Source organism: Centroberyx gerrardi, chromosome 1 (genome assembly GCF_048128805.1).
Source record: "Centroberyx gerrardi isolate f3 chromosome 1, fCenGer3.hap1.cur.20231027, whole genome shotgun sequence".
NCBI lineage: Eukaryota > Metazoa > Chordata > Actinopteri > Beryciformes > Berycidae > Centroberyx > Centroberyx gerrardi.
The window spans coordinates 18243043-18387221 of NC_135997.1; the positions used below are offsets into that span (position 1 = coordinate 18243043).

Here is a 144179-nt window from a genome sequence, read left to right on the forward strand (position 1 = left end):
CCTGCCAGGGGATTTTACCATTCAACTGCGCTGTGAAGATCCTTGGCATATTTTGATCCATTTGGGCTACCGCCCTGTGCAAATACAACCAACAGGAGAGGAACTATGCAGTGTGTGTGTGTGTGTGTGTGTGTGTGCACATACATGTGTGCCTGTGTATATGCATATGTGGGCATGCATGCGTGCATGTATGTATGTATGTATGTCAGCAGTATGAGGGGGTCACCGTCATTCCAGCTAGATCAAAGGCTTTTCTTTTCCATGACGTTGCGGGCCGTGGTGCGGGCAGCACAATCCCCGCCTTTCACACCAGAGAGAGTTGCGAGGGTGAGGTGCGAGGCTAGCACTGCAGTGTCAAACACTAGTCAGGACACACACACACCGCACAGCAGGCCAGAGGGACAGCAGAGAGCTGCGGGACAGGCCGGGGGTGTCGGGGTGCAACTGGGGCTCCTGCTGGGGGATATATAGCTCTTTACGGGGTTGAGACATACAGTAAGAGCAGAGAAGAATAATTAAATATTGGAATACCTCCATCTCATCTGCTCCACACAGGATCTGAACTCATCATTCAGATATGGGCAGGAATGCAGCACTGATGGATGCTCGCGGGAAGAGAGTGATTAAAGCTTAGAGTGCTGAATCAAAACCCACCTCCAGCAGCTTTGAAATTAAGCCCCTCAAATACCAGAGGATTCCCCATGAAACGCAAGCCTGTCTGTCAGACTCCACTGCCGAGAGAGGAGAGAAGCACAGCTGCAGGAACTTTATGGGATACATGCAATACAAATGGTTTTGACTAAACACACACACACACACACACACAGGCACGCACAAACCAGCTCATACTGTACGTCAAGAAAACACAATCTCACATGCCTCAAACTAGCGTCATTTTAATAATTATAAAGCATTCAAAAACATGAGGCATCCCGTTTCTGGATAGCGCAGGCTCTGTGTATTTCCAACTACTCTAGGATGAATTAATGAGAAATGGGACTCCACTTTCTCCACCGTTCTCCTCTGGCTGCAATTTAAATCCCATTAACCCTCTCACCTTCTCTCAGCCTCCCTCTCCTCTTTTCTCTTCTCTTCTTCACTCTATCATTTCTTTCTTTCCCTTTTCAGCTTCTCATCCACATTTGCTCTATAATTTTTCCCCCCACTCCCTCTCTCTGCGTGTAATAAATCTTCCTTGGCGACACTGTCAGGATGCCGGCATGTTTTTCCTGTGACAGCAAATACCTCCTTTACAGGATATGGGCCGTGCAGCGAGAGCATACTCTACCTCTTATACCAAACACACGCTGAAATGGCAAACACACACACATATACACACACACACACACACATAAGCTTGGTCAGACACATGCACGCAAGCATACACGCACACGCATAGACACACACACACACGCGCACGCACACACACACACACACAGTGGTGCAGCATATGAAAACACAGCAAACATAACATGAGCCACAGCATATGTAAAGCTCACACACACACACACACACACACACACACTGATTGAACTCAGTCACAGAAACCTGTCTCTACTTCCAACAGGTCAACAGTAATCATCCACCTGGAACAGTTGCTCAGCAGACCACCGTACAAAGATAAACGTATTCACGCATGGATACACACACACACACACACACACACACACACACACACACAGTATGTGTATGTATATATCTGTGTGAGGGGATTTGTGTGTGTGTGTGTATATCTGTGTACAAGTATATTTTATCTTTGCATGACACGATGACTATTGATTGATTCACATTGGTGTTTTGCTCCCCTTGCATCCTGGCACAGGCAGGAGACACACTGTGGGCAGACTATAGGGAGACTGTGGGTTTGGACATCAGCCACACAATCATGCTAAGCAACCAAATCCAGGAGCATGCCATCAACCCCAGTGCTTTAAATAACAAAGCCGGGCAGTGTCCTTGTGTCTGAGCGGGCTGAGAAGCATATCATATAATTGTGAAATCAGTTTGAGTACGGCTCATAACCTTTGCAGCATTTCATCTTCTTCTCTACCATCTGTTTTGTGACTGCTTTTCTCCTTTTTCTGTCTCGCAATTCAAATAAAAAATGTGACACTTCATTGATCCCCTTAAGAAAATTCTCTTTTTTGCTTGGTTAGAGTGCGGGCTCAGCTACAGCACAGCGCACCTGGAGCTGGTAGGGATTCAGTGCCTTGCTCAAGGACACTTCAGTAGAGCTGAAGCTTGCCAACACAGGGGACTGAACCCAGGTTCCTACTCACTACGCCACCCTGCTGCCCTCTACTGCAGAAATGTCATTAAAATCATCTTTAATCCATTTCAAACATCTCTCTTACTCTGAGAAAGTGCGAGTGAAGGATCTGCTCACCAGCAGCCCCTCCCCACTGGTCTGCTGGAGGTCTATACTTAAACACCTGTCAAAGGTCATGTCCAACATACTAATTACACACGGCAGCAGTAGCAGCACAGAGAACATGATAACCAGCCATCATTTACTTGGGTTTGTGTGTGTGTGTGTGTGTGTGTGTGTGTGTTATATTTAACAGGTCTGGCTTCTGGAGAGTCCTGAGGCAGATCTCATTTCATGGGCTAATTTATACTACAGGGAAACAGACAGCACTGCATCATCCTCGCTTTTCACGCTTAACAAGGCGCATATTGATACACGCCGACATGTACCAAAACGCTTCTACCAGAGCAAGCACTTTAATGACCAGAAGCTCATGATCTCGTTCTAGTCTGGATCAAAGCCTTTATTTGTCTCTGCCTTGTCTTGGTCTTCACGAACTGACACTGTCCCTGCTTTGCTGCTTTGGGTTTTTGGGCAATACAGGATATAGGGCTATGTTTACACTATGAAAAGAACTTTTCTTGGCCTCTGGAGACACCGGTCATGTCTCTGGTCTTAGAATCTGAGTCTTGACACTCCTTGGTCTTGGTCTTAGTTGAGGTGGTCTTGATTACAAGCACACAAAATGAATGAATGAATAGAAAGGAAAATCATACAGTACATATATAAATATGCGTGTGTGTGTGTGTGTGTGTGTGTGTGTGCGTGTGTTTATCTTGTGTATGCCCCCCTCCAACAGGCACACACAGGGCTAAGGGGAAGCAGATGGGAGCTCCTCTCCTAACAGCCCAGCCCCAGTGATGACAGACCCTCTCAAGCATACAGCATGACACCAGAGGACAAAGCACCTGTTTCCCTCAGCCCCCTCACACCCCCCCGAAACACACACAAAAATACAAACACACGCTGGCACTTTCACAGCCATGAGGTCATTGGCTCTGGCTGTGCCACCTGTAACCCTCTCACCCCAAAATGATCACCCCAAACCCCCCGCCGCCCCACCTCATGACATCCCCGAGCCTTGACGGCCAGGAAAAGCTGGTCCCATAATTATACTCTATATCGGGAGTATCTTCTCACCCGTTGCTGGCTGTCCACATGAATGCTATGAGCTCATCTGCGACTAGCTCGCATGTGAGCGCTCAGGCAAATCACAAAGACTTAAGTTTGGAGATCAAAAGAGGTCGGAGCAGCAGAGACAGCGAGAGAAAGAGAGAGGGAGAGAGAGCGAGAGAGAGAGAGAGACAGACAGACAGAGAGACAGACGGACAGACAGAGAGAGCATTAAGTGGAGTGGGAGAGCTCCAGACAGCTGGTGCAAGTGTGCGACACATTGAGGTTGCAGAGTGTGAATGGCATCCACAGATGTTCTCCCTCTACAACGTGTCCTGCATGGCCGGACAGTCGGTGTCTGTGTGCCTGAGTGAGCTGTTCACGGGGCTGACTGGCTGTCTGAAAGCCCCTCAGCTCTTCATTAACACATCAACATGCCCCCCCCTTCCTTGCTCTGATCCCCCATATAGCACTACAGCCCCGGCCTCCAGCCTCCAACTTCCAGCCTCTTCCATTCATCTGGAAAAGCAGGATTCTACTCTGATTTTTAACGGCAGGAAAGGGATTTTTTTTTTATGTGTGTTGTTGAGAGAAGAGTGTAGAGAAACAAAACTTTAGAGGGAGATTAAAAAAAAGAAAGAAAGAAAGAAACCGAAAGGATGACAGAATGATCTCTGTTCAGAGGAAGTTATGTATATGTACTGTTCCCTGAGCCAGTCCATCTGGACCACCTAGATTAGACAAGCATCTACACCCATCAAAGTCACAGATTACAACATTACCCCGCTGTCTTTTGTACATTACAACAATTGTGTGGTCTATTTTCCTGTTCTAATGATTTATAGTCAAATTCAGGCCAAACTCTTTAGTGCCAAACACACTTTTTTCTGCCAAATAAAAAAAAATCCTACACAGAATTTGAACCAAAATGATTTTGGAGGCGGTCAGATTGCCCCCATACTACTTTTCTAAGGGGTCAATTCCTTGTTTTACAGGGTCAGCAGAGATCAATGATCCAGACTGCACACACAATAATGCATACAGTATGTCACCTGTTTGAATATATTGCCAAAGTACATTAATTAATTAAATGATTTTCTACAATAGGAGATATAATAAGCTATAAAATGCTCAGTTCAAATCCTTCTAATAAACCACATTTCAAGAGTTTGGAGCCACTGTCACTTGGGGTAAAAATGAGATCTGTATATCAAGTAAAAGTTCTAGAGGAGATCTATTTAGTGGGGTATTATTTATGTATTTATGTGAAGACATTGTCATTATCAAAAGATATTTACAACAGCTGAGTTACTTTTTGTTTTTGCTGTCCTGTAAAGTTTGCCAAAACGTACTTACACCCCTCAGGCTACATGCCCGCGATTTATTTACCACATTTTGGTTTGCCGTTAAGTCACAAGTGAAGACTTTGGGAATGTCTTAAATCATAAACCAAATTCTCTGTTTTTTTAGCCAGAAGGGATATCCTTGAAAGCCAAGGCAGAGCTGGCCTCGACTATGTAACAGGTTTGAAATACTTATTTCACCTGGAAACTTTGGCTGCTTTACATCGGGGCTCAGATTAAACAGATGTAGTTTACCTGCCAACAATAAATTCTTAAATGAGGCTCAGCTTAGATAACAGCATATGAATTTTATAGAGGCAAGTTCAGTGTATTCATGAGAAATGAGAAATTGATTCAGAAATACTTGGATGCAAAACAAAATGATAGTCTAGGCCTGCCAGGTGCTACAAAAGACTATTACTTTGGGAGCCTTATATCCATCAGTTGGGACTATTACACAGTGAAATATTCATGTTGGTAGGAAATGTTTTCACTGTGGCTTTTTAAATGTGTGTTTAAGTGCTGGTTGTCTGGTGCTGGTTTCCAAACTGTGATGAAGCATCCTATAGTTGTGTCAGTCTAGAAACACAGGAAGGGGGTATAGACTTGCTTTGAACTAGCTATAGCTATACTATTTAAGATATTCAATATGCTCATACCAAAACAAACTGTCCAACACACAGTGAGACATACTCAGTCACGCTTACTCAAATAAACACACACTCACACACACACGGCAAAAACAAGGCCGACCTTGGCCTTGAGATCCCCATAGTTTTCCACTGGTGTTTATAGAGGTGAATTTTGATGAAAATGTTTGTTTGTCTAATCATGGTCTCCAAGCTGTGCAGGCCCCCTACCTACCCTGTTCAGTCTCCTGCTACACACACGCACACATTTTTTTCCTGTTTGAGGACAAATTTCAACGATCTACTCTTCTGTAAGAAGCAGGATTCACACACAGTACCATAGCGTAAGCCGTTTCAAGGATAGTAATGCATTTAATGGAAACACATTGAAATTGTCCAGTGAGCAAATAGGACTAAGTGCATCAAGATGGTGGCCACCTGGTTGCATTACTTTTTCACAGCAGTCCCACAGTGCAAAATCTCTAAACATCAACATCCTGCTTTGCCAGGTTGGACTGAGAGGAAGCACCAGGGCAAACGTAGTGTGAGGACTAAATGATGATAGGAGACTGCCAATTTAATGAAACTGATGTATTCATTGAGTGCAATCTGAAAAAAGATAGGGAAACCTGCAACCTGTGAAAGCTTTTGGCAACGTCTTTTTTGATCTCAGGCAGTTTGTTTTGGTCTTACCTTGTGTCTAGACCGTGGAGGAGTTGATTCTGTCTCCTTCCTCTCCCTGTCTGCTGCTCCATGTCCGTCCCTGTCTCTCTCTCGGTCCTGCTGCATGCTCTGTCCCACCTGCACCACCGCCTTACATTCCACACACGAGCCAATCACCAGTCTTCTCCCATCATCCACCAGGAGTGTGCGCCTGCTGCGCGGTGCATACAGGAAGACAGGCAACCTGGCCACAGTGACAGCACACAGCCCGCCTTGCCTGCGCCGCTCCTGCCTGCAGAAGAAACACACAAAGGCCTCACAGCTGTACTGGCGGGCCCAAGGGGAGCTGGCCGGCTGGAGGTTGGCACTGGAGGAGCTAGAGGTAGAGGGGGTGGAGGGAATCGCGCCCTGGCTCTCATGCTGGGCCCACTGGGCGTGCAGGTCATGGTAGCAGAGGGCACAGGCTGACACCAGGCCGGTGGCATCGACCGGCTTGGCGCGGGGGGCGGGGGGGTGGACGGTGAGGAAGGGGAAGAAGGGCTCCCTCTCCCCGCAACGCCCGGGCGGGTTGACATGCAGCTGGAACTCTCCTCCTGCTCCCAGCTCAGCTCCGCACAGGTAGCACACCGACACGGAGCCGCCAGCACCAGAGGCCACACCTGTCTGGGAATGGGCCGGTCCGGACCCCCCTATGGCCATGGCAGCGTGGTACCTGACCAGGAAGGAGCTGACAGAGGTGATGAGGTCTTCGCTGAGGCTGAGTCGGTACGAACCCCAGATCTCCTCCAGGATGCCATGGCATGGTGGGCAGCAGTGCACGCGGCCATTCCTCACCCCCTGGGCATTGGGTGGGCAGGGCAGCATGTTGATGAAGGGAAAGTACATAGCACCGCGGGATTTACCAACACCAGCCTGTGCATATGCCACTCTCATATCCCTGCCACACTCCTGACCACAGAGGAAACAGGCCTCGTGGGAAGCCTTGGGTTCAGGTATGCACTCCAGGGGGTCTGGAGGTCTCCCCTCCTGGGGAGTGAGCCGGGGAGGGTGGAGCGCACTGGTGGCCTGGTTGAGGGGAACTACATAGAGGCGCTGGAGAACTGGCACGTCTGCCAGCTGGAAGCCCTGCCACTGCTGCATGAGGGAGGTGTGGCAGCTGCCACACACCAGGGTTGTGCCTGCTGAAGTGATGGGCACTGCAGCCTGGGGAGGGGAGTGGAGCCACAGGAAGGGGAAGAAGGGCTCGCTCTGTGCCCTCTCCTGTTTCTGAACACTGACTGTAAAACTCCCATCATGTCTCAGCCCACTGCCACAGATATAGCACACACACTCTTCTGGACTGGCATCTGCAATGGCACTGCCACTGCTGTGGTGATGCTGGACACTGTTTCTCGATGACAGATCCCTGGCCATTCTGAGCTGGGCAGCTGGGCCCGTTTTGCTGTCATATATGTCCCTGTCATCATCACTTGTAATGTTGATCTCGTCCTCATCAGAGTTGTCGGAGTTCCGTAGTGGGTTATTTTCCCTGGGAAGGACTATGTCGCGTTTAGTGGTGACAGCAGTGGTGCCAACAGGTGACAGTGCAGCGGCTGCGTTGGAGTGCTCCTCTCCTCTGCCCCGGTACAGCAGAGATGGATGTCTGGCCGAAGCACAACTGCTGTCGGCAACTCGCTGGATCTGACGCGGCTCCGCATGTCTGACATTCCCCTCCTCCAGCCATCGCCTGTTGCGCATAATGATCCCGTTGTCTTGCACAGGTGTGTCACTCAGAGGGCTGTCATAGCATCGCTGGGGGAATCTCTCTTGGGACTTAGCCAGAGACTCGGATGATTGACAGACATTATTCATAATTTTAGCTCCGCGCCTCGCCGGCAGAACGCTCTCCGCTTTTGGCGAGCCCTGTGCCCCATAAACACCCACGGGGTAGCGGATTGCCCGCTGTGAATCTGGGCTGTTTTTAACACTGATGACATTGTTGTTTTTTCTGCTACTGTCTCTTGGCGTTTTGCCAGATGCTCTGAAGCACTTGTCTTTGCCCACAGCGGCTCGGTCGACTAAATCCATCTCCTGGTCTGACATATTCTCGTTTTCAGAAAAAGATGAAAAATCAGACTCTGCGCCCGCTTCGTAATTCTGGCTGCTGACACTGATCCTCCTCTCCAGATCATAAGAGATGTTCCACTCCTGCGGGACCCGCCGAGAGTCGCACTGATAAGGCCGTTTCAGCCAATACATGCGCTTCTCAATGGGCGTCCGGCTCCGCTCGAAAGAGTTCCACTGCTCCGCCAGAAAGCAGTGGCACACGGCGCACACCAGCGCATGTCCATCCGGGCTCACTTCACACGCACCCGGGGCTGGCTCCTGGTTTTGTAGAAACGGGAAAAAGGGACCCTTTTCTTTTTGGTATTTAACGTGCAACCTTAATTCCTTCCCCGGCGTAACGCCGCTTCCACATATAAAACAGTGAACCAGTCCCCCTAATCCATTGCGATCAGTCCTGGAAGTGTTACCGGGCAATGGGCTGTCCTCACCGGGCATTGCTGCAGCCATGAGTCGGTGTTTCCGAGATAAGGGTGCCAGTTCCTTGTCACGGGGGGAGTTCATTGTTTTTAAACACCCAAGACTAGGCTACATGATATGACATCAACAGTTAAGTCATGCTCATGGACCACACTTATCTTCTGCTCAGGAAACCATGCAATCAATTTTAGTCAAAGTTACTCACTGAATGATAAGATAGACGATAGTCCATTCAAACGACAGCGTGCAGCGAAGGCAGCAAACCGTTAACTCCTGTCTTTCAAGTACGGAGAGAAAATCACTGAAAACATTCACAAAACACAGCATAGAAGTCCTTGTTATTTGAAGTCTGCAGTCCGCATGATTGCACTGGAAATCCGTGTGTAATATGACAGGAGAACTTGGGATCACGGGTCGCCTCTCCAGCGAACTTTCCTGCCTGCGCTCTGCAAACTTTGGCTGCTAACTCGCTCACACTGTACACAGCGCCATCCCCAATTCACGGGACCCGTGTGAGACACCCCAAAGGCAACCTCCACCCCCTGCCAGCCCCCAATAATGTTGCAGAGATTATGAGCACATAGCCTGCAGTAGCAGCCCGTGCTTCAACGCACCGACCATTCACAAGGAATCCACAGGGTTTAACAAATCTAATGTAACATGCACAGGGGAGTCGATTCACTAAACCCACTCCCTGCATGCAATAACATTTTCCGCTAACACTTCCAAACTCCTTTATATTGACTCCATTTCTGGATCCAGGTGGAGCAATTGATGACATTATTAATTGGTGAGTGTGATATTAATTATAAGATGTAGGCTTCTTCACCAAACTGTCTTACACAGATGCACACAGCCGAGAGGGAACATTGAGATGTGATTTTTTATTTTTTTATTTTTTTTAAGATATGGATTCCAAATAGATTTCTGGCATTTTTTTTGCTCGAGCTTTCTTTTCCTACAGTATAAAATATGGATTCGGCTGAAATATAGTGCCAAACCTTGCCATAGGCTATACCAGTCAACGCCCATGAGCACTTTTTTACACATGCAGTAGGCTGGTGGCTTACACTTTATTCATCTAATATGGGATGGATTTATGTATAACATTCACTGACTGACAAACAAATTATGGAATTGTTACTGTACATCACAGCATGGACAATAGCATAAATCACCAAATATTGACTAATCAGAACAGCAACTGAAAGATTGTTTTGGGGAAACTACAAGATAATCATCACCATGTGTAATTGCATAAGCAATTTAGAGAAAGCAATACAAGATGATATTGAGGAGCTCATAATTGTCATGCCTCAGGCGGACACGCTACCAAACACATTTCCCAGTATTTTGCAACATTCACATTCATAATTATGTACTTTGTATAGCCAAATGTTGTTTTTTTCATGGCTTTATTTTATGACTTTTGGGTGGATTGGGCTTGTGCTGAGTTTTGGTGTTCACACTTAGTGTTGGATCCCCACTGAGTTGCATCCCCTCTCTGAACACTTGTTTGGGGGATTACGTTCACACTTTACACCTGAAGAACCACTAAAACAACAATATGGACCGCACATTATGGTGAGAGACAAACTGCATAAGAGCTCAGTATAATCTATCTATCTATCTATCTATCTATCTATCTATCTAGCTATCTATCTATCTATCTATCTATAGCAGCTTTGATGGCAGGCAGTTGCTGAAGTCATGCATTGTGTTACAGCAACAAGGTCCTTGAGGAAGATAAAGAGGAGTGAAAGAAAGTAAGGCTCAAGGCCCAGTACTGAGAAACACACTGGACACCCTCCTCATCGCACGCACACACACACACACACACACACACACACACACACCCACCACCATCACCACCCCCACTTCCCATCCCCAAACACATACTCCACTTTCTGAGACAAAGACGCAAGAGCAAGTCCAGTAATCAAACCTCAAACACTCACGTCATCTAACAATAACACACATAAACAGTTATGTCTGTGCGTTCAGCTGTGTGCTGCCCCTGGCCTCGACCACTGTCTAGCGAGGGAGACAGTGAAGTGAGCTCACAGCCGCCACCTCCTTCTCCCTCAGAGAGACTGACACTGCCCCCCCCGACCCCCCTCCCCCTCCCCCCTCCTCCGACCCCCCCCCATTCATCTTCATGACATCACTGTGTCCCCAGCAGAAAAGTTAAGCTTCCTGCTCGGCTCTCCAACCTGGCAACCCAGGCTGGTTTTTAATGAAACTGCCAAGCCTCTCAGAGTATCTCCTTTCCCTCCCAAGTCCACTTTTCCTCTCCAGCATTTCAACCAACCAAGCAAGATCAGGGAACAAGGACATTCCTGGGTGATGCTGACCTGTTTCTGCTGACAATTCCCACAGAGAGAGAGAGAGAGACAGACAGACAGACAGAGAGACAGACAGACAGAGAGACAGACAGACAGACAGACAGACAGACAGACAGACAGACAGACAGACAGAGATAATTCCATCTCATTCTCATGGGGTTTTGACACTATCAGTAAGCTATGAGTGGTTTCCCTCTCTCAGGACATACTTTAGCTTAATGTAGCCCAAAGTAGCAATGCAAAAGTGTGTAACTCATTAATTGATTCATTGATTCATTGATTCATTCATGAATTGCATACTCCAATCATTCAGTTCTCACTGTAAAATTATCCCTAACACATGGTGAAATCATAATGACGTACAGTGTCAACATCAGTTTACAACATCGCCTCTCAGTGTCAGATCCCAGTACTGCATCACTTGGGAAATCCCCCTATACAGCCAGTCTGACTCCGGCTCAGGAAAATAGCAGATGAGCGGAAGAAAGAAGGAAAGAAAGAAAGCATTAAGAGTGAAAGAGGAAGAAAATTAGAGAGTGAGGGAGAGAGCACACAAATGAAAAAAATGTTTTTGCTTCTCTGTGCTCTCTCCCTCTCTCCCACTTTATTTCTCTCTTTGCTTGCATTCTTTCTTTCCTTGTTTCTTGTGTGTGTGTGTGTGTGTGTGTGTGTGTGTGTGTATCTACATATGTGTGTGTGTGTGTGTGTGTGTGTGTGTGTGTGTGTGTGTGTGTGTGGTTCAATACCAGTGCATTACAGTACCTTCCTAACTACTTCCTATCTATGGATTCAGGTCATGGAGTGATCAACAAGAGGCCATCTGGATTTTGATGTTTATGAAACACAAGACACACACACACACACGCATACGCACACACACACACACACATTTCATATACATATTATATATCAAAAAACTGTTGCTGATGATATGTGGATGTGGATGTCATTTCTGTAACAATGTTCAGAGGCTGCCAAATTGCTTAAAAGGCTTTTTCACCCAGCGTCGTGTGATAGCATGCATGAGCCGTGGTGTGATGTGTGTATGTGTGGCGGTCTGTGTGTATATGCTGTGTGAATATGCATCCTGAGTGACTGAAAGTGATTTGCTGTGAAATGGTGCTCTCTGCAGATCTCTCACGAGTTGAGATGTCTGCCATATTGCTCGTGCTCTGTATGGAAATTGCTGTCCTGACAGACCCTCCAGGCTGGGGGGTAAGGGACAGGAGGGGCGGTGGGGTGGGGTGGGTGGGTGGGTGGGTGGGTGCCACAGGGGAGGGAGAACAGAGAGAGAGGAAAAAGAGGGAAGAGAGAGGGGGGGAGAGGGAATGTGGTGGGAGGGAGATTTGAATAAAATCCTCTTGTTGAGTATTTTAGACCCTCCAGGAGTTTTGTTAGAGGGAGGTGATGACGGGGGCAGGAGGAGGGCACAGAACACTGTGCTGCACTGTGTGTGTGTGTGTGCGTGTGTGTGTGTGTGTGTGTGTGTATGTGATTCAATACCAGTGCATTACAGTACCTACCTAACATCATAGAGCAATCATCAAGAGGCTGTCTGGATTTTGATGTTTATGAAAGAACACATGTAAAACATACAAACACACACAAAATTGCAGACACACACACACACACACACACACACACAAGCACACAGACATGTACAAACTCTTGTGTACAACATACAGACAGATTGACATACATATACATACAAAAACACATGTGCACAGGCATACACGTTTGTTCACATATAGATACACACACACACACACACACACACACACACAATGCTCTACTTGTCTGTGCTGCTTATAGACACATGAAAGACATTTCTTATTCTTGGCACTCCCTCTCTTACTGCATGTGTATGTGTGTATAAAAATGCTTGAAGGTTTTCCTTGTGTTCTTTAGTGAGGGCCAAGAGAGATTTCCACAGCAGGTACAACTGTGGTCATAAATACATCTAATTCCACAGTGGGTGATATACTACCACTGGATTCTCTTCAGTCAAAAATCTGTGTGTGTGTGTGTGTGTGTGTGTGTGTGTATGTGTGTGTGTGTGTGTGTGTGTGTGTATATATGTGTGTGTGTGCGCCGCATGCATAGCCTATGTGTGTTTGTATGCATTACTTATGGCATCCTGTATGTGTCTATGCTGTGCTTTATGATGTTTCTGGGCCATATGGGAGGCATTATTTTTGAGTTCCACCCCAGGACTCCATACTTCACCAGAGAGACCTCCTGGGAACTGGACATGTCAGTCAGAGAGAGGGAGAGAGAGAGAGAGAGAGAGAGAGAGAGAGAGAGAGAGAGAGAGAGGGAGAGAGAGAGAGAAACATGAAACAGCAGAGATGGGTACACTTATATTCAGCGCTGTTTTATTCAAAGTACAGTAAGAACGTTTCCTCCGGGGTTTTAACCAAAGAAGTGATGGGCTTAACTGTTTGAGGCGTAGAATGGAAGGTCATACCACAATTCAGAATCTAAAATACACTTTTCGTCTCCCAGTACTGAGAACAGACACAGTAGAAAAGACTGTGGTTACAATTTGCTGAAATTATTGCAAATTGAGACTCACGCCTGGGCTTACATTCAAACTCCTGCTTCACACTCACACTATCATTTATACTGTACCTCTCATCTATCCCTCATTAGTGCTGAAATTGTAGCCTATTAATTTTAATTGGATAAATTGTGAAATATACAAAAATGTATGCTAAAAACAAGACACACATCACTCAGACATCACTCACATGATTGGTTACCAGAACCATCGCAAAATGTTTTTGCTGCCAGACAGTTCTCCTCTGGCAAGGATATTCCTACTGCCGCAGGTCATGAGGGAGGTGGATTGTCAAGAGTTGACAACAGAGAGACAGAGAGGACATTCTTTTGCGGCTGTGGCCGAGAAATCAGCGAGGGACCCAGCAAAACAATGGGAACCATTCAATTACAAAACAACTTAATAAAAAGAGGAGACAGAAGGAAGAGACAGGGAGTGATTCTTCGAGACGGGGAGGGCAGGGAGGGCATGAGAGAAGGAGCATCGATGAGTGGTTATTGTGTGTTTGTTTATGAGGGTTTAGAAGCTGCTGATACCTTTAGATGCCAGAAACAACAGGCCTGCTCTGCTGCCAACCCCATCTCTGCATCCTGCCAGGCAGGAAGTGAGGGTGTGCATGCCATTGCAGGGAGGTGACACAGGAAGTGAACCGAGCCAGGAGTCAGCGGCTCAGTTCCTTGATGGAGTCATCGCAGCTGACAGAGGGCTGTCAGAGTGGAACACACTGTTACACACTGGTACCTATAACAAAAGAAGTACTAAATATTTGTTCAGTTTGGCAAGGCGGCGTGGTAGAACAAAGCTGAGTTCTCTAGTTCACTCCAGGGACTGAAAAGAAAGTTTTGACACATTTTAACTGAGACAAAATGTATCCCAAAATGCTTTCTTTTAAAAATGAGAAACAAACGGTTCCTTTATCTGGTGTTATCAGCAGGGGTAAAAAGTGTCAGCATATGCTCAGGGATGACACCCCCCACCCCCTCCTCATGCACACACACACACACACACACACACACACACACACAGAGAGAATGCAACCTCTGGGCGAAAGGCCTGGACTTTCTCCTTGTTGTTTATTTATTCATTTATTTCTCCAGGATCTCGTCCCTCTCTCCAAGGTCAGAGGTGGAGCCGAGGAATGCGCTCCCTCCGAACAAGGAAACACTAACACATCCAGCTCGTACAGTGTGGATTGGGCCAGAGTTCATTCTATATTCTGGACAGTAATCCTCTGCTTGGAGAGACTTTTACACGTTACAAGCAAGAATCAATCCAATTCAAGAGGTAACCATGCCAACGGTGAGCCTAAAAGTTCCACCCAGTGACGTAGTGGTAAATAAAAAGGTGGATATGACCTCCAGTCGGTGATCATCATAAGACAAACATCCACCGATATAAAAAAATCACTTACATTTTCAGAAATGTATGCTTTTTTCCCCCATAAATGAAATTTCTTAGTGGGTTTTCCCTCCACTACATCCCCGGTTCCATCTGAAAGTGACATTGAAAGGAAGTGCAAAATAGAGAAAAGGCTGTAGGCCTTATTCCAGCCCAAATATAGTCTTGTGCCATGAGCATGTGATGTGTGGGTCAGGGAGGTTCCACTTTCCCTTGTAGCTAACCCCATCACAGCTGTGGTTGACCTCTCACCTCTCTCCCACAGAAGCCTAGCCCGGCTGGAGCCTGTGTCTGGATGTGTGTGTGTGTGTGTGTGTGTGTGTGTGCGTGCGTGCTCACTGACACAAGGTTGACCCAATCCACTTTCACCTGTACCTGTCAGTCACAAGACCCCTCCCACAGGTCCAAGGCCCCTCCCACCGGAGACCTCGAGAAGTCTGACATACTTCTTGAGGAACATTCCTCCCCTCTCAGGTCACCACGACCCGCAGAAGGAAAACTCCACTGGGGGAAGGAGAGAGGATCCAGGGGGAGAGAGAGAGAGAGAGAGAGACAAAAAAGAGAGATAGAAAGAGAGAGCAAAAGAGCTGAATGTGTGGATAAGGAGGACAACTGATGAGAGGTCCTGATGGCGCTTCCCTGCTGGGTCATCAGACAGCCACATGAAGCCGGGGGAACTGGAGAGCCTGGAACACCTGTTCTCTGCAGCAGATGTTAGCACACCATCTCTCTCTCTCTCTTTCTCTCTCTCTCTCTCTCTCTCTCTCTCTTCTCTTCTCTGGGGTTAACATGCTTCTATACAGCACAATCTCCTGTTTGAAATGCAATTACACTATTAGCAACATTGGAATTACAAGAGATACCAATTTAGATAACTTTGTCGTCTAAGAACCTAGAAGCTCTAGTGGTTTGAATTCAGTGTGTCTTTTAGGTGTGAGATGGCCCATGCACATTCAGACACACACACGTGCACACATACACACACACACACACGCAGTAGCAGCAGCCCCTTCAGTCTCCGGCCCCTCCCTCCTCCTCCTCCTCTCTTGCACATCACTGTCTTCGGCCTCGGCAGCTGCTAATAACCGAAAAGTAATGACGAGGACGAAAACACGGGACACGAGGGGCGAGAGGAAAGGCCGGCCGAATCCAGGGATGGTGCCGCTCGTAAAGAGACGGCTGGAATAATGGGAAAGGAATGCGGTGTAACGACTCCCCCGGGACCGGCCCAGCCGAAGGAACCTCTGGCTCGGGAACAACAAACGGGAACGCTGGAGGAGCACAGGGCGCACACATGAGGCTTTAACACCCCCCCCACACACACACACGCACACACACACACACACACACACACACACACACACACACAGACATATACACACACTCACACACACTCACCCCACCCCCCTTCCTGTGCCGACCTACTGGAGTCGGCTGTTGTTGTTGGCCGCCTGCCGCCTTCGGAAGAAGCGCGCCCCTCTCCCTCCTCTCCCTCCTCCTCTCCCTCTCCTCCCTCCCTCCTTCCCTCTCTCCCTGTGAGCTGCCGGGGAAATGCTGATGACATGACATCGTCGGAGAGGTCCCTGGAAAAAGTGATTACCGCCCACCCCAGTCCCTATCAAATAATCCTATCCCTTGTCCACAGCGCTGCCGTCCAGTCCACTCACCACCCACCACCACACCACGGGTCCCTCTTTCTGTCTCCGTTTCTCTCTCTCTCTCTCTCTCTCTCTATCCCTCATCAAACTGTGTGTGTCTGCGTGTGTTTCTCTTGGTATTAACAGTTACATTATTTGCCCTTTGCCCTAGAGAAGAGCGCAAACATATTTAAGCACATGCTATATCAGCTATCGCCAGCATTTTTCTCCTCAGCTTCTGCCCTTTAACCCAAGCAATCTCATGCCACCTAATCTTATATCTGCATGTGTGTGTGTGTGTGTGTGTATGAGCATGCCTGTATGTGTGTGTGTGTGTGTGTGTGTGTGTGTGTGTAACGTATATGTGTGTGTGGGGTATTCGACCCAGGCAGGAAAGGCCTTTGTCTCCAGTTCATTTCACTCCAGTGAACAGAGGTGCTGTCTGATACATGAGGTGTCTGACATACACCCAGCTTGTATGAGGAGCCCCTCCCTACACACACACACACACACACACACACACACACACACACAGTCTCCTCTCATGGTTTGTCTGGATTCCCGGGGTGTGGTGGTCACGCGAGGAGCAGTGTGAGTGCTGAGTGTGAGCCAGCAGTCAGAAGCAGAGGAAAACTTCAGAGGGGAGGAAGCAGGGAGGCAGGCAGGCTGCTGTGTTTGGGTCAGAGTCTGCTTTACATTCAGCCCTTTGACTCACAGCATGTTCCCCACTGCCAGCACCATTAAACCACTAGGCACTCTGAATTTCCACAGGCCGTCTCAGAAGACAATGAGGAAGCAATTGTGGTGTGGGTCTTCTTTACCGCATACTTCTAGACGGTAGGAAGCACGTCTTTATTGTGAAACTGTTTTACATACTGGTAACGTTAAGAGTCATTGTATTTTTGCGTGTACATATCATAGTGCATGATCACGTTAACTCTGCTCCACATGACGTTCTATCTCTCCTTAAGGTGGTAATCCTCCAGATGCTTGTTGTTTTTCTTTTGGCGACATATTTGGTGATAAGCGGTCATTGCTGTGGTGTTTTTGCACCGCACTTAACCATCAGTGTCACCTGCACTATGATGTCTTTTCCCTCAGATTTTCTATTGATAAAGTTCAATTTTCTTTAGATACCGTTTTCCCTCTTTGTCTGTTCAGCCATTGTGGCTAGCGCTGGTGTTTACTACCGAGTTTTTCTATTTATTCCACACAGTCCTCTGTTGTTGTTGCTGGAAATGTAAAGTGCATCACTTGCTGTGCTCCAGAGGATTTTTCCCTGGAAAGGCCTACCTGACACCATGGTGTTTAGCCCAGCAAATGTAAAAGCTTTCATAGGTTGAATCATTATTGTATTATATCAATTGACATCAGACATCAGTAGCAAAAAAGACATTTATTTATATGAAACTGACATGTATTATTACTTTAGGATTTCTGCTCAGTCATTCATCTTTCCCTCCTTCCCCCTCTCTGTCCTCTCTCCAGTTCTGGCCTGTGCTGTTTGCCCAGCCTATAAAACAGAGCATACAAAGCTGAGAGATTAATTGACCAGTAGTATGCATCTCTAGAGAGCAAGTCTTTTCCTCTCCCCCTCCCTCCCTCTCTCCTCCTCTCTTTCTCTCTATTCCCCTGCTCTCTTCCATGACAACCACTTTCACAATCCCCCTTCCCAAGCCATGCTGGGCCAAGGGCCAGAGTCCTGCATGAAAGCAAGAGTGTCTCTCTCTCTGTCTCGTTCTCTCTCTTTCGCTCTCTCACTCTCTAAGGAGACAACACAATTCCATCACATGGAAACTGCAATATCCAGTATCCATAGCTCTCCTCCTTTCTTTAGAGAATGCCCTTTTTATTCACAGGCAGTCTGCAGCAACATGAGAATGAAAACTTCAAAAGAGGTGCAGAAGGTGCAGGGACACTCAACAGATGGAAAGGTTTTTTGTTGTTGATTTTTTTGCTAAATCTAATGTATTTTCCATTGGTCAATGTGCACATACGTTCCCATGTTTCACTGTGACACAAAGTCTCATAATCATTCTTCACTTTTGAGGAGAATGATGACAGCCACTCAGTGCATCCTTCTGGTTTACATCTTACTTTGTATTTCCATGAAACAATTCTGTAGCGAGAAAGCCAGATCCACACATCCACATCAAGCTGCTTTATGTCCCGGTCATATATCTAATTGTGGTGAAATCCCCCTGCTCATCACACACACACACACACACACACACACACACACACACGGAAAGTGTAATGTGTAGGTTTAGATGGACTCATCTATCTATAAAAGGTGGATCTCTCTCCAACAGCTATCTTCTCCCTGGTGATTTACACAGTATAGCGTCTAGGATCAGGGATGAATTGGTTTTTGTTCAGGGATTCGCTCTCATAACCAGTCAACAATAGAGACGACAGTACAGTTCTCCTTTATATCATCTTCATCTTGAAAAGCAGTATACTGTATGTTGGACTGTACTTTTTCTGTTAAAAGAAGAGCTCATTTATGTCTTCACCAGGAGTTGAATCTGAATGGTACCAGAGGGACAGAGTTTGCAGTGTTGTATTTGTTCCAGAGTCAGAAGCTTTGTTGTAATACTGTTAGTGTTACTCAGTCAGTTGGACTCCTCCAGCTGTGTCAGCCACATCCAGGAATTCCCTGCTGGATACAACTCTTAAATCTCCAGGTGTCTGTGTCTCTGTGTGTGTCAGTGTGTATTTCTGCATGAGCATGAATCACATGTGTGATTACGTATGTGTGCATGTGTGAGTGTGTGAGTGTGTGTCTGTGTGTGTGTGTTAGATTGCTCATCCCCAGATGTGCTGAGCAGGTGGCCACATTACTCTCCTGTGAGCTAAACTGCAGGCAGGAGAGGCCACTCACAACAGCTCACACACAAATTCTAACATAACATCATTTACTTGATGACAGAAGGAGAGCAGGATAAAAAAAGGAGTTTTCATATATTTAATCGAGTTTCCCCCTGTTCGTGCGCGTATGCAAATGTGTGCGTGCTTGAGTGTGTGTGCGTGTGTGTGTGTGTGTGTGCGTGCATCCACATGTGTGTTTATCACGGTGCCTCACCTCAGCTCTCCCACAGCTTCCCGTCAGCTTCCCGAGGATGAAAGCGAGTGAAACCCCAGACTAGTGGGGCTCCACAGCCAATTAGGAGTGTTTATTTAGCCAGCCGCGGCCGCCTAGCAGAACAGGAGCACACAGCCAGCCACACAGCCCTGCAGGGAAACCTCTCCTCTCCTCCTCCTCCTCCTCTTTCCTCTCCTCTCCTCTCCTCTCTCTCACCTCCCATCTCACTCTTTTTTTCCACTCCTTTAAACTCCTTTGGCTCCCTTCCCCTCTCTCGCTCGTCCCCCCCCCCCCCCCCTTTGCTCCTCTTTCACCAGCTTTCATTTCTCTCCCGTCGGATGAAACCTTTCCAGAAGTCGTCAGCCAGTGAGATGATAATAGCGATCAAGAAGTCAGGGAGTCTTTGTTTGCACGGCGGTTTGTTTGTTTGTTTGTTTAGTGACGTGATTGTTGCCATTGGCATTGGTGTCCATAATATATAAAAAAAATAAAATGTCTAAGGAAAAACAACATCCCCCTGTCACCCACCCTCACATGCTCCTCTACTCATACCTATTGCTCACTGACAGCCGCGCCAGAGCACGCAACCAAAGCATACACACACACACACACACACACACACAAATCCACACACACACATTGAATCATATTTTTTTCCCTCTCTCTGACTCTCTGACACTCCTCCTCTGGTAACATAATAGCCTAGTTGTGGCAAGGCCTGTCATACATTGTTGCATTTCCAACCCGTCCAGCATCTGCGCTCGTCCAATCTGCCATTGTTGGACCCAAATCATGACAGTACTGTGGTTTCTCCCTGTCTGTGACTTTAACTGATTTCTGACCAGCATAAATCTGTTAGCCTTTTCTCTGCTGTTTTTACTGCAGAACATTGACGTGGTGAGTTACGGCTGTACAGGGGTTCTCACGCATGCATAAAAAAAAAAAATGTTGTTTTTTTTTCCAGTTTGGAATCTTTGCCATCACTCACTTTGCCTCCCACACACACACACACACACACTCCACCCCAGCCTCACCTTTACCCTTACCCTCCTCACCCACTACGTCTCCCTTCATTGTTTCCGATGTCCCTCCACACCAGCCGTCCCGGCGTGGCAGGTTTTTCCTTGTTGAGTTCAAATCCACGGGGGGTTCAAAGGGGAGAGCAGCCATCACCCAGCGTCCTCTCCCTCATTCATCACCGTGATCAGGGCCCTCCGTCTCCTCCCCTTCCCTTCCTCTCCCTCTCTCACCCACCTCTCTCTTTCTCTCCCTCTCCCCCTCTCTCTCTCTCCATTCTTCTCTAGGCACAAACTTCCCATGATGGATTGGCTCAGTGACTGATGCCTGAGGGGACTTTGGTGGTGGTGGTGGTGATGTGTGTGTGTTTGTGTGTATGTGTGTGTGTGTGTGTGTGTGTGTGTTGAGGAGGAGTAGGGGGGTGCATAGAGAGAGCCAACATGCCAAGGAGAGAGGGGGAGAACAAGGAGGCTAGGGAACGAAGAGGGAATCTGATATCCCACTAAGATACATTTAGCTTGTGTGGGATAGATTCACATGGGAAAGATAAGTCTTCGTTGAATGAACCACTCTAATCACACCTCACGCATTCTTAAACACATGCACACGCACACGCACACACATACACACACACACACACACACACACACACACACACACAGACTGACTGGGGAGAATAGTTAAGAGGTGTTTGTTCTGGAATTAATCAGTGGGAAGAGTCCCGCCGATGACCAGAGAATCCCCCCCCACCTGAAAATACCCAGAGATTTCCATTGCATTTGCACCACATGAACACACACACACACACACACACACAGACACACATACACAGACACACACACATATACAGACACACACACAAGCATAAATACGCGCACACACAGGCGCCTGGGGCTCTTGCTTCCAGGAAAGTGGAAAATGTAAAAGGATCTTTGTGTACTTCAGCATATGTCCGCGGTGCCAGGGCTCCTGGATAGGTAGGGAAGTACCTGTTTACTCCAACACACACTCAGTAACCCAATCAGTGTGTCAAACAGGTAGGCCCAAATAGGCTTCACATCCCTTACCAGGCAACCAGCCAACCGAGAGAGAGAGTTCACCCAGAGGTCACGGAGCAGACAAACAAAACCCTCCAGGTAAGAAGGTCAGCGTGCTTACAGTGTGACAGCAACTTAGTAAAAACACATTCAGTGCATTGAGCTACATGTGGAAGGCATAATGTCGCCATTGCACATGTAACTGAATGACCAAGTAGGGAGAATTTGTACTCAAACTCTTGCTCAAAACGATGAGGGAGTTAGTTCACTCATAGAGCAGCTCAGTGCAGGAATAAAGCTCTGTTCACTGACTCATTCCACATGGGTGCCTGTGGTTTGGGCCTGTCGTGACCACAGTGTGTTTGCGTGTGTGTGTGTGTGTGTGTGTGTCCTCTTACCCCCCCCCCCCCCCCCCCCCCCCCCCCACCATCACTCAGCAGCTTGGACATGACTGTGGAGTACCAAGGCGCTTGGAAACAGAAAGTTGAATGACATCATTTCCTAAGAAGGTGGCAGTAAATCGATGAGTAAACCTGGGTGGTTGAAAAATAAGTGTAAAACCTTGTTGACTAATTCCTTTGCATTTAGTTTATGGGTTTGTGATGACCAAAACATGTCCTGTGCTATAAATGTTGATGTTCTAATGTTCTGTCCATTTTTTATACAGTAATTGAAATATCCGGTTGCTTTTTTCCAGTCTATACAGATTATACAGTTGATTTTGATACAGACACTGTTGGTCCAAGACAAGTTTCTAATCAAGGAAGAAACAAAGATCCAATACCCCACATTATTCTGTATCTGCACTGTAGACCAGAAGACTCAGAAGTCTGAGGTTGGGGAAAGGTTGCAGACTGTAGTATCTATGTTAGTAGGCTAGGTAAGGTGTGATAATGGTTATGAAAATCATTTCATTTCATTTTCATTTCATTTCATTTTCATTTCATTTCATTTCATTTTATTTATGTGACCTAAGACCATGATCACATGGTATGGAGCACAAACAGAACATACAATAATAACAAAACGATAGCACACATGCCGTGTGCTATCGTTTTGTTATTATTGTATGTTCTGTTTGTTTAGGCTAAAGTACAACAAATGTTACTTAAACAAAGGAAGGACATTCTTCAAAAAGGCACCTAATTTACAAATAACTTTTGGCTTATCTGATTGTAATAACAAAATTTATTTAAACATAGATGGGTGGTTTAAATAATACTTTGGCAAATACCTTTCTCTATAATTCATTATGCTTGCATTCTTACATTCAAACAGAATATGATACTCGTCTCCCAAGCGGTTGTCATTAGAAAGGTTGCAGATCCTCTGATTTTTATCCAGCCCTTTATATCTTCCGATGACCTTGGAAATTCTGGTGTTGTTCACCCTAAATTTACAGATAGTCTATACTTTTGGTTTTCATACAACAGATAGTTTTCCAGTTGTCACTTTTGCATGAACTGATCTTTCAGCCTCTGTTCAACAGTTAGTTTCAACCAGTTGATGTTGTTACACTTTTGTGTGAGCCAGAGGTAAGACAAGCCACAGTCATCCAGTATCTGCTATCTGCTAGTATCTCTATTAGCTAAGTAACATGACAACCAACTGACAACAACAACTATGTCTCTGCAATTGTGTCCACAAATGCAAGGCGATGAAATGTGGAATGCTAAATACCTTGATGCACATTCATTTCTCAGTGTAATAGTAGTGTTTTAAACAATTCGTACCTGGTTGTGTATAACTAAAAAACGTTAGCAATTAAGCTACTATTGGGATAAAATGCATACATTTGGTTTGAAAAGATTCACAAGATCTGGGAGGTTCACACCAGTTTCAGTTACAGACTACCATTCCTGACAAAAAACAGAAAAACACAGACAAATTGACATGTACAGAGTGCATGAATTAGATTTTAGATTAGAAGATACTAAAACCTCTAGGGAACTTGTTTCAACAACACAATTAGCAGTAACTGTGCCAGACAGACGTGATGACTACTGATGGAAATATTACATTGAAAGTATAATAGTAAATCATTTATGCAAGTTGGTCTTTTTTTAATTATTCAAAATATCTCAAAACATAAAAAAGACCTTGGATAAAATTCAGCAAATTATTCTGAGTGTGTGATAGTGGATCTGCGAAGGTTACTTGAAAGTCTGTAAAACCATTTTCATACATTTAAAGATCTTAAAATAGACCTTGTGAGACATGTTAATACGTACATATTTACATAATTGACAAATAAAGTTGTTTGTGTTTGTGACTGGAAAAAAACAGACAAGCTCAGACAAGAATAACAGGCCAGCTAATGGAAACAGGATCGTTTCCAGTGAGTCTTGTGACCTCTGTTACCGTTCTGTCTGGTTCACAGAAAATTCGGCTCGTGTAAAAGATAAGAAGTTGGTTTGCATCAGCGGAACATCCAGTACGTGCTTACTGGACATTTGTAAGGATTCATCGCTGTCTCTGGGGAGGAGAGGGGGAGGCATGAACACACCTTTCAAAACCAACTCCTATAGACACACACATTGAGGGGGGTGGGGGGGTGGGGGGGGGGGGTTAGACACTGTAAGTCTCTCCCTTCATTTCTATATTTAGCGGTGGTGTTACGTCTGGACTGTGTTTGGGACATCACGGTCTTTCTTTTCACCGCCTCTGTCTCTCCGACTTAACGTCAGGTTGGCGGAACTGTTGCCGGACTGGAGACTGGCACGGCTATTGTTTTCATTTCCCTTCCATTAAACACAGCCTGGGGAGAAGAGAGAGAGAGAGAGAGAGAGAGAGAGAGAGAGAGAGAGAGGGAGAGCAGGAGAGGAGAGGAGCAGGCGAGGAGAGGAGAGGAGGGGTGGGGAACCATCTTGGGAGGATCTGTTGCTACTAGACAGCGTGTTTATCATAACAGCTGCTGTCCACAGGGGAAACTTGGCAGGCTACATCAAAGGCCCATTCACAGCCCACCTCTACCATCTGACACACATACACAACCATGCGAGCATACATGCGTGCACACATACACACACGCACACACACACACACACGCAGAAGGACATACTATGCTCCCATTCAATGTGCAAAATATATTGAAAGAAAAAACCCTATAAAAAGCTAATTCTCAGGTTAAAGGAAGTTATGTTCCAGTCTTTATTGCACAAGCTGTTAGCTGCCGGCCGTGAGGTCTGTTTTTACGATTGTTCGGGTTTTTGTGTAAATGAATTAAAGTTCCATTTGAGTGGCGCCCCTTGTATATGCCAACACATTCTTCAGAGTGAGCGCTGAGCTGGCCTCGCTTCAACACATCTCTCTCACAGACTCTCGTTAATAGGCAGCAGTCCTTACAATCCCTCCTCTAAAGACAGGGGAGAGAGGGAGGGGGACAGAGGGAGAGAGGGAGAGAGAGGGACAGAGAGAGAGAGAGCGAGAAAGAGAGAAAGAGAGAGAGAGAGAGAGAGAGAGAGAGAGAGAGAGAGAGAGAGAGAGAGGAGTAGGGGAAGCCAATGAGAGTGTTTTAATACAGCAGTTTTACCAGACTCCTCAAAGGTCCTAAGGGATGAGGTTACATTTTATTCCCCTGTAAAGCCTCCTCCTGCTCTTCAAGAAGAAGGCAATCATGTTGCTCTGCTGCCACCGTGAGGCCAGGAACATCGCCTGCACCGCCACAGCTACCACACACCCTCTGCTGTTGATGCCTCCATGGTAACAGTCTTACCGGTTACCTGATGCAGGTGGGAACAGGTGAGGACTCAACAGAACAAACACGAACAGCTTCTTCTCCAAGTAAGCTTCATTGCTTTCATTGATTCACAAATATGGTTGCATGATCCACGGAAATGATAAGTGTAGTCTGTTTCTCAGGGAAGATAAGAATAGATCTCCGGAAAGATCTCCTGCAGGACAGTTAAAAACTTAACATGCACCCACAAAACACTTCAATCAAAATCCTTCACTTTTAGTCTATTATTGAGTCCTAAAGTCTTAATTTTCTTAAAATAAGTGAAAAAAATCTGTCAATGGGGTTAGATAATTTCACTTGTTTCCAATGCAAATCAATTTGTTTCAAGAATTTTGTAGAATCAATTGTAATTTTCATGATGCTAGTGCAGTGATCTGCCTTATTCTGACTTGTTTCAAGATAGTGACAGTCATTTCTAGACAATTCTTGAAACAAGGTTTTGATTTGAAGGCTGAATATGAGACTAAATGACTTGTTAAGATGGTCGTTTTTTGCAGTGTACCAAAGTGGATTCACATAATCTTACTGTCCTTTCCCTTCACATGTCCAACCAGCGATGTCCATGTGAAGAGCATGGAGCAGACAGTGAATCATGCTGAGAAGTCCCTGGGCCACTTTTGCTCCCTGCTGGCTTCCTACACCAGGAAGGCGGCCGAGGTGAGAGACAAGTCAGACCTGCTGGTCGCGCAGCTCTTTGACTTCTCCGGCACAGAAGACCCGGAGCTCCGCATCAGCCTGAGGAACCTGGCTGAAGACCTGGCCATGGTGCAGGACTACCGGCAGGCTCAGGTCAGAGGGCAGGGGGTCAGGTTTCAGATCACAATAGTAATCTACCATGGATACATTTATTTTCTACAGCTGAGCTCTTTAATGTGTGATTGCTGTCAAGCTAAAAAAAAAAGAAAAAGGTGAGTATGGATGTGGAAATAAGAGCTTTTTAGAATCACACAAAATAATGTTCTCTCTTCATTACTGAACACACAGACACGCTGACTAGAGAAAGTGGTGCGTGCATACATATACATACTCACACACACACACACACACACACACACACGCAAACTTCACTGCCTTTCATCTTATCACCGTGATGAAAATGGACTGGCCTTTCTTTTGTGTGTTGGAAGCTGTATGAGCTGACAGTATTACTGCCATTCAGGCAGATCTCAAAAAGTTCACCGCTGATTGGAAAAGAGAGCTGAAGGTGCTGCAGAAACAGAAGAAAATCCAACTGAAGACCCAGTTGATTGGCAGAGCATTGTATCCTTCAGTCTCTTCAACAGTAATGTAATTATAGCATGCTTGTACTCCTCATAAGATCAAGGCTCAATATATTTCTGTGTCATATAATCAGATGTAGCACATTATCATGTAGTCACAGGTGTTGTTTTGATGGTGGTCACTCTATTTGAAGGGTTTCCTTCCCAGTATATATCAATTTTGGAAAAGAAAGTGCACACCTGATAGTTTCAGTCATGGGTGCTGGGAGACAAAAAGTAACATAAATATATGAGGCTCCCGCACACCATCTACTTGCAAATCTCAATTTATTGCGACGTTTTGGTGATAGACGTTTGTTTGCTGGTTTGAAAAAGGTCTATGACTGAAAAAAAAAAGATGATTACACCCCTCAAATTTGCTATTTTGTAAAAAAAAGGGCTCACAATATCTCAGTTTTACTATAGGTGTCACTTGCTTAAAATGGTGGATACCTCATGTTGGAATTAAAACTCTTCAGCAATAAGACTTAATAAGACAGAGTATTTCCTTGACAAGACCTTTCAGTCTCAGATAATGTGATTTCTCTTAAGGCGGCTTCATGTATCTGATCACAGCAGCAGCCCTTCAGGCATCTCCATCAGACTCTGAGGTGAAGCGATATGGTAATGTGGTCCCTGGTGGCTGTGGTTGTGTTGTGAATGACAGGCAGAGCTAAATGCCCAGAGGGCCTCTAACAACGCCCAGCACAGCATCACACAAATGCAGGAGACCATCAGCGACTTCCAGAGACACAAACTGGAGGACGTCAAAGTCAGTCTCACACAGACAGACAGACACATACATGCTTTCTCAGGCTGGTAGGATTGTCACATGATGATTGTGTGTGTTAATATTGTAGTTTGGGATTTTTCGTTAGTTTTTCTTTTGATATAGTTTTACATTTTTATTTCAATCTCAGTTTAGTTTTAGTTAGTTTTCAGTGTGGATTTGGTAGTTTTAGTTTATTTATGTATTATTATTATCATTATTATTATTATTATTATTATTTATTTATTTATTTATTCATTTAGTTATTTATTTTTTTTTATTTTTTTACAAATGTTTAGTTTTAGTTTAGTTTTCAGCTTCAATTCTAGTTTCAATAGTTTTGGTAGGGGTGGTATTTTTTAAAGGTATAATGACACAAGTTCAGAACAGGTATTTTGTATATGTTTGCATCAGGTATTGTGTTAGACAAACTTAGACAAAAAATAAATTATAAATTCTTCTTAAAATTTATTTACATTCATTTTTCAATTCATGTTCAGTAAAATTAGCTCAAAATGCTTATTTTGTATCCTGCACAAGATGAAAACTAAAACCATTTGACAAAGATTTGTATTTTAGTTTTGCAACTAGACAAGTCTGAGTCTCAGGAGTCAGAGTTAGTCTGAAACTTGCATTAATCATTGTTTTTTGGCAGAGGATTTTCACAGACTTCATTACAGTGGAGATGCTCTTCCATGCCAAAGCCCTGGAGGTCTACACACACATTCCAAAACCTGGAGACACTGGACATACACAAGGACCTGGAGGTAGCACACATGATACCCAATTTCCCCTCGGGGATCAATAAAGTATTTCTGATTCTGATTCTGATGATGCACACCCATACGCTCACGCAACCACATGTGCTCACACAGTCATACAAAACATTTGAAGGAAGACACTATTCGAGCAAGAAATGTGTGATTACTGAATAAATACATTCAGCAAAGCAGCAGTTTACCCAGGGGAGATCGGCTGAGCCTGTGTGCACTTATTCAGTAACACCCTGCTTCAAATTAACTCAGTTACAGACATTCATACCTGGCAGCTGCCCAGTGCCCCAGTACAACCACAGTCTGGCTACTGAGCAGCCACTGAGGGAAGGGAGAGTGTTTCATTCACTTCCCCTGCCCAGATTTTCCCAAATGGGATTTAAACTGGCAGCACTCTGCTCTGATCAAAGGACGCCCAGCCTGATGCTGTCTTGTTGTCTCCATAGCTGTTCAGTAAAAGGACCAAGATGTCTGACCTTCTGTCCGGGCCCCTGGTCACCCTTCTGACCAGCTGCTCCACTTCCTCATTGAGCCACCGTGCCAGCCCTACCCGGACTTCCACCAGGGGCCAAAACCTCAGTTCGACTCTAACCTCCACTAGGGGCCAAAACCGCAGACTCCAACACAACCAACACTCAAACACACTCAGGAGGGTGAGCTCACAGTGCCACAGAGAGTCAGGCTACTGTTTCACAAAGGAGTGGATGAGGAGGAGGAAGAAGAGGAGGAAGAGGATGGGGAGGAAGAGGAGGAGATGTATGAGTCAGAGATAGAGGCGGCTCTACACACCAACAGGAAATCTTCTGCTGCTCAATGCGGCCAGATGCGTAGACAGCAAATGTGACAGCACATAAAGACACACAAACACTAAGTGAGTGTACAGCTCTTTTTGCAGTCAGCCCACATAGTAAAGTACACAACAACAGTTCCTTTAACCAAAGAATGTGTCACTTAGATAAAGTGCAACCTTTTCAAACTGGGTATACAGTCGAGCTGTAAAATGTGTCTATGTTTTGACACAGTGGAAATGTTAAAATTGTTCAATAAGCTCTGCTGGAATGGAAACTGAAAACATACTTTTTAGACAGCCCATAAATGTAAAATTATGAACGCTATTTGCAATACACCTGCTTATGAACTCTCATCATCATCTCATTTCCATTGAATGAATTCATCAACAATAGCCCACTGGTGCCCATTGAACATGAACAATAACAATTGCTCCTCTGATAAATGTATTAGCTGCCTGAGGTGCTGATCTGACTCAAGGCTCTGTATTAATATTAAATCACAGCCTCTATTCGCTATTTAGCTTTCAGCACTGCATACCTTATCACTCTTCATCATTCTGTTTGCGCCACTGAATTTGTCATAAAGCAATGGCATGGCTGGGGTCCAATAGAGGAAGCAGTGAGTATTTGTGTGTCTTAGAACCTAAATGCAAACGCACACATTATCACACATTCCCTGCTGATGGCCCAAATACACACATGGAGATAACTCACATTCAGACCTTTGGGGGTTGTTATACACACACACACACACACACACACACACACACACGCACACACATGCACACGCTGCTCTACCTCAGAAGGACATTGATGTGACAAAGCACACTGACGTTAGTGCAGCAGTGCTTTTCAGCTCGCTGCCACATTTCACCCTGGTTTCAGTCCATCAAGTATGAATGAGGTCGTTATGACTTCAACGCTTTGCGAGTGTCTGGTGATATTTTCTGACTTGAAAGCCATCTCTTTATAAATCTAATGGTGATATTGTATGATTTCACACCCTGGTTTTTCTTACAGAGGCTCTATATGAGTGGGAATGTAGTTTTGTCTGTCTGTGTCTGTACTTCTGTCAGTCTGTCTGCCAAACCTCTGCCTGCCTGCCTGCCTGCCTGCCTGCCTGCCTGCCTGCCACCCTGTCTGTCTGCCTGTCTGTGTCTGGTTAGTGATGTCCTCTCCTCCTGATCTCTGCCTGCTGTCCCTGAGGCTGCCCAGCTGAAACAACACTGGGTGGAAGAGGCTTCAGAGCCTCGCTCTATCCTCACTCACAGCACCGCCAAAATCATAAGCTCTCCACTCATCTCTTGCCAAAACCCATTCCTCCCAGCTTGGAAGTCTCAGCGATCATATATGACTGCTGGTGATAAAACTGTGATGAATTAGCTGAATTTTTAAACTTCATTATTTGTATTTACGTCTACACTACTTTCTTCTATTCTTCCAAAATGTTGCTGTTGACAAAAAGATCAATCAGCATAGTGTTTTGTGAAGGGAAAAAAAGGACAGGGCCATCAACTTGGTTAATCAGCTGGCATGACCATTTATTAACCTGACACAAGATTGGGGTCTCACCTACTGTGAAGTAGGTCGCCATGGCAACAGTGGCATGCCTTTGGAGAGATGAGAGAAAGAAAATGAGAGAGAGAGAAAGAGAGAGAGAGAGAGAGAGAGAGAGATTACCACAGCCTGGTGAGAACAGAAAGGCATGCACTCACTGATGCTGATAGGCATATAAACATGTCTGCATGTCTGTGTGAACTGTGAATATCACAGTGTGTGTGATCCTTCCCCTCCTCTCTCTGCGTGTGTGTGTGTGTGTCATCTCGCTACTCTGATATGCAAGAGCAAGCAAAAGAAGTAGAGATGTGATGTACTACTTTAAATACATACCCAAGAGTGCTGTGCAGGCAGGCTGAGTGTGATCAGCCCTCCCACTTTATGGTGATAACTGTCATGGTAACACACACACACACACACACACACACACACACACGCACGCACATGCATACACATTTAACAAGAGAGAAGAGACCAGATGGAGTCTGAGAGGGTGAGAGGGGGAAGGGGAGAAATAGATAGATAGAGATAGAGAGAGAGAGAGAGAGAGTGAGAGAGTGAGGGGCAATGCAGCCTTACAGACAGATGGAGGCAGCGATGCTGTTTCTGATGACTGGGCCCCAGAGACAGGAGCATTCGCCTGTGTGCCTCCACTGCCAGCAGGCTCACATTCTGGGCTTTGTTCTCTCTAATCTGCTAACCTGTGGAGCATCCGGACAGATGAGACACATTTAGAGGGTTGTGAACAAGACACAAGGCTTCTGATGGGGCACCAACTAAGCCCAGTTCATTAACCCGTTTCGCACAGAGGATTTAAACAGTTTTAAATGAGTTAGGCTGTGTGTGACTGGTGTGTTGGGTGGATGAGCAAGTCTTCATAACATCAACAGCAAGTTAGGAATAGAGGAAGTTATTAAAGATAAGACGGTCAGTCGTCAACACCCAAGGATTTATATGGGAGCAGATTATGAAGTCTCGCTGAAGTGCTTGGATGAGTTCTGAGCCTGAACGCTCCTCTGGAGCACTGGAGCAACGTAGGTAGTCACATTGTGGTTATGTCTTTGCACAAGAGAGGGCAGCAGAGAGTAAGCTCCAAACCTCAAGAGTAATAGTCACCATATGATGCTCAGTGCACACATGCATAAAATCAGTTTGAATCACGCTTTCATACTTTCTCCTACATGGATGCACGTGCTTACAAAATCCCAGCAACAGCACATGTAAAGACAGTGGAGCCGACTGACACGTGCACAGCAAAATTACCATTGTTCATTTAACTCTGGGTGTGGACTTACAGAAACACTGGCATAGTGTTGATTTTTAACTGATGTTGTTGTGATTCACCACAGAGAATGTTGTCTTATTATACTGAGGCAGATCAGGCCCCAGGCCTTAGTGATATCAGTCCTGTAACTGCAGGTGAAATGGTGCCATTTGAAAAATTACCAATTTGTCATGATGGTGATGCTACTCAGCATGACCAAATGTGGTCTGACACACTTCGGGGCTCCTTGCAAACAGTAATGTGAAGTTTGGATAGTCTAGCATTAAGTATTTAGGAAATGCCTCGCTTCCTGTTTGTGCATCTTTGCAGTCGAACTCATCTGTGAACCACCAGAGCCAAATGGTTTGAATTTTCAAAAGTCTGGGTAATAGCCATAATCTAGGAAGTCCGTATATGCTGTGTGCAAAAGTATGCAGGAGCAAAAAATAGATTGTGCAAACAATTCAAGGAATCTGAGGATTTTCTTTTTACTCTAGACCTTATGATTCAGGAGTTATTGGCCAAAATGTAGTTGGTTGTTATAGTGCCACCATCTGGCCGATCGATGTAATTTTTGTTGCCTGAGTAGTGTTGGAAATTTGAAATCTATTCACCAAATTTGATTGCTCTAGGACGGTCTCTGAGATACAGATTGTTTTAGGGCAGAAGAAGATGAAAGAGGAAGAAGAAGAAGAAGAAGAAGAAGAAGAAGAAGAAGAAGAAGAAGAAGAAGAAGAAGGAGAATCACGAAAAACAATAGGGTTTCAGCCCTTCTGGCTTGAATCCATAATAAATGTTTTATAGCACTTTTTTAAAGCAGAAGTTACAAAGTGCTTAAAATCCCACTGAAATGAAAAAATGGAAAGAAAAAAGGACACAAAAATGTAGTTTCTTGTATTTCAGATATAGTATAGTATATCAAAATTAGAAACAGTGAAGGTAAATACTATAAAATGTTAATAGCAATAATAATAATAATAATAATAATAATATAAAAATAAAATAAAATAATTAATTTCAGTATGAAACAGTATAAACTCACACTCACACACACACACACGCAGACAGTCTCTCCATTAAAGGCAGATGTAATCCTTTGTTGTGGGTGTGATGGTGTAGTTTGATGCACTGCAACACTAAGGGTCATTGTCATAGAAAGACTACAGCACGGCCAGTCACACATTCACTCCATGTGACCTGCCGCCGTCTGTGGGAGAGAGTCAGAGAGACAGGAGAGAGTGCTTTGGGAGAGAAGCCAGACACACAGAGAGGTGTGTGAGAGTGCAATACCATAATTATTTCATGAGACCTGTTGTGAGTGCTGTGGACCCACAGGCAACAGGACTTATAGAGATGTAGCCACCAGGGTGAAAATGATACTATTCAGGTTACCATAAGGCAGACGCACCACACACACACACACACACACACACACACACAAATACACACACACCTCCTGAACTTCCTCATACACACATATGTATGCACACACACATTCAAAACAATCCGAATATTTCTGTGTTCACGCTTGGCTGCTGCTTTGTGCATGATGAATAATTCTAGAACCATTCTAGAATCCCCAGCACCCATCAGTGGGGGAGATGGTGGGGAGAACAAGCCTACAGATATTTGTAGTGACAGCAGTCACGTTTTGCTGAATCACTCACGCGCCCTGCCCTGCTCCCAAACAGCAGACAGAGTTTTTATTTGGCGATGATGCTGTGGGTAGGAGGCGATGACATCATTCCCCGTGACAAACTATCCGTGCTACCCCAAGAGGGTTGACTGGGGGGGGGACGGGGACCAAAGGTCATCCCAATGAGCACTGGAAGACACAGCTACAGACAGACAGGCATCTCTGGTTCCCGCTAAAGATAAACTGGAGAGACTAGACTAGGCCAATTCATTCCCTGCTTGGCATCAGTACTGTTAAGGGTGACCTTGCATCTGCTGCTAAGCATGTTCTCTCTCTCTGTCTCTCTCTCTGTCTCTCTCTCTCTCTCACACACACACAATGCACACTCACTCAATTACATAGACACACACAGCTTATGCTATGGCATCTGGACCAGATACGTAATTTCATGCATCGTTTTTACCCGCTTATTCCTATTCAGCAATCCCAGCATGCATTGGGTAGAAGGCAGGGCATCACTGTGGATAGGTCACCAGTCCATCACAGGCCTAACACAGATAGACAGACAAACACATTCATACTCTCATTCACATCTATGAGCTATTTAGAGTCTCCAATCCACTTGATTTGCATGTCTTTGGACAAAACCACCAGGGAGCACAGAGGCAATCTGTGATACTACAGATGTAGAGGGAGAGGAAAACATTAATATCACGACACAAACAATGTCATGCCAGACAAACAAGCACAACACATCTCTGATGCTCAGATGACACTCAGTTTTTGCAGATGATTTTTAAGAATATGTTGCAGTCAAAGATGGCACAAAGTCATGCTGAGCAAAGAATTGCATGGTTGTTTTTTCAATTAAGAGACTGTTGAGGCATTAGTGCTATGTGGAGGCTCCGGTTACAGCCCAGATCCTGCAAAATCAGCTCCAGCACCGTCAGCCAGAGCAGAAAAAGACATCAAGGGTGCTATAACTATCTTCCATATACTTATTCAACAAAGTGATTGAACTATGTAGAACTTCTTAAATACCTTAACTTGGCCCATTTTAAAGATCACCTTTTTAGCATTTTTTTTTTGCTTTATTTTAATAGTTACACAAGACTTAGAAACAGGAAAGATGCGGGAGAGAGAGGGGGATGACATGCGACAAAGGTCCCAGACTGAATTTGAAACCAGGTCGTCGCAGGTACATGGTATACGCTTCAGGCAGCTGAGTCACCAGGACGTCCAACCTTGGCACTTTGGCCTGCGTGGCACATAGGCAGACATTATGTCACACAGAACACTGACAAACTAGCATTGTCTTTGATATTGGCAGCAGAGAAAGCACTTGCTGCATTCTGTCTGAATAAGTAATGTCTCCTGGTTTACTCTGTGTGGCAGACAGGCCATTTTTAGTGTGGCGATGGCAGAGCTGTCAGTCTGGGACTGATGCTGCTTAACATTCCACTGATTATCTCCTCTCACCACATGGCCTCCAGTGTGTGCGTGTGTGTGTGTGTGTGTGTGTGTATGTGTGAGTGTGTGTGTACATGCTTGTTTGTGCCTTGTGTATGTGTGTAAGACCCTTTCTACCTATTTGTCAGCGTGACTCTTTCTGCCTGTCTCCCTGTCTGCCCATTTAAGGTCAGTCTGGTCAGAACTAAGAGCTGATGAGAAGGTGAAAATAGTCTGGATCAGTAGATTATTTATGAGTCTGCCTGTGGCCCGATGTTTCTCCGCGGTGCCAGAGCAAGATATTTACTGCGTCTGCAGAGGCGTGGATGCTCACTGGAGAGCTACACATACAGTCCAGTATGGGAGAAATGGAGGAAGGAGAGAGAGGGAGGGGCGAGAGGGAGGGAGGAATGAATAGAATGGAAAAAGGAAAACTACATTTATTTAAGAGCTTCGGCAAATACATGGGGAAAATAGAGGATAAAAGACTGAATTGGATGAAAAGAAAAAAAAATCAAGGCAACAAATTTTATTCACTGGAAGGCTACAACAATAGAGGATGAGAAGAAAGGAGAGAGAGGGATGAAAATGAAAAAAATAGGGAGAGGAAATGAAGGGAAAGAAAACTGATTAAAAGCTTTAGAAAAGCTGGTGAGCAACGGGCAAATATTAAGAATCGCCTCGCTCCTCACTCGACATCCATGTAGCCCTGCACCTTTTGTTTTATTCAGAGCAATATTTCCTGCTGCAATAACTTCTGCTCTGCTCATATGGGCTGGAGCTTTGGTCTTTATTACATTAGGTCTGATCTGGGAGCAAATCAGGAGAATACTAAATAATGACTGATTTTGGACAGCACAGCCCACAGCTCCTAGACAATTGACTAGACTGCTGTCTTACAGTGTGTTTAGCTTGAAACATGGGGACCAGTTGTAGGTCTGCCCATAGTTCAAGAGAATAGTAGTTTTTATGTTTTAATGTATTACAATTACATTCTTTTACTGTAATTGATGTGCTTTTTATGAATTTGTGTACTTTTTGGGGGGATTTTTTGAGGTCATTAATTTTGCAAGTATTCTACTTGCTACATTTTAAATCACATCCATTACAGAATACAAATTTTATACAGTAGCCTCTCCATAATTGCATCATTGTGAATTGCACCTGCATCTGGAAAAACCTTTCATTTCCTCAGAAGGGAAATGCCTGACCTCAGGTCACACTGTACTGTGACTTTGCAAAACATAATGTATCCTTGTGAGCAACGGGCCTCTTACCGAAGTGCTTCAGTATAGAGAAACGTAAAAATATTTAAGTAGGAAAAAATAGGAAAGTAAAAATATGTATTTAGAAAGCTAATAATAACTTAATGATAATTAATAATAATGAAGAGAATAGCAACAGTAATGTCAGCAATTGATTAAAGCAACTTTTTACTCTGAGCGCATTTCTATTGAGCTACTTTTTACTTTTATTTAAGTAGATTTTGGTGCTCTTTCCACACCTGGTATTATCATAGCATCCTGTCCATTTTCTAACCTGTTCAGCTACATGAGGAAAATATCTGCATAATTAAAGTCAGGCAAGCCTTAAGCATACTGTGACCAAAGAAAAGCATTCACACATGGTTGAATGTTTACTGCTGACTTGGATTTGCATTGTTTCTCTGGAGGTATTTCTGTTATGGATCAGATATTATAGGCTAATCTACTTATAGTGTGTTCAGTTATGCAGTTATGGCACATAGCTATTGCTTGGTTGGGAAAGCGTTGCTTCTTCTTTTCTAGTTCCTTAACCATGTCCAACTATGGTTTGTGGGAAATAAGTAATCTTCTTACTCATAAACAAGCTTATTTAAGATAGCAGGAAACATGAATGATAACTCTACTGAGAGCACTGCGTAAAGGTCAGTGTTGGAAAATAAGAAAGCTTCCCACACACACTTCTGCTCTTCTGCCTCTGGATGAACCCACTCCTCATCAGGCTCATGCAGAGGTTTTCTCACAGGCTATAAACGCAGATAGTAATGAAACGGAACTAGGTGGAAAAGCCTGGAAACTCGCTAAAGACTTAGACTGCTGTGGGAATACACTGTGTACTTGCTTTACCCTGTGGACTGTGTGTGTGTGTGTGTGTGTGTGTGTGTGTGTGTAGCATTACATAACAGAGCAGGGATGCAGATGCAGCAGAGCTGGCCTCCTGTGTGGTTGAGTTTCCAGGAGCTCCATATGAAGCGGACATAAACTGAATCTGCAACCCACTCAGGCTGCTGCACTCTCCATCCTGGGCTGCCATCTCCGCCGAGGTTTCACTGATGCTCCAGTTCTTTTTGAATTGCTACAAAGATATAGCACCCGTACGCCCTTTAAGGAGAATTCATGATGAACAGTATTTCACATCATGCCAACAATGTAAGGAAAACACATTTGCATTACCCTGTGGCAACAAAAACCATTCTCACCTCCTACACTTTGCATAATGTGGAATCATGGATTAGATTAAGCATATGAAATTTGCCAGCTATTACAAGCAGTCAGAAGAGCAATATTCAATAAAGAGTAATTATGCTGTTTAAGAAAATGAGCAGTGACACCTGAGAGAGAGAAAGAGTGAGAGAGACACAGAGGGAGTAGGGAAGAGAGAGAGGGAGAGAGGGAGAAAGAGAGAGAGAGAGAGATGAAATGGAAGGAGGGGGAGCAGCGGGGAGGAGAGGAGAGGAGGGAGAGAAGACGAGGAGAGGCAGAGTGTTTGAGAAAGATTCAGTTTGACTGCTGCCACACCTCATTTCCATCTCTCTGTGAGTGGGTGAATGTAAGTGTATATGTGTATGAGTGTGTTATAGGGCATGGAGGCGGCAGCGAGAGAAAGATTTTGGGGAAAGCATCAGCATGGGTGAACTATCCTGGGGCTAAAGAAGAAGAAGACTTAAAGAAGAAGGAACAGCTGAGGCCAGAGGAAGGAGGGAGCCATCTTGGAGCGCTGTGCGGGGAGACACATCAAAACAACTGATAATGGCACAGAATGAATTTTCCAAAACAAAGTCGCAAGAGATCATTGAGCCAATCAATTATTCAGGTTCGGTGCTCACTGAGATAAGGTTATGGCTGCAGCCTGCAGGCCTGGCTGCTGCTGAGTCAGGGCTAATATCACGGTGTCTCACTGAACGCCTCATATGAATTATTCAAACAGAAGTCATGAGACCAATTTCTGTGCATTGACTCGGCTGCATTATTAAAGATGAAGGACTCGCATTGGATCAGGTGCTGGGGTTGTTCTGTTTGTCCGGTCTGCACTTCCTAATTTCAGCCTGGATGGAAATGGCTGCGGGTGTGGTCCAATGAAGCCAGACCTCCAGGGAGAGCGCAATCAGAGCAGCATCATCACATTAACACGGCGGTTATGTAAGCCTCTGTTGTCACACAGCATGACACAATGCTGTCTGATTACCATTTGGAGAGGTTGGCACAGAAACACAAGGCAGCAGTATGGAGAGTGCACACACACACACACACACACACACACACACACACAGACACATTCCCAATCCATATTGTGTTACTTAAAACATATCACTGTGTTTCAACACAATACAGTGCTGCTGAAATGTGATACACACCAATGTCAAAATTTAGCCACCAAACATTGTTGTAATTTGATCAGTTGATGTCAAATACATGTTAACACCTACCTCACAAACGCGGAGATTAGTCAAATAAAATCCAGGCAAGAGCAATTTGGCATGCTGCGGTTCTAACAGCCAAACTGTGCATGCGTTAATCAATTCCCTGCTTCACTACTTACTGACATTTCATTCTGATTACTCCATTTGTCTGTCTTCTGAAGAATAATGTGATTTTCCAGTTGAAGCAGCCGGTTGAGTAGCTCTAATCATAGAATATAATTGGTATCATACGATAGGTTCTTACTCAGCGGCCGTGTGCATTCACATTGAATGATCGGAGAATGCATTTAGCCGGCATGCGGGGCAGCTATCGACTGTCAGGATCCCTTCAGCACAGCCATAAGTAAGCACAGTTCAACTCACATTCCTCTGACTGTGAGCCAGCACCGGTCAATCAGCCTCAGCTTTACAGTGAGAGAACCTGACACGGCACAGACGCGTCCTTCATGCTAGTCACATACAGCACACGCCAGGCCAATAGATGGGCACTAAGATTACACAGGATCATGTTCCAAATCTGACACCATACAGTAGCTTACACCAGCCCCCCTACACCGCACCCACCCTGCATACACCTGCCTGTCAACATACACACACACACACACACACACACACACACACACACGCACACACAAAGCTCCAAATGCAGTATACTTAATCTATTCTATTGGCCTTCCAAATAAAAAACCCAAGTGTCAGACTTTTCTTTCCATTAATCAAGGATTTATTACATTGAACCGCCATTATCAGCCATTTAATTCTTTTAATGAAAGAGCTGGACGCTTTGTCGACCAACTCTAAAAACCTCCGCTTTAATTAATTGCATGCCAATGTGACTGATTATGTCTTATACAGCATTTACCAATACATGGGCTCTGATGTAACTATCCCTTATGCTATTTAGGGAGAAAGATGGGGTGGACGTTAGAAGAACGGGGTTGGATGAGACCAGGCAACTGTCATCCAAAATACAATATACGCAATATAGTATAATTTAAGAAACCATTTCACAGCATCTGAGGTAAGGCTACAAAGTAATAGTACAAACTAAAAAAGTCCTTGCATGTAAGAAAAGCTCATAAAACCTTCATAACCTTCATAAAATCTAAATACATTGGAATATTTATGTCTAGAAAGTGTCTGACCCAAAACTATCCCACCCATAAACTGTGACACTGAGGTATGTACACATATGAATACACTGACAGGAGGAAAACCATGCATACTCATACACAGATGTAAACGCATAAAAAGTATAGTAAGAGATGGTTGTTTTATCTATTAACTTGCCAAGCCAATGTAGTGTACAGCTTTCATGTATGGGTGGTTTCATTTTAGGAAGAAGCTGTTCATGTTGTTTTGTCTCCTTTGTCTCTACTGAGCTTTAAAACAATTGATGAGGGGAAAGCTAAATGAAAAGCTGCATGAAAACCCTCGAAAACGTGACTATAGTGAAATGTTATAGAGTAGCTGTACTATGTGTTTGGGCCTTGAGGAAATACCAAGTTTTCACAAATGTGTTTAACTAGATGTCAAACATACAACATGATCATCAGCTTGATACTCTCCTCTTTGCTGATCTTATCAGGATATTACAGTATTGTCTGGTTGTATGCCACCTTACATGAGCTCCCTTATGCCTCTTCCTCCTCCAGTCTCCAACCCCTCCCCCTCACAAAAAGGGGGTGTGGCCTCAGACCTTAATCAATTCAAGGACATGTCTGCAGTCATGTCTGCAGTGGCGATGGCTACAGCCCACTGCAGTGTGCTGCTTTATGAATGGGGACCAGCTGGGTAGGAGGCCTTTGCAAATGAGCCACTCATCTGATCAATGAGTCAAACACCCTGGAGACACACACACACACACAGCTCTGCAGGCACAGTAATGTCTCTCATGTTAGAAAGCAGAGCCTGTGGAGCTTTATCACAATCTAACTCAGCAGGTGTTGTAATGATGACCATGATTAACTGTCATGCAACTGATGTTATTCATTGCTCATAAGCAAGAAGAAATTCAATAAAGGTTAACATAGGGACTACTATATTGTGTGTTTGTGAGTTTAATTTAACCATAGTAATAGACTGTGCAGAGCATTTGATTTCCATCACAAATGCCTTTATTAAAATATAGGTTACATTACAAACTAAACATAAAAATAAAGGTGTGTCTCAGCTGTACATGCAAACATTGTTTAATATTGACTGCAAAAGAAAAGGCCAGACTGCAGTACACATTAACAAAGACAGATGACTGCAGATATCATAACACAAAAAGGTTTGCATAGGTTTACAAAAAACAGAAGATTCACTGGCTAGAAAGCAAACCAAGGAAACGTTCAACGGCATACAATGGTTAATGGTATAAATTTGACAAATGTGATTTTGACTTTTTCACAGTGAGAGGGAAAGAGCAGTAAAGTATGACAAGGAATGGAAAACATCTTTGTTAGTAGCTATTCACAGGAGAAGGTGTCATATCTATAGTGACTTTCATAGCAACCCTATCCCTTTCCTTGTCCTCATTCAAAGTGCATTATGCAAAAATACTTTGCCTCAATATCAGCTACAATCATAAGTCGCTCTTGCCAAAACATATACACCAAAGTGCATTTGGACTTCAGAGGCATAAACCTATTGCCAAAATATTCCCTTGTAACAGTTCAGATGCACATACTTTTCTATCTGTTCTAGCATCCATCTGCAACCACATTATTTCTTAGCAAACAAACACTTGCTATCTTCCAGCTTTGCTTTACGTCTCTAAGTAAACTCATAGTAAGGCAGTGTAAAGTTCTACTTGTGCACCTGGGGTTTCCAATATATTCATTTCATTCAGATACACTGCTCTCATTTTGGTGTCATTTTCAGTGAAGACTTAATTTAATTTCTGGTAAGGCAGGAAATATTTCACAGTAGCTTACAGTTATATAAAACATAATGTTAAGACAAAATATTCCAATTCTATCGTCAGCCTCATTTTTAAATTGTTGAAGTTCTTGAAAAAGATCTGATCATTTTATCAATTGGGGAGTGTGCTTTTACGTATCCATTGAATTGGGGTTTATATTTTGGGTAACTTCCTATGATCATCAACAAACTTCATTCTTTAACCATTCATATCTCGCAATCCTGCTTCAAAAATGCTTTAAAATATACACAACATAGATCAGTATCAGGAAGACATTCAATATGAAACATTAACACATTTAAATACATATCGATATATCAGTGAGTTTCGATGCAAAACATTATGTATACATTGTGGTGAAAATCCCATGTAATTAGACCAGAAGCCCTTCATCTTATTTATGTTAGGGATGCACCAATACCAACAGTGGCATTGGATATCAGGCAGATACCAGGCTTGTATTGATATCACACTATTTCCCCAATGCAAGAATCTTAAACCAAAGAGCCACATGTAATGGAAAATAGAAAATTAATTATATTTCAGTAGTTTTTGTCAAATAATCAGTCTAAGTATAGGCTATATTGTTCAGTTAAAGGAATGGATCTAATTAGTACTTGGTCTCAGCTAATTGTTAAAGTTTAATAATCACAATCTATATTGAAAAGTGGTATTGGTGCATCTCTTTGCACCGATTTCAGCAGTCTCAACCCTCATGCTTTCTGGTATCGCACTGCCTGGATGCTTTAGCAAAGTGTACAGGGACCAAAGCATACAATGTGAGAAATACCCACTGATTTAACAACATAACACACAGAAAGCTCTTACAGGGCCAGACGTTTTTGTATCCACAGCAGTGTATGTTTAGAAACAGATGAGAGAAGTGCAGCTCTGTACACCGACACATCGAAGCCTGGCGGTAGCAAACATCAACTCAGTGCTGGCCATCTGTCAACTCTGAGAGGGCTTTTTACATCACAGTGGAGATAAATACACCTCGGCAAAACTTTACCGACAACATCAGTCCAGTCCCAGCACATACCATTTTAGATTTAGAGACAGTATATAAACATTACTGATGGCTTCACAGTGGAACTGCTCCAAAAACTAAGTGGTTACAGGAACAGTCTTTATCCACATCCAGACCTGATGGCTTCATTAAATGGACAACCTCCCTCTGAGGCCATGATGATGTAAACAAAGGCCAAAATGATGTTCAGGTTAGTCAGAGCTCTGTAAATCAACAGTTCTCTTCCTGTTGTTCCTCTACCAGCTGAACTGGATTTGCAACTTTCTAAAAAAAGGAACAGGCCTTGAAAGTAGATAATATCACCACATATTTACATCTGAACTTAAAAACAAACAATCCAAAGCAAGAGGAAGAACTGCATTTGACGAAATCATTTGACTATGACATGCAAACTTTTTTGCCATGTAGTTGATGATCACAAATGATGGACAGAAAGTTTGCCATCCTACCTCTCCGTCTCTCTCATGCTGATGTTCCACTGAATTAAGCGAAAACTGACGGATGTAACATCAGTCGTTCTCTGGAGAGTACAGGCTGGTTGCATAACATCAATCTTACCTACAGTATAGAATTGAAACATCAGTTTTGCTTGTACATAGGAGACCAAAGTTAATATGATCATGTATCCCTTCACAGCAGAAGCCAGTTAAACAGTCATCGGTATAATAGCTACTTTATGTATATAGATAGCACTGCTCTATGAGAAATGTAGTTACAGATAACAACAACGTGACCAAGAACATTTGAAATGAAACGTTAAGTGCTGAGTTTTGAAAATCTACATTTATGCTTTTCCATTTGGATTTATCTATTAGAAAACAATGTTTCTGAAAATAATGTCTGTTTCGTAACGGTCAACCTGAAGAAGAGGAGAAAAGGTCCACGAGTAATCTGAGGTAAATTTACCCTTGCAAACAGCAACAGAATTTCAGGTCCAGAGGGGAACAACAATCATGTTCAAGGTGTTCATTCAGAACAAAATGTTCTGTGTACTATTTACACTACGGGATGAGAGTGGTGCTGAAACTCATTTGTTATAAATGTAGCCTTCATGATTTTATGGAATATGTGTGATGCATTTTTATGTTATGGAAAAATTTGCTGCAGAGAATTCCTTATCTTTGGACTTGACATTGGCTAGGCCTTTTTAGTGTAAATCATGACTCTTTAATAATTACTATTACTGTTAAATTTGGCACCATGTTTCTTCAATCTTTTTCATAACAATGCAGCAATATGCATCATGGGTACATTGGATGGGTCTGAATATAGATACACAAAAAGTTGGACTAATGAATAAGTAGCTGTCACTGCATGGTTTGGAAGCCTACTAGTATGTGTTGGCTAATGAATCCCCAGTGCTCGAACATCATTTTAAAATGTATGTTCAAATAGGGTTTAATGATATAGCCTAAACATCTAGGGTAATGCATTTAATCCATTCTAATGAAAAATAAATATTGTACAAGATTCAATGCAAATCAACCCCCATCATGGCTTATATAAGGCATTTTTCAACTGCATGACAGTGGGAAACAATGCATTCAATCTTTTGAACAAAATCCTCTGCCACATATTTCTGTCTGTCAATTCAGTAAGACATTGTGGCTAAGGTGTCGTCCTTTTGTTTCCCCCAACCTGCAGGAGATTTAGAGAGGAATATGCTACTGGGTAAGACAGGTGCACATGGGATCCACGTGAGCCAAGAGCGCCAACTGATGCACAACCCTTCCCATATTAATGTCTATCTTCAAAAATAGCACACGAGGGATGGAGAACCATTGAAGATTTTAACAAGACCAAAATTCCCTGCGTCTCAGAAAGGAACAGTGATGCTTAAAGTCGGCATTGACTGGCACGTTTTCCGTGGCACGTGTTTCAACATTACATAACAACGTGAACGTGCCCTCCAAAGGGCAGCGAGCTGTACAGAGCCTTGACATCAAGGCAAATTATCTAACAGCTTCCCACACCGGGCACCTATCAAAGACTGTCCAGCGATTACTATAGCAGAGCCAATATTTTAAATCGGTGGGAGGAAATTAATTTCACACAGTGTCACAAAATGACAGTGTATAGCTGACAATGGCAGTAAAAAAATCAACAGGCCATAATCTTCATTAAGGTACCCGGGAATCGATTGCGCGCAAATTACGCACGCAGCTTGCCACTGCAGACGGCAAAGCTTGGCTTAGATGAAGTGAATCCAGCCGTTCTCCCACTCTCGCGGCGGAGACATCTTAAACCTGTGACGCCGCACTTTGTAGTTGTTCCCATTATTATTGTCCCAGTACTCTTCCCCGCCGACGCAGTATTTAATTGCAAACTGCAATGTGCCTCCACTGTCTAGAAATGTAGGGGTGATGATCTTGAAACAGAACTTGTCAGTGACACCATCACTCGACTCAGGAACATAGGATGCCAAGCTGTCCATAAATGTTATCCAATTGTTCAGGGAGTAGCGCAAAGAGACGCTTTTCTCAAATGCCAGATTCAACACGCGCACAAACCCGGAGAGACTGAACTCGTCTGCCTCAACGGTTTCCAGCATGACTCTCACTTCTCTCACTTTCTGCACAAAGCCGGGTAGTGTGCCCGGGTTTGTGAACTGCAACTCCATGAACACAGACTGAGTGGGAGCCCGGGGAAATTTAGTCTCCAAGTGGTCCAGGTGGAGGGGTCCTTTGGGGAATTTGGCCAGTATGCGCTCTGGGACCTCCGGCATGTCTGTGTCGTCGAAGTGCTTCACTGAAATGAGCTCTAGACCCAGGGAGTCGGCGAACCGGACCTTTTTTTGACTCGATGGACTTCGACTGCGGGAGATCTCTAACTTTGCTCTCTCTGTAGGTGTCGGCAGGGACTTGCACCTCCGACGCAGATTTGGACTCTGTGGAGGTTTCAGGAAGAGCTCCCTGCCCCTTGGTCTCTCATCCACCACGGGGCTCTCGGCGGGCTCACAAGTACCGTTGACCATGTCAAAATCTTCCCCATCTTCAAGCCTTGGGTTCGCCGCTGCCAAGCTCCCGAACAGCCCAGCTATACAGCTGTAGTTCCTCGGGAGGCAGTTCTTTGGAGGCAGCATGACCACGACAGGATGCACAGACTCCGTTTCCATAAAGCGCTGTCGTCCCTGCACTGCAGAACCGAAGTGGTCGTGATGGAGAAGACCGACGAGTCAGGAGATGAAGCCGTCAGGTGTCAGTGTCCCACACGCGGATAGGTGCTCCTGCTGCGTCAGAGGCTGACACTCTGCAGCTCTGGACCAATAAGCCAAGCTGTTGCCGGTGCGCCAACTAAATACGATTTTCCCCTGCAGATCAGACAATTCAAATTTCATTCACAGAAGTGAATAGCCTACAACCATTGTCGAGAGAATAAAACGACAATCCATGTTCATATGTATGAGGCTTAACGCACTGTCCTCCCACAGCAGCTGAACCTGAGGCAGAGCTTGGCATCATGCTCGTGTCTCCCTCGGTGACTGGCTGCTGGAGCACTACGTGCGGAGTTGAACGTTTCAGCTTGGCCACTAACCAAAATGGTTTCCTGTTTCCGAACAATGAACATGCAAACTTCCTCTTTGCTACATTCTACTGATCCTGTTATAGAAAACAAATAATGCAAATTTTATTATCTGGAAATGTAATGATCCTCTTCAAGCATCTAAAATTATAGAATTTTGGACAGTTTTCATGATGAGGCACGGCAGTTATTGATATTACTCACAGTTACTGATCATGTCAATAATCTCTCTATTCTATTCTATTCTATTCTATTCTATTCTATTCTATTCTTTTCAGGCAATATTGCTGAAAGTGGCATCACCGGACTACACCATACCGGTGAGTGGCATGGAGACATATTCTTACATAACAGTGATATGAGTCAGCTGGAGTAGATGGGGCTGCAGCAGTAGCGCATCTAGACCTTCCCCTTTCCACTACGTCACATCTTCCCAGTGCAGCCTCTACGCGTTGCCATGACGACGACGGCGTTGCAGCTCCTCTCTGAATGCTTTCTCTCTCTCTCTCCCTCCGGTACACTTTTGTTTGGGTAATTCTGTCGACGAGCCAGAAATTTGTGTGGATGAATATTAAGGAAGCTAGATTACAATTCCGTTTGAATGCCGCTGTCTGTTAAAGGGAGTGTAAAGCTTGGATAGACACTAATACAAATGCACCGCGGATTCAGCCTCGTTTCGGTGAGTGAAGTTTGAACTGGACAAACCGAAAGAACTGAGCAGCTGGTTTCATGGTGCCTAAATTTCAGCACAATTTTGTCTGTAACTTAAACAACCTGAACAGAAAATAAACTAGCCTACGTTTTGCAGTTTATATGATGTTTTAGATATTTTGTTTCTTTTGATTTCCTTTCACAGATCTCGCCATGAACTAGGCCTGCTCATTAGTCTACATAATGGCAACCTTAAAAGAATTTGACCAGGCAGCTGTGGAGGGATCAGACAAGGAATTTCCAGAAATGGAGGACACAGGATGGGACCGGCAGCCTTGCACGACACCAGACCAGGACCACGTCGATGCCCTTCTAGATATCAGTGAGGAGAACTTCTTGAAAGAACAGGAGCCCTACGAGTATCACTGCTTCTCTGGTTGGGAAGAGGCTGTAAGTCACTGAATATCTGCATACTGCAAGCTTTTTGACTAGCCTATCTTTATCTAATTTACCCTCAAGTAGGTTTGTACCCATTTCACACTTTGATTCCAACCTGCTATAGTATCAGCTAGTTTTGGGTCAGTGGGTCAAATGATATAATCCATTTTTTTTTTTCAAAAGAGAGCCAATAAATGTACAAAATAGGTGCATGTCAATTTGCTTTGATTTCTGACGTGTTATGTGGCTCTTGGTATCGGCATTATATGTAAGGGAAATTCTCTGATACTGGTACCGAATTTGCCTGATGTCAAATACCAATATTGCCATCAGTGCCTCACTGCCTTGAAAAATAGCCTTGCTGCTTATTTTTGAGTTATGTTGTTGCCAGTTGAAAAAATAAGCAATTCAATAAACATGAGGCGAGCTGTTTTCAGTTTCAAAACATATCAAAATGTTGTTTTCATAAAAACATTATATTTGGTTTTGAGACAGGTCCGGGGTTGGGGCAGAGTTACTCCACTGGCCTGCATGTTTCTGCCTCAGAAGAAAGGGAAGAAACCCAAGACTGGGGAGCCAGACCACCACTGCCTCTTGTGTGTTGACCTAAAACTCTCTAACGTGGACAGCTCAGCCGGCTGTCCTGAGTACCGCTGCGAGCCATATGCAGACCCCCATGACAGCAGCTTAAAGAAGACCACGCCATTAAGCCTCCGGGTGAGAACCTATAGTCACACCGCTGCATCAGCTCCAGCGGCGGCGGCTCCAGAGTGCCCAGTCCTCACTGCCATGCAGACCGCCACTCAACATCTCTTACTCAGAGAAAAGATAGTCGAGGATGAGAAGCTCAGAGTGTCTCAACAGCCATCATCTCCCTTGCTGCCTCACCATCTGGCCTCAAAATACCCCATGTTTAAGAACAGGCCCGCTAGGCATAATAAACAGACCCACAGACCCACTAACATAGTACTTTCCATTAATAGCTTCACAGTTTTACCACCAGTCAAATCACCTCAGCTCAAACCACAGAAGGTCAGTGGCCAGCTCTGCAATGACGAGAGTGCTGTGGGGGGAGAAACCTCACAGGCGGACAGTGTCATCTCTGCCAAGGAGAGTGGAGGTGTGGAGAGAGGAGGGGAAACCAGAGCGGACACTGTCGTCAACCCAGAGATAGCTAAGGACACCTACGGTGCAACTCTGACCTCCAAGTACTGCACATGTCAGCATAAGCACCACCTGCTCTCCGCTTTCAGTGTCTCTATTCCCAAGAGGTATGAGGTCCCCCTCACCTCCAAAGCGGACACTGTGCACCGCACCAGCTACTCCATGGGCAAGCATGTCACCCAGGCCCTGCGACCCAGCGGTGGGTGCAGCAGGTACACCGGCCCGTCCGCACCCCAGCTGCCTATTCTCTTCGGGACCAAGGTCCCTATGCCAGCCTCTCAGAAACTACTTTGAACAGACTCTTGCTGTGCATCCTCTTACACTGCATGAGTATGTGATTAAAAAGGTTTTTGAGACGTATCTTTTATATGGGTAATGATGCTATTTATGTAACAAATTGAAACTCACAGGTCCAGTAACGACCTAATATTTTCTGTTACAATGCTAGATTTCTTTCATCCTGTATACCTCAGCCACACTGCATCATTTCTTTTCATCCAACTAGATTGAATAGTTGGAATAATAACATGTTCATAAGGTAACACTTGCACAGATAATTTATTTGGTTTGGTATTTTAGCAGCTCAACACATCAGTCTGGCATGAACACATATTTCACACCATGGGTTCACTCACCACATGGCAATAACTGTCAAGTGGAGACAACAGCAGGAAAACGTGTTTAAAAGTTCAGCTCTATATGCCATACAGGCCTTTTTTGTTCTGACTACTTCCCACAAATGCTTTTCTGGCTGTTCTAGTTACCCAGCAACGGTGCGGCTACCGCATAAGAAGCACGGCTATGGGTCTGCCTTCAGTTCCTGCATTTTAACCCTTCACCACAAGCTGCAGCTCTCATGTCAGATCCCCTCTGTGCTGCTCTGTAGCCTGTGACTATAGATAATATAAACCATTGCCAAACTATCTGCTTTGTGGTTTAGCAATACAAAAGCAGCAAATTACATCCAGTTTACAAATTTTAAAATATTGTAAAAATCTATCTGCCACACTAAGTGGAATAATGCAAAGTGGTAACTTGTGCTTGATAAAAGGGGCAGTCTGGGAAATTATTCCTATTGACTGTTGTATGGATATCAAAGTGAGACTGCCATCAGGCATGTACTAGGGATATTAGTGCAAAGGCAAACTGTCCCTTTAGTGCAACATTGTGCTCAGACCCGAAAACATTGCATGTGTCACGTTTGTCTCCAACCCCAGCCAATTACTGCAATATTTGTGTTTTATTCTGTTTCATTATACTACCTCTCTGTTGTTTACCTTAATGAAAATATTCCACTTGGTGGAATTGCTCTGTATTCAAAGAGCTGCAATGATAACCTGACTAAAAACAAAACTGAAGTTTACCTGAAAGTGCATGCTCTTGTATGCAATGTGAAATAAAATATTTAATTGAAATGAATTACATTTGTACAGAGTTGCTATATCCAGACAGTTTGATGTAATTGCATCAGAGTGGATGGTCTACTAGAAGGATATCATGCTGTTGTATATATTCCATATTAAGCGACAACAAAGTATACACTTTTCAAGCAGTTTATTAGGAGCATCTGCAGTACAGCTTCAACAATGAAACAAACAATGCAACCTTTAACTCTACACATTTAGGCAACAGAAACAACAACCAAAGGCTGCTAAGGTAAACAAAACAAAGAATTTGTGCTGGGGGGGAAACTCTGCATGCACTCCCAACAGAGAGAAAATTAATCACTGTAATTGACACTTAAGACTATGTAGGCTTCTATACATAGTTCTTTTTTAAGCAAGGCATCTTCCCAGCAGTATTAAATTCAAGAACCATAAATTAGAAGTAGTATTATCAATACAATAAATGTTGCAATTTAACGTAAATGTCAAAATACTGTATAACATAGGGAAACAGTCTTGAAACTTTTGGATGCAGTGCAAAAACCTAAGCATGTTATATCTGGGCACAGTGTCATGTACATTCTTCAGTTTCTACAAACATCTACAAACTGTAATAGTGTTAACCACCCATCCTTAAAAATAGACAGTATTATTGTATTAGACAAATTCTGTCTTCAACAAAATGCTGCACAGCATTCACAGAATTTTGACAAACTGAACATAGATGCTTTCATAGCATTTATGTTCAGAAACCATTAAGGGCATTACAATATTTCATGCAACCATGAGGAAAATGCCCATATATGAATTAAACATGCAAATCAAAGACAAAAGGATTTTGATTATTTTTTAATGTTGGTTCATTTTCCAAAACATATTCTAGTATACTTCTGATAATTATTTTATCTCAGAGCAGCAAATTGAATTGTCTGTAACAAAAGGTTTATCTTAAAAAAAAAGAAAGAATAGAACAAAATATAATACTTGGGTTAAGGCACCAACGTAATAAAATAAACAAATACTCAAGGCCTATATCTCAGTGTTCCTTAGTAGAACACAGTCTGCATGGGGTGCCTGTGCAAATGAGGTAACTCAGTATAACATAGTGTAAACCAACGCATAACCAAAACAGTAGGTTTTATCGTAGCTTGTACAATAGATAAAAAAACACCATGTGTCCCATTGGTACAGGTGGAAACTCAATGAAGAAACTTCAATGGGTTTCTGGGGCTTTTCTATGGGCTTTTTGCAGTCAGAATCAGGTAGTGAATGTATACAACCACAATTAACTCAGTCGCAACACAGTAGCTAAAACCTAGCTCTAATCCGCTGTGCGTTTCTGTACAGTATCATTACTGGATCACTTCAGCACAGAGTGCTGCTACTGTATACACTTACAGCCAGCTAATGAATAAGTCAAAGACAATGACAGCCTAGTCTGCTAACTGACTCAAAGTGACTGCTTAGCTATAGAGTGGCCCAGAGACAAAAGGGTGATTACACAACACCGTACTTCACAATTACATTTCAATGAAAGGTGCGCAACAACTCATAGGATTTAACTTAGCATTTCACTCACTTGTGCCACATCTATATGATTAATGGTAGGCTTCAGGGATATCCCTTAATGGCTTTGACTAATGCCTTGTTCATACTTGCAGGCCTTATGGGGTTTTATTCTGGAAACCTTTATCTTGATTGGTTCTCAGTGGTTGAGTTTCCCATAGGGTGCAAAAATTGCAGGATGCTCTCCATCAGAAAGTTCACCATTTTGCCACTGACAAGGCAACATCAACGAGGCAGCCATCAAACACACAAAGCAGATAATTGCTATTTAATATTAATGTTTCTGCACTGCTCACCAAGTGAAGGCTTCATGCACATTTTGAAAATGTAGCAGAGAAATTTGTTAGAATAGCAAAATAAACTAAATGCACCATATTATTTGTTGTATAACATAAAGTTTGAATTGTTTTCATGCAATATATGCAAATCTCAATACTGTGATGAGAGGATAACAATTTTAACATCCTTTTATTGAAAACAACCCACAGCTAAAGCCATTCAATAGTTTGAGATGTGAGAGAACGTCATCCCCTCTAAGTGCAGGTCTGACACTGATGAGGCGTTGAAATCATTTTTCAAACTGCTGGTATGTACAAGACCAAACAGTGACAACCATCTCTAGTGCTTATACACCAAGATGTAGGAATAAACTGGCATTTCAGACAAGACACACATACAGTATGTTATCTTATGTGCAAATAAATATGTAAACTGGCAGAGTAGTTGATAAATCATGCCCAATGAGCTAATAAAGTGCAGCTGAGCTATCAGGGTATATGCCTGGAAAGGTTTTGGACATGATGCCCCCAATGGAATGTTCAGAGACTTGCTGAATTCTCACTGCTAAGACTGGCTTCCCCTGTGGTCCTACAGTTGGAGGACAACAGAGAGTGATTCCTCCTAGAGGGAGAGGCAGACACCAGAAACCCGTTCTGCGGGGGGTGAGGCAGCTGCACTGAGAGGGCTTCAGCTGTTGGGTTTCTCGGGCTGCTGAAAGAGAGCACACAGCTCCTCACATGTCTGGGTCTCCACTGAGCTGAAGTGGGACTCCATGTTCCAGGCCAGGTCTGCTGACAGGAAGTCATCCATGACGGTTTGTGTTTCGTTGCTAGTCAGGAATAGGTGTCCGAGGCCTTCCGCCTGGCTGGTCACAGTCTGCGTCTCTGTACTGCTCAGCAGCCTCGCATGCTCACCCTGAGGGACAGGGGTCTGAGCAGAAAGGCCTGTGGCAAATGAGGGGATATCGGTCTGTGTTTCTGTGTCTGAGGACTCTGTGCTCATAGAAAAGCTAGAATGGCGCAGGATGCTGCCCAGTGGCATGTGGCTTCCGGCACTCAGTAGGAAATTGAGGTCAGTCTGAGTTTGAGTATCAAACATCTCTAGCTCCAGGTCACTTGCGTGGGTTCGACTTGGCCCCTCGCTCTGGTCCAACTCATCCAGCAGGAGGAAGTCTGTCTGGGTCTGGATGTCCAGAGACTCCAGCGGTGTGTCACCACCCAGTCCTCCCAGGTCACTCTCCTCTGTCTGTGTCTGGATGTGCACAGCATTTAGGAACTCCTCAAAGTCAAAGTCTATGCCAGTGTGCTGCTCCTGAACAGAGCCCAGACCAGACCCACAGCCTGCAGACGCCTCAGTAAGCACTTGGTGGCCTGACATACTGTCAGAAAGAATGTTCTCTAGGTCATTTAACAAGGTCATGGTTTGGGTCTGGTTGTCCGCCACGCTGCTGGAGTTAAGCTCATCTGTCTGCACCCCAAAACACATGCCTCCCGCTGACTTGGAGTCCTCATAGAGACTGCTGCCTGCAGCAGCGAGGGGGTCATCTAAGGCCAGAGCTGTCTGGGTGGAAACACTGAGGGAGTCACTGTCAAACAGGTCAGAACACATGATAGCCTGGTCCTGAGCCCTCTCCTCCGATTGTGGCCCAGACATGGGATAGTTGGTCTGGGTTTGCCTGGTTTTATAGGGGGGTGCAGATGAGGAGGAGCAAGGAATTTGGCTCAGGCAGGGGTGGTCTGTCTGAGCTCCAATAGTGGATGTGGCTTTGGCTCTGGAGGAGAATGTCTGGGTCTCTACATTTACTGGCAGGAGGACTTGAGCGCTCACACTGATGTCTGTCTGGGAGCAGGATGACACTGAGGACTCGCCCACAGAGCACACGCTCATCCCTACACCAACCCCCACCCCTGTGGGTGTTCTGGACAGGTAGGATTTGTCGGTCTGGATGTTGGTGGAGGTGCTCCTCCCTCGTTGTGCTCCCAGGTTGCTGACAGGGTCTTCTGAGCCCACAGGTTCCAGACTAACCTGCACCCCTGTGCTGATGGGCCCCAGGCTAGAGCGGGAGCTAGGCATGCTATCCTTGAAACCCAGACTCTTAGCATCCAGTTGGGGTACCACAGCCCCCATGGCTTGCGGCAGCAGCTGGAGGGTGCTGAGGGAACCTTGGCTGTCTACTGCCAGCACTACAGACCTCAGAGCCCCGCTTTCAGTGGACGGAAGGAGGACAGGCAAGTGGGCCAGCTGCATCACGGAAACATTGACCAGAGCCATCTTGGGCTTGGGTAGGAGCAACTTCTGGAGGCTCCTCCGGGGGTTAGAGTTCTGGTTTACTGAGTCTGGGAGGTGGACTGTTGTATCAGAAGGGAGCAAACCCTCTGAGAACTCCCTACCAGCATTCATGATCTGACACGTTGACTCGTTGGGCTTCACCTTTACAGAACCACTCAACAGTTTCTCCATCTTCCGCTTTTTCACTGGGGGAATTCTGGAATGAAACACAGCAGACACAGAGCATGAGTCAAAACTAATTATCAGCACCCAACCCAACACAGTGTTCCAAGCCAAACCTAGCTGGGGTATGTGCATACCTGTGTTCTGTAGGAATCTCGTGACCTGTCCTGTAGATATGCGAGAGTAGTGCAGCCCTACTGGCATAGGGGCAGCCACATGTACAGCGATAGGTCTTCCCACAATCCTCTATGTGCCTCCTCAGGTCCCACTCTGTACTGTAGCCATTGTTGCACTTGGAGCACTTATGTTTCTTCTCTGCGTGCATCTTCATAAAGTGCTACAATAAAACAGATGAAAGCACAAAGAAGTTCAGTTTTTGATATTGGGTCAATGCCAACTTAAAACAGGGTAGAGAATTTCTCCAATACTAAATAACAATACCAAGGGTCATATGTTACATTTAAGTGACTAAGTGAGTGACTTGAAGCATTTTTGTCCAATGAATACAACACTAAATGGTCTAATACTATATTATTTAATCAGTATAAGTAATAGATGGGAACAGTATTTGGTATTGGCCAATACTTGGCAGTGACAAAAAGTGGTATTTTTTAAAAATGAAAGTAAAAAAAGTAAAAAAGAAATATATGGATTTCAATGGGGAAAATCGACCAGTATTCCTTAATTCCTGTTAATTGAGACCTCTTAATTTTGCACCAGTGAGTCTGTGGCTAGGATTACAATTCATTGGGAACTTGGAGCATAGGCTTACTTGTTTAACCAGGGAAAACTGGGAGAAGGGTCTGTTAGGGCCCCTGGGACAACCCTCAATGGGACAGCAGTAAAGCTTCTGAGAGGCCTTCATGTCCTTTCTGATGGTTGGGTTGACAAGACCATCCTGAGGGTGAGAGTTAATGAGAAAGAGACAGAAAGAGAGAGAGAGAGAGAGAGAGAGAGAGAGAGAGAGAGAGAGAGAGAGAGAGAGAGAGAGAGAGAGAGAGGGTGGAGGGACTTTTAGTTGATGCTCCAATCCAGAGCGACCAACAATGAGTGCAAAAGTAGAATAAGCTTACATTTCTAGATCACCAAAATTACAAGCAACCCAATAGTAAGGGGTGCAATGGTCAGGGCCTTTTTAGTGCCCTAAAACATTCTAGCGACCATGCTGTCATCCTAGGGCTGGCCAACATACCCATAAATGTTTACAATATGTTTTTCCCCATATGGATCGCTGTCAACAATCACAGTACATTTAACGAAGCTCTATGTAAAGTTTGAAGAGCATTCTGCTTGAGATGAACCCTGAAGATCCAGATAATTAAACATTAATCAGAACCAGAAAAAAGGGGAAAGGCAATGGGTGCTCTAGTGGTAAATTAGTTTTTGGAAGAAGAAAAAAAAAACCCAGTGCGGTGCTCATAGAACAATGGGAAAAGTATTAAAAAAAAATGATGAGATCCAAACTGACTCCACTGATGTTCTAGGCACTCAAGGAGGCAATGAAGTCCATGCTGGTTAAAACATGTTGGCATTTTGAATTTTCCTGTTCGTTTAGTTATGCTAATATAAGCTTTTTAAATTATTGGACACTCCTTAGTGCCCCTCTTTTTTTACTTTAAGAATGCCTAGAACGCCAGTGGAGTCCCTTTTTTCTACTAATCAGAGCCAATATATCCCTTTTTCAAAGACTTTAAATAGCCTACAGTTAGTGGAGTTAACTTTCTAAAATAACTTACAGTCGTCCCCGTAGTCTCACACTGTGATATGGTACAAAACCAAAAGGTTCCTACATCTTTTTCTAATTTATCAAACAATGGTTATTTGAATGTCAGTCTAAATGATTCTCTTACAGAAAAAGATTAGATGAAAACTTTAATGATGCCTAGGAGGAATGCCGGGCTATAGTGTTTGCAACTTGGTTTGAACTCATTTACACATTAGGCTTGTTTAATGAATTCCAATGGGTTTTAAACAGATGCAGGATTTTGCTTGCTTGCACAGTAGTCTGGGAAGGTGTGGCATACATTTTTGGCTTAATGAACTGATGCTGCGACCCTGAGCAAGCAAAACCTAAGTATCACCCTTTTGCCACCATACTTGATAATGTGTAATCAGTTAATCTGCTCTAAATTGCTATGCTAATTGCTTCAATGTATTCAAGGCAAAGGCTTGCTTGGAGAAACGCCACTTTTGAAGGACCCATGTATGAGGTGACACAGAGTGACAAGAGGGTGACATTTCTTAGCTGCTTGGCTGAACTTGAACACTGAGTCAATCATACAGCTAAAAATCAATTCCACACTCTACCAGTGTGTCGTTCCTGAACTGGGCCGCAGCAGTAAGCCCAGATGAGCTTTAAAGACCTAACGAGCTACATATAACCTACATCAAAGCCAGAGCTGAAAAACAAATTGGTTAATAAAAAAAATATGGTTCAGAATGCTTTCAAGACACTGTAAGAGATTGATCAAAGTTTAAAGGAATCATCAGGAATCATCATGAACAGATTTTTCAATATTTATCTTTTAACTTATTACACATTTATCATATATTTTTTAATGCATATGTAATATGACTACAAATTCCAAAAGTAGAACTACCAGTAACATCTCACATTTTTGTTTTGGTCACATATGCTTTCTCTACATCAAAATGTATTTTTGTATATCGAAGATGTTTCACAGTATTACGTAAGAGCCATGTTTATGTGCCTCTGCAAAAGCCTCTGCTTTGCTTATAATGGTTGAATTAAAGTTAATTAGCTCAGGAGTACACTGAATTTTCCAGTGCGCTGTATCACTGCTCCGCAAGCAGTCCCATGGTATCCTTGCTGAAGCGGCAGTCACCACACTGTATTAAATCAATGAATAGCATGATGCTTATATAAGAGATCAGCAGCACCTACACAGAGCCGGGTATACCTTATGTGGTGCAAACAGACTAAACCATCAAGCTTCACAACAGCCACTTGTATTGCAGCATTCCAGTGGTCAAGGTCACCTCCATCTACTGTAGCACTGGAGGGAGCAGAACAGCTACAGCTGACGAACGCCTTCTCAACTACCCACAGCATAATGCAATGGAAACTGACATATTGTTCTGACAGTGAGTGTTCTTGTAGTAGGCCTCGTCTACATCATCTGGCCCTAGGCTGAAGCCTGAGTCATGTCAAGGCATCATTTGTCCCTGCAGTGGAGCTGGCTGTAGCCGAGAGAGGAAGCAAGTCAAGATGCATTGTCTTTACTAGGCCAAAGTCAGTCCACAGTCCTTTTAAGTGGCTGTGGCATACATTATATATTATTTCCCTTTTCTTGGAGATTGTACAAGCACAGTGATAAGTCAGTAATAGTCCAACTCCCCTTCTCCTTGCTACCAAGCGATGTGATCTGGACAGAAGGACAATAAGCTACACAAACCAAACAATCACATAAGTCTTATCAAGGTAGGGTGAGGTGAGCTGGGCTGAGTGCATGAATTAAAACAAAATGTGTCAAATGGCTTTTTGAGGGGCAACAATTGTCCAGTAATACATGTACAGTGGTTGACCAGCAAATACAACACTGCTGCGCAGTGCAGTGGCGCTGAAGCAATGTTAAAGTGGGCCTGATGTAAACAGCCATATGATATCCCACATCATACCTCATTCTGCCAATCTGACTTCATGAATAATGCAGAGGATGGATACAGAGTGAGCAACTACAGCAGTTGAGCCTGTGCTTTGTCATTATGCTGACCAGGATATCATTACCACTGCTGTAAGAAGCTTCACACAGCTAAGGATTAAAAAGACCATGCTCACTCAGCACAGTTTTGCTCAGAGATTGCCATTGTGTTGCTTACAAGCACTGCTGTTTGCTTCTTTTCTTCTTTTCTCTCTCTCTCTCTACACCCCCTCCTGCATGAGCCTTTAATGTAGAACTGTGCTTAAGCATTCCTCTAACTGAGCATGGGCCGCATGGACTACTTTTAAGACCTAATTCAAATTCCAACATTCACCTTTTTTAACAAAGAGCTTAGTCTATTGCAGGACAAAAGGCAGCCTTTCCCAGCAAAGAACTTCATTCATTGAGGGGAGACTGGAATCGCTATGCCTCCCACGAAAATGCTGAATCCAGTAGGCAAGGGGGGCATGAACTAGAGGGTGAGAGGTAGACTGTAGTCCAACTTCCCCACTTTGTTCATTTGTCATTTCAACTCTCAACTGCCTACTATCCTGTACAGTCAACAATGTTAACGTTACTGCCAGAGTCAATAATGCAAGCTCAGTTTTGCTCTTAATCCAATCAGATGTTGTCCATGACAAGTGTGTGTGGCACTGTTAGCAGTAATGTTGTTGCAATACACCAAAGATAAACAGAGGCTATCTCCTAGGAGGCAATAGGTCACACTAGCACATTTGTCGAGAAATCAAATACTTCCTACATTTGTGCCTTAAACTGGCAACAACCTGCTATCTGTGCTGGGGTGGGGGTGTAGAAGTGTATCGACAAATGCAGCAAGCAATCGTGAATCATCATCACGTGTGATGCATATCATTAGGCTAATAGATAACGTATAGTTAACGTTACATTGTTGCTAATAACATGGACTTAGCTAACTTAACGTTACGGGGCTTGACACGTTAAACCAAGAAACATTTGACATTATCCAACGCATTACGTACGTTAGCTAACGTTATGTTAGCTAAGCATAACGTTACGTTAGCAAGTATGAAGTTGCGATGACTTGCGTTTCCCCGCTTTCTGACAATATTTAATGGACAGTATCGAGTTACAAATGAATAAACTTTCATATGAACCACGTCCACCTGGTTTTCTAAGGATCTTAGCATTTACCTTTACTCTGTGAGACTTGACAAGATGCATGTTCAATGCAGGTGTGTTCGGGAGGATCTTGCCACATCCTTCCACGGTGCAGAGGATGTTCGTCCTCACTTCTTTGGTTAGCTCCATGATGGAGGGCTTTATTATTTCCCGAGACTGCGAGAGAGACTCTTCATTGCATTTCGGACTGCCTAAGGAAGCGTTATCTTTGCGGTTCGCCTTCCCCGATGCAGAGGCAGCCATGTTCCTGTGTTGACAGTCGCTTGTATGTTTGGCAGAAAGCCCCAGCAGCAGCAGCAGCAGTCAAGCACTAGTGGAACTTAAGCCCTCAGCGCTGACTGGGAGGCTGCACCGCCCCCTTACCAGGAAGGCTTACGGCAACGTCACGTCCGGTATCTTCTCATAGACTTCCGTTTCACACCATACCAACCAATACATCCATGATACAAACACTTAAGAAGCAGTTTCAGAAACAACCTACATATTTCAACTGTAAATGTTGTGGTTTTCAATTTTAAGAAATAGAAACTGGAGAAATATGTGTATGTGTGTGTGTGTGTGGTGTATTAAAAAGTACCAAACATTTTTAAGCTGGAACACTGAGCCTATAGTTGAAAGTATGGAGAAGTACTTAGTGTCCAATGTGTCGGAGAGAATAATAATATAGAAATATAGCTGCAAGCAGCCCATCGGACAAACACAGAGATGCCTGAGTAATCACAATTTGCAAAATTGCCAATTTGTCCTCACAGCATGAGCAAATGTGCTCTGATGAATTTTTTACTTTTTTTTCCAGTGTTGTATTTTCTTCATCCTTTCCAACACACGGGACAAGACTACACTTGTGACAGGCATCGCACTCATTAACTCATAAGTCATAGAAGTAAATAAGTCAATATTTGAAAAATGATGCAGAGACTGTTGTGTGAAGGCCAACATACAGTCACTGCTGAGGGCTCAGATTCCAAACAGGCAAGTAGACTCAAGACCACTTCCTGGCTCCAGCAGACCTTTCCTTTGTCCCCACCCAGTGCAGCATTCTGGCAACACTACAGCTGGGTGCATGAAAAAGATTGTGGAGTGCAGTCAAAAGGTGCCATTGTGGTGCTTAATTAATCTGATCTAAAGCATGAGATGCATTAATAACTACAGTTTAGAGTAAAAAGATACATTTTTATTAAGAGGACATAAGCCACAAGGTAAAATGTCATGAACATTCACAAGAATAAGTTACAAGAGAAATATCTATCGCCGACTATTGAAATATTTTAATTCTAATGTACACCAAGACAGAAGATAATATGCACTGATTCTGTCATCCAGCTAGCCGTGACATCGGGAGTCATCCTAATAAGCAAATCAATGGCAGAATGGTAAACACAGTAAACCGTGGATGGACTGGACATGAAAGAACTGAGAATAGGCCAATATGTGAGTCTGGTAAATAAAGCGTTAGTCATACATCATTTCCTTGGACGGGGTGTTTGTGAGGAGGGACCGAGGCCGTTGTCTGTGATCACAAAATAATTCCTTCCTTTTTGAGTGATAGATGAGAGCAGCGGTGTGACGGGGGTGGAGGCAATTCCTGTAAATTACAAAAATGCATTAAAATCAGCAGAACTACTTAAACAAAACAATACATTGACTTAAAAAGGTAGGGCCGCACAATTATGGCAAAAATATTGTGATCATGATTATTATATTATCTCTATTATTTGTCTCGGTTTCAGGAAACAACCTATTCTTGCATTTTTGCACCTTAACATATGTTTACTTTTTTCAGTGCATTTCTCAAAGTAGCAGCAGCTAGAAAGTGTTGTTTTCACTCTTACCATTTTCTTATTGTGGTCTTTACTTAAGAAATTCAAACAAATAATTTATTATTTGTTTTAATAATTTTTGGTTTAATTTATTATTTTGGGACGCAGCTATAACCCTTAGACAAACTTTGCACAGAATCTGTACTTGTTTATCACCTGGCTTAAAACCAACTCTTCTATCTTCAAATGACAGACAATGAACCACTTTTAGGAACTAAAACGCTCAAACTTGCGAGAAGGATTTTCCTCTCAAACTTTTGGCTGATCCATTCGCTATGTTTTTCCAAAGATGGTCTAAGTAAGGTTTCTCTCTTCCGTCCAGAGCTGTCTGTTTCTCCATCTTAACTTGTTTTGGTCACAAGGGTGCACGCTGCGCATTCAAAGGTTGTGATTGATATACCACACTGGGACTTTCAGGTGGACTGGAAATATAACAGACACTTCAATATTGTCATATTATATCACTATTAATTGTGGAAGCATAAAATCATGATATATGGTTATCTAGAATTAATTGTGCAGCCCCAATATGTTTTCAACACAGCAGGAGTTTACATGCAAAGGAAATTTGTATGTTTCCCATGTGCTGTGTCATTGTCTTTTAGGAAAAATCCACCCTAAAACACTTTTAGGGTGTTAAAAAACAGTTATTGGCAATGTACCTTACATTTCTGGTCCCATTTTGCTGTTTGGTGGTGTATTCTTTTTATTCCTGTGGATAACTGGTCAAATGTAGACGTGATGTCACGTCAAGATATTTTCAGTGCAACTACAGTGGAGTTAAATCGTAGAAAAATGTTCATCTATCAGCAAGGGCTTCTTTCTAGATCCACCATTGTGCAACAACATTCAACAATCATACATGGAGAAATCCATTATAGCAGAGGAAGAGATAATTCCTTCACCGACAGCAGCCTCAATTGTCCACAATGCAATGCAGCTACAGGATGTGCTGCATTTTGACTAAGGGGCGCGACTTGCTCTTTTGCTCTTATTATCGCCATCACTATTGCCATTACTGTCTCCACCCACACTAATGGATACTGTAAGAGCCACAGTGTGAGAATATAAGTTAATTTAAATATCATGCAAAATTCATAGTTCATAATTTCTAGTCATTGTATAAGACATAGGTAATGTATAAAATGTACAAAAACGAATGCATGTATATTGAATGTTGATTATTGATGCTCCCTTTAATATAGTGAGTGACGTCATGTGCAGTAGAGTCGGGCAGAGAGCTGCGTTAGACATGAGAGCACATAGTTTTTCTACCGTGTGACACAATGTAATTTAAACTTTTTTCAGTAAACATTTTTAAACTGGATTACATCTGCTGTCATTCGCGTCAGACTGAAGTTACTGTGCCTACAGCTCGTTTGTGGCTTATTTTGACATCCAGACGGAATGCCACTACAGATGCAAGTTCAGACGTATTCTCTGAGGGTTGTTGAAAGGGCATTTTGAGATATATAGGAAATCATTAGCTGATGCAGAAGTAGACAAGGCAGGTTGAGGGAAAGTGGGTTCACCAAAAAAGTAAATTTCAACATCTGTCACAGTGTCCATTTTCCTTTAAAACTGTAGGGTTGTGTGTGTGTTTGTATATGTGTGTGTGTGTGTGTGTGTGTGTGTATGTCTGCCCTCTTGTGGCCATTTATGGGGCTGACAGTAATATTTGGAAATATATTTCATTTTTAGAATAATAAAAAAATCAAAGGTCATAATTTATATTAGATTAATATGTAATACAATTTTATTCCTAAAATGGATCATTATGTTGGAATATTGAGAGTTTTCAATGTAAATGGTTTCTTAGTTTTCCCCTTCTTATAAATGCTTCGTACCTGAGGATGCACACTGTCTGAGCGACTCTAGGAGGTTGGTGCTTGCAAATTTGACGACACATCTGATTGGCTCCTCCCTCTCTGTCATGGTCTTGTTGGTGACGTCTCTGAATTTTGTCTCCAGCTAAGGAGAGATGAACCAAACAAAACTTGTTGCACATCAAGGAAAACATCAATACCACACTTTTTCTTTCTTTCACCGAGACAGATTAAATGTATGCCCTATGTTTCTTGGGTTTTTCCTAAGCAACTGCTCTTTTACTTTATTAACTAACTTTCATTCATTCATTTTCCATACACGCTTATTCCTGTTCAGAAGCCTATCCCAGCATGCAGTTATTAACTTACTTAAAAACCTTAATTCTACTACCATCATGTCTAATAGTACCTTGTAAACTGCAGTCTGCAGCTGAGGTAACATCCCGTCACCAAAGCCCTCACAGGCCATCTGAAGTCTGTTCTCTGCAGTTTCAGCTTGTTCTCTTTCTATGTGTGGGTCTATGAAAAAAATAAATAAAAGATGCATTATGCTACGCACTGCAGTTGTATAAAAGTGGACTTAATTAGTGTTTCAATATAATTAGCAGAACATACTTGAGGCAATTTGATTCTTTTCCGTCAGAGGACTGGGATACTTGGTGGGAAACACCTATAAACAAAACAGAGATTAAGTATTTGAGGATTCAGTACCAACTAGTCCATACCCGGGGATACGCATGCCACAACCACGTGCAGACTTCCGGGGATGCGCGCGCCATAACTCCGCGCAGCCTTGCCAAAAATGCACATAAACAGCGTAAATTTGGGAAAATGGAAAAATCAGCTTCGTCAGTCCCTGCCTATGCCAATGCTCAATGCCCATGTGCAGTTTCAGATTGATTGGCCAACCCATTGAGGAGCAAAACGGATGCAGACATACAGACAGAAGGACAGAGTTTTCCTCATTTTATAGTAGGATGTTGATAATTGGAGAGGAAATTTTAAGGCAAAATTCACCCTAAGAGAGAATTCACATTGTATGTACGATCATGTAGAGTTCAATCATTATGTGAATAGCAACTCTCTCTCTCTTCCCAAGCTAGAATCCAGAGAACCAGTGGGCTTTTCACACTGAATATTCTCAGTCCAGGGTTATACTTAGTTAACACTAAGCTACGAGTTGCACTTTCTGCAGTTACTCCAACTGGCAACAACACTGGCTTTGTGTAGTCAAAATATTTGCTTGTGATTTCAGTACAGAAACAGGCCCTAAACCCCAAACAATTCTGTCCCAGAATATGCATCCATATCCTTTAATTACAGTCACAAAGTCAGCCTCCTATTCGTTGTTAATGGAGCAGGTCTGTAAATGGGTATCGAGCTGAGGGCCTGGGGAAACTAAAGTTATTACTGGTTTATAAATACAAAATAAAATCCAAACAGACTTTCACAAGTTGAGCTGCATATATATTGCAGTCAGACAGATTTAAGTTTGCTCACTCCAACAAACTCGGGCTATTGGGGTAAAGCTAACAAGCACTGTATCCACAAGCTCCTTGCTCAAAGTCTCAACACAGACAACTGAAATACAGGCATCAATCAAGCCTAGACTCCCTGGACCACACCGTTTTACCTGAACAGGGTACAAACTTCACCTACAATACAGGTAAACATATTGGGTCAACATGACAATTCACATATTTATTCAACAAAGTCTGTTTCCTTCCTTTCCTTCCATCGCAGAACATAAACAAAAATAAAAAAGGATAATTTTACTCCAAAAGCATAACACTTGCACACATAATTGTACAGCTGAGTGACATCAGACACCCATAAATACTATGCCGGCGCCCAGCAATACTCCTTAATATCTGTGAGGAAAACCAGCGAGAGGTATGTATAGTTTGTGTAATTATTGTAAAGTATCAATAAATGTTATGAAATGGACCAGAGTTCTACGTGTCTGTGTTGTTTGTGACAGTAAGGTGGCTAATCCAAACAATGTGCAGCCAACAAACAATTAGAGTGTCAATTCACAAACACACCCAACGTATGGATGTCTTGCACCTAGTGATGAGTATGAAGAGAGTACTGACGTCAAACCAGTAAGCTGTCAAATACATGCACATGGTCCTCCTTTGCACACAACTTGTCAGATAAGCAAATATCTTACTATTGACTATTTTGTATTTACCCATTTTCTCACTATGCCTCTTTCAGATATAGTGGTTGGCTGAGATTTTTGAGGTTACAAAAAGTTTCTATTGTAATAACAAGAAGGCCTTTGTATTGCTCCATATCAGTAATCAGTTAAAGTTCAAACTTAGTCCACCTGTTGATATTGCCTCATCAGCAGGTCCCTGATGGCAGTGAGCTTCCGTCCACTGAGGTTAGCATCCTTAACAGCACTGTATCTGGTGGCCAGAGCCAAGGCCTGCAAGGTACAAGACGTTAGAGAAGGTTGGCAAGACTGGAAAATGGCTGCCTGGCAACAGTCACAGCAATGTTATGAATTAAAGTTAATAAACTCATTTCTCACCTGGGATAACAGGGGCTTTTGCGCTGAATTCATGCCGGTCACAAAGACATAAGGGGTCTGAAGATGGTGAACAACATATGTTGGTTTCAGGTGGTTGGGCTGAGAGAAGCTGTCCCCCCAGGCAATTCGAATCCATACTGCCTCATCTGTGTGCTTCTTTATTTTGATAGACACCTTGGATATAATGACAAAAGCAGACCGTTAATAAAAGACTGTTAAACACAGAAAAGCCAATGACAATGTAGGCTAAATCTGTAAATATGTGATTAATTATTAATTGACACACTGCTATAAATTCTAGGATCTTATCACTGATCATGCCAGAGGGAATATCTGACTTACATGTCTGATGAGTTTAGTGAGGTGAGTTTTAAACTGCTCCTTGAACTGGGTCAGCTCTATAGAGAGGGCATCATCTGGGGAACAGAGAAAAGGGAGACAGATGTTATGAATGGAACAACAGTGTAAGTGTAATCCACTTTGTCCATCTGCTGGAGAATTGGGAATATATTTGTTAGTTACTACTTCCAATAAAAAAAGCTATTGGAACAAAAACACACCCAATGTGGGGATATCCAGAAAAAAGGTCTTTATGTAACCTACACTTACCTCCGGGGTCTAGCAGCTGGAAGGCATGCCACATCCTCTGGTTTGGATTGTCAATGACATCTGAAAGACAATTAAACAAGTGAGACACAAGAAGCATTATTTGTTTGATGCACGGCAAGTAATTAACCAGCTAGTCTTATTCATGTCCAAATAACGAAACACTTTCACTCACAAATCATCTCAAGTTCTGTGATGTGTTTAACTGCCCAACCGTTTTCCTGTGAAGAAAACAAGTGAGCTTAAGGGGAAAATCCATCCAAAATCCAAATGAAACTGTTTCCTACTAACATTTAACGGTTCATTTCTACTGGTTCAACACTAGCTAAACGTGGTGAGAGCAGAGTGAATTTCACGCCCCTTCGGCAAGCACTTCGGTAAACAACATGCTGTTAGCTAACCACTAAGTTATGCTACTAACGTTAGTAGTTTTCATAATTTAAAGTTAACACAGAAACAGCACCGCATACTTCACAGAGGGCGAGGAGGTTTTCCGTAAACACCCATTTTGGTTGTTTGAAGTCCAGCGAGTGTTGCTGTTCCATCGTCAAACGACCCCACTTGCCCAAAGTTGTTTTCAGCATTTGTGTGGGTATCCCTCTTATGAGCCGCTGTAGTAAACGTTTTGTAGAGTCGTCCATTCTTCCTCAGATAGTCGATATCCAACCGTTTTATTTGACGTTATTTGAGTTTAGGAAAACGGCTTCCCAGGTCTATGTGGCACAGTCGTAGCGACAGAACATGAATGTAATATATATATTGAATAACAATAACAATATATTCCCAATTCCAATCAAGTTCTGTGGTGGTAGCAGTCTGAAATTCCAAACAAACCGCCTAAGAATGCACGAATCGACCAATCATATTCATTCAGAAAATCTGATTCACTGCCTTTAGCGCCCTCTCTTGTGTTGGAGTGGTACTACCAGTATCGTATAGGGAACTATTGCATACGTCTTAGAAATTAAAACTCTTTCATGGTACATTTAAAATGTTACATTTGACATTATTCCCTTCACGCTAGATCCTCACTTCTTTAACTCTCTATGGGTTAGTTAGGTCCTGTGGTTTGGGGGGAATGAATTAGTTGGCGTGCTTATATCAAAGATTTTATAACTGCCAAGATAGTTAACATGGACCCCTTGTCCGCTAGCCAATGCACACAGCGGATAACGTGTGCAAGAACAAACATTCATCACTGACATCAGCCATCACATACACGAAACAGGAGCGCTTGATAATACAATTGTTTTTAACTAATTGAAATGCATTTCTAGGTCTCGCGGCGCTATCAACAAAAAGGAAGTCGTCCAGCCTGCCCAAGAGGGTTTAAGCGAAGACGGAAGTACGAAGGAGTGAAACCTCTTGTTTCGTCTGTAAACCTCCGTCCTCTAAGGTCCCACCTTCAGCGTGAACAACACATGTCATTGGTGGGTCGACGCTAAAAAACGGGCACTGATTCGCTAGTCTATATTGTCAGTCAGTGTATCGTTCGCTGTCATCAATGCTAAAAAATGTTACGAAAGCGTGAAGTGTTGTAGCAGCATGTCCTCCAGCAGGTCCTTGCTTTATTTGTAGGTTACATTGATGTTAGTGCGCAACTAGCAAGCACTGTTGTAGTTGTAGAGTTGACGGGAAAGGTAATATAATAACTGGCGTTGTTATAGTAGGGGTTAAGCAACTCTGTGTTGTCTGCACGGATATAGCTTGTGTTTGTGTGTTTTGAAAACGGGTAACTGAGGCCTAGCTTACGTTACATTTCATTGAAGTGCTCCTGGAATATATCTCAAATGACAAAGTCATTCCTCTGGTAAGCTCACAAATCCCCTAAAGCAAGCTGTGTGCAATGCTATTAAATAATGTGCAGTGGTTGGATGTATTTAGGATCCGCCTATAGGAGTATTGAACTATTTGGCTAAAGTTACTCTGTTGTGGTCATGTGACGAAATTCAACTCAGCACCAATTGGATGTCAAAATGTAATTATGCCAAAGTCCTCACTGTCTTTGATTATACATATGTCGTTACTTAGAAAAATGTTCATCCTTTAGCCTGTTATGCATTCATCATCAAGCATCTTCTAGCCAAGGCTGTACTGCAAACAGCAATTTCCAGAGGATTCAGGGTGAAGGGAGGTGGTCATTACAATAGACTCATGACCACCTATTTGTCACAGTGCTGGACTCATCCATCTCTCTCTCTCTCTCTCTCTCTCTCTCTCTCTCTCTCTCTCTCGCTCTTTGTGTCGCTCTCTCTCTCTCTCTCTCTCCCTCTCTCTGTCTTTGTGCAGGTAAGTGTCCACTGGAAAACAAATCTCCATCATCACAATGACTGCTCAGGAAGGAGAGGGATGGGGAGGCAGTAGTATCCTTCAGAAGGGGAAGTCCCTGGCTTAAACATAGCAATGAGTTGGCCTAGTTTGGTACATAGTGAAATACAACAAAAGATCCACACACACAAATGCTCCCGTATAAAAACTTTATAAAGTGACATGTCAAGCAAATAGGTCTTCCTCAGACTTCATGGTCACTGTAATAGTGTGTAATGGAACACTGCAGTACAGCAGCAATGACAAATGTTTTTATCATTTTATCATTACCAAGTGGCAAACTTTGCTTAAAGATGTGCCACTAACCAATCACGTAACAAGCTATATTTCCAACACTTTTATTCTTATGAACATCTTTTACTCGTTACAATCAGTGCTCCTCTTGTTTGTGACTTTTCAGTATTGCCGGAGTGGTACAGTAAGCCCTTAACTCAGCATGCACCCTGACCTGTCACCTCACCTGCACACGGATGAGTGTAATGAACTAATAACGCTTCTAAGGCAGTGCCACAAGGAGGTAAGGCGCTCTACAACTTACCCTGGTCTGCTGTGTGCTTCACATGTCGAGAACAATAAAATAAATCCTGTTTCATGCTTCCCTCAGCACAATGTCATGAGGTTCTTTGGCACATGTAACGATATGGACCGGGCTATGCGTGAGTGCCTGAAGAAAGAGGTGAGGATTTGCCAGTTATTTTTGTTGCGCTTTGTGAATAATGAACAAGCACTCCCACTTCAACTGGCCTCTGGTGTTTTTTGATCAATGTCTTGCTTGTTTCCTTACCGTTCAACAGGCGCTGGCGAGGAGGGAGCGCAGCAAGCAGCATGCGCAAGAGATGAAAAGGAGGCTGAAAGAAGGGCCCAAGGAGCGGTTCTGAAGCACATTTGACTGCGTCCGTGCCACTGCCATTACATCTAGACAGAAGAAAGTAACTTCTGCCTCCGTGTTAATCTGTATGTTCACAGGAGTGATTGGGAATGTGGGTTATGTTGGCAGTGGTGCGACAAAGTATCATATGGTGATGTCAATTAGTTGATGAACATCAGTATGAAATGAAGTTATGTAAATGTCATAACTTGGTTAGAATAACCATATCAAGCTCATACTCATGAGAAACCAGGTCAGGATGCCATATTCAACAGGATACTGTGGCATGTAAACATTGTACTCTTTTGACCTCTGGTTTTTGTCATCTGCACAAACTCAGACTAGCACAGTGTTATGGCTACATTTGGATGTCAACAAAAAACAGCAATATTACTATTGGGATCAGCGGTTCTTTCCTCTGTTTTAGAAGTAACCTGCTGCTCAGTCAAAGAGTGAAACTGGCGGTCGAACCTTTTCATCCTTTTTAGCTGGTGGATTGTTCTGTCTGTGGACGGGACACCACAGGTGGACAGGACTATTCTGTTAAGTGGTTTATTCATGCTAACATACTCGGTCTCAGGGTATCAAAGAAGTAAACTGCTTAACTCGAATAAGACCTTAACCTGAGTATGGCCAACAGCCGGGTCACTCTGTGCTTCTAAACGTAGCCAGTGTGGTTTGAAAAGATTGTTTAAAGTTCTGAGTTTATTTGAATGGGGAATCATATTGATTCGTGATGAGCTTAATTCCTTTCAAATAAAGTGTAATTATGAATTAAATTAAGAATCCTACCCTGATCTCATGTGGTGTCATTATTATTGTAAAACATTGCATAAGACTAGAGGACAAAATGTAAACATTGTATCACACCAAGATCAGCATGGAGTCTGTTCAGCTGGGACTATTCAGCGCTCTTTTTTTTTTTTTCAGACTAGGTCATTATGCCAAGCCTGGGGGCTTTTCTAAGCAGTGCTTGATTGGAGTTGGTCTGTTACATAAATCAAATGGACACACTTCTCCTTACCACTAACACAGGAGAGGCCAAGTGCCGGGGCCTCCAACAGCTAAGCAGGGAGTTAAAACAACACCAGAACAAGTGACTAGTCTAAACCTAACCAAATAGTGAAGCACAGACTTAATTAAGCTTAGTTCCTTTATGTTTGATTAACTCTAATAATATTTACAGACCGACTCAGTACCTCCATTCATTATGATTGTCGACTACACTATTGTGTGGTCGAGATTATTTTTTTTCTATTGTTTATTTTTTTGAGAAAATGATGGTGACTAACATTTGCTTCAAAATTCTTGCCAAATCATAGTTGCTTTGAAGGGTCATTGTGTCTTGGGTGAGAATAACCTGGTCTTTTCATTATAAGCCAGTGGTTCTCAATTTTTTCGGCTCATGACCCAGAAAACGAAAGCGATGTCTACCTGCGACCCCCCATCACAGCCTGCACATGCAGAGTGGTGAACAGTTCAGCCAAAGAATGATTTTCCCTTTACAGGTTGTTTTGTTTGATTATCAGAGGAGGAGAAGAGGCTAAAAACTATTCAGTGTTTCAAAAAAGAAAAAAAAACATACAAATCTGACAAAAATAGACAATAATAAATGTGTATAGTAGAAATATGTTTTTTTCCCTATCCCATAAATCATCTCATGACCCCCCAAATTTACCTCACGACCCCCAGGTTGAGAACCACTGTTATAGGCAACTATGGAAATAAATACAAGAGCTGTTCCATAACTACTGTGGAAAATCTTGTATTAGCGCACAAGACCAAGAACAGCTGATGTTATGCAAAATGAAAAACAGATAGCATGGTGAAAGTACTGTTTTTTATTTAAAGCAGCTCACCCTTTCCCATCACAATGTATGGATTGATCTTTAACAGACACAAGATATTCAAATTCTAAGGCACCCCAAGGTGTGGTTTAGGTTGTAGGGAGGAGAAACACACGTGTCAATAATGGGATATGATACATACATCATGGAAAGAGACATCAAATTGTGGTGGTAAAAGACAAAGCAAACACAGAAACCTAATGCAGTCATATATAGCATATAATAGAGCAAATCTGAGTAGGCCTTTCCATTATGACTAATTCACTTCAACTTACATTATTATAAAATACTCTTCAAACACACTGAGGTGGGGTTTAGATCTGGTGCCTAATAGGGCAACAAATAGTTAAATTACTTATTAACAGCAAAGAAGTGCATTTTCTTTCTTTAATTTAGTATAAATTATAAATAAAAAACAAAAAAACAAAGAAAAACAAAACAGATCCCTGTCCAGGTGGACCAGTGTGATCAGCACTCAGTGGCATCTACTAGCGGCTGTAGCTGGATTGGCCCAGCAGCCCTCGTTTGGGCCTAGTTTCAACTCACTGAGTGAATGAGCTGAATGACTGAATGAAAAGTACACTATAATATAACTATTTTAACAAAGAATTTACATAATGTTTTTATTTATTTCAGATGAGCCTGAATACTAAACTCAAATGTGCCAGTTGTTTTTGTTAATTTGGTTAGGCTATTTTCACTCTGTAATGATTTAAGAAAATGGAAAGATGCTTAATTTAACCATTAATTATTTCCTGTTTTATCACTGCGTTATCATAGAATAAAAAAAGCTTGAGACAATCATCAGCCATGCTTTCATACTGCAATGGCCACAGATGAAATAAATGGCCAGAAAATCATGAAAACACCTTCATGGAGTACTGACGGAGTATTCTTGGCTTGAAATTGAAAAAAATCTGAAATACAACAAAAACCATTTCATTGATCATCTGGTATTCATAATAACTTCAGTAAAATATCATATTACATATTAAATTATCTAAAATTCTTTGATAATGTACAGTAGAAGACTTAATCTGATATGGTCACCTGAAGAGGGAAACATTTGATTCAAATGGCAATAGTGTTTACGCTGTTCGAAATTATAAATACGTAATTTAATTGCCATCTTGAACCATTCATGAGATTTTATTTATCAATATTCTTCCTGGGTGTTTGAGAAAGGGTGGTGAAGAGAGAGAGGACGCCTCCGGAGGAAAGAAAACCACATGGCACTGCAGACCCAAAAGATTATCTCAAATAAATACAAAAATAAACTGTGCAACATTTCTAACAATACTTACAATGCCAATACAAAACATACCCTGAAATATAAAGTATTCTGACAGGCAACACATTTATATCTACAGTATATTACATGCATTTAAGTACACAATAAAACAGTCTACGTAATCTATATACTGCATGTGTACAACTGCAAAAATGGACCAATGTTTTGAGTTATACAAAACAATTTTCACAGAACTACATTTTTTGGTAAACCAAAATAGATCCCTAAGTACAACATACGTTGAAATATATAATTTCCTGAAACTATCATCACATGCAGGTAAGGACAATGTTGGCTTCAGCTGCATGACTACTGCATCTCCACAATATAGACCACTGACAATTAGTGCAGTCACCAAACTGATTACTTCAGGACAAAAACAAGCATCATTTCTTCTGTGTGCTCTAAAAAAACAAAATGCACGTCTAAGAAACATCTGCAAGGTAAGATCAACGTGATCATCAGGCCTTTTCAAACAACAATCACACACTTCACACAACAAACTGCACTGATAACTCCAGGCAATGTTATTCACTATGCATGAGTCATTCCCACCATCTTTGCTACGCCCTTGCATAACGATACACCACAGTGTGTAATGTATACTATAGCTCGAACAAAAAGGGATACAATCCATTGATAATCCTTCCATGTGATATGTACCACAAATTCATGTAATTATCTAATATTATTCTGTACTGCGGTTCCACTGAGGAAGGGCACATCTGTATATTCAGTGTTTTCATTCACACAAGACTGATGTTACTGTGGCAGCATTCCTTCCAATATTCTGCATTTCCTTTTATCTTTTGTCTGATCTGCCAAAAAAAAAAAAAAACAAACCTAGGTGCATTTCACTTCTTGCCATCTCTGCATTTCTGCCGGTGAAATTAGCTTACACTGAGGACAGAGTAAAAGATGAGAGAAATGGACATTGACAATTTGAGGGAGATGTTCCATGTGCTCATATACTATTACACACAGGACGGTCTCACTAATACATGTGTATCCATCTTTATTTAAATGAGAGCATCAAATTGGTGGTGATTATGTGTATCACAGTGAAATGATGATAATGATAAATCTCCGCCTGCTACTGGATAGTAGCCTGCCACTACTATGATAAAGATGTTTGGATCATGAATGATGGACTGTTATTTTTTGATCAAAAGCATCAGTTCTTATGAGTGATCAACGGCGTTTCATGACCTTTCATGGTAACTCGTATTTCGCATTCGTTTCATTCTGTCCATACAGAGAGGATGGAATGTGCATGTAAGGAGAGAAACAGTGTCCTCATGCAAACTTTGGTTTTCTCTACACTCACTCAAAGCCTTGGTTAACACTTCAGCTCAAAACAGTAGGCGACTAAAGAACCCATATTCATGAAAAAATGCACATTATATACACAAAGTATACTTTTTTTTTACATGTTTTAAATAAATATATATTAATATATATTATCATTACTTTAGCATGTGCTATCAGACATACATTGCGTACATACATCCATTGATGATTTCATGAACACACAAACTCTCACACAATCTTGCACACGCACACAAACACTCTGTACCTCCCTGAAGAACCTCCTTCAGTGTTGCCGTTTTATGTTTTAAGCAATGCACATTTGGCCCTTTGCTCTTTGACTCCTTAAAAAGATAAGGTGAACACTTGGGCAGCCATGGATCCAACGGAAGAGTTGCTGTTCAAAAAGTGATGGTGAAGGAATTAACTTTGTTGGTCGAGATGTGAGCAAACAGGGCTAGGTCCCAGAGATTGCCCTCTGCTGCTTGGCAAAAACTGAAAACAAGAACCTGTTCTGCACCTTTTCTTTAGCAGTTGAAGACCACAGCCTGATCATCAAATGTGTTTCTCTGTGGGTAACTTTCGACCAACACTGACCATCCGAGGATCTAGTCTGCTGGGTGTGAACGGTCACTTCTCGTACACCTTGTTCTGCAGGTAGCTGAAGAGGGCCTCCAGTCCTTTGGTCGAGCACCACAGCTGTTTCAGCATCTGACACTCTTTCTCATTCACCTCCTCCAGCGCAGACATGAGGATGCTCCTCACCAGGCATTTGGATTCTTCCAGAACCTTTCAAACACAAAGAGAAAGGGGGGGAGGGAGGGTTGTTGTTAGGGTGTAGCATGTGTTTCTGCGCATATTCAAGAGAAAGCTTTGCACTCTGGGTTGTCTAGATCAGAACCTACCACTGCACTGCACGATGCCATTTCCTTTACGCGCAGCATCACTTCCTGGTTGAATGTGGTTGGCCAGAAGACTTGTGACACCAGACCTCGACTGCATGCTTCTTGCGCTGTGAGCTTCCTCCCACAGAACAGCATCTCATTGGCCTGCCGCCGGGGAGAGAAAGGGGGAGAGTTGCTAAGTATTTCCACTGTGTCTCACAACGCAACGTTCTGATCAGGGTCGGGGCCATTCATGAAGTGAATTTAGAATGCATGGCAAATTCCAATTTGATTCCTGGAGTTGGAATTGGAATTCAATTTTCATTTTCAATTGCACCCAGCTCTAATGAAACAGTATTGAAACTGAATTGGAATGAGAGGAAACAGTTGAATTCCATGAAATTCTATGAAATTCCACTTCTAAGAGAGATTGTCTTGACTTGCTAAACATTATAAATCAAACATTATGAATCAAATAAAAGACAATTAAACAAATCAAATGCATTCAATCTCAATGTATGTATTACGATTACATGTTATGCAAGATCAATTCTCAACTCATTTTCATTTGTTGTTGTTGATATTCAGTATTGATAATATACAGTATAACACTACGTGTAATCTCATATGTGGTAAGAAAAAACAAAAGAACATGGAATATCACAGAATTTCACTGAATTAAATTCAACCTCCTGAAATTCTAATTCGATTCCAATTCTGTTTCCTGTAGTTTTTTTCAAATTCCAATTCCAATTCCTCAGTTGAATTGGAATTGATGAGTTCATTCATGAATTGACCCCAACCCTGGTTCTGATGTAGGGAAACATATTAGGTAATCAGGTGGCTGTTATGAGAGAAATCAAATTAGATCGAGTGAGATTTTGCACAGAGCCTTGATATTGCTGGGACCCACCAGAGCAACACCCAGGATCTGGGGGAAGGTGTAAGAGGAGCAGCCAGAGGGGGTGAGGCGGAGCGCTGCACACGGGGTTTGGAACCAGGCCCTCTCACTGGCCCACACCACGTCACACAGGGGCAGGATGGAGGCCCCGAGGCCCAGAGCAGGCCCGTTTATTGCCACCACGATGGGCTTCTTGAAGCGGATGAACGCCAACACAAAGTCTCTGGAGGGGGTCACACAACGATTAATACAAGCGCTGAGGATGTAGTCAAGTCTTATGGCAAGTGGTACGAGGGTCCCCGCGTTTGAGGAAAAGATCTCTTCTTACCGTACAGCGTCTGCGATGCGGCTGCTCTCTTTCCTGCGGTCGGTGGATAGACGGCCTATCAGGTAGGACGGCTCCAGGCCGCTGCAAAACACAGTCCCCACGGAACTGAGCAACAACAATTTACTGTCATCGGCAGCTGCATTGCCCAGGGCCCGACACACTTCCTTCATGATCTGAAGAGAGAGAGGAGGAGATCTGGGTTATATTCCTTACTCAGATGACACATGCAGACAGGCACAAAAGTATACTGATGAAATACAGATATTCAATCCTTAGAGTAAGGCTTGACGTCACCTCACTACGCCAAATTCTTTTTTGCACACCCTTAGGCCTAAGAAAAAATGGCACTGGGAATGTAGGAATGCTCATTTTAATCCATAAATACTGACAGACAATTTATTTTTATTAAGACTGAATATATCATATATATCATAGTGCAACTATGATATCTGCATATCACCCCCCAAGATGTGAGATCTATTCCAAGTCCACCCATGTAGCAGTCTTAGAAAAGGGAGATGGTTTATTTTATTTTTTTTTAGCATTTGTGAAATATACAAAACAAACAGGTCAATAAACATATAGAAAAAATACAAAGCATATGACACAAACATGATGTTCATTCACAACAGTGACAGGACTAATAAACAAAGGTCAGACGTAACTATCCTAAAAACCACGGATCCAAGGGCCAAGGATCCATATTAGGTATTTGTAATCTAATCGACTTCTCTTTTTCACTAACACATATCCTTTTAAAAAATACTTCCATTTCATTAAATACTATCATATAAACACCAACAACACCCTTACACACCCTCATACACAAACTCAAACTCTACCCACTGTAATGTGACAAGAAAGAAGATTAGACCTAACCAAAACCTCTCTAGAAACCCACATGCACATCAAACATAAACACATCAAATACCACAAAGTACACAAAAATTAAATGAAAAGAGAGGAGAGAGACGGAAGGAAGATGGAAGTGGTTTATTTATTCAATGGTCTATATGGTTAGATTGTCACACAAGCTATATCTAGCATATTGGGTACAGTTAACCTCAGACCTGAGCCTCAAAGGACCTCAGAAAGTTTCACACTGCCAGTTAACAACAGCAGTGCATCATCATCATCAGCCTCGGTAGAAACATGTTTGGCCTTTGTCTTGTCTGTGATGAAGTGGGGAACAACCTGACATTGTTAGACAGCTCCCCCCCCCCCCCCCCCCTCCTGAGAGGTCATCTGGACCCCTTAATCCCTCCACATCACTGTCTGCAGTCACCCTGCACACTGTCTACTGCTGCATTTAATCAGATTATCACCCCTGACCCATATTAACCAATCTAACTCAAAGTCAACATAATTCTCCATGTCTCAGCAGGCACCTTCAACTAGAAGTGGAGAGAGAGAGAAAGAGAGAGAGAGAGAGAGAGAGAGAGAGAGAGAGTCAGTAAGAGAGACATTACTCTCGCAAGGTCAATTAAAACCAGGCTCCGATAGAAGGGGCAGAGATGGGAAACTGCTGGTTACAGACTGTGCAGCAGATAGAAGAAGAACAAGAGAGCAGTCAAACTGACATTCATTAGCACTGAGCGGAGGCCTGAGGGGGGGGGGCATCCACAACAAAGTGAGTTGCAACGGCATTCTATATCAGCTCCCTGAAAATGAAAACTGCACCACCTCTAGGGGTGGGAATTGGCTGTGACCTCAAGATTTGATGAGGTTTCCACTCAGTACAATCTTGCTTCTCAGTGCATTGTGACTTCCATTGATTCAGCCTGATAGCGTGCCGTCTTCAGCGCGTTTAGAGAATTTAACTGCAGCACACACAGCACACACACACTGCTGAATACAACTTTAATTATTACTCCAGTGTGGCAATTACTGAAACTCCATCTTAAAAAGAAGGGGGACAAAGGGCAGTTTGTTTAGTCAACTTAACAGACTTTAAAAATATAAAAAATATAAAAATATGTAACATGTTATTTGGTTGTATTATACCAACATGTCAGATATTTTGATTATACCTTATTTCATACTTAAGTTTATGAGAATTGGAATGTTTTGGCTGTGACATCCAAATAATTCAGTGTAAGCAAAGAAAGACAATGTGATTTAGGCAAAAATAGGATTTAATAGGGTAAAAATAGGGTTTTGTGTTCATTTTGACGATTATATAAATAGTCTACATTAAAAGATTAGATATTCATGCTTCCCATAATACCAAAGATATGATTTGATTTGCTTAAAATCTGAAAGTCTGAATCTATTTATAAGAAGATGTATAATCTTGATTTGTATATTAATCAATTTTGAACCCACAGGAGCCAACTATCAAAGCAGAGCAGGAGGAGGGGGCTAGAGGTCTAACTGCAGGTCCACACCTGGAAGATGAAATATGCAAACTGTGAGATTTTGTGTAAAATCGAGAATACACACCCACAAACCACAATCAATATTTAATATATATTATTTACAATTGACTTGCACTGTGTAGGGTGTATAGGCTATATACTGGATGAAAAAACATAAAACATTCATGTCACTAGTAGATGACAATCATTTTCAACTAATAGATGACAATCATCTATTTCTTGTTTGACAGATTCACATTGCTCTCTCTCTCTCTGTGTGTGTGTGTGTGTGTGTGTGTGTGTGTGTGTGTGTGTGTGTGTGTGTGTGTGTGTGTTGCAGTTTTTCCTGCTGCCCAGCCTGCACTGGGCCTGGCAGTGTGGATTGAGGTCACAGGAATAAGCTCCTCTCCACGGAGAAGCCACCACCAGGGGGAGAGTGGCAATAACGTAACGCCAGGTAGCACTGCTGATAGTCAAATGCTCTCATTTGAATCACAATAGGAGGGAATTTTCTGGCGGAAAGTAAATGAAGACAGAATGGCATTGGACTAATTTCTCCTACAGCCTTGTAGAGAAATGACGTCTCTGTAATAACAGTGTGTAAACTAGATTTTCTTATCTGAAAGGGGCATTTCATAATTCACCTCAATACTATTTACATAATCTTATCCTTGGGTTTAACACCTAACATTTCCTTAATAAGAAAATGTGTCCCTCCAACTATATCTTGGGTTTGGGTCGCGCTTATTTTTCACCTACATCTTTTAACTGAACTTTAATTAACACAAGGCTTTGGAATCTAGAGCACCCTGGGATATAGCACCCTGCTATAGCATACGGGATGTGACTAAATGGCACAGACAGTTAATGAATTTATTGATTTTGGCTGTGATTTAGAGTTGAGATCAGTCTGCACAATGGGGATTTAATAGCAAAACTGCTGCACTGCTATTCAGACTCAGGCATTAAGCAGTAATTGGACAGTTGCTTACATGGAGGGTATTTTACTAAAATGTGCGCACTTGTCTGGGATTCAAGTTTCCAACTTCACATCATTTTGGAGATGCTGTTTGATGGGCAAATCTACCCATTGCTTTCTAATGAATACATTGAATATACAATATGTAATCGAAATTTGTAAGACAAGAGTTTTATTTTTTTTCCTTATATAACCATATGCTTTCTTATTTGGTAAATAGAAATAAATCTGTCAGTTTTTTTCCCCCATTTCTTTTGTTTTAAAAGGGGGTGCCTGAGAGATATTCAGACTGGCATCCTAGGGGTTGGAACTTGAGATGAATGATTTTTTGATGAGCCAATCAAATTCAAAGTTAAGCACTTGCACAGCACAAGTGTTCTCCTACTGATCTTTGTCATTATCTGAAGCACTACAACTTCTACTTGAGCACTGTGTCAAAAACATGGTGTGTTGTTTAGCAAAGTGATTTTGAAATTGATTAATTTTCTTACACTATGGCATATGTCTAGCCTAAAGTCTATGAAGCCTCTTTTGTTTCTTTTGCATCCTTGACCCCTTTTACACTTGCAGTTAACATGCGTCTTGGGTGATTGGATTGTAATCAGATGGCACTTAACCACATATAAATACAGGTGGAAATGCACCTGAGACGCGCTGAGAATGGATTGTAATCCGATCGCCAAAACCACCTCTGGAGGTTGTTCGGGACGCATTTGGCCTCATATTTGCCCTTTGCTCGGACAGTAACATGCTACCAAAAATGGATTGTCAGGATACTTGAGGATGGGGAACAAGCGAGACAAGGTATTTATTCTCAATTTTAAAGTATGCAAATATCATGAGGACGTGACATGCGTGACAATCTGGTGAAGGAAAGAGAAATCAGATTTTAATGTGTATACTGGAGATGCATTTTAATGTTAGGTGTAAATATACGAGGAAAGTCCGCACACTGTAGCTCCCTTTTGTTGCTTTATTGGCACCACAAAGGCACATTGGCACTTTGTGGTGCCAATAAAGCAACAAGAGGGAGCTACAGTGTGCAGACTTTGCTTGCTAGATATAGTACTACTTCTGGGTCCAGCACCTGCCTTCAATGGTTTCGGGATGTGCGCGACTTATTGTTTATAGGTGTAAATATACAGTAATTCAGCTACATCAGATCTAGACACAATCCGGATACAAGACACATGTTAATGCCAGGTGTAAAGGGGCCAGTTGATAGTAATTTGCACAGTCACATTCATTCATGTTGTGCATATCCAAAGGTCTTCAGAAAAATATCTGGACACTATTCCTCAGCCTACCCTAAACCAACAGGCCCACTGCCTCACCTACTCAGAGTGTGGCTGAGTAATTTCAGAAGCATCTCAACACCACAATCTCCAAAATTGGAAATGTTCCAGTTCCTGTTTATATACCTGAGCTTGAAACACAAGTAACAAAGGACAAGTACTCGTGTTTGACTTTAAGTGCTCTGGTTTGGAGCAAGAAAAGAACTGATTTTATCACATTACACATCCTCATCATTTGCCACCACGAAAATGGTCACCTGTAACTACTCAACTTGTCTAAAGTCAGGGAATATGAAGACAGAGGATGTTCTTCAGTGTGAGTCTGACACAGCAATCTCTGAGTAAAGCCTGTTCGGCCAGGGAGGCGACACAAAGAGCACCAGTTAATGGCTCAGGGGTCTTTCTGACTTTAACCAAGCACTGAGGGTTTGGAAGAGAAATTTGAAGGGAGATTTTCTGAGATTTTCTAAGCAGAAGCCATTCAATAAGCACATCCTCAGAGTCCCTTGTTCCAGCAGCTTCAAAGACTGCGAGACAGAGAAGGAACTATCAGAGCCGTTTGATAAGCCCACAGCTAACGGGCTTACTGTCACACATGCGAGCACACACACCCACACGTGCACACGCAGTTTATGCCACTTCAACGGCTGTGAAGGAGAACAGGCATCAGTGCAGCGCCCAAGACACTGAATCAAAGCCAGAGCCGCCTTCTGTGGAAGCTTAAGACGTTTCAATACAAGATCTGAGACACATTCAACAAACTGAATGGAGGAAAATGTTGTTTGCTTGTATTGATGAGCCACAGGTGAATGATTGTGATAAACATTTGATGCCATTATTTGTAGCTGACCTTATATATATATATATATATATATATATATATATATATATATATATATATATATATATATATACACACATATACATATATATATATATATATATATATATATATATATATATGTATATATATATATATATATATACATATATATCAAATGTTTATCACAATCATTCACCTGTGGCTCATCAATACAAGCAAACAACATTTTCCTCCATTCAGTTTGTTGAATGTGTCTCAGATCTTGTATTGAAACGTCTTAAACTTCCACAGAAGGCGGCTCTGGCTTTGATTCAGTGTCTTGGGCGCTGCACTGATGCCTGTTATATATATATATATATATATATATATATATATATATACATATTGTCAAATTTTATTTAGGTAGTGTGGTAAGCCTTATAACTGATGTAACCCTCAACCTACCAACAAGGGCCGGATCCGACCCCAAACATTACTTTAATTTATTTGATCCTTCTAAAATTTCTTGACTTTGTCAGTCCCCAACTTGCCCCCAATAAATGCATAACATTGTTTCTGGTTTCTGCCATTTGGACATAAGATGATGACATATCCTTAAGGGTCACATACGACCCTCGTTGAAAACAACAAATTCTGCCTATGTGACTTGATAAAATGAGTCTTTATAAGAATTCAGGTTTCTGGAGAGACAAGATATCAAGTGATACATACCTACAGAAGGGGTACAGCTGGTGGACATGGAGCTCTCCAAATGCCCTTCTGATTTCTCCAATCATGTTCCAAATCAAAATGTTCTAATATATGTCCTCAATGAATATATCAACAACTATTTCAACAACTATATTTTAAAGGTTCAAGTTATAAATATGGGGGTTAAAGTTAGAAATGTGCTCTTTCCAGGGTCCATTGTGTTCTGTATTATGTACTGTTTGTCATGCCACTAGATGTTTATTTTATGTAATGCATTTGACTGGCATGTAGTTAGCAGGTGATCAAGTCATGGCCCAGTAGACTGTGGGAAAAGTGTCTGTCAAAAGCCAGTATGTGCTGAACACAGCTTGGTTTAGATTGTGTGCACCGAATGCCTGTAGAGTACAGGGAGATACCGCAATAAAATATTTTAACACTCAGCAGGAATATCATTAAACCCAATTAAAAGTGCATCTATAAATGTTAAGTTAGATCTTGATTGAATAGTTTCAATGTGATGGCAAATCAGCAATTTTATAATAATTTACAAAAAATAAATGTTGTTTTCAGTCCAAATGTTGTTGTTGTTGTTATGATATAAATCAACTACAAAATATGCAGTAATTGTAATAACAAAATGCATAATTTTTTGATGAAAACTGTTGTTTTTTTATATAATTACATTGATGTTTATCTAATAACATTATAAAAGAAAACATCCCATGTTGAATTGATTGACTTTGCTAGTGTAAATTAGGTGATGTTCTTGTTTAAATGTTCATTAACACTTTAAAACAAAATGTTCACAACTAAACAATACTGCATTAATTACAGCATGTATGTCATTGTACATGAGCATTTACTACTGTAAATGTTGTATATGTCTAACAACATTTTAATAAAACAAATCTATTTTTAAAATAATTATAAATTATAAATAAATATTATGTTTTCTGTTACACTTGTGGACTTTGGGTCTCATCTGACCCCTGTCGGCCATTAACAGGTGCAAAATATGTTGCTCGCTCTTGCTGGAGGGTTAACTAATACCAGTTCATAGCAGTTTGTTTGTTGCATAACATTTTTCCAGTGTGAGGGCTGAGAGTTTTTGAACATTCAGTTTACATAAAGGTTTGTTCAAATTAGCAAACATGACCTCACGTTAGCAATCAAAATGCCTCGTTGAAAACAGCTTTGAGTCTATTAGAGAGCCCAACTATCTGATTTCACAAAACAAAAATTTGCTCCAACACGGCCAAACACTAGAAGAGATGCCACTGTTATTTCTATATAACAAGCACTTTGGTGGAAATCTGGCCATCTCTATGTCACCAGTTCTCTGTTGGAATAATTACATAACGTTCTCCAGTATGAGGAACCTAACTTGCTGCATAATTTCCTCACTAGTTCAACTGGCATTTTGCTGCAGTAACAGCAGATGGCAGAAGCCTGGATGATGTGAACTTATAAGTGCTCTACTTCTGGGAACCTTGTTTGGCAGAAGGCAGATTTGAGGAAAGTCTGTCTCAGTACTATGGACAGAGCTATTTCTTAACCTTTTCTGCTGAGCATGCATGCTCTTTTTTAGCAACACCCCGTGTCACATACATGCCATCAAACACATTCACACCTGGCAGCTGTCCATTAGAAACACAGTTTTCTACTGTTGTCTACTGAACAGCTCCACTGGAGCAGTTGGGGATTAAATGCCTAGTTTAAGGGCATCTCAACAGCAGTTACCGAGGAAGCATTACTCATTCACTTTTCCCACCCAGTTTTCCCTCTTAGTTAATTGCTCAGTTAATAGGATACCAGATTTTAAGCAAATGTCTGATAAGAGCCATTGGAGATCTTAGCACTGGAGTATTTGGAGTAGCACTTTTCCTGCCATATCAACTCACACACTTTCAATGCTAATTTTCATCGCCACTAGCTGCACGTGATGAAAAGCTTTTGAACGTTACAGGCAGCACAGATTAAGTAAAAAAGGAATATGACTGGGAACCACTGTGAAGCAAATAGTCATACTTCACAAGGGGCCCTTAAATAAAATCTCTAAAGCTGAACATGAGAATAGAAGCCTTTTGAAAGCAAAAATAACATTAAGAAAGATGCCATCATTTCTCAGTGGCAAAATGCCACCTGAGATACAGTAAAAAAAAAAAAAGTCACATGTAATTCAGTGTAGTCAGTCTATGTATACATTCAGCATGAATGCCTTTGCTATGAAGTATAAAGGGCGTGCGTGGGTGTGTGTGTGTTTGTGTGTTTTCTCTCTCACCTCTGGTGTGAGAGCGTTGTTGTCTGTCGTCTGGCTGGACAGCAGGACATGTGTGAAGCCCTCCTCCTTCCTGACCACGATGTCCCGGAATCGACAGTTGCTCTCGTTCTGTCGCACGTTGTACCTCAGCCGCTTGTCGAACACGTAGCCTTTCTCGTCACCCAGCTTCCGCTTCACTGAGCTGTGCAGGTGAATCCTGCCGTTGGCCAGAGGGGAGCCTGATACAGAGGAGCGGGTACAAAACAGGTCAATCCTCCAGAACCTGTGCAGATGTTAGACTACGGGTGTAAAAGGCTCAACCTGAAAATGCTGTTTAGAAGTGGGTAATGCTGCTTGCCCATAGCCAATAATAGACCTGTGAAAAGGTCAGCCAAAAGGACATAGTGTATTGTTAAAATGACTAAAGGAAACAGTTGCTGAATTTTAAATATCCAGAAAAGATAGGTGCAGCAGAATGACTGTCTTGTCTGGTGACTGAAACGCCTCCATGACCAAAACATTGTTTTAAACGTTACATGTCTAAAATATTAAGTTAGTGATACAACAGCTGCGACACATAACACAAGTGTCAAATTGGGTTGGTATCCCTTTGAGTATCATCTTCTCTAATTCTACATTCAAATAGTATCTTGTATTTGAATATCTGCTGTGGAAAAGTGTCAGCATTTGGTATTCTCTACCATATTTATCATGATGTCGCTAAGAGACCTGTAGGATTTTCAGGGGTCCTTGTTGAACTGCACATGTCGGAAATGACTACGGTAGTAACCTGATTTTTTTTTTTCCCTGTGGCAATTTAAAGTGAACAAACTAAATAAGAAGAAAGAGCTATAGCTTTTTTATGATTTTATGATTATGATTATGTTTAAGAGAAAATCTAACGTGTTTTAGCTGTGTATACATACATACTGTACACATACAGTATATATATACACACACATATTGCACCGGTGAAAGTAGTGGTGCTGAATGAGAGAGGCTGACAGTCTATTCATAGAACGGTAGGCAGCTAAGATAGCATTCATAAGTCCTCAGCAGCTCCTTTAGAAGTCTCTGGCAACAGACCTGATGTAAGTTTAATCATAACATTTCAACTTGCCAAAATGTAGTCTGGACTTTATTTCCTTTCAAAGTTGTCACTGCTGAGTATTGTGTTGTGTTAAGAGATCCATCTAGAGCGTATTGTTGCGCTGTCAGGCTGACAGTCAGCTGAGGTAAATTGATTGCCGCCCCTCCCCACATCACTGGCTCTGTAGTGCTGTGGACAAGTCTCTTTAGTGAGGCAATGATGTGGTTTAAATCAGTTTTTTTAATGCCCGCCTAACTGTAGATGACGTTATTTGTAAGCTATAGGACATTTTTTGGTGTTTATTTAAACAGGGGTATGATTTCCTGAAAAGTGCTTTTTTTGTATCAATTCTGATGTTTGACTTTATTTTTCATATTTTTCATTGACTTTCGGAGGAGGGAGTAGTTTGTCCATGTATAATTGAAATATGCACTAAAAAGCAGAAAAGACCATACCTCCGGGTAGGCAACAATGGACTGCCACCAGTTTGCTTAGATATGCTAAGATGTAATCACTCATAACTTTTGAACTATACATGATAAAAACATGGGGTTTAGATCACTGTTTTTCAGATTGAATCTTCTATCATTTAACTATGTTTTGTTGACCTTTGAATGACGTAAGGGATATGTAGGTGGACACCTTACATATTGTTCGTTGGACTTATTTGTTCTAAGTGGGCTTAATCCTATGTTGAGGATGTTATGATCCCATGGCAGGACTTGCTAAGTGTATGATAATAGTAATGTTCATTATTATTTTGTATTAATAAGCTATTGGTGATTTCATTTTATTTTACATATTAAATTTTAAGCTTCCAACACACTCACAGCTGGTGAGCATGTAACTGAAGGTATTTTGTCTGCATGCTATCTGAGCTATCACAATGGGATTCACTGGATTTCAACTTTTCTTGATTGCATTAATATTTCAAACATGAATAAAGAGCCTAGAGCTGAGGTCCCATGGACATTTTCTCATCTGAGAAACAATCAACATCCTTTTCCAGCCTTTCTAAACGTTGGCACCCCGACTTAAAGAAGCACTATCACTGCTGGGCCAACATTAACCCATAAAACTCTTAACTCTCTTGATTCACCTGTATTGATAAAAATGTTTCAGTAAAGGCTGAGTGACACTAAATCTACCATTTTAATTCATGATAACTGACTGTAACCGAATCTGAGTTGTGCGCGTTCATCAGCTGGATGGACAGGAGAAGAGAGACCCATAAGTAAAGTAATGAGCGAGTCCTTTATCTGAGAAGCTTGACTGATGACGCAGAAGAAAACAATAACCCAGAAATGAGTCATACAGCAAGGCAATTGTTGTCTGTGAGAACACTAACAGTTTTCCTCACCGCTGACAGATAGGTATGTGATGCTACTTAGAAACATTTCAGCCAAGAATGTGCATTATGAAAATTAGGTCTTTCCAAAGCCTGGAGGCCCTGACAAAAAAAAAAATCTCTTTCACCTTTTGCTTTGAGTCTAGACTTTGGAAATTACCAAAAAGGCCCTGAACGAAGGCTTCAGGCTGTTCTCGCCCATGAGCGATTGAAAGGTGTGTGATGTAGTCAAGGGCCAGACCCAGCTGAGCCTTAAGAATTATCAGTAAAACTTGACCTTTATTTAGTCAGGAGTAGAAACAGTAATAGTAATCTAAATGACAAGAAATAGAAGTGTGTCACTTTATCTACAGTATAAAAAAAAGAGACTGAGATAGAGGTAACTCTTCGGACCCCCCCACCCCTGGGACTGTGGCAGGTGGTGATGCGGTCTCCTTGATCACCCTGCTACCTTGTGGCAGTGCAGCGGGCTGAGGGAAGGGAGCTGGAGGGTGCTGAATGAGGTGAGCAGGGTAGTGGTTCTAGGATTAGGAGATCAGGATCCATAACAGGTGGAGAAAGTAAAGGACTGAGCCAGACAGATAGCCCTTAGGCTTGCAAATGTCGTCGCACAGCTCTCTGATGAGTTCTCGCAATCAATAATTTAGTTGTGGTGCTTTGAAATGTCTGAACGGCTGACAACAGACACTAGCATCAGTTTGATAGATTAAATCACACATGACTGGCAGAAAGTTGATGGGGCGAAAACAGAAATGATAGTTGGCCACAACACACATAATATCGATATCGTGATATGAAACTAAATATTGTCTGGGATTTTGGTTATTGTGATATAAACATTACTTCTTCCTGGTGTTAAAGGCTGTGTAGTAAAGTGATACAATTTTCTGAAGTAAAATGAACAATGATTGGCTTTACCTGCTCATCATATCCACATTACTTATTACTGATTACACATCACTGATTGCTAATGATCATTACTAATTTTCAAACATTTCTTGTGTGTAAATATCGTCACATTATCGATATCGAGGTATTGGGTCTAAAATATTGTTTTATTTGATTTTGTCAATATCTCCCAGCCTAAGTGTCAGTGTCACATTATAGAAACCATCCTCAGAATTGGAGAGTTCGGGGTAAGATGCCCAACACACGACATTCCCACAAGTGTAACGGACAGTGAGCATGGGCAACCTCCCTGTTAATTCTACATCTGATACACATCCAGCCTATTTCCATTAAATATGACAACAAACTCATCCATTTCTGTTGAACAAGCCGAGATGCCATTTTGAAAACTATATAATGATTAACTATGGTGGGGCAGGCCCTGGACTGTGACCCAGGAGTGAAATCCAAAGCTGTTATCAGTTGCTTATGTAGTCGAGAACCATAGCAGCCGTTTTAAAGAGCCTTGCTTCACCACTGCTCTCTGTGGCTTAAATTAGTACAGTATGCCTGCTAAAATATGATTGTGTATAGACGCAATGCAGTCTCTTTGTGTGTAGCAGGCAGCAAGCATGAAATGTATTTCTATTTCCAAGTTAATGCACCACTCTATTCATGGGAATATAATAAAGAACACAACAGAAAGGTAATGGGGTGCAATCTAAATTGAATATCACTACTACTAATATAACTGCCTGGTATCATGGCAACATATTGATGTCCATTTCATTCCCTTTCTCATGACCTTACCTAGTTCACTGGTGAGCTGTTGCCCAGCAGTATCCACGTCTCCCAGCTCCCCATCCACTCGGTCGGAGGGCAGCCTGTGTGACCTTGCTGCTGCCCTGTACATGAGAGGCTCCACCTCTCCATTCTGGAGTCCAGTATGAGGAGCCCTCACCGGGGGGACAAACTGAAGCCCCGCTGGTGGTGGAGGAGCCTTGTACGTCATGGCTTTGCCCATCCTGTGTCCTGCAGCATGCTTTCCTCCTCCTCCTCCTCCTCCTCCACCCACCTTCCTCTTGTGAGTGGCCCCTGATCCCCCGCTCCCCATCCCTAGCCCACCTCCTACTCTAACCCCGACCCCCGGGCCACAAGTCCTTTTCTTCTTGCGGGCCTCTGTCCGAGCTCTCGAGGTCTCTGTAGCGGACGGGCGGCTGGTGATGAGGGGCTGCGGGCCGGCCATACCTCCGGGTATCTTCGGAAGTTTGGGCCGCTTGTGCGTGTGCAGTCGCAAGCTGTTGAACTGGTCAATAAACTCCTCGCAGTGCAGCAGGTGGTGCTCCGGCTCCCAGGTGTCCTCCTTACTTCCATAGCCCTTCCACCTGATCAGGTACTCCCACTTGCCCTTCTTGTTCCGCCGCTTGTCCACAATCCGCTCCACCTGAAGGGCAGCACACAGAGGGGCAGTCAATTAGGCATTCTTTACATATAATTGTCTATAAAACAGACTTAATAGTCTTTTCTGTCCAAAGGCTATGTTGTTTTGAAGAAATTAAAAAAACAACAGATGATTATAGAACCTGGATAGGACTGGATGTGCTGAACAGGCTGATCAAAACGAGACTGTGAGATGCATGAGTTAAAGAAATAAATATGTAAGCATAAGGATGAACCCAATATCATCAAAATAATGAAGACATTCTCCCTCTCTCCACACACTTCTTTCTGTTTCATCTAGAGTCTCAAAAGGAATATAAAAATAGAAGCAATTCAACACCGGCTCCTGCACAGGCTGAGTGGGTGGCACAAGTTTTATGAATGTAAATATTCTGATAGAGGCCTCCAGTATCTGACCCCAAGTCTGAGCAAAATGTATGGACCTCCGTGTCTGTCCAACTGGTTCTGTCTTGTTCTGTGATCTGTTACAAGGCTGCCTAAATAATTGAAATTGTGCTGAATATGCCAGCAGTCCAGGATAGAATGAATGTTCACTACCACATTTAAATGATATGTGCTAACTGATCAAACGGAAATAGTATATTCATAAAACATCTACATATATATGAACAGGTTTTATTGCCTATAAAACATGCATGCAATTGGAAAAAGCAGATAGGGAGTAAAGTATATGGAACTGCAACATGTGGCTACCAACTCTGTAACTGTTACAACAGGTAAACAGAGGGATAATTTTTGTCAGTTGTGTGTGGTCTGTGTGTTACACCAAAACAATTAATGCAAAGGCAAATGAGGGGAGAAATAAACTATTCTTGCAATTTAGAGCAACATGAGATAAGGTATTATTATTAGCATGTAACTTGACAGAAACAAAAAAAACCCAAAACAGATTGCAACATCATCCTGTGTGTTAGTAAATGCAAAATTGTCCAATAACCGAGACCATTTTAATTTGAAAAGGCATGCCCATCCCTAGACACTACAAAATTGAGTTGTTCAGCCAGGGTAGTGGGATCTCCAGAGAGTAGTCCTCTTCATGATTAGACAACATTATGCATCCTGGCTCCATCCTAAGCGTAAGACCTCTCACAAGATCACAAGAAAATTGTGAAAATTGTGAAAAGCACTTCTAAATAGCAGCTTCATGAACTACATGTAGAGACATTCCCAGGGAGTGTCAAATCCTAAAGGTATGTTTTGTAACATGTTGCAAGTGTAAGATAGGAGCTCATTCACTGCAGAAGGAAGATAAGAGGCCATAGTTGAGCTGAGATGAGCTGTAGGCTGCTATCACAGAGAAACCTTAAACATAGCTGTGGCTTTTCAAGGTCACACCAGCACTAGCACAGCCTGACACTGGACAGTTTCTGTGGGCCAACTGAGACCACAAAGCACCAGCACATTCAGGAAGTGGCCGTAACGACTCCAGACAAGCACTTTATTATGTAGTAGACTAAACCCGTTGTACAGATCGGTATTAAGAGAGCAACTTCACAAATATTTAGCCAATATAAAAGCTGTAAATATTAGTGGAACAGGAATATGGACCGAAGAGAATGTTGTCATTCCTCTGTCACCATAGTTACTGAATTCATTTTCACTAAACTATGGATAATACCAAACTATATATTTTCACTTAGCTATGTGTAATACTCTATTAAGTGTATAACATTTTATATAAATGTCTCTGTAAATGTCATTTTGTTGACAAAATGTGCAAACATGACATGCAAAATATTCATATATAGATAAATGAAATGTGTATTTTCACCTAAAAAGTTGATTATAAACTCAACTAGGGTTGCCAGATTGCGAATTTAGGCCTATGCAGGTTATGAAGATGCAGCCTCATTAGTGTTAGCAACTTTATCCTGGAAGACAATGTGATGTTTCAATTCAGGACACGGATGAAAATATCAATAAATAATGATTGACTGGCCTCCAAATCATCTCACAGTGAGTGTTTGTTGGCATAAAATGCATGTTTATAGTTTAAATGTTTGTAGATGTCTTATAATGATCCCATTGATTTCGGTATGGTATTAGCTACAGGGAAAAAAGCACACAAAAAGGCTCATTGGATGGGTGGGGGTGCTACGCTTGGGCCTCTGCTTATTTGTTTGTTTAGTCACATGTTATATCTCACACTGCTGACTGACTGCTCACCCCTGCATTCCAGCATTTTCAAAATCACACTGATTGGCCCAAGGGCGTAATACAATTCCACATGAAAACCAGGTGACATAATTGGAACTGCATCATTAGCAGAGGACAACATGTTTCCTGTTGCCTTGTTTAAAAATTAATTGGTAAATCAATTCTGTTTTTTAGGCAACTGTTCACACATGGCAGATTCTATGAGAAACTTTTAAATGCTCATCTGTATTTGAAATGCCCCACTGATGACAACTGTTGCTCCTAACTTGGTGTTATTTTTATTTTATGTTTTATGCTGCTATATTGTTTTATGTTGCGTGTCTGTAACCTTTATGTCTGTCACTGATGCTGCTTTTCTCGGCCAGGTCCTTCTTGTAAAAGAGATCTTGTATCTCAATGAGGCGTCCCTGGTTAAATAATGGTTAAATAAATAAAAAATAAAATTAGGCAAACAAAGGCAGACAGCGGCCACCTATCCTCTCTTGGTATAAATCACATGTTAGACTGGGCCTTGGGCTTCCTTTCACTCTATTTCAAAAGACTGTGGAAGTTTGACAGGCTCACCTTCTAAAAAGAAGTGGAGACGTGTTGCCTATCAGTGAGTCGAAAAACAAGCTTGGATGGAGCATGGCACTTCTCCAAAAGACTGAAATTCTGCAATCCATCGAACACCTTGTTTGTCATATATTTTTAAAACTTTGTTTCATATTTTGAGGCAAATGCATAACGCAGTAGATTCTGTATTGGTCGACAAAGTTGGACAGATGTAGCAAAGCAAACTGTAGAGACTGGGAGGTATGGTTCGGTTAGACAACTCAACTCTTTCCTGTTTTAGGCCACAGGTCCAGCAAAAAAAGGATGGGATGAGCAGTCATTAGAAGGCTTATTTCCCTATGTGAGTTATCTGATGAGGCATTGTTGAATGTGGAGCTCTGTTTTGGCTGTTTTTCCTGTAGTAAAACAATAAAACTACAGTCTTGCAGTGACCCATTAGAGATGTCCCAGCTCATGAGCCAATGGAAGTCTCTAAAAAGCGTAAACAAGCTGATCAGTTATGGCTCGGGTGTAACGAGTCATAAGTAGGTCCTATAATCTAGTGACAAAGTGACCAAGTAGGCAACAGCTCTCAGAGCATCCCTCCAAGGATGTCTTCATTTCTACAAGAAAAAAATCACTTCTTGCTCTCCAGCTGTCCACTATGAGAAATATTTGAGTAGCTATGACTTTAACTAGCCAGAGGTTCTGGGCATTCTCGTGCTTTTTCCTCTTTGTTTGATTTGCCTACATTGAGTCATGAAAATGACAAGAATGTTAATGTTCCTCACACTTATCACAACAGCTTGAAACCATACTGTTTGTACAATCCAAAACTGGCACGAGAGTGCGAACCTTAAAGGGTAACTTAGGTATTTTTCAACCTGGACCCTATTTTCCCATCTTTTTGTGTCTAAGTGACAAAGGGGACAACAATTTTTGAAATTGGTCCAGTATTGAGCGAGATCGCATCGCCGGCAGCCGCGAAACAAGCTGCTATGTAATCCGACGGGGCAAATCGCACCGTCAATGTAGGTCCACTAAAAGTGCTTGTTTTTGCCACTGACAGGCTCAGATTGTTATTATAAGTGTCTGTCCGGTCTGTGTGTAACCAAGTCTCGCGAGAGTTGAGTTGTTGCAGGAAGTTAAACACAGACCGGATCAAGCGCAAGGTAAAGAAAAATGTTTCATTTCTCTGTAGGGTCCTTTCCATAATGTTGTCAGACACTTATAATAACAATCTGAGCCTGTCAGTGGCAAAAACAAGCACTTTTAGTGGACGTACATTGACGGTGTGATTTGCCCCGTCGGATTATATTGCAGCCCGTTTCGCGGCTGCCGGCGATACGATCTCGCTCAATACTGGACCAATTTCAAAAACTGTTGTCCCCTTTTGTCACTTAGACACAAAAAGATGGGAAAATAGGGTCCAGGTTGAAAAATACCGAAGTTACCCTTTAAGTCGACACGTGTTTCTTCTCTAACGAAAATAACTCACACTGATTCCTCTTCTGAATGAAAGCAAATGTGGGTTTATTGATCCGCGTTGTCTATACAAAGTAAACTTGCTCAAAAATAAAAAATCTAATAGATAAATACAGCCTTGTATCCATATATTCCACAACATGGTCGGAAAACTGTGCGGCTCCACTCTCGAGCTACTAACTATGTTCCTGTGCCTGTGTCTATCCACGGCAAATTCGCTGGTCCCATCTTAAAGAGACATGAACACATTTCTCTCAATGAGTTTACTACTAATAACACACATACTTAAAATGTAAATAGTTAACACTACTAATTACTCTATGTGTACAGATTAATGTGCATTATACATAAGATATAGTAATTATAAACAAATATAAAGAAATATAAATATGTAAATACTATGTGACTGTAAAATATGAATTTGGCTCCTACACTGTTAATGTGATATTTCACTTTGGTAAACCATTTTTACTTTTTAGCATGTTAATCTCCTGGAGAGTTAAAGGATTATGAAAATTTAAATACATTTTTTTCAACTGTTAATCAATGTTCATGGCAATTTTATGATGAAACACATCCATTCTGGTCATAATCTTGACAATGCATTACATAATGCTTTTTTCCTGGATTTTCTGTGCAAATTAGGCTTAATGTCACCAACTCGCGGCTGAAAAAAACCTATGAGTGAAAAGTGTCGTTCTGGTGGTTTACAGGAATCTGCATGTCATCATACATCCTACAGTCTTTCCCACCCCCCAGCCCTCCCCTTTCTCCCTGCTCCTCATGCCGCTAGCATTTTTCAAAATTGTGCAGTAGGAAGAGAAAGGCTCAAACTGAAGGTATCATAAGCCTTTAAGGAGAAAGTCCTCTTCCATCATCAGCATCCTGGGGATCCACTGTCACTAGCATTCAGGCTGTAATGCCGAGCTCTCAAATTAAACATCACATAAGTGTAGGCAAGATTTGTAAGTCATTCCTAACATACCACTCACAATCTAACACAGCGGTGTCAAACCGTGTGCCATGGAGGACCAAGAGTCTGCAGGTTTTTCTTCCAACCAAAGACAGCACCAGGTGATTTCACTAATTAGTTCCTCCTCTCTGCTTGACGTTGAGCTAATCAGTGAAACCAGCTGCCGTGGTGTTTGGGTGGAAAGAAAACCTGCAGACTCTTGGCCCTCCATGGCACATAATTGGACACCACTGATTTAAATGGACCTGCTTGTACACCAGGGATGGGCAGCCATGTGCCATGGAGAACCGAAAGTATGCAGGTTTTCATTCCAACCAAAGACTACACCAGGTGATTTCACTGATTAGCACACCTTCAACCAGAGAGGAGGAACTAATCAGTGAAATCATCTGGTGTAGTGTTTGGTTGGAATGAAAACATGCTCATACTCTCTGCCCTCCATTCAACAGCAAAGTTTGCAGGCATGGTGACGTTCCTTATTCATTTTAATGAAAGCAGGCATAGAAATTTTGTGGAGGAATGTAATAAGATCAATATTGAAAAGTTCCGCTACGCTTCTGTTCTGTATGCACCCATAGGGGTTAATAAAATTTCCCAGCTCCAGACTAATTTCAAGCATGCTTGCTTAATCTAATATAGAGCACAGAGTCACTAATACATTATTAGTCTTATTTCAATAATGGTTAAATTTGTGCTGAGCCTTTAGTACTGAAAACTGTAAACAGACAAAATTACGTCTCAGAATGTAACAATTTAACTTTTGTGCACTTTGTCATTTTGAAAATTGTTTTTTAGGTTTTACACACAAAACTAAGTGGACATTGAGGCTTCACAGACTTAAGACACAATCTTAAACTGTTTCAACCTGGAATGTTATTTGATGGAACCTGATTAATCTAACTGGGTCAGAATAACCAAGGCTCATTGGGGGGATGATTGAGAATGACAAGTCACAGAGGAACACAGGGGTGTAGCAGGTGGGAGGAAAGGTGTCACATTTTGTTAGGGAGTCCAATCTTCATGGCTGTGGCCCTAGATAGCCTACATGCAAATCTGTTGAATGTACTGTATAACAAGCTTATTGTTTTGCTTCTCTGCAGGCATGAGTTTTTGCCCCAAGAAAACCACTGAATTAATGGGGATTTTCCATAGGAAAAATGCCTCCCCTGCAATTCACTCCTTTCATGATATAAATGTTTTCTAAGCTGTGCAGTGAATCACAAACCTAGCCCTACATATAAAGAATAAAATTGATTGCAAGAAATAAATAATATTATGAATGTCCATGCCATTTGCTGTACGTAAATGGCACTAAGTGTGCCGCACATGTCCAATTTGAATCCATTTGACAAATTACAAATCAGCTACCCATCATCTTGTTCCCATAAGCAAATTGCTAAAAACAATATATTAACAACAGATGACACTTGCGTAGACATTTTCCATCTGAACAGACACTGTAAGAACGTAGTATTTGCACTATCCTTCAGACAGCAATCATGAACACACCTGCACAACTGAGTACCGATAATGTAGACTCACTGTGCTGCGCACACCAAGCCTACTGACAATGTAGCAAACATACATGGCAAATAAAAAAATAAAATAAACACTTTAAGCCCATCTGGAATTTTTTTTACATATATGCCAAGTTCAACACCCTCCCTTTCAGAAACAAACATTCAGGTTATCTGCCTCAATGCACTTTAACAAGGCAATAGGTCTTTTCAACCACCTAGTGAAAGGCTACTGAGTAGGCAGACTTGGACAGTGGTACAGACACCTCTAATTTGTACTACAGGCCAAGTTAACCTCTGTTTTTATGTAAAATAGCCATGACCATTAGGGTTTGTACATTTATTCCATTTCAGTTTTGACCAATTCAAATCCTCTTTTCAATCTTTGACATAAAACAGATGATCAATTATTCTTTCACAGCAAGACTTAACTTTACACGCCATATGAAGCAATCGGCACCCAATGAAGGTTACTGGCCAAGAGGCAGAAATAACACTGTCATGAACCATTATGCAACTTAGTAGCAAATGTGGGAAGAAGGATAGTTAACACAAGGGCTAATTTACAGGACTATCAGTATTTAAAAAAGAAAAAGAAAAATCACTCATAATAGTAACTTTCTTATTACGACGTGGTAGAAAAGTATGGAGGAGGATTAGGGCCAAGGGTAAAAAATGTATTTGAGTTATGAGATTAATCTCAGAAAAAATTAACTTGGTATGAAGTAAAGTAACTAGTTAGTTTCAAAAGTAACTTTCCCCAACACTGCTCACCAGCTCAGGTGGAGAGAGAGTGCGCATAAATCATTCACTCTCTTAGCTGAAGTCAATGACAGCAGTAGCACCATCTTGATTAACAAAAATTTAAGAAATTTGCATAATAAGCTCAAAAGGCTCTTTAGAGAGGGCTTCGGGAACCAAAGGCAATTCCCACTGGAGGGTGGCAGGACGTATTCGGTCTCACCTCTGCTCTATGCAGCCTGCTCTCAATAACGTCCCCATGTCGCCGGAGTGAAGCGCTGACGTCAGCAGAGCCAGCAGGCTGAGGAGAGAGCAGGTTTAACTTTGAACAGCCTGCTCTTCCCCTACTCGCCAGCTGTAGCCAGTCAGCGGGTAGAGCTGGGGAGGCTGACCAAGGAACAAGCCTCGGTGAGCTCCACCCTCAGCTTGGCCAGCTGTTTGAGAGGGCAGCATGTCTCCCCCGCAAAGCGAAGTCTCCCCCGATCGAGCTGACGCTTAGTCTTCACCCACTGATCTAGTAGGAAGCGGGGGTGGGTCATATGTGACAGCCTGCTGCTCTCAACACTTGAGCTCATGTGGCCGGTAGAGAGGGGGCTATAAGAGAGACAGTAAACCCACTGCTCAGGTTTCTCTCTTGTGCAGAGAGAAGACAGAAAGCTGGCAGCAAGATGACTGTGGGTGTTGGAAACAGCTTTTTCCAAAAGGCCGGAGATCAGAGGCTTGATCTTCAGAGGTTCTGAACTAGATGTACCGTCTATGAGACGATTAAGGCATCAAGAGGGGGCGGGAGGTGGAAACTGTAGGCCAACCATTGCTGCAGTTTCTCCCATGACGGAGGGAAAACCCTGTCTCACCGAAGGAGGAGCAGGAATAGCGGAGGAGCACGATGCCACCTGTGCAGAGACAGACGAGAGGTCTTCGTCATCACCATCCTCCAAGAGTGGCATCAGGTCATCCTTGTAGCTGGGAAGTGAGGGCCGGCAGCAGATCTGTGGCCACGGCAGAAGGGCTGGGCTCAGAGGGCCGTCGCCACGCTCTGCCTCACTGTCATCGCATTCCAACTGAAACTCTGAGGAGTGGTGGAAATGGCCTGTGACTGTGAAATATAACTGTATGTTTTAAGATCACCAGGAACCAATAGGAAAAAGCAGCTTCAAACGGCTCTTCCTCCTGCCATACAATCCATGTATGTGCCAGGAACATAAAGATTGACTTCAGTTTACTCCAGTCGCCTGAACAGTTCCTACATCTCGACCCAATAGGGCACCTTTGGGATGAGGGATGTTCGCAGCATCATGAGCCGCCAAAAAATCAACATCAATCATCAAAAGAAATTGCATGATGCTATTGATTCAGCATGGACCAAGATCTCTGGAATGTTTCCAGCACCTTGTTGAATCTTTTCGCAGAATTCTAGAGGAAAGAGGGGGTCTTACCTGGTACTAGCTGGGTGTAACTAATAAAATGGCCACTGAGTGTATAATACATTATTATAGATATTATATACTGTTGTTTAACACACTTTCAAACCAAATAATTAATCATTATTATAGATATTGATGATTAAGTACTGTTGTATAGTACATGTTTTCAAAGCAAATAATTTATCACCTCGAATACGCTTTGAATGTATAAACTGTTGTTGGGTGGTTTTTGAAAAGTTACTGTACATTTTGCATACTGCTTTGGCAATATTGTCTCTGGTAAACAGTCATACCAATAAAGTCATTGAATAACGGAGAGAGCAGAAAAGAGGGGGAAGGAAGCAGGAGAATGGACAGAAATGACGTCTCTTTTCTGTGTCATAATTGAACGGTTGGTGAACAGTAAAAGTGGATTGTTGAGCTAAACTGATGTAGTCATTTTCAAATGTTTGTTGAGCCCCTCCTTCCCTCTCTTTGTTTTAAAAATGGGATGAAAAATTCATACTGAAAATACATAGACCAACATGAACATAAATGAACAAGCGTGGATAAAACCTCTATTCAACGTCTAACGGTAATCCTTTAATTCTCCGAACAGTTTTTACAATCTGAAGTGAGGGAGGAGCTCGCCTCTGTGTGTATTGCACGCTATATCTTAAAGCTGGGACGGAAAGATAATGACTTTAAGAAAAATCCAAAATCATTTCATTGGTGTGAAACAGCCTTCTTCATAGTGTTCCTGTCGTGAAGGATGAGTGTGGCTCAACAAAAGAATAAAAACCCTTGGTATTTTATTTAATATGTGCTTGGAAACTCAATTTTGACCAAACATATTCTAAACCACTAGAGCAGACCATCATCTGTTAGTATGTACCATTCTAAGCAATACATCCAAAGCTTTGATTGACTAAATCTATTTTCCTCTTGAAATTAAACTGAGTTTGCAAGATTTTCACTGAAAAATCTATTCAAAATATACAAAATGAGTAATATTTTTAAATGTTTTTGAATATTTAGCTATATCATTCCAATTTTCCAGATGTGGGCACTGTGAGAAAGCTTCCAAGAAAAACTATGACGTACAATTTTATTCTGGGTGCTCTAAATCTGTGTATGATACTTTAAAAGGAGAACTGAAACACTGCCACCGTCAGAATGACCACAAAACTGAAAATGACTGAAAATCTGCTATTAAATGCAATCAACGCAAAAAAAACCCAGCTGTGTACAGTGTATGTACTGATGCATGCTGAGCAGCAACAGAGGTTGAGGGGGAGGAAAGAGGGCCAACTAAGATGCCTTGTTGTAAAAGGACCTTAAATCAAGGCTTTTCTGATTTTACACCGCTTTCCTACAGTGACTTTGCAGACAAATGATAAATGAGACTTTTTTTCTTTCAGAGGGCGGCTAAATAAAAAAGACTGCTTTTCAGAGACAAGGTACAGAATGCTGGGATGGGCGAAAGTAGTCTATTCAAAGTGTATTAAACAATATTTATAGGGATATTTACAGTAGTGTGGTTCTGGGGCATGAGACTAATGGAGAATGGTTGGAAGGTTCAACTGAGGCTTTAGTGCAGCTGTGGCAATGACTGATGCTCATGTTTTCAGATGTGCTGAGCACATTAAGGGGAGCAAAGCATCTTAGATGGGTGAGCTGCAGGGGTGTCATTGCAATGAAGAGACGATTATGATGCTTACAGTCCCACACACTGTCACACTTACCAGATCGCTGCATACTAGAGAGAGAGAGAGACGGAGAGGTAGAGGGAGAGAGGCAACTTGTATACACAGACTGGAGAGGTTTAGCAACACTCGGTGCAAAAGTATGAGCTGGCAGAGGATGAGTGGAGGTGGGGATGTCCACCCTCGGCTGCCAAATTCCTCCTCAGCATCCTCCATCCCAGAACATAGGGAGCAGAACACACAGTGGTCTGCCAGGGATGGTTGATGCTGGGATTCATTGTGTGCGCTATAGTAATGAATATGAGTGTAATAATGTTGAATATTGAAATTAGTGCTGATTGTCTAGGGAGTAATATTGCATGCAACAGTTTTGGTACAAACAATTAGGTACTGTGGAAAAAATGGCAGGCAGTTTTTATAAGCTTCGTTTTTTATAAGCAGGCAGGAGAGTTCAATCAACTCATCCAAGAGCTTTGGCTGCATGGAGAGGAGTTCAGAGCTACTTTCGCCTGGACCCAGGCCACTTTGTTCCAAATGGTTGGAGCCAGTATCACCAAGATGGACACAAACTACCGGGAGTCCATCATGAACATTTGGCACTTTGTCTCTGGTAAGACGGGCCCCTAGAGCTAATAATAGTCTTCAAAATCTGCAAAATGACCTGGAAACTCACCTGGAAGACCCACAAGCATGGGCTTGTCCCGCTCACTGCGTTCAAGTACTGATGTCAGTTGCGTTCGATTACACGCAAGACCACGTAATGATGCAGTCGGTGTGTCCGAGGCTTTAGATGTAGTGTGTAGCATTCTCTCCATACAAGAGATGAATGTGAGCAAATATCATGTTACAAGTTTGCAGCTGCTATTGCATTCTTTCAAATATTGACTTGCACATTTGTAAATTTTTAATGACTTCAAATTTAGAACACGGGTGTGTGAATATTTTCTGTGGGTCTAAATTCCATCATGTAAGTTCTCAGGACCCCTCCACACTCCACTCTGCTCACACACAGCTTTCTGCCATTCTCCCAACAAGCTGGCCGCTCCCACTTGCAGGCCCACACCTGAACAAAGATAGCTGCTCCTGCTAACAACAACTGTGCTCGCTCATGGGAAATGTGTAAAAAGACACTAATGCCCTTGCTCTATGGGCACTACATGGAACAAGAACCAGTAAGTGAATTTTTTTTCGGCATATATGCTGGGTCATTGGTCATTTTGCTATATCTTATCCAGATTTCTTAATATATCCATGAAGCAGACAGAGAGTGGCTGCTTTGGAAAAAGCTCTACTTGTTAGAGCAGCGCACACGGAGTGCTTTTCGTGAGCCGACCAGTCACAACAAAGAAGAGGCAGCGCTTCACACTATGTAGGCAGCTGACAGTTTACAACAACAACCACAATGGAGAAAATTCCACTAGAAAAGTTGGTATTAGATGTTAGTGAATTCCTAGAAACTCTGATCGTAAAGAGTCAGTATGAGAGCACTTTGGGTTACATTTGTGTTGTAGGACTTTCTCTAAGTGTTTTGAGAGTTGTACCTAAGTACTGTTTGCTGATAGTGGCAGCTACTGCAGCTGGTCATTATGGAAAGAAGATGCACATCCCACACATTTTTTTTTAAAATTAGCATCAAATGCTGTTGAGACAGCGCTTTTTCTACAAAAAAAAAAAAAGCAGAATAGTGTAAACATGCCATAAAGGGGCATTTCTTCAGCTTTACATTTAAGTGTCAATTCCTTCCAAAGGCAATAATCAGCAAAAAGATGCATTTTTCCCCTAATTCTCTAAAATGTAATATGTCAAATCAGAATGATATAAATATAGCCTGTGTAACATAATCTCTCAATACATCATTGCCAAATATACTGTGAAAATTAAATTAAGTTCTATAATCTTAGAGTTTTTAGCCCCACGACAGCAGGGTCGGTCGGTTGCTCTGTTCACCACTTTTGGTCACGTTGCTGAAAGTGTGCAGCAGGTAGAGTTAGATTGCAGACTCTCAATCGGGAGACCCGAGTTTGATTCTCAAAATGCAATATCGCAATGTCCCTGCCACCTTAGGGTTTTATATTTTGCAGGGACTGGAGTCTGAGAACGCCAAAACTAGACAAAATGATAACACAAAATGATCAATAATCACAATCTGTGGGACTATTGTTTGTAATAGCAAACAAATATTGCAAAACTCAAGGGGTGTACAAACTTTTTCACAGTACTGTAAATATATACTTAACAGTGAGCATAAATTAAAAAATGAGTAAGAAAAAATATCTATAGAGTCATTTATTTACCCATTTACAGTGCCTTGTAAAAGTATTCAGATCCCTTGACTTTTTGCACACTATTGTGTATTAAGGGGATTTTATGTCTGAGTTCTATGCAAAGCACTCTATTCTATCGAAGTGAAACTGAATTTGTAGAAGTGTATGTGAAAGTATAAAATTAAAATAACAGAGAAATATATTTTGCATAAATATTCAACCCATTTGCTTTGTTTGGGCTAAACGGCCACACTAGCAAAATAATTGCTCAACATTTCTTATTTTCTGTTACTCAGATGTCATATTTAGATTGTATGTACTGTAGCAGTTCCGACCAATGTTTTACTTTCAAACATTTTTCTTTTGTTATTTGTCTTTCGTGCTAACGAAGCTGAGACCAGGTCTCTTCACTAGATCTTAATGGGACTCAGTGGGATTTTAGGGTGTAGGGTGGACAGAATACTTAAGCACAGTATGGGATAAATGGTTAATTTATGGATGACATTAACGTCCAGTTCTTGAGGTTTAAAAGTCGAAAGTGCTAAAATGTGCCAAACGTCAAGGAGTCTTAATACTTTTGCAAGGCACTGTATTTATGATTATGCATTGTTTTACTCATTTATTTATTGAATTATATTTACTTTTATTTTTTCAGTTATAGAAAGATTTCTCTGCATATTATTTTATACGTTTATTTATTCTGTATTTATTAAAGGATTTATTTATTTATTCATTTATTTCTAATCATGGCTGATTCCAATATCACTGCAACTACTAAAAAAAATAAAAACAGGAAAAATTGATTACTCATCAATGCTACAGACCAGGGGTGGGCAATCATGTGCTACGGAGGGCCGAGATTATGCAGGTTTTCATTCCAACCAAACGCTACAGCATCTGATTTCACTGATTAGCACAAGCTCAACCAGAGAGAAGGAACTAATCAGTGAAATCACCTGGTGACAATCTTCAGAGGGGAGTTTAGAGGTGGGATTTGAAGTAAAAATAAAATCAATGGTGGGTGGAGGGTATGTTGCACTCCAGAGTTTTGTGGCTTTAGTACTGAGTGCTTAATCTCCCACAGATCATAGGCTGGTAGTTTGTGTTTTCAGAAGTTTCATGTCTGGTGCGGAGGCTGCAAGTGGGCGTACAGCTGTGGAGGAGGTCAGAAAGGAGCGTTCTTGACATTGGAAGCATAAAGGTGCAGAGCGGTGGTGCTGCCAGAGCTTTGTTCAAGTGAGAACCCTGACTCGAGCTGATCTCCTAAACGGGATTGAATTACAGTAAAAGCTGAATGTGATGAAGGCACTGATGAGAGTTTTAGCCATAGAATCGGAGAATGAAGGTCAGAGTCTGGATATATTCCTGAGATGGATAAAGGCAGATGCAGTGAGGGATTTGATACAAGGAGAGGGTGAAGTCGAACATGAGTGCTGGGTTGTGGACCTGGGAGGAGGGGAAGTTGGAAGAAACAGTCTACTATTAGGACTAGGTTATCCACCTTCTTGTGCAGAGTAATAAAAGATTAACACAAGCCACAATTGCTGTTAAGTTTGAGAAATTTGTATTGAATCAATTTTTTCATCCAACTGAGAAGGGAGGGAAGTAAAAGCTGAGAGCTGGGATTCATTGGTATCTACATAAGATCATAAATTTAGACCATCCGACTCAGTAGAGTAAACCACCTTGCCCACAAGTTGCACCTGTTACATGCTGCATCACTCGCTGAATACAAATGACTCATTTGTTTGATGAGCCTTCATTCTTTCACTCGCCTCACATTGCTGCACGATAACGTTAGTCAGCTACTATACATATATGCAATGCAGTAAATGGATAGGTGCTAATACTGGTACAGCAGGCCTACATTTAACTTTGTATTACAGTATGACTAGGTTATATGCTTATGTCTAAGTCCATGAGAAGGAAGTCTATGGTTCAGAGTTGGCTGATTTAAAGTGGAATCCTACCAAAATGGACTTTTATGTTGTTTTTCTGCATGGCATGTTCCTAAAAGTAAGGATTTTTTTAATGTGAGTTTTAAGCTATCAGCACTCAAGATAAGTTAAAATGTAGGCTAATCCTATGAAATCATCAAACTGCTTTGTCTGACTTTTTTTTTTTCTAATTCGAAATCTGTTTAATATAAATACAGTGAAGTGACTGTCCATATTTTTTTTCTTTCTTTCAAGTTATTCAGTTTGTGTGTGAATGATGTGTGTGTGTGAATGATGTGAGGATGAATTATTTAAATTTGACTGTGGCCAATTCCATCTTAAAATAGGCTTCTTTCTGACAGAAATTGGGTTAGATGTGTTTTCTAGCTTATCAAAGGAAATTCAACATCATAATTTTAATGACTTTAAAAAATAGTGTTGGCTGTTGGTCTGGTAGATATGTTTCTGTGGAGGAATATCAACTTCATATGAATCAAACACTGCTGACATTTTCAATTCAACTAAAATGTATTCGGTCGAATAGACTACAATAAAGACAAGCTGAATAAGAATGGTTTGGTTGTAATCGATCACCATCAGATTCTATTGTCAGGGGTCTGATTCTGGTGACCACTAGTTTTGATAGCTTTACGATGCGTTATCTTTCTCCGTTGTTTTATCTTAGCGTCAACTGCAAACTCATTACATAAAGGCCTATTATTAAACACAAGTTGTATTGACTGTGTGTGTGTGTGTATTTTTTCAACTCGAGAATTTGAATTGAACCAAACTGGGGGACATCTACGGACACACCTCTATTTTGGAGAACCCAAAATTAGCCAAAATCAGTCCATAGGGCTCATTCATAAACCTTACGGGCAGGTTTAGCATGACGTTAGGAGCAAATACCGTCAGGTTAGGTTGTTTTCTCATTCATAAACGTGAAATAACGGGACGATATCAGCGTTACCGCTTTTCCCCGACCCTTTTTGATCATTCGCATAATGTGAAAGCGATTCGTAAAAGCACACCACGCCGCAAAAATACCACCTGCTCTCGTCAGATGGTATATTGTAGAAATTGATGTTAACTAATGAAAATAAATTTAAATTATTAAAAAAAATCAATAGATAAAGTTACATTGTGTCCCAGGGCATTAATTGTAATTGGAAATGTGAAAATATCTAATAAATATGACTCACACACTGGCTTTGCAGTTATTAATTAGCACTCTGATTGTGGTTATAAAAGCCAGTTTCTATCTGATATGATTCGGTTTATCGTGATAAAAAAGAGAAGATGACCATACGCACGTCCCATAAACTTTTTAGCAGGTGCTGGAGTGAAGTAGAGCTGAAGTATTTAAGAAAGAGAACGCTGCACACTGCTGCCAATGCTCCCATATATTTATTTATCTTACAACGTTTCCATAGGTCTTCATCAGGTCACGATCACCACCTATGGTCAAGTTATCATTTCAGTAAGTGACATCATAAACATTCGGTTTATCATGGTCAACATTGCAATTACAGCAGCAGGAGTACATGAGGAGGAAGAGGTTTTCTCTGCTGTTCTGACACGTCTTTGCTGCCCATTGCACTGACTCACAGGTGGACAAGGTGTTGAATATGTAAAGATTAATTAACATGTTGGTTTTGATTTGCTGTCTCCCGGCCTACAGCTGAGGATAACACAGCGTTAACGTGGCTCCGTCACGGTAGTCACAGCTGTCGTAAATTTATGAATCGGGTAAAATTACCGAGTCGCAGATTTTTTGAGCCCCGCTATTCTGTTAGGGCAGTTTTATGAATGAGCCCCTCATTCATAAAACTTTCATAAGGATTTCCAGTGTGTTGCTTAAACCGCTCCCTTTATTTCAGTTCACTTGGTGCAATGCAATTATACAGAGCCTGGGAGCAGCCAGGTGGACGAAAAAAATAACCTCACCTCAGAATCTGTCACCACGGTTTTGTTGTCTGCATTCTTGACTTATTATTGCATGTGTGTTTTTTATGGTCTGTATTGAAATACCTGAACATTTCTCAGTCATGACATGTGGGGCCATAAGTCTAAACCCTCCCTCAAATGTGCTAGATATTCAATTTCTTCGGGGAACTGTAGTTATATACATAACCTGACGTTAACTGACAGAAACTAACAGTGCTAGCTGCTCTGTAAGGCAAGTCTCACATTAAACCAACAGCCAAACTGTGCAGAACAAACTGCTTGCAAACTGCTCCCAGTGTAGTGTTCTCATCATCAAAGCACAGTGTACTGCTCACTACCAAACACTGCACATTCATTCACCGGAATGATGTTTGGCACAAACAGATTGGCCTACTGCCGAATATCAAATCTGAAATAACAGTCAATACAAATTACTTAAAACATTAAAATGTAGCCAATCTGACTGAAGCATAAGTCTGGAATTGTTTTTTCCTGTTCTGATCATGTGCCTGGATATGCAGTTAAATTAATATTGTAACTTCCTGCAAAAGCCTGCTGTGAAAACACAACTTGTCAACATCTGGGTAAGCACTGGAAGGCCACATGGAAGGCCAAGGGATGATAGGCAGTGGTCAGACATGATTAAATTGCACAGATGAATTGCCCTAAATACAGCAGATTGTGAAACTTTTGGCAGGGCCAAAAAGTATACTTTGTGAAGGGCCAAATTTAGTCTTGGACCTTCACAAAGTTTTGGCATCCTTGGGTTATCAAATTCCAAAAGAAACATGTTTTCCTAGCTAGCGAACAATAACGGTGCTAACAAAATTTTTGACAGCCCAAGGAAACTGTCAAGAAGCAATTTGTGAAAAGGCAATTACCAGCTGCCTCTGACTCATTTAATCTATTGACTGAATCTGATTGATATTCTGCTTGACTGGTAATATAATGTTTGTGATTGCTGTGAGCAGATACCGTTACCGACTTTAGCACTGCTGATTGGCCCCCCAAGTTCTTTTCAGATACACAAGTATCAATGTCTGATGCTTGCCCCTAGGTGGCGTGCATCCAAGATGTACTGATTTCTACTGAAGATTATGGGTTCATTGAAGTCCAAGTTGAGGGGTCCAGGTTGACAAGCACATGCGTGAAATTGCCACACCTGCTTGTGGCGGGGCTTCATTGTGACTGTAACACATCATTGCCTATAAGCCCTACAGGTGGCAAGCATCTAACTAGCACTAAGCTAGTTTTCACTTTTTTTTCCTGTTTCAGGGGCTGTGGATGACAACTTTAATTAGCATTTTTAGAGTGTGTATCCTACTTCACTTTAATGGTAAACCTGTGGTGTTTAACTAAATAAATCTGCCTTGAGATCTACTCAAATATACCCCCCCCCCCCCCCCCTCCACACACACACACACACACACACACACACACACACACACACCTGCCCTGCCACCCCGAAAATGAAACGTTTGACACCATGTCAACATGACAAAGGCTACCAACAGCAAGTGGCTGACTCTGTAACACCGACAACAACACAGGATAGAGAAACTAGGCTACCCCACGCAAATGTAGTCTGTTCTAGCAACCTCGAACACTGGCTCCAAAGTGATGTTGCGCATGAGGCCAGTGTGACCTTTCAGACACCCGTTTGGGCAACTTTTACGCCCCACATTACCCGAACCATAATTCTACAAATCCTCCCTACATCGGGATCAAAGAAACTCACACAGAGTCGTTTACGCCACTCGATAAAAATAAACTGCTGTCTCTCCTTTTATGTGCCGACAGCCTATGAAAAAGTCACACACCGCTGGAAAGGCTATGATGACAAAATATCTTTTGGCATGTATGCGCACCTTCAGAACCATCACTTCGTCTGTAGCTATTCACCATGTCCGTCCGCTCACTGCTGTCACTTTACCACGACTTTCAACTCGGCGACGGACTAGGAGTTTAGCCCCTATATTGTGTCTTATCCATACAGCGCTGTCGTGAACAATTATGTGAAAGTATATTTGAAGCGACATAAAGTGCACGCATAAATTAACCAACCTCGTCTTCGCAAAGCTTGGGAAGGGTTGGTTAGTTTCGCCTGTTAAAGGGCTTAGGACATCGCTTTTTCTATACGCGACGACCTGCCCTTTACTTCCTAATTCCATTATTCGTCAATATTACAGAGTATTTCCCCTGGACGTGGTTTTAGCCTACCTCGTAAAGGTCTCCTGAAGCCATTCTGGGGTGCGGACTCCGGCGGCGCGGCGTTCTTGCCTGCCTTGTTGGCTTTTTTTGGACCCTACTCTCTCGGTGTTTCGGCGAAAGCCCCGATAGACGGGAATTAGCGAGCAGCCTTGTTATTCTGAGCAATCCGCAGTAGCAGATCAGCAGACAGTGTCAATCGAGCCCGGCGCTCTGCGATGGATCGTTCCACACTTAAAACAAACAACCATCGGGGCGGTGCTGTTTATCCAGACCCAAGTGGAGGACTGAAATTAGTCCGGCTATGAATGTACAGCCTAATGGTCTGCATGCGCCCGACTCCTCTCAGCTCTGTTGCAAGCCAACTACTCAGAGGGAGATGATAGGCTAGATGTCTTCCGCTCAGGCAGGGACACCAACTGGGACTGACTCTTTTCTCTACCTGTCCAGTTTACTGTCAAGTGAACAGCAGTCTTAATTATGAGTCGTTAGTTAATATATTAGACTACACAAAACAAATTATTTGGAATTAATAACGATGCATGGTGAGCTACTGAAGGATACAAAACTAAGTTTATTGATGTTCATCTTTACACCCATGGATTTCCCCCTTTGCCTTATGATGTGTGTGTGCATCATAACAAAATTGCTACCTGTATCACTTTGACAGTAACTAGGCTACTCAACTACGATTATTAATAAGTAAATGAAATGAATTAAACAGATACTGTACTGAGATGATCCAGGAGTGCCCTATGGTAAAAAAAAACAAAAAAAACCTAATTTCATCCAGCAGTTGCACTAAACAAATTGTTGTATCTAAAAGGGACACATTAGTTATCATTATTATTATTAGTTATTATTAGTGACATAGCCTACTTCACACCATCATTTTCACACATCATCATTTTTCACTTCCATCATTTTCATAGGCTATATGCTATAGAGATTCACATGGTAATGTGTCATATAGATTATCATATTGCCTCACAGACCCCTTGAGACCTTGACATGATGAGGCTCAATCTGATATGTTGCTCTGAGAAAAGGAGGGTGAAGATAATTTAAGGATTCAGTATCAGAAATAATTTAGTGGTACACTATCACAAAACTACACCGGCTGAATGAAGGATCATTCTGATTCCAAGCTTGCATGTTCCTATTGCGTTTACTCCCAACTGGAACAAGAAAGATTTTCAGTTTTCGTTTTTTTTTTTATATGCAATAGATTGTTTTCATTTCATAATTTAAGGATAGTCCGACTGGAACATACAGACTGTGTGGAATTCTACAAACACACTTCTATAGTCTTTCTTTCTTTCTTTCTTTCTTTCTTTCTTTCTTGACAAAAATCATTTCATATCTTGAAGCAATGTTTTGCTTTGTATGAACATTTTAATTTTTCAGCACACATATACAGTACCTCTATTGGAGTTCATGAATGATCAACCACCAAAATCAGCCTCACCACCAAAACATAGTCTAAAAATCATACATCTAAGACAACATACATACGGCAAAGTAAACCCAGGTTATGATATTTCAAACGGCATAGGAACACACAGTATATTTCAAGAATAACTTTGCCTGTTTTTTCAATGAGGACTGGGGAAAGGAGCTGAATGCAGGTGATGTACAGCTGACCCCAGGACAGTAGTGTTGGAGCCTTACTGCTCCTGAAGGTGTGCTGAAAAGTAAAAAATATCTGACCGTGTTACTTTAACAGAAAGTTTTCATCACTGTACAAACAAATGCTACAAAAATTGTGATTATATCAGTTACATGAGTTTTTGCTTGGCTGACATGACAACACTGACCTGTGCACACTGTAGCTATTATCAAAGCAGTGGAGTAACTGTGCCTTTACTTTGCCCTTCATTTTAGATTAAAAACTATTGTGCTTTGGTCAGAAATATTTGAAATACTTCACAGAATGAGGTGCAACACAATATCATGAATATCATTTTCAATAACTCTTGAAGTTCAAGGGCATTTTATAGGCCTAAAGACTTTGGTTGAGTGTTAGCAAGATGCTGATTATATAAAGAGACAAGATAGACTTTAGAATATATTACCATGACCAACAAGAATGGAGTGACACTGTCAGTGTTGGTAGAAATAACTTTCTAAATGTATCATGATGGAACATGAATCGCCAATGTTGAGCAAATGTTTGCAGTTGCTAAAAAGCCCTCTGGTTGCGTATTTGAAATAATGTTTCATAATTTCATCACATCACTGAGTGTATACCTGAAGTGTCTTATATATTGCCAAACAGTTCATTCAAACCCTGGTGGGTGTCACTGAATAAACCATGTGTGTTCGGTTCTCAGACAGTGGGGATTCTGTTTGTTCCATAAACAAGTCTGTGTGTGTGTGTGTGTGTGTGTGTGTGTGTGTGTTTGTGGGTGTGTGTGTGTGTGTGTGTGTGTGTGTGGGGGGGGAATTAGGTTTCCTGGGATCTTTCTGACACCATTTATTGTAGCCAGGGTCTGCATCTGTTACACTGCACTTCATGCGGTGCTCCTCTTATGAGTCTTTCTTTGAAGGGTATACTCGGCTTTCCCTGGTTGTTTTATTAAGCTACAGAGGGAAATGTTTTGAATGGGAGGAAAAAGGAACTTTGGACTTTCTTTTATGTAGTCACACTGACAGAATCCGAAACTGCATTTTATATCATCAAATAAGGAGAGGTCACGCAATTCCAAACAAGCTCTCAAAATGATTTCATTTTATATCATACTTCCATGTTTAATTATAGAATATTTCCACTCTTGCTCTGTTTTGTGACAGCTTAAGCTGCAGATATGAAGGAAGGGTGAGGAAATGGCAAAACAGGAAGTGCTGTCTGGGTAGATTTCAGTTGGCTGTAGGCTGGGAGACAGCTATAGGCTTACTCCATGGGGAAAAAATAGCCTTTTCATCAGCAAAGAGCCCAACAGTTCAGAGGAACGGATTTACAAGTTTTCCAGAGGAGCATCAAGTTTCACCATATAGTGCAAATACTGCATTTTTCCATACTTCAGCTTTCTGAGTGACACCTATATCAGCTGTCGGCAGCGAAGCTACTGTTCCCTGTTTCAAATTATGGATATTGGTGAAACAGGGGGATGATTGATTTCTTTCCTTTTATCACAGAGATGCTATTTCCTTTGTCATTAGTGTTGAGCCGCTTGCTATCGTCTGTTGTGACAGGTGTGATCGTGACTCGTCTGTCATCATCCATCATTTCATACACAACCTACAGCCCCAGAGGCTGAGGGTGCAGACAGTGTTGAAAAGACATCAAGCATTCAGTTTGTCTTTTAGAATATATTCAGTTAGCACAAAACGGGTAAGCTGATCCCTGCTTCCATCAGGAAATCTGAGCTTGAGCCCTGGCAGTGTTCAGTGTCCGTCAGCTTTGGGGATCATCCATCCATCCATCCATCCATCCATCCATGAATGATATGATGATTTGACAATATGTATATATTTTATTTTGGCAGCCATGAGGTGCACTTGTCATCGTAACACCCACGAAGAGACAGGGGTGGGAACATCAGTAAATTTCATGGCATTTGAATTAAAAATCGCAATGAGGACTTTTATTGTGGAATTTTCACTGGCACAAATGACATGACAAGCATTAACTAAACAGTATGTGTTTAGCTGTTGTGAATCCCTCATTCAGGCATTATAATTGTGTTACAAACTGGAGTTCAAACGTTGCCATTATTCTGGTGTGTAGCAGGGTGTTTCTGTAGAACTTGCCACTTCATGAATAATGATAAAGGTTAAAAAACCAAGCCTTCGGAGAGCCAAGTGTTCTTCATTGTTAAGCCTGATTTTGGGTACAGTGAGGTTTCACACTAGTACTCAACAACACAGGCCAAACTATTTTTTTCCTCATTGCCTCCTCCAAATAGGATGCATAAATTTATCGGCCCAAATTCAACTGCCAAGCACTGTATAGGATGATGTGGAGGTGTGAACCAACTTTATGGCTCAGTGGGGGCTAGTGCTTGGATTGCAATACAATAGATTTTTTTCTTTTTGCCAAATTCAACACTCTGAGCAGCAAATAAAAAAAAAAAATCAATCAACATGTAAGGGATAATGTAGGCTACAGTGGGCTGGTCATTATTGCAAAATAAGCCTTGACAGGGTGAATCAAGACTATTTTTCAATAATGACCGTCTCCCTGTGCATTATGTCGCTTATTACAAGGCTGCTTACCAAGGACATTAATCATTTGACACAAAATATTGATTTAAAATGATTTTATTACAAGCTAAAGCAATTTACAAGCTTTGCTAAAGAAATAGTTCAGCAGGACTGCAACCATAGAAACGTGTGTAGCTAGCATCCATGGGCTACAGTGTAGGAGAAGTGCAACCATAGCAACGAGAACAAATCCGGTAAGATTGCCGTTCAGCCTCTAAGCAGCAATCAAAAGTTTTGTGCTCTTTGAATAAATTAAAAGTAATATTCAAAAATCTTCCATGTTTCTAACCCAGGAAAGTGTTTGTCTGCAGTAACCAAGGATAATGTCTTTTTGACACAAGGACACTAATTAATTTGATTCTAAATCAACAAAAACAACCAGACTTCTTGACTGAGAGATGTGAAACAGCAGTCTGCTATTCAGAAATAACAGACCTTTTAAGACTTTCATTCGCAAATCAGAATTGAGCATACAACAAAGCCTTGTAATAAAGCCTATATATTGGTACCAGAACCAATCATGTCAAATGCTAAAATAAAATGTGAAGTTTAAATGGATACATCTGAGGTTCATCAAACATTTAATTCAACTCATTGCTCTCAAAATGGCAGAAACAGAAAGAGGATAGACTTGTTTGCACTGACTTCACATTTTGTCTTCCCCACAGACCTTAAGAAATCACTATAGAACAGTAGGAGCTTGAATGGATCTTCATAATTGGGTATAATGGCTTCACATCACATCACCACATCATCATTATTCTAAGCAAACAACGTTTCTCTCTCCTCTCCTGCCTTGGTTGCCCATTGTTTGAATCAGCCACTGGTCTAGGGGGGATGTCTAGAGGTCAGTGTAGCACAAGGCATTCTGGCAAACTGACCATTTGAGCAATTTCAGTAAGCTGGCTACTCTGTTTCTCCTGGTTTCTCCCCATGCCGTTTAAAAAAATTGGTGCATAATTCAGGCTGTTATGGAATATATAGGCATGGTTAAAGCGTGTTTATGTCCTCCCAGTGTTACCTTCCTTTAAAGTCACAATGAAACCGCATTTGAGAGCATTTTGTTTCCTTAATGTGATGTATTTACTGTTGAAACAGGATATTGGGGTGGGGAGGGACCATTCATAAGTGTAAACTAATATGATATCAGTTAAGGAGAGTAAGGCAGTGTTATTTGATGTGAGGGGTGGGATTGTTAAAAAATCTGTGACCGTTTGACTGGTTAGAATTTTTTTGTACTCCTCCTGGTACACAATGAAGTCACCACTAAAGATTTTCTGTTTTCCAGGACGTAAAAGTAATGAGATTTTGATATAAAAACACAAGGAAATAATGTGTTGGTCTTTTTTTTTTTTTGGCATAAAGTCAAATAAGTGTATGGTATGATAATTAGAATGAGCTAAAAAGGTGAAATAGCAGTTTTTCATTTCATTGTGACTTAAAGAGACTTAAGCGGGTATACTCTTCTTTCCCTGCAGTGTGCCCACTCATAACTCCAACTGGCCTTGACTGTTCTCCCTCCTGACTTACGAGTATTACGAGTGCATATATTTTTAGCATGGGTGGCCTGAGTGGGAAACGAACCCCTAACCCTGGCATGTGTTAGTGCCATGTTCTGCCCACTGAGCCACACAGGAGAGCTTATCTCCTGAAGGAACACTTTGCTTACTCTTCTCCCCTACCTTCCTCCTATACTTGCACCTTATGTTGCTCCTGTCTTTTCAAAAACACTTTATTTTCTCTGCCTGGCTCCTATTTCTTTACAAAGCACTTCACAAAGATTCAAGCGACACAAGGACATTTGCTACATGTTTTGTTTGGGTGCTGTGGCTTTGACTCTTGCACTCCTTACTATTGTTTGCTTGAAATGTTGATTGTTGCACTCGTCACTCGCTCTATATAAGAGTAAATGTAAAATGTTAACATATTGTAATGAGAGATACAGATTATCACATCGGCTATTACACTGGAGACCCCTTGCATATATACAAGCACTTATAGACACATGCCTCAACCCCAATCAACTATTCCACTGCCGTCCAAGACTACACTTTTAAACAAGACTGGTATGAAGGTGTGGGTGTGGTGGAATTTTTTTTAAGCCATCTTAGACACTGACTGGTATTTCTGGAAAACTAGGCTCAGACTAGTGAGAATGTAAAGAGAATGTATAACAAAGTTAGAGTCAACAGGAATGACAAGCCTTGGGAACATGTCATTGACAACCTCCAATTCATATCATCTAGAACAGATGATATGACTGTATTTATTGTATTGTTTATGATTCTGCTGTGAGACTGTACAGTAGCACCTGTCACTTGTGCCACCAAACACCGGATAAGGTGGTGAGTTGCCTGAGATCATGGGGCTAAATTGAGGTTATTTTCTCATAGATTCTTGAAGCATGTTACCTGTGAATGGAAAATAAGCTTTTTGAAATAACCCCAACTAACACCTAATAACCCTAACTCTAACTAATTGTTAACTCCAAATGCAGACATAATCCCATCCCATATTTTGATTTTCAGGGGTGCTGTTACTGACTTGCACTCTATTTCTAACTTATTTTTGTTCATTTTTGAATTATGAATTGGGCTTTTCTAAGTAATTAAATGATTTTTATACTCTGGGAAGGTTCCTAGTCTTATAAATTGATTTTCCAGGACATTACTAGGACATTATCAATCGAATTGTGCAATGATATAGCCTACTTGATCTAAAGATTCTCTCATCATTGCTATTTGCATGTGAAATAGGAGTTCAAAAAGTTGGATTAAACTTGTACTTTTGAAAGGAAGCTTCTGAATGAGCTTGATTGGCAGTGTGGATGTCTATTATATGATGGCAAGTGCAGGTCTGGTGAGTTCAAGACTGGGGAGAGACTTATTCTGAATGAAAGCCTTAGGCCTTATCACACCTATAACATTGGTGCTTATTGACCCAGAATATTGGATTAGTCCAACTCTCCAGCTACTGTGAAGTATGGATTGAGGGGCATGACTGAAATAGCAGCATTAGCAGTACAAGGGTTTCTGTCAGAAATACTACCCTTGATTATTAGGGGGGTCCAGGAATGTCCCAGAGAGTAATGCTATGCTTCTTGTTTAGCAGTGGGTAATAATGGTATCTGCATAAAGAACTATTGAAAAATAGCTCTTAAATGCAAATTAAGAACCCAGACCGCACAGACCTAGAGGCCTGTCTTCTGATTTTACAGGAGCATTAGTGTTTCTCATACAGTTATTTGTTGTGGCCCACCACAACAGATGGAAAACTGACTCCCCAAACTGGTAAAATAACATATCAAGCTCACATAATTCTTGCAACTCAGACACCACTTGCCTTGCCCATCCCAGCGTTCCACCACCATAAACAACACTGAACATACAAGTTTTAGCATGTCATTTATGAAATTATTTTTATTTTATATGTTTTTAAGGTAAGAAAATAAGGTTTTGCCTTTCAAAGTGTCCTGGTCACAATTTAACCAATTCTATATAACTTACCTAATAGCAATCTACTTACATAGTAGTTAACATAAATAAATACCACTTAAAGGTACTGTCCCATTATTGCCACCTTATGCTGTAATTATGTGTAATTAATGGGCCATTCATATTAGTAATTAACCTAGAATAAAAATCTTCTTTCATTTAAACTGCAGCATCTCTTGTAATTGGACAATAAAACATTTTCATATATTATAATCAGGTGTGATTAAATTCGGGGTGGCAGGGTGGCCTAGGGGTTAGAAAGACTGTCCTTCAGCTGGACGACTCAAGTTCAAGCCCCGTGTTGGTAAGCATCCACCCTGCTGAAGTGTCCTTGAGCAAGACACTGAATTCTACCGGCTCCAGAGGCGCCGGTCTGGAGCTGACCCTGACCTCTGACCTCTGACCTCCCTGGAGAGGGGCAAGCAAAAAGTTAATTTCCCCACAATTTCACGTTTTCGATTAAGTATCACACTCTTCTTCTTTTTCTTCTCTCCTTCATCTTCTTCATCTTCTGTTATTCATTAGTGGCCTATCGATCAACAAAATTAAAAATATTAGCCATAATTGCTATCACAAGTTACTGTTGCTCATTATTGAGTAGTTGTTATTAAGTAACTGATATTGTATGGATGTTAAAACTACCAGTAAGTAATAGGCAGCCTGCAATTACCTGAGGTACTTTTTTATTTCAAAAACATGTTTCATGGTATTAATAAATAGTTAAGAAATATGTTGCTCATTTCAAAAGCACAAGGAGACAAAATAAACATAAGAGACATGCCATTGAAATTTCTTATCTACATGCTTTAGTCTCTAAACCGCCACTGAGCCTGTCTAGTCATTGCTAGCCGCATTGCAAGGCACTGATTATCTACTCTATCAGGTCATTGTCATCCTATCTGAGAGTGACACAAGGAATGAGAAGCTGGCCCAAAAAAGTTCAGTTTCCTGATAGGGATCAGGTTAACTTCTGTCATGGCAGCCACTTTGCAGCAGTCTACTGATGAATGCTGAAAGTACCATGGAAAAATGGCTTATAGTCGTATTATCTAAAAGATGGAATGCACAACTTATTCATGACACTCTTGTGGCCAGCAATAGGACCCATATAAGCCAAAGTCAAACTCAATATGCTTAGATATTCTTGATTTTGAGAGTAAGGTTATGGTTCTTTGGGTAATAATGCCACAGGGTGAATGGTACCTGAGAGGAGATGAAAAGTAAGACAAAAACAACAACACATTACTGGATCAAAGATAATCTAGAGAGTAGAGAAATACACCCTGTACTTAGCACTCTCTGAGATCATCTGAAACCATCTGCAGCCAGGTGTTGTTATTCAGTGTTCATTTAACATGGTCAAGATGACACAGATGGCAGGCTATGTGTGCTTTGTATAAGTGCAGCATGTTCTCCTGATTTCCTGTGCAGAGGGAAGAATGACCTGGTTAAGCTCATATATACTCTGATTATGAGAAACCTGTTTAAGATGCCTGTTTTACTCCTATATTAAACGGGTTACTGTAGCATGTAAACATATTACTCTTCACTTTTGGTTTACGCTGCCTACACAAAGTCAGACTTGTACAGTGTTATGGGTACAGTTGGATAGCCTGCATATGGGTACATTGATGTCAACAAAAAACATGAAGGCAAGCAGTGCTTATTATTACTATTACTATTAATATTGGGATTGCTGTTGCTTTCTTCTGTATTAGAAGTAACCTACTGCTCAGTCAAAAAGAGTAGCTGGTGGTCGCATCTTTTTCAGACTTTTTTGCTGGTGGACTGTTCTATCTGTGTGCGGGACACCACAGGAGGACAGGAATAATTTATTAATTGGTTTATTCATGGCAACAGGGATACTCAATTGCAGGGTATCAAAGACGGATGTAAATACCTTCACCCAAATAAGACCTTAACCGGAGTCTGGCCAACTGATATTAAAGTAATAGTATTTCTGCATTTGGGCGGATGGGGCGTGGCCCCACTAGACGGCGCTGTGGTGCAAAGAAATTATGAGTCGTATGTCAGGTGCAAGACTATGTTGAGCCAACAAAGACCTTCAATGTTTAGATGATAATCCACTTAATAGTAAAAAAAAAAAACTGTCTCACCTTCTGATCTGCAAAAGTGTTTGTAACTTTGATGCATAATTGTGTTTAATTAAGCCCAAATAAACCTTTGATGTTTTTAACAGGAGATATCTGCAGCAGAAGGTCATTTCTGCTGCAACCTTTCCATTATTGCCATTTCATTGACAGCAGAATCCAGTCTGAAGCTCCTGTTCCCGGTGGTGCCCAGAAATATGGGATGATTGATAACTCTCTGCTCATTCCTCCTCTCAGCCTATAGTCTGAGTTATAATTCAACTTAGTCATTTTCTAATTTTTTATAGTTTTTTATGTCATCATCGCAAAACTGCTTCCATTTGCTTTTCTGGGAACAAACATTGCTTTGTGTGTGAGAAATGTGTCTGTTTGTGTGCCTGGTGCTGAGTGTTTTCCTTTGGTGGGGCCTGAGTCAAGCTGCTCCTCTGCGACATTGTGCTGCAGCGGACTGGGAAAACTGCGCATGCTCAGTGACCCTAATAATACTTCCATGCTCAGACCCCACCAGCATACAACCACAACAGTGTTTCATTTGAATGCTGCAAGCGCAAAACGACTTAAGGTGAACTAACTTGGCACTAGCTAATTACCAAAAAGGCAGTCTAACTACCATAGCTGTTGCTACCATAGCTAGTCACCATGAATTGTGTTGATTATTTAACACCTGTCAGGTTTATCACTTTTTGGGACCATATCAACCACAGCACTGAACTTCATTGGTGAGTCACTATGGAATTAGATTATTTCATTATTGTTTGCTGTAGGCCTATGGACTGATAAGGCTATGGGCAGTGCGCTCTTAGCTGCATGAATTGCTTTTGTGTTTTTAAATTTCCAGTACTTTGATTTGACTGAGCAAGCAAAAGGATGACAAGAACATTAAACATCAGCCCTGTTTGGTTTCCCTGATCATTTACAAAGAAGCACACAGGAAAGGCAAATAGTTATCCTGAAGGTCAGAGAGAAAGAAAGTAAAATAACCAGTAGTGTAATGAATTACTGCTCTGAGTAAAAATATTAATTCTAACAAGTAGTAAGCAATATATTACTTTCTGTGAATAGTGAGCCCAACACTGGTTGTGCATAGCTGCAGAATTTACTCATATAGAGACACAACAAATTTGAACTCTACAATTGTAGGTTTTTCTCATTATCCTCATCCATTCTTGTGTCCTCAATGACATGTTTCATATAACTTCTAATGACCAAAAATATGATTCCAAAGCAAAAGAATACCAAGGATGGAGGACAGATGAAGATCCCTGAAGATTACTACCAACCATAAAATATTGAGGATGATGACTTGGCTGACGGGAACGAATGGGAAGCTCCAAGATTCATGCATCACATCCAAACTAGCTGGCACACATAAGCAGTGCTATAGTACACAGCCAGTTGAAACAGGTAGGGAAATGAAAACTTGTGTGTCTTAATTGATTGCATAACCTCAAGCACACAGCCTACATCAAAGTGTAAAGATGTGTTCTCTGTAGTCATGTTGTTGAGAGGTTTGTTCTCCCCAGGACACCTTGGGAAGAACGTTCCCCACAAGGACAAGTATCAACATAGCATCTTTGGATTTGATCATCACCTTATTTTTGTTCATGGTCATGTTGCTTACAAACTTGTGTTGATGGTGATTTCTGAGTTTGTATAGAAGAATGAAAGTCAGTCTACAAATCCTTAGAATTTTACTCTTAGAATATTTGTGCTGTGGAATCATGAACAAACTAAAGTTAACATTCCCTTTGCAAATCTCACTTAATCACAGACACCTGGTGATACACCTGGTACTGTGATCAGTTTAATTCACTAATTAAATCAAGCTCTCATTACCTCCCTCTATTTAAGACCTTTGTTCAACCAGGCCTACATGATTCTACAGACTGGCCACCCAATCCAATCTATTTCAAAGTGCCTCATGGTATCTGGTCATCTAAGGGCTGTTTTCTAATTGTTAGTAGTAGGCTGACATGGGGCTTTATCTCTACTATTTATCCTGAGTACAAGTAGCTATAGGTATTATTATATTGTAGTGTGTAGAGAGAGAATATAACAGAAAAATAATTACTATTGACAATTACATATCTTGGGTTTGAATTGCTTCCTTCTTACCAATGATTGAGGATGTCTGTGTCATGAAGGTCATTTATTGCTGTATGTAGTCAGCCTTCTCATAAATGCTTCTTGAATCCTGCATTCTATTGACTGTGCATGTAATTGTACTACTTGTATTGCTGTGTATTAAGGTATGGATGAATACAAATCAGAGTTAACCACATACACACCTGGGAGCCACCCAGTACAACCAGTCTTCAACTGTTTGAGCTGAGCAACTGAAATGAAACACTTTGGGGTTACCGGTAAGTGGAAGTTGGACTCATCAACATTTGATCATTTTCCTCATTAAATTACATTACATTACATGTCATTTAGCAGACGCTTTTGTCCAAAGCAACTTACAATAAGTACATTTTGTTAACAGTAGACAAACCGACCGTGTATCGCAGTCTTCATCAGCTAAGCCTAGCTGGAGTAGAAGGAGAAGAAGATGGCCTTTATTCTCTGAAGGCCCTAGAGTCCTAAAATGGAAAAATGTCTATATTATATGTTGAACCATCTTATATTTGTGTGAGTGTCTGTGCGTGGCGAGAAATTTCATTTTTTGGAAGTTATGTGTGTCGGAAAAATTCAACCAATCAGAATTTTTCTCTGGTGTTGCTGGGTGGAATTTCTACATTGGCTTCTCCCTTCAGGGCCTTCGGTGTCTCGTTGGAAGAATGAGAACTGAATGTGGGATAGACAATTTAATTAACCAATCAAATTTGGATTTGTAGCCTCTGGGCGTATTCTGTCAGATTTTCCCACGGCCTCGGGGTATTCTCGAATGCCCTATTGCGTCACCGCCGTGCAGCGTCCGTTAGCTGAACGCAATCGCTATCTCAGCGCGCGGTTTAGCTAGCGAAGTCTGACATCGATGCAGATTTATTATCGTCACCTTTCTGCAGGCGAACCTTCAGTGAAAAGCTCGAGATAGTTTAAAAAGGACGTCCAACACCCGTAAATCTGGATATTCTCCAACGTTTTCAAGTTTTTCAAGCTAGCAACTGGGAATGATAAGGAAACTCCTTTTGGATTTGAAAGCAAAGAATCAACATTATGACCGGTACATTGAACAATTTATCCAAAAGGACAGGAGGATGGATTTTGTCTTAAAGTGAATGGCACTGGTGAGTTAAATATATTTTTTTACTGCTGGTTTTATGACATTGTTGCATCAAACCTTAACTGATATGCTGATATACTGTGTATGCTTATGGACAGATGTGCTCAAATTGGTTGAATTTTGTTATGGCTTTGTAATGGCTTTGACTTTTCATGTTTGGTAGTTGTACTTTGGATCGTGAGCAAATGGTAGACAATGGTAAAGGCAAAGGTGTGATAGTGTGGCAGATTTTACATGCAACTGTGGTAGAGGTCTGGGTTAGGGTCAGGCTCTGTTATGTTTTTTCATGAGTGGAAAAAAGCACAATGTTTTATGCTCCTCGCTTTCTCCTGAATCCTCTAAACTGTGGTGATGGCTTATGTGATTGTACCCATTGTCTATGGTAGGTTTTTGTTTGTGATTTTGAAGAGATAATTTGGTGGGGCTTAACGTTACCGAGTGAAGGCCCAGGTCCAGAACGCACGGTTTGCCACTATGATAGATGATAGAGGTTAATTCAATTGGGGTCCAGGTGTAAACTGAGGAGATGTGTCTTCAGTCTCTACCCTCTCTGATCCCTTTGGTATCCTTTGGTGTAAAGAGATCACAGAGCGTGGGGTTGGTAAACATGAGTGTACTGTGCTTTTTACTGATGACACCTTATATGATTTCTGGCTATTGAAGTTCAAATTTTTCAAAGTTTGGCTATCTCTGCCATTTGGAGCTGCCAGCATGTGAAGTTGGTTGCCTAGTGCAGCCTAATGTAAAGGTAAGTACAAGTATAAGAAGGTTTAAAAGGCCCATATTCTTAAAACTCCAGGGTAACAGCATTGTGGTGGACAAATTCTGTGGTAATTTGAAGTTATTCATGAATTTGCTGGGACAGTGATTACTGTGATGGAGCCAAATTACTGCTGCCTTATTCTGAACGACAGCCCAGGCGGCAACTAATGAAAATCAATTTACCAATACACAGGATTTGATATTGAAATCCTTTGTGCCAAAATTGAGGGTGAGCATTCATACAAAAGCTCAATTAAAATGTTAAAAGAATGATGTACTGACCCAAATGGTGGCTATAGAGGACATCAGGCTGCACATCATAAATCTGCAGGACCATCAGACAGGCAGCACCATTGACCTGCCACCTGATCTAAATGTTGTAAGGTTGAGTTATGTGAGTGTGGGTCGCTGGGGTTATCAAGTGGTCTCCACCCCTTACATATGTTTCATTGAATTAAACCCATGACACCTCCAGAAGGCTCAACAGTGATTTCTGCCATGACCTCCACCTGCTCTCAACACCAAATACAGCTGAAGTCAACTGCATTACCTGTGCTTAGGCTTATCCCTAGTTTTCAAGATTACTCAATGATTTCTAAACTCGCTATTGATTTCAACAAACAATAATAAGCTAATGGGATGGCTAATGGGTCAGATACCTAATTGTATCTAAAATTACAGGCTAAAGGGATGGCTGATTCTGCTGGCTTGAGACGGCCCAGACACCAAATTGTATCAGCAAACAATTATACCAAGAGCTGAGAATGATGGATTTGGATGGATTTTTTTAATGGTGGATTTAATCTTTATTCTACATTACACATGCCACTAAAAATATCCAGGAATTCATGAAATAACAAATAATAAGAGTAGGTTTGTCGCCCCTGCCCATCTGACAAGCAAATGGATGGCCTTGATAAAACAATTAACTGTAAAGGAACACAATTTATTGGGGACAGAAACTCCTACAAGTGCATTGCATTGATCACAAATGTCCACACTGCATGGAGAAATAGAGGAGGCTGTCTCCAAGCCCAGCATTTGGCAAAAACAACTGTGTGCCAGAGTCTTGCTCTACCAAAGCTGGACTGAAATAAGACTGGAAGTAAGGTGATTTAGACTCAGAAATAAAATTGATCAATCCTGGAAAAAAGAATAATGATGTTTTAGGGTGTGCAGAATAACATAAAATGTATCAAAATGCTCAGTGGAAGCATTACAGTACTCTGTTAAATAGCTATTTTTTTTTTTTCTTGCAAAATGTCCTTAGCCATATAGGCATTATGTGAGATACGAGGCTGCTAAAGAAATTCTCAAACATCAAACTCATTCCAGGCAATTTGGAGGGGTGTCTACTATATACTATATACTTATAAGTCTATGTTAACCTATTTCAGTGACACAGTTGTTATGAAAGGCTATAGAACAGGAGCCCCAGTTCCTTGGTTCAAGGCAGACAGAATAAGCCGGCACTCAAATGCCCTTTGCTCTCCATATATAGAGCTATCTAGGGCTAAAAATACACACCCAAACATCAAGGCAGGTTCATTCTTTATGCTACTGAAATAGGTTAAGTAGACTTTTAAAAGATAGTAGACACCTGTCCAAGTTGTTTGGTATAAAATTGGTGTTCAAGAATGTCTTTGTATATTTTGTCAGCCCTACTTAAATGCCTTCTATAAAGTCACTTGTGTTCTTTGTATCACTAAAAAAAATGCATGTTTGTCAATAAGGGATTTATTTTGAAGGTTATGACTCTTAAGTCCTGTTTTTTTATTCTGGCTCTAGTGTTTTAGCATAATACACCTTGAAAAATAGGAGTGGAAGCAGTCATACTGTTTGGGTTGAATATACATTTAAAAAATATGCAGTATTTATATAATGTTATTATTGATATCAATATTGTTACAATATTAATACATTTAGTGGAATATGTCTATTCAAGTGTGAGTGTGACCTACATTGTGCTGTCTCTGTCCTGTCCTGCTCCTCCTCTGTCCCGTTGTGCTCCTCCTCTGTCCTGTCCTGTCCAGTCCTGCTCCTGTCCTGTCCTGCTCCTGTCCTGTCCTGCTCCTCCTCTGTCCTGTCCTGCTCCTCCTCTGTCCAGTCCTGCTCCTGTCCTGTCCTGCTCCTCCTCTGTCCAGTCCTGCTCCTGTCCTGTCCTGCTCCTCCCCTGTCCTGTCCTGCTCCTCCTCTGTCCTGTCCTGCTCCTCTTCTGTCCAGTCCTGCTCCTCTCCTGTCCTGTTCTGCTGCTCCTCTGTCCAGTCCTGCGCCTGTCCTGCTCCTCCCCTGTCCTGTCCTGCTGCTCCTCTGTCCAGTCCTGCGCCTGTCCTGCTCCTCCTTTGTCCTGTCCTGCTCCTCCTCTGTCCAGTCCTGCTCCTGTCCTGTCCTGCTCCTCCTCTGTCCTGTCCTGCTCCTCCTCTGTCCAGTCCTGCTCCTGTCCTGTCCTGCTTCTCCCCTGTCCTGTCCTGCTCCTCCTCTGTCCAGTCCTGCTCCTGTCCTGTCCTGCTCCTGTCCTGTCCTGCTCCTCCTCTGTCCTGTCCTGCTCCTCCTCTGTCCTGTCCTGCTCCTCCTCTGTCCAGTCCTGCTCCTGTCCTGTCCTGCTCCTCCTCTGTCCAGTCCTGCTCCTGTCCTGTCCTGCTCCTCCTCTGTCCTGTCCTGCGCCTCTTCTGTCCTGTCCTGCTCCTCTTCTGTCCAGTCCTGCTCCTGTCCTGTCCTGCTCCTCTCCTGTCCTGTCCTGCTCCTCCTCTGTCCTGTCCTGCTCCTCCTCTGTCCAGTCCTGCTCCTGTCCTGTCCTGCTCCTCCCCTGTCCTGTCCTGCTGCTCCTCTCTTCAGTCCTGTGCCTGTCCTGCTCCTCCCCTGTCCTGTCCTGCTCCTCCTCTGTCCTGTCCTGCTCCTCTTCTGTCCAGTCCTGCTCCTGTCCTGTCCTGCTCCTCTCCTGTCCTGTCCTGCTGCTCCTCTGTCCAGTCCTGCGCCTGTCCTGCTCCTCCCCTGTCCTGTCCTGCTGCTCCCCTGTCCTGTCCTGCTGCTCCTCTGTCCAGTCCTGCGCCTGTCCTGCTCCTCCTTTGTCCTGTCCTGCTCCTCCTCTGTCCAGTCCTGCTCCTGTCCTGTCCTGCTCCTCCCCTGTCCTGTCCTGCTCCTCCCCTGTCCTGTCCTGCTGCTCCTCTGTCCAGTCCTGCGCCTGTCCTGCTCCTCCCCTGTCCTGTCCTGCTCCTCCTCTGTCCAGTCCTTCTCCTCCCCTGTCCTGCTCCTCCTCTGTCCTGTCCTGCTCCTCCTCTGTCCTGTCCTGTCCTGCTCCTCCTCTGTCCTGTCCTGCTCCTTCTCTGTCCTGTCCTGCTCCTCCCCTGTCCTGTCCTGCTCCTCCTCTCTCCAGTCCTTCTCCTCCCCTGTCCTGCTCCTCCTCTGTCCTGTCCTGATCCTCCTCTGTCCTGTCCTGTCCTGCTCCTCCTCTGTCCTGTCCTGCTCCTCCTCTGTCCTGTCCTGTCCTGCTCCTCCTCTGTCCTGTCCTGCTCCTCCTCTCTCCTGTCCTGCTCCTCCTCTGTCCTGTCCTGTCCTGCTCCTCCCCTGTCCTGTCCTGTCCTCCAGGCTGATTGCTGCCTGAGGAAGAGTATTTTCTCGAAACGCGTTGCCAAGTGTGCATTAAGCCAGTGATAAGTGTTCCACAGCGCTCTAACATTTTATTTGCAATGTTAAGCTTGAATAAGTCTTACTTTCTGCATTACAAGTGGTTTCCCTCCTACCAATTTTTCTCAGTATACATCCAAGTCTGTAACATTTTCAAGATGCCCGATATTGGATTAATCAATTATTCTGTCATATTATTTAAATCTGCTAAATTATATGACAAATGGTGATCAAAGGTATTTGAATTCAGGCACAGTCATGTGGGTGCATTGTTTCATCAGACAGCATACAATTTTGAAAAATGAGCTCTAGGCTGTTTAGGCTACAGACTAGGCAACATTTTCAACCTTAGGCTAAACAATTTTGTTTTTCTTCAAACGTATAAATAATGGGGCCAATCCAATAAAAGTTTACTTGTGCTAAATGTGTACAAAGATAAGGCATGACAATAGCAGGTATACATACTGTATATAGAGATGAAATAAGGGTATGGGGTGAAAATAGCCACCTAATGATACAGGACACACACATTACACATGACAAGACACAGAAATGGACAGGATAGGACACAAAAGACACAGGAAAGGGCAGGAAGAAGTAGCCACCTAATGATACCCAGGACAAGACACTAAATTACACAGGGCAGGACACTACACAGGACAGGAAACAAAATGATCTGTCTCCCATCAATAATGGCAAAAATCAGGGAAGAAAATGGGAGGTCAGCAGGAAATTCAAAGAAAATGTGAGCAAAGGTGGTGAAACAGGACAGAAGGAAGAAAAGAAACAGAAACAAACCATAACAAATGAAAGTTTTGAAAGTGAATTCCACCAAAATTGACATTTAGGATCTTATTCTGCAAATGTAGTAATTTTCCTAAAATTTCCAGAATCATTTTGGAATTTTTAGTTTATGGTTAAAAGAAAATATAGTGGCAGTCATCTTCTCTTACCCATATTAAGCATGAAGAATTATGAAAAATACATGTAGATGGTAAATATAGGTAGAGGAATATAACTCTCCATGAATTGCCCTTTGTGTCTTTGGCAGGGAAATTTGATGATGCCCCATAGGTTTGTATTTTATGCGTGTGTGTCCACAGAACTCAAACTCATAAAATAAAAGATCTTGGAGAATTTGAAGAAATTGTCTTTTGCGGAATATCAACCCAGAAGTCAATTTTGGTCGAATTCTCCTTACCAAATAGACAGTCGAGAAAATGAGGGAATGAGATCAAAAATATAAGCCAGTTATCCGAATGAGAGTAAGAGATAAAACACAAGATAGAATGACAGCAGAGAGATGTGAAGAGCAAGAAGAGGGAAGAGACGTGGGAGAGGATAAGAGGGGAGAGGAGTGTGTGAAACTTTAGAACTAATGAAATATCCAGGCTCTTGTGGCTATTTCGATCCATCTCTTGTCATCTCAAGGGCAATTAATGTTGAGCACATAATTCTTAGTCTTCAGCTTGAACAGCAGCACAGCTCCCACCTAGAAGTAATGCCAATGTGTGACTGACTAGCAATTCCTTATACCTGCTTATTACTGTGGTCTAGTCTACCATATAGATGTTGATATAATTAGTTCATTGAAAATGTCTCAATATTAAACTCTTAATTATCTATATTTAAATAGCTTATGAGAAATTTCACAGCCACCTCTTCTGCGGGACAGATGCTTTTATATAGGCTACAGAATTTGTTAAAACCACATGATTATGCTAACACTTTTCTAAAAGAGAACTTCAGTCTCTTATTGTATGCGAAGAACTGTAAATATGTTTTGGGAATAAAAGAGAGGTGTAGGCTAAAGGGTAATTGAATTTGGATAAGCCACTCAAATAGGCTTCTTCATGAAAGAGAAACAAATGGATTAAATGGCTGTCAGAGCCACATTACCAATAAAACTTTAATCACCTACTTAACCAGGCAAGGGCTGCATTTTGTATGTAAGTGTCTGTGGGTGTCTGGCAAAGCTGCAGGTCAGCGAAAAGTCTAAGTGTGTAATTAATTTAAGAGGAATACTGTTTTTAATATATTCTGTAGTGTGGGGTTTCATCTTGCAAGGTCCATATCTCATTCATCTCCTGTGCTGATGCAGAAAAAATGAGCCCTCATCAACACATCCCCTACAGAGCACACAACAAACAGACAGAGGCAGCGCACTCAAACACTTTGTGCTGCAACCCCGGTGTTATGAATGAAGAATGAGAGTTCTTGCTTCTGCCACACTTATGCATCACTGAAGAGTCTGACGCAGCCTATAGGTGAAACGCACGCAAATAGGGAAGAGGAGAATTCATTTCTCTTAGTGGACAAGTACATTTTGAGTTAAGCCGCTCCACTGCACATCATACAGCAGAGCCTACACACTGAAATGCACATATTGCACACAACTCTACTTTAATCAGTTGTAATCAAACAAACAAGCTGTAGTGTCATTAACAAGTTAACACATTAATGCTCACATTATTGATGTGCTTATTGATCTAGTAACAACAAATCATTTTATAAAATCACATTTAAAAAGCCATTTGATCATAGGTGGCAGGAAGGATTATTAGTGGTAATGCTCCTTTTTCTCTTTTTAAAGTGATATTGTCAGGAAGCAGGTTCATCATGCTGGAGAGTTTTCAAAGACAAAAAGGCTGATAAGGCTGATAAGTTCTGAAGCTCATGGAAGCTGCTATCAGCCCCAGAATCAACTTTTGAGAAAATATTGTAACACTGTTATGGAACATTGAAACAATATTATCAAAATAGCATGGCATCTCATGGAGGTACACTGTTGCCAAAATCTAGCAAGCAAAGCACTTACAACCAATTGTCAGAAAACCATTATAAACCATTATAAAAAAACCAAAACATTTTAGTAAAGGCTGGGAGAAAACAGTTTACATTTACAGTGGGGGAAATGCCCCTTTAAAAAATTGAGGGTCCTAAAATAGTTTGGCTTGTTGCTCACTAGATGGCGATATTGTCTAACTGTACAGTCAGCTCTTCTGCTTAGCTGTCCGACCCATGAGCCTCTCAGTTCCAATAGATTTGAAAGATGCTCTCTATCACACAATTTTCAGATCCTGTTCTATTTCTTTAATGTGACAGAGTAAAATGACTTGTACTTGGCATTTGTATGTAGAGGGTTTCTCTCAGATGTTGCCCTGATGAGTCAACATCCCACTGATAAGGAAACCTCAATAACTGTGTTGGATTAGTATAAGAAGATAATGGAGGATCATTAACAGTAGATTAACAGAGCTGGATCACATGTCAGTTTGGGCAGGATGGATCACCTCATCTTGTCACACTTAGGCTGAGGCATTTGTTCCACTATATCCTAGTAAATGATCAGAGGTGTCATCTCGTGTGAAATCACATTATGTTTTATTTGCCTTCATGTGTCTTGTGGTAGCTTGCCTCTTTAAGTCTTATCTGTATCCTTCATCCTTCCTACATAGTGATAGATAGATAGATAGATAGATAGATAGATAGATAGATAGATAGATAGATAGATAGATAGATAGATAGATAGATAGAAGATGGATATCAAATTTTGTGATAATTTGAAAGATGCCGAGTGATTTCAGCGAAAGAGTGCCAGCTGGACATTCAGTTTTTCTTTTTTATACCAAAACAAATAATTTATTTTAACATCTTATTGAAAGTTGCAGTTCTTCCCAATCCATAGCCCTTTGATGGACTGCCGATCTGTCCAGAGACTCTCCTTGCCTTCCGCCCAATGCATGCTGGGATAGGCTTCAGCGCCCCATGACCCTAGAAAGGATCAAGCGGGTAGAGAAAATTAATGAATGAATGAATAAAAGTTCCAAGTCATATTTAAGCTCTCAGTTTTATTGGCAGATCAATATCAATATACATTTTTAGTCAATATAATTTTTATCAATATTGTTTTTTCTCACATAGGAATAACAAAACTAAAATAAGCCTGTAAATGACTATATACAATTGAGGAAATTGATCTTTACTAAATATATATAGGTAACATAACAGACAGTACCGTGCCATTTTTAAGCTGTATAATGCTTTCTGTATAACCTGAACATTTGGCTGTGATATTACTATTCTTTTTAGGGGCACTTTTTACTTTTTATGGGTATCCAACCTAACTTCAGACCGATTTTTCAACCAAAGGTCTTTTAGTTTTATCCAGTGCAGTCCTTTAAATCATAGAATTAAAATTACAGGTGTGATTGATAAATTGTTTGAATACCACATATACCAAGATGACACTGTGAACTTTAAAGAGCCACTATTTAACAAAACAATCTATCATGTTCAATGTCAGAGGGACCTGAATGGCCCCAATTTTGAAAAAGGTGTCTATGGACATGTAATGGGCATTTTTTAATTCACATTTAATTATTCCTTGAACATTCATGATGGTGTTAAAATATTCAACAATATTCAAAAATGTATCTGATCAAAAATACTTATCGTATAATTTAATCAACATAAAAACAATGTGACACTTTATTGGTCCTCAGAGGGAAATTCTCTTATTGCCTGAAACATTTAAAGTGATTTAAAAAATACATATTTTTTTTGACCTCAATAGAAACTTTCTTGAAAGTTGGGGCTACTGTGAGCAGGACAGGTCCTCTTTAATGACCACCAATATTTACATATTGTTCATTATATTAAAATATACAAAACAAGACGTCATTTTGCTGTACTACTGTACAACCATAGCAGAGTAAATTTAAACTTGCAGTCCTACAGAGGGCAGGCAAGTCCTTTACAAGTATCAGCACCTAGAAGTTCACTTTGCTCATCCACCTGTGCAGATACACAGCACATACACTGTTTTCATGAGTTTCATGAATTCAGCTTTGCATGTCCAGTAATTGTGTTTATACATTAAGCTTCAAGAGTGTTGGATCATGTGGATATTTGAATTCACACTGTAATTGTTAGTAATCAGTATGCTGTGGTCTGCTGATTCTAATTATGGCTGCCGTCTCTTTAACCATGAACTCGACCCGAACTGGACCAGGTAATAGTATAATTGTCCAATAAACAAAATGATCCTAATTCCAATTAGTGACAGAGTCACCATTCTAATGTGCAAGAGTTCAGATCCTGCCACATCCAACTCACCTTTTCAGGTCTCTGTACGCCAGAACAGTAAGTATTAATTATTCAGCTACAATTAGCATGATGTCAATAGTAATTGCCACCAGTGCAGTGCTCCTCTGACATTGAAACGGCCTATTGTGAGACTGAGATTACACCTCACTCATGTTAATATTTCCCATTTCAATCAAGTGACTGTATGCACACGTGTTTTCATACACACACGCACACACACACACGCACGCATGCACGCACACACGCACACACACACAAACAGTACACACATGCATAAGAGAGCACTTTCAGTCAAATTGGGGAAAATGACTGGAACACATTGTAGATAAGTATTGCTGATTTTTAAGTGAACACGTTTCAGTGTTTATTACTATAGATGTGTGTTTACTAAACTGCATGCTAACTTGTATACAGTGGTAATTGTCAGAGACCTTTCCATTACAGACAGAATTATGAGGAGATTGCTGAGGTCTTATTGCAGTATACACAGACTTGTATGGGGGGAAACAGTCATCAGGTTTTTATCAAGTCTCTCTCTGGGGTTGGGAAATTGAACAAGATATAACATAAGTTGTGAAATGATTAGGTTTCGCCACGTGTACTGTACACAGAATACGTGACAAAGCCTTTTCACAGCAAACTTTTCCTTTTCAAACCTCCATCTCTTTAAAAGCAGTCCAAAATTGGAGCTCATTTGTTCTCCTTTGTGTAGCTGTGTCATACATAAGAGCCCATCTCCTTTGGTTTGATGCATCAACGGACAGCATAGAGGGTACAAAGCCTACGGATGCTAGGATCACATCTAAATAAAAAAAAATCTATATGTATCAGCAGGCACTGATATGATATGATTTTGTTATTGGTTGACATAATATTGTTATAAAGATTCTTATCAAAATTGCTTTAGCCTCCACAGTACGTTTTGCAAAAGCAAACAACCGACAACCTAAAATTCACTCCCTTCTGACTCTTTTCTTGGCATTTTATGTTTTAAAATGTTTTGTGTTGAAAGAAGTTTCAAATAATAGATAAATTAAAACTAATTCCATTTAGATTTTCTATTTAGATGTTTTGCAGCTACAGTCATGGAAAACAATACAAACATTAAAAACCTTACAAAGGAATTTCATTGTCTTATAACATTTTTTATCTATATCATACTGCAAACTGCAAATCATGTTGAAACTGAATCTCCAGTATCAGTGCCCACCAGGGAAAAGATTACCTTTAAAAGTAACCCATCATTATACTACAGTGTTACAGCACAAGCAATACTTTATTATGTGACAAATCTTACTTCCATTTAAAGCATGAGATGGCTTGCACTGTTGCAAGAACTTTTGGTCAAATCAGTATTTTTTAAAAATGTTATTTATGTGTTTTGTTTTTGTTTTTTTATCATCACATTTCATTACTATTTATTTTTTCATCACCTCTACTGTATGTTTTATCACTGTGCAAGCAAAACAAACTGAAATAAACTGCAGTAATGTATTACCCTCTACCTTTATACCCACCCCTATTCAAAACCTCTATAACAAATGTCACATTTTAATATGTTTTGAAATATGCACCTCTGGGTGTACACACATTGAAAATGAACTCTAGATAAAGACTGACCTTGGAGTTACAACATAGGCTACATTTGTTTGTAATGTTGATGGATGTTGTTGATACTGTAAATAGACACAGTATTGAGGCAGACTGGATAATATGGGAATACAGTGAATGCTACTTATAAGCATCTCTGATATGGAGTGAAGATTTGCTTTCTTTCCGCCTTTGTTATTGCAAGGTGTTGGACCGGCTCAATTTATTCAGGATAAATTTAAAATTTTGGCTGGGAGACCCCTCCCTTTACCCACTCCCCTTTGGCCAGCACTTGGACACGTTCCACTCTCCAAAATCATGATCTGAATTCAATGTTGTTTTGAAGAGGAATTTTAGTTCAACTGCCTAGATTCAGAGAGAACATATGTAAAAACGTGGTGGTAATGATGGTGGTTTCTGAATGGATAGGTGAGGATTAATAAAAAGGTTCAGTTTTAAAATAGGAAAAATATGTCCTTACAATATATGCAATTACACTTATACTGTACCGTACAGTATTTGTATTTTTATTGTCATTGGCCCTCTGTGTGACTCTCACCATTCCTGCATGCTTAACCCATTGGAATTGGTGATATAGGAAATACTGCTAGGTTTTCAATGATTTCTATCTGAATTTCTTTTTGATTTATTAGATTATAAGGCTCATAACAAACTATGCACATGCTTGGTTAGTCAAAATATTGAACTTCTGTTATCAAGGTCAAGGCTGAACAGTCAGCCTGTATTTATATACCTGAAAATTAAATCTCAGACCCAGCCAAGTGGGTCAAGAAGTGTTGTCACTGCCGTATAAATGAAGTGTTGATAATGTGGAATTGATAACTCATTAATGCTGTTGCACTGCTGTACATAATGGTAAATATTGCCTCAGTTGCCTCTGTCCAACTAACACTATATGCTGTAATGAAGTGTGTTAAAGATTTGTGGGCTAAGCTTACAGTGTTTGGGCCCAGTCTGGGCCGGGTGGTGCAGCACCTCACTGTGGGGCCAGGAGTATTGATGGTGGTGATAAAGACATGTAATAATGTCATAAAGCCAGAGAAGACAAGGTGCTGTAAGTGGAGATTGGTTGGATAGTGTAACCAGCAATCAGACAGCAGGGTGAAAAACGACAGGGCCAAGTGTGAGTGGACAGAAATGGGGAATAAAACATGGGGCTGGTGAAGGCTGAACAGATCAGGACAGGACGGGGGTGGGGGAGTAGAGGTGACCTGCTCTCTGAGGGGACAGGCCTGTAGTATTTGCTGATTACAACCAATAGGTCTCAATTTCACATGACAACACCAACTACTCAGTTGGGGCAGCGTGTGTATTATAGAGGGTGTGTGGGAGGGGGGTAGTGGGGTTCAAGGCCCCCTTGGGTTTGTAATACCGTTCTAAAAGAGTAACCTCTATAGATGAGGAACAATCCTGTTGTACCAGTACTTTCTCTTACCAACATCCATCCTGTTCTCTGTTCTCCGTCTTGTGGAGAGACTTGTAGGTCATCTCCAGCTGGTTGGTTTGGCTTTGGTCATGGTTGACTTTTGCCACTCACTTGTATTTTTTATTGCAAATTATTCAGTTGTCTATTTTATTGTAATGTTCAATTTCCTCCTGTAGATCCAGTCATGAGTTTTGTGTACATGTGGGTTTTAAGGTTGTACAAGTTTTGTTTATGCTGAAGTAAAACAGTCGTGAATTTTGAGTTAAAATATCTGAAAGTTGCAAATAGCTCATTTTCCATGCAAGAATCTATCTAAATATAACAAAAATGATTATACCCAGAAAAATCTGAAATGGGACTTTAAAGGATAATACCAGCATCGTTTAGATGTGGGTCCAAACAGCAAATTTGGTAACAACAAACTAAGAATAAGAATAAAGGGCAGATTTCAGGGTAATTTTAACTGATTTTCAAGGTATCCAAGGTTAATTTACAGTTACACTGAAAGCAAGGGGCAGTGACAAAATGACTATGAAAACATTAACAATGAAAGAAATTACAAAAGCTGGCATCTACAAAACAACAACAAAGAAACTGCTATTGTCCTTGTTATCCAAGATGTCATCATTACTTTGTGCAATTAGCAGTGCAACCCCGGGGCAGACAATTCACTGCTCAGTGTCTCTGCCTGTGAGAAACTAAAACTACATGACTTTGTTCTTTCATTTGTCATCGTTTTTCCAACGGCAGAACAATGTGACTGCATTCAAATATGATCCTGAGGCTTATTATCTTGGAAGGTTTTACCTTGATCTTTGCTGTAATACTGTAGATACTGTAATGTAACATTCAGCAAGTTGTACCACTCTTTATGTTAGCATTGTAAGTTGACAACAACTACAATACAGCAACATTAGCAGCATGAAATGTCAACATTACCTTAATGTCTTACCTTAGCAGTCTCTTTCATAAACGTTTTGGCTGTGACTATTTTTTCTGTCAATTTGCTTAGATACTTACAAAGATAGAGCTACATATGTTTAGTTTTGGAACTGTCAAGCTATCATACTTGATGATACATGATGAGCTTTGCTAAACTACTACCATGTTGAATTTTATGGTAACGTTAGCTAATTGCCATTGATAGCAGTCTTATTCGGAAACATGAAATTTGATCAGTGTTGCATCCCTTCCTGTGTTTAGCAGTGAACTGATTGTTGTTACAAAGAGAAACCAACCAACCAGAGCAATCATCTGTTAAACTGAGAAAGCAAAGATGAAGGACTGAACTGCTCATTCACCGTTATGCTAACAAATATGGCTCCAATGTGAGTTCACAGAACATGCAGTCATTTATTGTCTCTTCCTTCTTTATAGATTCCTTACTTACCACTCCTCCCTGCTCTGCTACACGGACAATGAATGGAATCTTGTCCCTTTGTGGCAGTTGGTCTGCATTGCTAAAATTAAAGTGTGACCTGTAATGAGCAATCCATACAACCATACAAGGGTGTTCACCACTAGGGACTGACAGTGAGGTAGCACACCCATGCCCATGTGTCTTCTACTCCCTGTTTTCTGCAGAATCTGATTGACTATTCAATATTCATTGAGAATCCTCCTTCCTCTACCACCCTCATCCTCGGGCCTTTGGGCCCTGGTACACCGCTCTTCACCCTCCTACACCCAGTTTTGCTTCTTTTCCTTCTGTTTGCTGCCTTGTATCCTACAAGGTTTCCCACAGGCATTACAGGCATTTGCGAGCTTGTGACTGGAAGGTCGTCGGTTCAATCCCCCGGACCGGCAGGATAAATCTGGGTGGGGAAAGTGAAAAGCAGCACTTGCCCCTCCCTCATTACCACCACTGAGGTGCCCTTGAGCAAGGCCCTTAACCCCAACCGCTCCAGTGGAGCTGCTCAGTGGCCAGCAGATCAGACTGTGGTTGTACTGGTCAGCTTCCAGGTGTGAATGTGTGTGAATGTGATCAGGGCGTTCCTGAAAAAGAGAGCATTGCTCTCAGTGAAACTCCCCCTGAATAAATAAAGGTGAAAAAAAAAATAAAAATAAATTACCTGTGAGTTGACTGGTTGACATGTTCCGCACACTGCAGCAGACAATGATATATGTATGTAAATAATGGAGTTATGAGTGACCAGTTTTAGAATTAATTTGAATGCATTATAGAGTGACAAACTGAAAATCCATTCATATTTTACCCAACAAGGAGACCTCGATAGCATCACAGGCTATCTCAGTAAAATAAAATGTGAATGAGAGTGAAATGTTGCTTGTTGGCCAGAGAATGTGATTTATGAATGGTTAAAGCCTCTCCACTCCAGGGAAGGTGGCAGGATTCAGGAAAACTCTACAGTAGCATCCATGAAATTGGCAGTTGTGACGGGAAGGAAACAGAATATTGCGTGATCGAAGTGCCTGCCAAGTTTGCCTTTGGCTGCTATATGTTTGATGGCTGATGGTTAGAGTTGATGCATTTGCCATGGACTTCAGCCTTTGATATTTATGGTAGTGTAATAAGAATAAAGTCTCTACATCATTGGCATGCAGAAGAATGCTTGAGCAACACTATATGTGTGAGACATTATCAGCATTGGCTCCACTATGTTTTCTCAATAGTACAAGTATGGCATGTTACTGCTTAAGGTAATGACATTGCTGCTACATGTCACCTGACATAGAATGTGCTTCTGCAGTAACAGAAACAGAATCTAGATATCATTTCTCTCACCACAGGATCCCTCTTCTGCCTTCAGCCCCGCAGAGACCCTTACTGTAAAGATTTTTAGTAGTAAAGTCAACGCCTCTAATACTTGACAACAGAGGTTGTCAGAGAGAGAGAGAGAGAGAGAGAGAGAGAGAAAGAGATCATAATCATATATTTCGCTCTCATGAAATGGGTTACTTTCAGTTTTGCTTGTCAACAACATTTACATTTCTTACCACAACTCTATTTTTTCATAATGGATAAATGTGAGGTGAAAAGTTGCCAAGAAGATAATTAAATAAACAGAACAAATCTAGTGAACGCAGATATGATCTCTGTCTTTTGGCTCGCAAGTGACGTGTTTGTACTTTGTAGGCAGCATTGGTGGGAGAACATAGCATATAAGTGGCAATACAAATATTTTGATTTTCTTTTAATACTGCAAAATCTGCAAATTAATTTTCACCACAAGGCTGCACACTTGATTTTCCTGATTGACCAGACACACACTGAAGGAGTTTCCATATTTTTCCTTTGCAGCAGAGGGCATCCTGTAACAGTGTGAGCAATGAGGAAATGTTTGTGTTAGACACACCTGATGGAGCTCACCTGACACCTCTGTAACTGTAATGAAGGGCAAGGCGTGTGTAAGCTGAAATTCCCCAGCAAACCCCACAGGTCTCTGGAGAATACACTCTGGCCAGAGGAAGTATACAGGACACGGTGCAGCCCTTTTAACCATACGCACACATGAATACACATGTGCACGTACACAGAAATACACACAACAAAGCACACACCCACTGCTTTCTATCTGGTTGGGTACATGAGAGGGTGTTCTCCTGAGTGACAGCTTTTAGCAGGGCGACATTCTGTTATGGGCTCAAGCACAAGGCACGAAGGCTCACACCTCTCTCTACACAACTGATATCTGAACACATACCGTCGAGCGTCTAGGCCACTGCTGTTTTGGTTTGACAGCTTTGCTGGGCCATGATCTAATGGGCCAAAAAAGTTAATATGCTAACGATCTTGCAGTGTGGCTATAATGCATTCAAGCACAAAATAAGATAACCGTACCCCACACACACACACACAAAATAAAAAACACGAACTCTCTTGTACTTGCTTAGTCACATAACACCTATTTCTCTATAAGAACTTATGGATATTGTATCACGCATCAGACCATCCACCAGTCAGCTAGACATTATACCCACCAAATTCATCAAGGAGTTCATTGGGGCTATGGGATCAACCCTACTGTCTATTGAAAATAGCTCCCTGACTACTGGTTGTATCCCTGACTATTTTAAGATGGCAAGTATCCAGCCTCTTCTGAAGAAACACAACCTTGATTAAACCATCTTTAATAACTACAGGGCTATTTCTATGTTGCCTTTTATCTCCAAGGTTATGGAGAAAGTGGTTTTAAAGCAGCTCTTAGCAGTCATGGCAAGAAGCAGCATTTTTGAAGAATTTCAGTCAGGTTTTCACCAGCACCATAACACTAAAAACACCCCTCTTATGTTTATGAATGATCTCCTGATGAACTCAGATGCAGGCGAGTGCTCTGTGCTAGTGCTGCTTGACACAATAGGCTGATGTATCTGGGACTTCCCTGGAATGGTTCACATCTTACCTGTCAAACAGAAAATGTTGTGTTTCCATTAGTGACCATGTTTAAAAAATAACATCAAGGCTGCGTCTAAAAATGTAGGTGTAACTTTTAATCCAAGTTTCAACCTTGAGCAATATTCCAAAAAGCTAGTTCAGTCATGTTTTTGCCGACAAAGGAATATCGCCAAAATTAGATAATTGTCTCTCAGTGACACAGAGATAATCATACATATATCTTCTCGTCTTGACTATTGCTGTTTTTTTTTTTTTTTGTTGCCATTTTTCCATACTATATGTTTGTTAAGCACTTTGTAACTTCACTTTTGATAAGTGCTGCATAAATGAAGTTTATTTTAAAGTTTATTATTAATGTTGCTTGCTCTGATCCAGAGAGCGATGTTTTCTTCCATACTGGAGAAAAAAGCTTCTAGAAGCAAAAGCACCTGCTGCCGCTGATCAAGTCTTTTGCTGGTACACATACTCCACAATTGCACTGTGCACTTTGTAGTTTACACCAATTTGGTTCAATGACTTTCATCATTGTCACATTGCTTAAATAAATTATTTCTTAAATTTAGGCCTGATTGATGCAATGAGGAGGCAATTCCTCCTTTTTACCCCTGGAAATAGGCTCCTGATTTCAATTCAAGTTTTGGAAGTTTGCCTGTTTGTGGATTTCAAAGGTAATTTCACTGAAACTGCTCTTTCTGCAGTTGCCCCCCCACCCCCCAAGCTTTAGGCAGATAAGACTGAAGGCTTTCCCCTCCCAGGGCTGGGAGGGTGCCAAGCATGCAGGAGTTTATCTGGCACTCATGTCCCTCCCTCCATATTTCACTTCTGTTTCTACTCTCTCTATCTGATAGCTTTATCACTGCGGAGGGGTCAGATGCTGACACCAGCATAAGGGCCGCTTAAATCGCTCTAAACAACATCTATCATGGACCCTATAAAACAGGCTTCATGGCACGCACAATACCCTGGCCTCGTGCTAGAAACTGCTCGTCTATCATATGGCTGCTTGACTCCAGGAAGCCCTTTTTTTGATGATATGTACAGGACTGAGAGGAGAAAGCTTCTGATTCTGCCCTAATCAGTCTTTATGAGTAATTCAGGAACGCAGAAGGCATAGGAGATCTATCACTCATCAGCAGAGGTAGGTAGGCTATTTTGGAGGTGACAAATGGTAAGAGCCTGGAGTTCTATGTATTGATCTAGAAGAAGCTTGATATCAGAAAAAAACCTTTGGGAAAGCTGAAAAAAGGAAAACAAACGGTTGCCATGCAATTGCAATAACTGTGGTTTTCAGGTTGAGAAGGCATGGGTGGTGGCAGAGGGAGTGGGTGGGAAAGGGGAGGGAGAGAGGACGATAATTGACTTTGATTATTGGCCTAATATTATGGCACACTGACAGGTTGCTCAGATTTACGGCTTAGAAAAACAGAAACAAATGAAATGCAGGTGCTTGAGCAGAGAGAGAAGACGCTGTTATGGCCCTTAAATCACAACAACCCCGCAGGCCGCCCAGCAACCACTTGATTAATAGCTGGATACTAACAGATTACAGCAAATTGTTAGTTCTCTGAAGTAAAAAAAAAAAGAATGAAAAAAGAACACATATTAAAAATAAAAGCTTTCCCTGATGTGACTAATTTTCCTGCTTCGACAGTCTCCGTGTGTTAAACAAATGTTCTTGTTGCTGCAGGTTTATGGGGACGGGCTTAAATAATTTCAGATATCATGACAACTGCTTGTTTCTGCTTTCTGCTTCTGTTAAGGAGGCATTATCAAGACTTTCATATATTTTGGTGGCAATTATAGTCATGTAAACTCTTTAATGTGAAGTGCTAACATCCAGGAATAGTCCATCACTTTAAAGGTAAACACACAGGCACTAGTGGGATACTAGTGATATTCTTGGCAAAGTCATATTATTCAAAGTAAGAGGCCACTCATTTGCTATATAAGGTGAAAAAAAAAGCAAAGAATGTGAAATATTACCACTGCTGAATTGTATGGATAGGTATACATACATACAATGAATCTGCATCATTTTAGGGATATGCGAGAGACATACTAGTGTGAAGGAAATGTAGTATTGATGTTAAACATTGTTAACCTGGGAGAAAATCTGAAAATGAAAATACATTCTGATAAAATGCTTGTGCCAACTTAATTTGATAAAGATCTGTCTGATCTGAACTAATCTTGTGAAATATCTCTGTATACTGTATCCATGCATGTAAACAGTGCTGTGTTTCAACTGGCAAGCCAGTGGACACAATGAGGACATCTCTACACTTGTGCTCTAGATGGTGGTATTCTCCCTCCATCTGCAGTTTGTTTAGTGGCTGTCTATTGCACATGACAATAGTACAATATGGTAAAATAACCTTAGAGATTAAATACATTTTTGTTTTCTGATACTTCTGATTTTTATCTCATTTTTTTCTTATTTAATTTCTTAAACAATCATTTTTCATGAGCAATTATTGAGGTTCAGTCAATAACTTATAACAAGAATTGCAAAGAGATTAGATAAAGGTTCAAGTAAAATCATTTCATATATATGATATTTCAAAAGTGATCACTGTGACAGCGCAGTCTCTTGCATCTCTTCACTGCCTTGACGTGTCTGAAGTTATAGGGATAAGGAAAGAGTCATTGAATGCAAATCTTCACTACAGGAACGGAATGGGTCTGGAGGAGCCAAAAAAAAGAGAACAATCAATGACCAAGAAAAGAGGAATTATTGTCCAAGCCCATCACTTAATTTCTTTAAAAGCCTATTGAAAAAATCAGAGCCGCTCAATGTGCATCCACTGAAGTTAACACTCCCGATATGCCATACAATTTAATTATTAGGACATGATTCATTCAGTGAGTGGTCACCCATTCGATGGGACCATTTATGGCCTAACGTATTCTTTGCAGCTCAAGAATCCTCCTTTTGGTCAGTAATCACTGAACTGTACAAATGTAATTTAGATACTTGATTGAGGAAGGGATTTTGCTAATTAAGAGTTTTTGTAGAGTGCATAATCATTTTGGCTGGCTATTCATCAGGAACAATGTGATGATTAGCCCTTGTGGCAGTCTCGAGTGCTGCTTATCTGCTGGAAAGAAAAGTAATGTCTCTCATCTTAAAGAATCCTATAGCGTATACAGTAACTAATCAGGGTTTGTAAGCCCAAGCCCAAGGAGCAATTTTTAAAAAGGGAAATTGCAATCAAATCATATCATGATGGTGATGAAAACAGATATTATGTACACACTAAATTAATTGAACATGTGACACACTTCCAAACACCAGGCCTTTATTTGTCAATCCTTCAGGAGTGTCCAAATAAATCAGTGGATTAAGGAACATATCATGTACTTGCAACATTGTGAGTTTGGATCTGGCTCATGTTCCATTTCGACAAAAAAAAAGCACAAAACTAAAATAAATACCATGGATGATGGTCTAGGGCCAGTTTCCTATTGAGTGAACACTGTCTGGACACATTTGTGTGTTTCTAAAGCATAACATGACACATCTCTGCGTGCTGTGTTCCCTTTATCTTTTTTTGTCCTTTTGCAGAAGGACAGTGGGCTGAGTGGGAAGGGAAGGAAGTTTTGATGATTTGCACCTGGGCAATTTGTTCCAAGTGCACCTAGACTGTCCCTAGAGGACCTTTATTTTGTTACTTTACATCTCAGCACCCCACACACCATGCCACACTCATCCATACATGCATTACACTACTGATTTTGCTGATATGTATATATATATATATATATATATATATATATATATCAGCAAAATCAGTATCGTATCAGTATATATTAGGGATGCCCCGATAACGTTTTTTGCCGCCGATCGTCTATGAGCCATATCTGCCGATACCGATCGGCCATACTGATAGTTTTTTTGTTTTGTTATAGCAGCTGGTATAGCAGTATTATAGGTCTAACAGTTTCCATTTTACATACATTTCATCCATCAAATTGAGTCCTGGTTAAAAAGTATCCACATTTTCTTTTGGTAAAAAATTGGTAGGGCATTTATATCTGAACTGGAAATGAACTCTCCAGTGCCCCCATGTCTGCTGATAGGCCACAAAGTTTCATGGTGTTATGTGAATCCCTTTGGAAGTTATATGCCTTTTTGTGAGAACCCGTGTCCACTGCCACCCCCCCCCCCTTTGGCCAATCAGTGTGAAAAGTTAATCAGGTCTTCCTTGCCCCATGACAAACCTTTCCACAAAGTTTTGTTGTATATGTGAATCCCTTTGGAAGTTATTTCTAATTATATGGGCAGTTATTTCCTTGTACCCAAGAACTGGCGATATGAGACCAATACTGGACCTGCAAGATGCTTACTTTCACGTCCCAGTGGTACCAAGGCACAGGGAATTCCTGTGCTTAACCTATCAAGAGATGCCGTACAAATACAACAGGATTCTGTTTGGCTCTTCCCGGCCCCCCGGACCTTCTCAAAGTGTGTGGACATGGCTCTTGAACCACTGCACCGGGTCTTTGTCTATTTAGATGACCTGATTCTCATGGCTCGGTCCAAAGAGTGGGACTTGTCTCACAAGATTAGTAGTGTGGGTGGTGTGTGGCCTCCAGGGGAAAATGGCCACATCAACCAACTAGAGTTGACAGCGGTTCTTTTAGTCCTAGAACACCTCACCCCACAGATAAGCTGGATGTGTTAGTGAGGATGGACAGTTGGACTACGGTGGCCTTCATAAACAGGCAGGCCGGAGTATGGTCCACACCTCTGTCGAAGGCTGCAGAGAACCTGTGGCTTTGGGCCATGGAGACTCTCTGCTCTCTCAAGACCTTGAATATGTCTGGAGAACACAGGAGCCGATCTCATGTCAAGAGGAGGTCCCCTGTCAGATGAGTGGAGACTGCATCCCGACGTAGTGAGTCAGATTTGGACTCTGTTTGGGAGAGCAGAGGTGGATCTGTTTGCCACGAGGCAAACGTGATCCTGTGGCAGTTAGCCAATATACAGTAGAGTAGTGTAGTGTAGCAAGTTATAATGTTATATAAGTTTAGACGTGACAATTGAAATTAGCTAAGATGAAGTAATTTTTAATAAAGCGTTAATGAATCGTTTTGAATGATTAATAGGGACTGCTTCCATTGGTATGTTGTCTGAGGGCCATCAGCTGGCTTATAAAGGTTACTACCACTGACATTTCAGACATGGGCAGTTCAACAAGGACCTAATACAAATCCTACAGTCACTTAGTAACTTCAGTAGATCTACAGGTTCTAGATGTAGATGTCTTCCCCTGCTAGCAAGCATAAAAAAGTTATAAAGTCATATTGTTTAGCTAGCTAACACTGTGCTCTTGGAAAAAAGGTGCATGGAAGAAAACAGAATAAAAACAGACAACCATTTCAGTCTGGTAGGATATTAAGTACCTTTATGTGCCATTATACACTATATGCACAAACTACAGTCTTGGCTTGTGAGAGATTCTCCTGGTATCGTGATGTTAAATATAAACCAACCTGCATGGCAGGTCTGGGAAGGAGGCCACAGGACTCCACCACCCTGAATCACTTAGCCATCCAGGACTCTGATCCCCCTTCATATTGCCTTTCATAGGTAAATATTTAAAGAATCAACAGCGACGTTCAGGAACTTGCAGTGATATTAGTTGGGACAATATAGCAGGTTGTTTTCTATTTTCTCAGTTTGTGTTTTCATTTCATGGTAGTACCTCCAGTTCAAATAGGCCCAACACAAATTGTGCGGTAAAGGCAAGGTTGAGACTTTCACTTGTTCCATATGGGGCTGTGCACAGCCCATCTTTTTATTTTTGAGTAAAGGCAGACCTCTGCCAAACTGGGAGGATTTGCTCTTGTGATTACTTCCATATGTAAAGTATAATGAACAACTGGAACAGGGTGTAACAAATTAATTTGTACCACATTACAACTCTCAAATCCTCCTCTAAGATGTATCCTGTTTACTTAGCTATGAATAGGTGGTTAATTTAAGTGTTAATGAATCCAAGAGGAGTCTTTCGTATACATTGGGTTATATATTGTTCTACTAGTACTGTACCTTTAATGCAGCTCATCCCTAAGTAGAGATCTTGTTATCATGCACTCCTGAATAATGTTTTGGCTCTTAAAATTTTGGCACATGAAAATGAACCAATATTCACTCTCATATTGTAATGTATTTGCTGGGTGTTATCATTAAAGCAGGTTCCTTTGATTTGTGCCATGCTAGCTGCATAGAGAGAGAAAAAAAAACACCCCAGAGTAAATATATATTCAAGTGATTCTGCCTTGATCACATTTGTAAAATAGGATCAGCAGCTATCCAGACTTCAACCATCTAACACTTGGCGAAGTCTCCAGCCACTAATCAGACACCCAGGAACGTAGGCCTGCAGCCCATTTGTCGGTCTGTTACCTACGTCTGGGCTACCACAGCACGGGGACTGGAAGCTAGGCCTACCAAATGCACCACATTGGTGGGAAAAGCATAGAAAAGGGAAAGAGAGAGACTGAAGACTAGAGTAAAGGGGAGCGTGGCTTGGCACCAGAGCTCTGATTCTATTTACGGCTTTTAACAGAAATCTGATTAACGGAGGCATTTTAAGCAGAGTGACCTGGAGGAGGAGTGAGGAATGGGGGAGAGAGCGAGAGCCAGGAGGAACAGACGCTTTCATTAAATCAGCAATCGATGCCAGCGCTCCTCAGAGACCTGCGCGCAGGAATAAAGGAATAAAATAAAATGAAATAAAGGAGCCATTTCCCATGTTTATCTAAGACTGTTTGGGTTTCAAGTGCACTGTAGATTCAACAGGGCTCTACAACAGGGAGTTTTGCTGTCTCTTGCCATGATCTT

At 41.7% G+C, this 144179-nt stretch overlaps 6 protein-coding genes and 1 pseudogene across 9 annotated transcripts; 3 read left to right on the forward strand and 4 right to left on the reverse strand.

Moving 5' to 3' along the window:
- Positions 1 to 25274: 25274 nt before the first annotated feature.
- Positions 25275 to 28971, forward strand: LOC139917064 (CBY1-interacting BAR domain-containing protein 2-like; annotated as a pseudogene).
- An 11782-nt stretch (positions 28972 to 40753) lies between these two features.
- On the reverse strand, positions 40754 to 45983 carry LOC139917069 (protein phosphatase 1 regulatory subunit 3E). The gene has a single exon (XM_071906100.2). It carries the CDS (start codon positions 45628 to 45630, stop codon positions 44707 to 44709), a length of 924 nt encoding a protein of 307 aa, XP_071762201.1. The 5' UTR covers positions 45631 to 45983; the 3' UTR covers positions 40754 to 44706.
- Positions 45699 to 49709, forward strand: c1h16orf46 (chromosome 1 C16orf46 homolog). Of its 2 annotated transcripts, none has more exons than XM_078282933.1 (4): positions 45699 to 45799; positions 46316 to 46357; positions 46894 to 47138; positions 47622 to 49709. In XM_078282933.1, exons 3-4 carry the CDS (start codon positions 46932 to 46934, stop codon positions 48582 to 48584), a joined length of 1170 nt encoding a protein of 389 aa, XP_078139059.1. In that variant the 5' UTR covers positions 45699 to 45799; positions 46316 to 46357; positions 46894 to 46931; the 3' UTR covers positions 48585 to 49709. The 2 variants fall into 2 exon arrangements, with proteins under 2 accessions (XP_078139059.1, XP_078139058.1); XM_078282932.1 differs by having other exon boundaries at positions 45718 to 45799; positions 45946 to 46357.
- A 685-nt stretch (positions 49710 to 50394) lies between these two features.
- On the reverse strand, positions 50395 to 58958 carry atmin (ATM interactor). Its single transcript, XM_071906094.2, has 4 exons — positions 58807 to 58958; positions 54744 to 54869; positions 54109 to 54308; positions 50395 to 54005 (listed from the first exon to the last, which is right to left on the reverse strand). Exons 1-4 carry the CDS (start codon positions 58921 to 58923, stop codon positions 52208 to 52210), a joined length of 2241 nt encoding a protein of 746 aa, XP_071762195.1. The 5' UTR covers positions 58924 to 58958; the 3' UTR covers positions 50395 to 52207.
- Positions 58959 to 60012: 1054 nt separating this feature from the next.
- cenpn (centromere protein N) lies at positions 60013 to 66401 on the reverse strand. Of its 2 annotated transcripts, none has more exons than XM_071906097.2 (10): positions 66056 to 66401; positions 65761 to 65806; positions 65589 to 65648; positions 65322 to 65395; positions 64980 to 65153; positions 64773 to 64874; positions 63056 to 63110; positions 62850 to 62959; positions 62462 to 62585; positions 60013 to 60379 (listed from the first exon to the last, which is right to left on the reverse strand). In XM_071906097.2, the coding sequence occupies exons 1-10, from the start codon at positions 66224 to 66226 to the stop codon at positions 60258 to 60260; spliced, it is 1038 nt and encodes a 345-aa protein (XP_071762198.1). In that variant the 5' UTR covers positions 66227 to 66401; the 3' UTR covers positions 60013 to 60257. The 2 variants fall into 2 exon arrangements, with proteins under 2 accessions (XP_071762198.1, XP_071762197.1); XM_071906096.2 differs by having other exon boundaries at positions 65583 to 65648.
- Positions 66402 to 67113: 712 nt separating this feature from the next.
- On the forward strand, positions 67114 to 69578 carry cmc2 (C-x(9)-C motif containing 2). Of its 2 annotated transcripts, XM_078285088.1 has the most exons (5): positions 67114 to 67395; positions 67875 to 67948; positions 68360 to 68430; positions 68518 to 68589; positions 68708 to 69578. In XM_078285088.1, the coding sequence occupies exons 2-5, from the start codon at positions 67912 to 67914 to the stop codon at positions 68789 to 68791; spliced, it is 264 nt and encodes an 87-aa protein (XP_078141214.1). In that variant the 5' UTR covers positions 67114 to 67395; positions 67875 to 67911; the 3' UTR covers positions 68792 to 69578. The 2 variants fall into 2 exon arrangements, with proteins under 2 accessions (XP_078141214.1, XP_071762196.1); XM_071906095.2 differs by lacking the exon at positions 67875 to 67948 and having other exon boundaries at positions 68314 to 68430.
- A 1029-nt stretch (positions 69579 to 70607) lies between these two features.
- LOC139917065 (chromodomain Y-like protein 2) lies at positions 70608 to 107525 on the reverse strand. The gene is made up of 7 exons (XM_071906093.2): positions 107416 to 107525; positions 87881 to 88514; positions 83766 to 83983; positions 75341 to 75513; positions 75025 to 75235; positions 74133 to 74276; positions 70608 to 74016 (listed from the first exon to the last, which is right to left on the reverse strand). The coding sequence occupies exons 1-7, from the start codon at positions 107437 to 107439 to the stop codon at positions 73858 to 73860; spliced, it is 1563 nt and encodes a 520-aa protein (XP_071762194.1). The 5' UTR covers positions 107440 to 107525; the 3' UTR covers positions 70608 to 73857.
- Positions 107526 to 144179: the final 36654 nt, after the last annotated feature.

Bases quoted from the DNA above. Each gene is read 5' to 3' on its own strand.
- LOC139917069 (XM_071906100.2), bottom strand. From the start codon at position 45,630: ATGGAAACGGAGTCTGTGCATCCTGTCGTGGTCATGCTGCCTCCAAAG.
- c1h16orf46 (XM_078282933.1), top strand. From the start codon at position 46,932: ATGGCAACCTTAAAAGAATTTGACCAGGCAGCTGTGGAGGGATCAGAC. The intron at 47,139-47,621 runs GTAAGTCACTGA...GTTTTGAGACAG, and splicing joins TCTCTGGTTGGGAAGAGGCT to GTCCGGGGTTGGGGCAGAGT.
- atmin (XM_071906094.2), bottom strand. From the start codon at position 58,923: ATGGAGCTAACCAAAGAAGTGAGGACGAACATCCTCTGCACCGTGGAA. The intron at 54,870-58,806 runs GTAAATGCTAAG...TCTCACCCTCAG, and splicing joins TCAAGTCTCACAGAGTAAAG to GATGGTCTTGTCAACCCAAC. The intron at 54,006-54,108 runs GTATGCACATAC...GTTTCATTCCAG, and splicing joins GAGATTCCTACAGAACACAG to AATTCCCCCAGTGAAAAAGC.
- cenpn (XM_071906096.2), bottom strand. From the start codon at position 66,226: ATGGACGACTCTACAAAACGTTTACTACAGCGGCTCATAAGAGGGATA. The intron at 65,154-65,321 runs GTAAGTCAGATA...ATTATATCCAAG, and splicing joins TCACTAAACTCATCAGACAT to GTGTCTATCAAAATAAAGAA. The intron at 64,875-64,979 runs GTGAGAAATGAG...TGTACCTTGCAG, and splicing joins AAAAGCCCCTGTTATCCCAG to GCCTTGGCTCTGGCCACCAG.
- cmc2 (XM_078285088.1), top strand. From the start codon at position 67,912: ATGACTGCTCAGGAAGGAGAGGGATGGGGAGGCAGTA. The intron at 67,949-68,359 runs GTATCCTTCAGA...GCATGCACCCTG, and splicing joins AGAGGGATGGGGAGGCAGTA to ACCTGTCACCTCACCTGCAC. The intron at 68,590-68,707 runs GTGAGGATTTGC...ACCGTTCAACAG, and splicing joins GTGAGTGCCTGAAGAAAGAG to GCGCTGGCGAGGAGGGAGCG.
- LOC139917065 (XM_071906093.2), bottom strand. From the start codon at position 107,439: ATGGCTTCAGGAGACCTTTACGAG. The intron at 83,984-87,880 runs GTAAGGTCATGA...CCTCTGTATCAG, and splicing joins ACAGCTCACCAGTGAACTAG to GCTCCCCTCTGGCCAACGGC. The intron at 74,277-75,024 runs GTGGGTCCCAGC...CCCCGGCGGCAG, and splicing joins AGATCCTGGGTGTTGCTCTG to GCCAATGAGATGCTGTTCTG.